General features: G+C 33.7%; 1 long non-coding RNA gene across 1 annotated transcript; it reads right to left on the reverse strand.

Annotated features, from left to right (window-relative positions):
- Positions 1–22,473: 22,473 nt before the first annotated feature.
- On the reverse strand, positions 22,474–78,319 carry LOC140639379 (uncharacterized). The gene is made up of 4 exons (XR_012036109.1): positions 78,262–78,319; positions 72,526–72,554; positions 36,618–36,720; positions 22,474–22,757 (listed from the first exon to the last, which is right to left on the reverse strand). It is a non-coding gene; the product is annotated as an uncharacterized lncRNA (long non-coding RNA).
- Between the last annotated feature and the right edge of the window lie 52,925 nt (positions 78,320–131,244).

The raw sequence follows: 131,244 nt of genomic DNA on the forward strand, positions 1-131,244 counted from the left end.
ATAAAAAGAATCATTGCTAAGTTTTTTAAAGTCTGGCTACAAATAGCAAGATTGGTACTGACATAAGATAGAAGTTTATTCACATAAAAAGGTTATAAGCTGTCATGGTGTGACCCTACTCCCAGTTTCCTTAGGGACCAGACAATTTTCAGCCTGTGTTTCATCATCCCACAGGTGGTTGAGGCTTCATGACCTAAGTATTCCAGGCAACCAAGCTAAGGAAAGATATAGAAGAAGGGGTAAACTTTGTGTATATATGTATCAGCTGTTTCTTAAAAAAAAAAAAAAAGGCCCCAGCAGTTAGCATAGGATAAGTCATCATTTTGAGAGCTTGAATATACAGGAGACCATGGGCATAATATATGTGACAGAAGACCTCTGACCCAAACCTCAGCAACAATCAGCCCAGGAAGCTAAATCACAGTCTCTCCATCAGAGGTTGAAAATGATCAAGACTTGATTAATGATGTTCATTTCCCTAATCATTGCCCCCATGTTCAACTAAGAACAAAGAAAGTAAGCTACATTCCTAAAATTAGTTCTATTTCACCCTCTTTGAGTTTACCCCTGCTAGCAACCTTTAATAAGATGGTATCTGAAGTATTTGTTTTATTTTTGTGCCCACTACAAGGTTTTGCCACTCTCTTGACTGTCTTTGAGTCTCTCAGAATTTAAGTGATGGTCACTGACTCCTTTGCTATAGCAAATATGCTTGTTCTCATTTAAGTAGTCTTTTATTTCCACAACTCTATGTTTATACCTGACTATTGGACATGCTAAGGATGTACATGTCAATTCACCTATACTATATACCAACTAAAAATACTACTGCTATGGAAGAGACAAAAATAGTCTTGAGAGAATAGTTTGTGCTATACCTACCAAAGGATGCAAAGGAAACATTAACATTAGGAGAATTGAAACAATGTAACTTGCTGTCCCTATGTCAAGACCAAATACTCTTCTTGGGTTTATGTGGAATAATTTTGGGACTGGGCAAACTTTCTTTTCCTATTTTCATAAACTAAGAACAAGCAGACATACCCTGCCATTTCCTGCAGGTAACAACTTGCTCTTACAATATTGTGAATCAAATAAAATACTTCTCCAGACTAACAGTTTCTTTACCAAAACTTACCTCAAGACCCTTCCTCACTATGACCACAAATCCAAAGCTATTTTGCCTTAAAATCTAGACAAGGCCCTACCTACTTCTTTCTTATAATGCCGACTTTAACATTACCCAGCCTCATCTCTAATAACCTTATAGATATATCTTCCTGTCTTCTTCCTTCAGTGATACCATTAAGACTCTGATAGTATTGGTCCTTGTGTTGTAGTAAATTTAATAAAATTAGTCTTTCATGTTTCACAAATTTTCCTGATGATTTCTTGAAAGGCGTACATTCAAATATGGATGTCCTACAAAGATTGAATAAATACACTTTCATAGATCAAGACTCCTTGGGTAGAACTGTGTGCTCTTCTGAGTCTCTTAGAGCTACCTGCTTATGGATTTTGGACCACAAACATTAGATATGTCCTGGGAAGGATGTGAACTCTGATTTATTTTCATTGAGTTCCAAATGCTGTTTATTTTGTTTCAAGGAAATGATTCTTTTAGAAATTCTATCATTTTATGTTGTAAAATTTTAAGAGAATCGATGGGGAAACCTGATAGGTCTATTAAATCCCTCCTTAAGTTGGCCCTAAGAACTGAATTCAGAAGATCTCATAGAACAACTACTATAGAACAAACTTTGCTTTGGGTCACTTTTTCAAGACCATGTAAGCCACTCCTTGGTATTGTTCTGGTGTTCACAAAAATGACTTTTAAAAATTTTTCATTTACTTGGAGTTGGGAGCTGGGGCTGTTGACACACTCCTTTATCCAGTTGGTAACCATTAGTTTTTGATCAGGTTCTAGAGATAAGAAGTTTCACATGTATTATTATTACAAATGCATAGAGTTTTCATGTAGTGCCTCTTGGCACTACAGGTTAGTTGCGTGTTTCCTTTGTGTAAAGTCTAAGAAAAATTTGAAATTACAGAGATCACTTAATTTTTTTATGCAAAAGACCTGAGTCAAATTAGAAAAAATATGGCCTTATGAAGATATTTTCTATCTTTTTTGTATAAAAAGGCATCTACATTAACAAGTAAGGACTTTTAATCATTAAATTTGATGATCTTACTAAGAGTTCAAGTTATCATTTAAATAAAGTACAGTGATACTCTCTCTTGTATATGTGCATGTTTTGAAATGTTTTTCTAAATAGGTTCTTCTCCTCCCCTTGCAGAAGGACTATAATTAATCTTTTTTAGGGTAAAAATTTCATAACTGAAGTTGGTTCTATTTCCTCTTCCGCTTCATCTCTGTTTATCTTCTCTAGAGGAAATTATGGAAATTACTTCATCATAAACAATAATTTTCTCTCCTTTTTCTCATGTCTTCAGTCTAGGAATATCTAGTCAAGTTAAATGGTCAGTAAGCTCTAAAAGAGAAAACTTAAACTCATTATACTGCTTTTGTATGTTTTTCTGCTTATAAAACTGAACAGAAAAAAACAAACAAACAACACTTGTAGGTTTGGAAAATCATTTTGAATCCTAGATTGGAGGAAAAGTTATAGTTAGAGCTTTCAATATGAATTCAAGGGTTAGAATGTTTTACTCTATGAATATAGAGACATATATATTAAAAATAATTCAGGTACTATTCCTAATAATTAGTGGAATCTTTGGAAAAATTAGAATAGGTATAGTTTAGTTTTAAAATACTCTCTGTCCTCTTTCTAATGTTACCACCATATAAACACAATTTTCACATGATATTTGACTTAAGACAAGATTTGGGTTGGGCTGCCTGTGTGTCTCAGTTAAGTGTCTGACTCTTGATTTTGGTTCAGGTCATGATCTCAGGATCATGATCCTAGGGTTTTGAGATTGAGCCCTGCAAAGTGCTCTGTCTCTATCCCTCTGCTCTTCCCTGTACTTCAAATTAAAACAAAAAAAAAAAAAAAAAAAAGAAAAGAAAAATTCGAGTTTTATTATTTATAGTTTAAACTTCATATGATTCCCACATTAATTCTACGAGCCCAACAATTTTACACTGTTTCTATAAATTTTTTAAGATAACAAAATGTAAATATGCATAATTAAATAGCATTGAGGTCATTTGAAAAGGTTTCAATATTGTAAATCATTTTAACACAACAGTCATAAGGAAATGATTTGTTGCATTAAATTGTAACTTCTACACCATTAGTCAACTTTAGTATCTAGATTAAATTGAGTTAACATATGCTATTTAAATATCTAGACAATTTCCAGACAAATACAGATGAAAATATCGATTATTAAACATAGCTATCCATTACCCATGTTGTAATTTTTTAAACATAGATATAGAAAAATAGGTGCAATTTAAGTAAAATTTTATGCCTTTACATTAAAATGTATTAGGTGATATAAAAACTGATATAAATGTGTGCTTCAGTTCAGAAAATAAAACCCAAAATTGACAATTTTGGTTAATGATGGTAATTAATATAAATGACTTAGACAACACTCAGTACAATGATGACAGAGTTGAAAATACACACAAGATAATAAGTACATCTACTGGCTTTTTAAGGAAATGATTGTAATTTATTAAAATGGCAAATTAAGTTATGAATACAGGCATCATTTCATTTAATATACTAAAAGGTATTTATATTTTAGGCAACTGTTAATTGCATACCTATAGATTTGTGTCAAAGCATACACATATAAGTATATTAACATCATTTTGGATGTTTATAGAATAGATAAAAACACAGATTTGGTGAGAGAGAGAGAGATTCTGTAAACATAAAAACATCTAAGGAATGTACTATTAGTATTTTTAACACCTAAAAATGAGCATTTAATTGTTTCAATGTTAATGCATGTATTCATAAAGAAAAGGTTTTCTGGACCTTACATTGTACATTTTTACATGGTTGATATATTTAAGAGTAGTATTAGAATTTTGGTTTTCTTTTTCTTTTTCTTTTTTTTAAGATTGTATTTATTTATTCATGAGAGACACAGAGAGAGAAAGGGAGAGGCAGAACCATGCAGGGAGCCTGATGTAGGACTCGATCCTGGGACTCCAGGATCAAGCCCTGAGCCGAAGGCAGATGCTTAACTGCTGAGCCACCCAGGAATCCCAAGAGTTTTGGTTTTCTTTTTATAAAAATATCAAGTTATAAGTTTCCTCGTGGATAGATTACAGAAATTTACTTTTTATCACCAAGAGTTTCTATTAAGTCTGAACTTTAATTTTTACAAAGTTTCTTGATTTTGAAAATAATAGTTAGTAGTATATATTTTTAGTCATTGGATATTATCAAAATATTAACTGCATACATTTCTTTTGTCCTCAAAGAATAAGATTTTTTTTTTTTTTGTATTTTATCTCCTGTGACAACTCTCCTTTATTGTGTTTGTTCCAAATTTGGGCCATTCATAATTAAGAAAAAAAAAAGTAAAACAAATAAAAATCTTCATACTTTCCTTTTTTTAGGTGGGGTTTCTCTTTTCTTTTAAAGGTTTTATTTATTTATTCATGAGAGACAGAGAGAGAGAGGCAGAGACACAGGCAGACAGAGAAGCAGGCTGCATGCAAGGAGCCTGATGTGGGACTCGAACCTGGGAATCTGGGATCATGCCCTGAGCCAAAGGCAGGCCACTCAACTGCTGAGCCACCCAGGCATCCCAGAAATCTTCATACTGTCTTAAAAAAAAAAACTAACCCTAACCAAGTTTTCCAAAAATGGCCACACATAAAAAAATGTTATTCCTTCTATTTATAAAACATAGTAGGAATAGCTAGTTCTGTTTGATATTGTCCACATTTTATTTGTGATTTTTTATTTATTAAATTTAAAATCAATAATTAAAAAAAAACTAGAAATGGGAGTTAGAGTTGAAAGATCAGTTTCCCTAATTAAAATGTGATATTAAAATAAAATCTTGGGATCCCTGGGTGGCGCAGTGGTTTAGCGCCTGCCTTTGGCCCAGGGCGCGATCCTGGAGACCCGGGATCGAATCCCACGTTGGGCTCCCGGTGCATGGAGCCTGCTTCTCCCTCTGCCTATGTCTCTGCCTCTCTCTCTCTCTCTGTGACTATCATAAATAAAAAAAAAAAAAAATTTAAAAAATCTGAAGGACAGGAAAAATGAGACATGCAATAAGTGGAAGAGGAATGTTCTAGGCAGGTGGAAAGGCTACTGCAAAAGCTTTGTGGTGGGAAAGTGCCTGAAGCATTTGATAAAGAACAGGAATCCAAGAATGTTGTAGAGGAGGTCTAGGACAAAGTTAGGTTATAGGAAATGACATCAGAGACCTAATGCAGCTATGGAGTCCTTGTTTACCGTAGACAGTGTTTTTCTTAGTCTAACAAGCATAGGAGGCAAAGAAGGGCCAGAATCAGACTTGACATTGTTACAGGATCACTCTGCCTGCTGCTTTAAACATAGAGTCAAGTGGGACAAAGTTAGCAGTATGGTTGTGAATTAGACCAGGCAACATTGCTATGGTCCCGAGTGATAGTGGGGGAAATGGTGAAAGGTGCTGAGTGGCTCACATATGTTTAATTTACACCAGATAAAAAGATTTGGTGAGAGAGAAAGAGATGCTCAAATAATAGGCCTGAGCTATAGTAAAGATGAAAAAAGTTCTGGAGGAACAAGCTTGAGGCAAGATCAAGGTTCTGGTTGGAACAAGAATGAAGAAAAATCCCTATGCAGTGCCAGAGGGGAAAAAAATAGTCATAAATACATACATCAGGCAAGCCTCCAATTTTAGGGCAGACAGTATTGAGATTTATTGTTTATAGCAAAATTAAAACTAAGTTATTCAAAATGAATTTCATGTATGAAATAATCATGTAAACATTTTTAATAGTTGGAAGATCAGCAAATATATCCATCATTATTTTCTAAAATTACTTGAAGATGTCCCCAATCTGAAACAAAATATGATTCAAATATCTAGGAAACATGGACTAAGAAGGCTGGAAGTTAGCATTAAAGCCAGTTCAAAATAAAGAAAAAAACTAAATTATATTTGTATACTGGTTATAATCCCGAATGCAGATATCAACAGCCCTTCTTGAAAAAGAAAATATGGAAGCTATAAAATAATAATAAAATAACAAAAAATATGTGGAAAGCACCACTAAAAAGATTGAGATGTTGATCAGGGAGGTACAAAGTCACGCAACAGGTTTTTTAATTACATGTTGCATAGGAAAATGCTAAAGCTACTGCTACACTCTTAGTTCAGAATTTGAGAAATATTTTGATGAATGATTTAAAATTCAGATGTACTAACAGAAAAAAAGCAAAAATCTATGAGAATGCTAGAAATAACTATATCAAGGAAAATACACATCGTATCTTAAAATGAAAAAGGTGTCAATATAAATCCTAAACAGAACAAAATTAGAAATGTATTACTTCACTGAATATAATAAAAGATTTAAATGGAATCAATAGTTTATACTGTTGACAAAATACATAAAATGAAATGGTCCCAAAATTGAAAAACAACATTGTGTAAGAAATGTGTAAGAAAAACAACATTGTGTAAGAAAAAAAAAAACATTATGGCAAAAAAATTAAATATAAATAATAAAATGCAAAAGAAGATATTAAATGAGACATACAGAAAATGGAGAAGGAAATCAAAAGAAAATATGTAAATTTTACTATAAAATATTTTTAACTTTGTAAAGCTAGAGGAAGAAAACAATTAAGGTAAAAAGGACATTGATACTCCATATCTGAAAAATATTTATTTAAAATAGAAAATTAATTAACAATAAAATTAAGAAAAAAGGAAAATTTTAAGAAATTTACAGAATAAAATCAAGGTTGGTACACTTGATATACTAATTTCAGCTTTTAGTTGCCCAATTTAGTAAAATGGAAGAAAAATAGAGGCTTATGTAATATAGTTCTCAAGTTTAACTTATGAAAATGTATATCTAGATACCACGTAAATTCATTGTTTTACAATATCAAAATGATTATAAAAGAGTTGAAAAAAAAAAAGAAAAAAAAAAAGAGTTGATAACATAAAGGATTCAAAAAGAAGTCTTTTTTCAAAGTCAGAATTTGTACATATTACAATGTGATCAAACTATATAACCTATGGTTATTTTTAAAATACTTCTTAAAGTCAGTTTTGATTTGAATTGAAAAATAAAAATTTATTGAGATTGCATCTTAAAACTAATAACAATGGAATCTAAGGATGAAGACATGCAAGAGAGTCTCATAGGCTAAAAGAAAATTAGAAATTGAGGCAGAATAACTGTAAGATAGCAGTAACCTCTGTCATTCAGGCTAGTGCCTTGAAGGATGATATAGAAAGTATCTACAAATTCAAAATATGATAGACCCATGGTTTCATCTAGTGTTCATGTATAGTTGTCCCCAATAACATTGTTTTTGTAGCAATAACAGTAACAATTCTTCAGGGAGTCTAACCATGAACGGGGAGTAATTTGGCAGGGTGTACTCATTTTAAAAAATGATTGAGGAGCATTTGGATTTTGCAGGTAAGATAAGCATTGTGGCAGAGAGATTGGTAAGTCAGTTTGTAGTTTACAAATCTGCCACCAAAATTTTTCTTCAATTTTTGCAGTCTGCATTCTGGAAGATATTGGAGACAGACTGTGATTGCTGAATATGCCTCCATTCCACCAGTGTTCTCAGATGGCCTTAGAGATCAAGAAAGGTGCCAGCTATGAGATTTTATTAGAATGGAAATCTGAATTAACATAAGACAAAGAAGCATACCCTCCTATTTAAAAAATTCTGCCTTAGACAGTAATGTGGCTTCTGCTAAAGCACTGAGCATGTGGCAGCAAAGAATACACAATTGTCTGTTTCTAAATAATTATGTGATTTTGCTAAAGAAAGCTGGTAAAAACTCTTTTAGTGAACACCTGAAAGCTCTGTATTTTACATAAAGCAGCTAAAGAAATCAAAGAAATTTACTGTGTGAAATGATCCAGCACTACTTTATGTATTGTGATTCTCTGCCTAAAGTGTTGTTTTAAATAATGTATTTGGAAGGAAAAAAAACGTTAAGTTTAAAAAAGTCAATTAAAATTAAAGAAGTAGACGGGCATTGAGAAGGGCACTTGATGGGATAAGCACTGTGTGTTACACTATAGGTTGGCAAATTGAATTTAAATAAAAAATAAACTAAAAAATTAAAGCAGAAAATATTAATATTTCAGATAATTACAGAAGATATTAGATGATTTTTTCAAAGATTTTATTTATTTGAGAGAGTGAACAAGAGAGGGAGACGGGGGGCGGGGAGGAGCACACAGGGCTGGGGCAGAGGAATAGGGAGAAGCAGACTCCACGGCTGAGCAGGGAGCGCTACAGGTCACGGGGCTTGATCCCAGGACCCTGAGATCATGACCTGAGCCAAAGGCAGATGCTTAACTAACTGAGCCCCTCAGACACACCTAGGTTTGTTAATAAACATTTATTTTTGTCTTTGTTACTTTTAATCTAACTCTATAGTTGAAAGAAGCCTGTTGTATATCTCATACATAAGACTGCTTTTAGTGTTTCTTTTCATTTTTATCATTATGAAATGTAACCCTAATATATGTGATTTTTCCTTTTTCTATTATAACATGTAATTACCTAATCTAGGTTTTACTTCATCATGGAAAATTAGCATCTAGGTCTTCAGTCTTGTGCTCGATGTTCACATTTTCACTTCTACAACTTTTGGGGAGATTAAATCTTTTTTAAGTGTTTTTGTTTTGTTTTGTTTTGTTTTTTTAATTCATGAGAGACAAAGAGAGAGGCAGAGACATAGGCAGAGGGAGAAGGGAAAAGCAGGCTCCCTGTGGAAAGCCCAATGTGGGTTCCAGGATCATGCCCTAAGCCAAAGGCAGAGGCTCATCCACTGAGCCACCCAGCCGTCCTGGGGAGATTAAATCTTTTCATCTTGTTCACATCGTTCTAACAGAAAGGATTCTCCAAAGACGCTGGGTAATTCTTCCAAAGGCCAAGATTTAGTTTTGTTTTGAAAAAAATTAAATAAATGTTTAAATAAATTTTCATTAGAGAATGGTACTACTGGGATTACAATCATTTGCTTCCTAATATACATATATATTTTTATTTTTGACATTTATTTAAATAAATATTTTGGTGTACATTTTATTATTGTTATTGGTGTGCATCAGTGAACTCTTGGGAAAAATAACCAAATGGGAAAATGCTTTCCAAGTCTATGTGTTTCATTGCTTCAGGATGATTGACTATTCCTATTCCTTAACAAGGGAGATCAGTCTCACTTTCTGAATAATCCGTAGATTAGATTAGTGTCAACTGAAACTCAGTTGATGGCTGGAAGCATGCTATTAAAAGAGCACTTTAAAAATCATTAAATAAATGAATACAGTATAGTTATGTTTTGCAAAACTATCATCTTCACTTTGAAACCTTGTCTATTCCATTTTACATTTAATTAATGTCATGACAATTTAGCTTTTTGCATCATGTGCCTGTTGGGCATAAAATGAAAGCATGTTTTAAAGCCCAATGTTTTCACATTAGCCAGAAATTTTAAAGAAGCCCATTAACACATTTTGTTGATCAAACACGGAGGACTTCAGAGTTATTGTATAAATACACAGCATATAAAATATATAGACGATTCTGCCTTTATATTTGGAATCCACGAGCAATAGATTTTTCAGAGTACATATAAATGTCTGGGAGGCACCATGAATTACTGAAAATGTCATTGGAATACAATAGAAAAAAACCCTAGAATTTTCACTGATTAATATACCAGAAAACCCTGGAAAGATCAAAGATGATGGTGTTCACATGACATAACTGGTACAAGATTTGTCCTCGTCAGTAAACAATAAGAGAATCTAAATTTAAAAATGATAATACTACTCTAATATTAGACAACAGGTGGGAGAAGATAGCAATCTGAGAGAATACAAACAAGCAAGGTAAGTTTTATAATGACATCACTCCCTGTCTAGAAGGCTTTTCTATACCATGATTGCAGGTGCAAAAAGTGAGAAAGCAAGCCAGCTGTGACAGGCTTGCTGATTTTGAGGAAACAGAGGTTGGAGTTTGGAGAGGATCATGTAGCAGGAGTTTGTGGAGCAAAAGGGCCACAGAGAGGGAAATATACAGAAAAGAATTTCCTGAAATGCACAGAGTTAGACATGAGCATTTTTATTTTGTTTTGTTTTGGCTAAGAACTGATCTGCTCATGCACAGGCGAGAATACACAAACCCAAGCAAAGAACAACTAGTGGAGAAAGCCACAACTGCAAATCTCTAAGTGGACCAATTCCCAGAGTCTTGTAGTCATCAGTAAAGATGGTGAATAAACGGATATGTTTCTAGAAACATACAACCCACCATGACTATGGAGAAATAGAAAACCTGAATAGAGTGAAAATGAATAAGGCAATTGAGTCAGCTGAATCGTTGAACTAAACTAGCTCAAAAACAAAATCTTTCTAGTCATGCCAGAAAATAAAACTTAATAATGAGGTTTAAAAATACTAAGCTGATTTGCATGTAACTGAACATCCTGTTAAAAATCGAAATACTTAAACACAACAAAATCCTGGTGCTCAACAAATTAGTATTCCAAACATAACCCATAAGCAGGAGAAAAATTAGTCAATATCACAGATGCAACAACTAAAATAAGTAAAATGATGTGAAATCAGAGCTATATAACATACTGAAAGTGATAAAATGAAATTAATATATGCATTTTATTAAAAGCATAAACTGGATAAAATAACAGAATAAAAAATTAAAAACAAATAACAAGATTATGAACTAATGTAACAACTATATAAATACATTATATGTACAGTGTTCAGACTCTTCTGTGTTAAAAATGGAGATTTTAACAATGAATTTTAAAAAAACAAAGATTTTAACAATGGATTAAAAAAGAAAGACCTAACTCCATCTTGTCATGGTAGGCAGAATTGTGACCCTAAAAGATGTATACTTTCTAATACCTGGAACCATGATTATGTTATATTAAGTAGCAAAAAGGATATTATGATTGTATAATTTGAATTAAAGTTCCTAATAAGAATGTAGATTATTCTGTAGTATCCAGGAGGGCATAATGAATTCACAATGTCCTTAGTAGAAGAGGTAGGCCAGAGGAGAGTCAGAGCCAGAGAAATTGATGTGAAATTAGAAACCTCAGAGTGATGTTCTATGTAAAGGGCATAACCCCCAGTTGCTAATTTTGAATATGGAGAAAGAAGGTAATGAATCAAGGAATGTCAGTGGCCTCTGGAATCTGGAAAAGGAAGGGAAATGGATCTCCCTTGCAGCCTCCAGAATGGAATATAGCATTCCCTATACTTGATTTGAGTTCAGAGACCTGTGTTGTACTTTCATCCAACAGAAATAAGATAATATGTTTTTATGTTCAAGCCACCAAGATTATATTTATTTGTTACAACAGTAGTATTGTAACAACACTTCTGTAAAACAACGACAGCAACAACATCAAAAACCTTTTAAAAAAGAGAAAAGGGAACTTTCCTTTCCAATTAGTATGGAGAAACAGAAATCAGATTTACTCTCTCACTTAATACAAATGAAAAGCAATAAGCATAATGTATGTTACAAAAGTTTTGAACACCTGACATCAGGCAATGAAGAACATTCTCTGCAGTATGGAAAACAAGGCAATCCCAACAGTTTGCACCTGCTTACTATCTTGTAGAGGTTCCAGATAACTGAATCTCAAATATTTATCCAAAGAATTGAAGTCGGTATCTTGAAAAGACATCTGTTGCTCCATGTTCACTAAAACATGATTCACAATAGTAATGATCAAGAATACTTATAGCAATAGAAAATTTTCTAGCATCCAAAAAAGTAAAATACAAAATGTCTGACAACCAACAAAAAAATACAAAAAATATGTTAAAAAGTAATCAAAATAGAACCAGAACTGATGAAAAGGTAGAAATAGCAAATAAAACATTAAAGCAGTTATTTTAGCATGTCCCATTTCACATGCTCAAAATGGGACAGAAATATTAAATGTGGAAAAGAAAAAAAAACAACAACATGAAATCAATGATGTGTTAGATGACAATATCCAGGCTAAGTTCAACAGTACATTACATATTTCAGAAGAAAGGATTAATGAATCTAAGATATCAGTGAGGAAATATAGAGGAGTTACAAAAGAATGGAGGAAAAAAATCAATAAAAAGCATCAGTAAGGTCAGGGAAAACTTCAAATGGCTTAATCATGATCAAATATGTTGAGGTCAAATTACCTCTTCAGGAGGTAATGCTGATTGAAAATGACTGGCCTGAGGAAAAACTGAATTTAAATTTAGCTAATCATCAGTTATTTTCTATGCTTGGTAGTTCTGCACAAGTTTATCTTGACATATGACTGTAGATCAGGAGAGGAAGGAATCAAATTAATATAAAAATATAAAAAATGCCATGGCTTTGTAGAATGAATATGTTTAAATCTATCTCTACCTCATACCAGCTCCCCCAAATGTTAGGCATATTCATGCTGATACTATTACTGTATCTGTAATATAAATGTTTCACTAGATATAGGCAGTCAGAATAATTTATTTTGCTATAAGAGAAACTAGGCCATTGCATGGAAGCAGTGAACTGTGAAGGAAAGAGTTGATTCTGTAAGCCAGGGTTGCTCATATTTTGCATAGTCCCCCAGAAAGGCTTGTCTTCACCACTGGTCCTTGGCTGATTCCTAAAACTTTAGCTCTGAGTCCACAGAAAGTATTTTGCCTAATATTCCTGTGTGCCCGAGGCCTTGAGTCAAATGGTACCAGTTTAATTAAATAATTTATGCAAATAGTGCACATAAAAACTAGATACAAAATTGACTTGTCTACAGACAGGAGAGAAAGCTCAGAAGTAAATGTCATATATGTCTCATTTATTGTAGTATCCAAAACAGCATGAAACAAAAGTATTAGAGTGGAAGGTCTTATGGGTGATAACTCAAACACTGTATTCTTATTGACTCTGTGTGTAGTTTTTCTTTTTTGGTGACCATATCTCTAAATCTCTAATACCTGCCCTGAGACATCTGATAGTTGTTCTCTATCCTTTACTCATGCTCCTTACCCCCCCCCCCCCCAAAATGTACTAATCTCTGCACTTTCAGGACCTGCAGGATATGTCTCCCATTGAACACCAGAAACCAGTAGGCTTCTTTATGGGATGGGAGAAATTTTTTTCTATTTTTCCTGATACCATATTATTTTCTTCTTCCCACTCCCCCACACTTTTATGAGGGCTTTTCCCAAATGAATCTTTTAGATTCCCTTCTGGCTGACTTTCTCATTCAAATATATGGGTCTCTCTTTGCATAGCACTTTTCATGCCAACTCATAATCTGCACTAATGGCAGACATAAAACAATCTATTTTCTTTTTCTTTATTTATATAGATATGTTACAAATGTATATGTGTGCTTGTTCAATATGATATTTTTCATAAGCAAAGAAAAAAAAAGTTAGGTAATTATATATGCAAAATAGGCAAAGACAATGGCAGGCATTGTTGTTTGCTTACAAAAAGCCCACCTCCCACTCTTCTTTCTGGGAATGACTACCTCCCTCTGTAGACAGGAAAATGTCAGGTACTCACTTTCCTAGCTATTGTTGACGGTAGAATACCAGATATGTGATTAAATGCAGGCCTTTGTGAACAAAGAGAATATGTTAGTGTCATGTATTATGCTTCTAGGGAGAATTATAATCTCTTATAAAAGAAAGTGATGCAAAAATAGAATTCCTCTCATTTCTGTATTTAGATATCTTTGACTCATTGGAAATGTAGCTTGGATCTGTTGCAGTAATTTTGCAACATAAGGGGAACATCAAAAAAGGTTACCTAAGGCCATGAGATCATTGTTTTGCTAAATGGACTATGTACTCATCAACCTGAGGTTTCCTGTGTTAATGAACAATAACCCTCATTGTTTTATAATAACAACCATACTAATAGATTCATAGAAGATATTGTTCAGTCTTGAGACCAAAATGAAAGTGCTTATGTTTCAGTTAATATTATATTAAATGTCATAATCAGTCACGAACATGAAATAAATGTATTAATCGGCTACGAGGTTGTGTACATTGTCTACAGACTGAGGATAAAAGACAATTGTTGCAATCAATGTTAATGAAATTTATGAGAAATCGTACCTAAAGTAGAAATGAGATTTTTGAGGAAATATACTTCTTCCTCACCTTTGATGGAATGGCCTATGTTATTGGTGAGGTTGACAGAGGAATCAGAACACATCACCCAGCTACTTTATATTTTAGAAGCTAATATGCCTGGGAAAATGTGCTTTCTTTCAATCACTCATGGTAATGAGGTGAGCTTAAAGATACGGCCTTGCCTGTGGGAGAAGTATTTTTTAATCTAGTATGAAGAACTGTTCTATATTCACTGTCTAATCCTGATATTCAGAAGATTACTTGACCTTATGAATAAGCCTCACTTACAAATGTCCATTTTAAGAGGTTTTAATCTCTATCTCTATTATTTATATTTTACTTTTCAATTAGTCTAAAACCAGCATGTAAAAGAATGGTTTTATTAGAAGAGTTCTCTCAAACTTCAACATGATAAATTAATAATGATCCTTTCAGTAATTAAGAAACATGGCATTGCAAAAAAAAAAAAAAAAAAAAAAGAAAGAAAAAAGAAAAAAGAAACATGGCATTGCAAACTGCTGCAGATGCCCCGCATGTCTCCCTTTGGCACTCTTCTGAGACTAGTAACTAGAGAAGGGTTTTCTGAGAAGCCAAGCTCATCACAGAAATCTATTGCTAAGCTGAATCATTTTAGTCCTCATATTTTATTTTCCTGAAATTATTTGGGGAATTGCCTTCCTCTCTACCTGACTCCCTTACCAATAAAAGTGGCTAGTTGTGTCAAAGTCACTTATCTTGTTCTCCATTGCATGTAAATTGAGGTGACCTACTCAATAAAGCACAAATACATTTGCATGATATCCTGGCAGTTCCTGAAATCTCGATTTCCTGCTTACTCTCCCAGTCTGGTCCTTGCTCTGCACCACTGTGCTTTGACTTGAACTTTGGGTATGTGACTCTTAGAAAGGACCAATGACTTTTACCAACTCTTTTTCTTTTTTCTCCTTTGGATGGAAAGAATCATAATTTGGTAGAAGCTAGTTGATATTTACTTCAATCACTTTCCTTAAGCTTTATATTTTCCATAAAATGCTTAGAAATGCTTTCTAGTGGTAACTGTGGTGTTTCAATTCATTTTTTATACATAAATACATTTTTTTTTCATAAATACATTTTGGACAAGTTCCTTGCTTTTTAAGATAAAGGTTATTTGGTCTCTAGGCATCCTATTGAAAATATTCTCAGATTTTTATTTTTTTTATTTTATTTTTTTGAATTCTCAGATTTTTAAAAAAGTTTTAATTTAAATTCCAGTTAGTGGGATGCCTGGGTGGCTCAGTTGCTTAAACTCTTGATTGCTTAATTGTTTGATTCTTGATTTCAGCTCGGGTCATGATCTCAGGGTTGTGAGATCAAGCCCTGCATGGGGCTCTGCTCTCAGCACGGAGTCTGCTAGAGATTCTCTCCCCTTCCCTCTCCTCTATCCTTCCCTCCTGTTCTCTCTCCCTCTCTCCAAAACAAACAGATAAATCTTTAAAAAAATAAATTCCAGCTAGTTAACATTCAGAGTAATATTATGAGTTTCAAGTGTACAGTATAGTGATTCAACACTTCCATATATCATGCAGTGCTCATCACAATAAGTACACTCCTTAATCCCAATAACCTATTTAACCTGTCCTCCTACCTACCTTCCCTCTGGCAACCATCAGTCTGTTCTCTGTAGTTAAGAGTCTGTTTCTTGATTTGCCTCTCTTCTTTTCCCTTTTGCTCATTTGTTTCTTAAACTCCACATATGAGTGAAATCATATGGTAATTGTCTTTGACTGACTTATTTTGCTTAGTATAATATACTCTAGCTCCATGTATGTCCTTGCAAATTGCAAGATTTTATTCTTTTTGATGATTGAGTAATTATTCCGTATATATTTACAAACACATACACAAACACATCACATCTTCTTTTTCCTTTCATCAGTTCTTGGAATTTGGGCTTTTCCATATTTTGGCTAAGATGCTGCTGTAAACCTCGGGGTACATGTATCCCTCTGAATTAGTATTTTTGTATTTCTTGGGTAAATACAAGGATGGTAGGGTAGTTCTGTTTTAACATTTTGTAGAATCCTCATACTGTTTTCCAGAATGACTGCAGCAGTTTGCATTTCCATGAATTGCATTGGTGCAATTTTAAGTAGGATCGATTCCTTAATTTCTCATTCTTCTGTTTCATTATTGGTGTATAGAAATGAAATATATTTCTATACATTGATTTTGTATCCTGGTATTCTCAGATATTTTGATAATAAACTTTCACATGATAAGTTGACTCACAATATTTAGAGATCAATTTCTATTAAACATACATCTATACATACAATAGACTGCTCAGTTTCTTCTTTGTATAAACAAATTAATGTCAAGACAAATTTTCATTTAAGAACACTAGAGCAGTGACGAACCAAGACTCTTAGTTTGACCAATAGATTGAGGTGTTTTTTGTTTGTTTGTTCTTGTTTTTATTTACTGCCAGGGGGTTAATGGCTAGGTGGGAAAGAAACTAAACAACAGCTCACACTGTTTACCACAAAAAGGAAAGTAGGAAACATTTAAATAATTTAAATAGCTTTCATTTTAAACCAAATTGATTTTAAAATAAATACCTATAAGCTGGACAACTGCAATATGAAGTACTCTTGTGGTTAAACTCCATGATATCCATTAGGTAAATAGCTACTATGGATGATTACATACAAAATTTATTTTTGATGACCTAAAGAAAATTACAATTAATTGGTGGAAATTTAACCAAATGATTGAATAGATATGCATAAACAAAAATGGCGTATTATTATTTCCTTAGAATTATATAGGAATGTCTGAGTTATGTAAGTGTTCTTGAAGGGTCTGTTTCATGCTATTCTTCCCTTAATACTTGTAGGATGATGTAATTTTAAAAGTAAATGAGTGATAAACATAATATGCATGCCATCAATATATAGTGCTTTGTAATTGTGTTATCATGATTTTGTTATTTATTTATTTATTTATTTTAAAGATTTTATTTATTTATTCATGAGATACACAGAGAAAGAGGCAGAGACCTAGGCAGAGGAAGAAGCAGACTTTATGCAGGGAACCCAATGTGGGACTCGATCCCGGAATTCCAGGATCACGCCCTGAGCTGAAGGCAGACGCTCAATCACTAACCCACCCAGGAGTCCCATGATTTTTTTTATTTAGAATATGGCCAAATATTTGGGAAAATTTAAATACTCTGGTGCTGTAAAGGACTTTGGAATTTACACAAGTAACTAAATTATTTGGAATAAACCAAAAGCTTAGTGTTCAGGACCACAGTGTATTAGTTAACATGATGAAGGCCAATCTGTTCCTAGGCAGTAACTAGAAAAAGTGAGCAATAGATGCAGGAAAAATATTACTACCGTGTGTTTGAGTTAGATTATCAAAGAATAACTAGATGAGGGAAGTCCAAAGGTTTTGTTTTTGCTGAGGCTACCAACATGGCACCTGCTAGCCACATTGGCTATTTAGAACTGTGATATTTGCAGTGGTATAACCTAGAGGGGTTTGAAACTATGGTTCTCACATAAGAGTATCTTTTCTTTTTTAAAATTTTACTTATTTATTCTTAAGAGACAGAGAGAGAGAAAGAGAGAGAGAGAGGTGGATCCTGCTGAGAAACTCAGATGTCTTAAGAAAATATTTTCTAATTTCAAAAATAAAATATTTTATGGGGAATGAGCCACACTGGGAATTTAGGCAGTTAAAGGAATTCATGATATCATGTTATTGAAAGATGTTGGTTTTCCAAAGAAGCAAATATTTGTTTGCAGTGTAGAGTCTGCATAATAGAAATACAACAATTTGTTTACCATACTCTTTATTTTTTTTTTTGATTTTCACTTAAATTACAGTTTGCTAACATACAGTGTAATATTAGTTTCAGGTGTAGAACTTAATTATTCATCACTTACATACAACAGCCATAGCATATCACAAGTGCCCTCCTTAATACCCATCACCCATTTAGCTCATCCCCCTTACCCAACTCCCCTCTAGCAACCCTCAATTTGTTCTCTATAGTTAAGAGTCTCCTTCCTGGCTTGCCTCTCTCTCTTTTTTTTCCCCCTTTGCTCCTTGTTTTGTTTCTTAAATTCCACACATGAGTGAAATCACATGGTATTTGTCTTTCTCTGACTGACTTATTTTCCTTAGCATGATACTCTCTAGCACCACCCAAATCATTACAAATGGCAAGATTTAATTCCTTTTTATGGGTCAGTAATATTCCATCATATATATATGTGTATGTATGTGTGCATACATATATATCAAGAAAGATGGACATATACATATATACATATATATATACACACATATATATACATACACACACACATACACACACACACACCATCTTTCTTGATTGGATATTTGGGTTCTTTCCATAATTTGGCTGTTGTTAATAATGCTGCTAAAACCATTGTGGTGCATGTATCCCTTCAAATCAATATTTTTGTATTCTTTGGGTGAATTCCTAGTACTGCAATTTCAGGATGGTAGAGTAGTTCTTTAACTTTTTGTAGAATCTCCATACTGTGCTACAGTCACTGCACTAGTTTGCATTCCCACCCATGGTGCAAGAGGGTTTTGCTTTCTCAACATCCTCACCAACACCTGTTGTTTCCTGTGTTGTTGATTTTAGCCATTCTGAGAGGTGTCATGTGATATCTAATTGTAGTTTTGATATGTATTTCTCTGATGATGAGTGATGATGTACATCTTTTCATGTGTCAGCCATTTGGATGTCTTCTTTGGAAAAAATATCTATTCATGTCTTCTGTCCACTTTAATTAGATTAGTTCATTTTTTGAGTGTTGAGTTTGATAAGTTATTTATGTATTTTGTATACTAACCCTTTATCAGATATATCATTGCATATGTCTTCTCCCATTCTGTAGGTTACTGTTTCGTTCTGTTCATTGCTTCCTTCACTGTGCAGAAGATATTTATCTTGATGGAATTCTGATAGTTTAATTTTGCTTTTGTTTCCCTTTCCTCAGGAAATATATCTAGAAAGAATTTGCTCTGGCCAGTGTCAAAGAGGTTACTGCCTATGTTCTTCTCTAGGATTTTGGTGGTTTCTTGCCTCACATTTGGGTCTTTCATCCATTTTTATTTATTTTTTGTGTATGTATTGTTTAAGAAGATGGTCCAGTTTCATTATTTTGCATGTTGCTGTCCAGGTTTCCCATAACCATTTTTTAATAAGATTTTACTTATTTATTCCTGAGACACACACACACACACACACACACACACACACACACACACACAGAGGCAGAGACACAGGCAGAGAGAGAAGCATGCTCAATGCAGGAAGCCCGATGTGGGACTTAATCCCAGGGCTCCAGGATCATGCCCTGGGCTGAAGGTAGGCACTAAACCACTGAGCCACCCAGGTGTCACCCTTTTTTTTTTTTTTAAAGACCGATAACCATTTGTTGAAAAGACTGCTTTCTTCCATTGGATACTCTTTCCTACTTTGTCAAAGATTGGTTGACAATGTAGTTGTGGGTCCATTTCTGGTTTTCTATTTTGTTCTATTGATCTACGTGTTTGTATTTGTGCTAGTACCATACTGTGTCGATCACTGCAGCTTTGTAATCTAACTTGAAGTCCAGACTTGTGATGCCTTCAGCTTTGTTTTCCTATTTCACGATTGCTTGGCCTTTACATGGTTCCACACATATTTTGGATTGTTTGTTTCGGCTGTTGGTATTTTGATAGAGATGCATTAAATGTGTAGATTGATTTGGGTATCATCTATAATGGTGAAAAACAGTAAACTTTTTCTTTATAGTCAGGAACAAGACAGGGATGTCCACTCTTACCACTGTTATTTGTACTGAAAGTTCTAGCCACAATTATCAGACAACAGAAAGCAAAAAAAGGCATCCAAATCAGTAAGAAAGAAATCAAACTTTCACTATTTGCCAACTATGTGATACTCTATACAGAAAACTCAAAAGACTCCACCAAAGAATAGCTAGAACTGATCCATAAATTCAGTAAAGTCATGGCATACAAAAACAGTGCACAGAAATCTGTTGCATTTCTATACACCAGTAATGAAGTAGCAGAAAGAGTAATCAAGGAATCAATTGCACCAAAAACCATAAGATATCTAGGAATAAAAGTAAACAAAGAGGTAAAACATCCATACTCTGGTAATTGTGAAACAGTGATGAAAGATTTGGAGATGACAAAAATAAATGGAAAATATTTTTGCTCATGTTTTGGATGAACAAATATTGGTAAAATATCTATGCTTGTATAAACTTCTAGCAGTGTAGTCAGAACCCTTCTGTAGTTCTGAAGATCATCTCTACAGACAAGCTAAATTGTGAAGCAAGATATAGGTTATAGGTAGATAGTTAGGTCCAGTTGGTTGGTTAAGAGGTATTGAATTTCTTTAAGTTCTTAGAGTATGTATGTTAAACAATTATTAGCTGTTAGTAAATAATTGAAGATTTTTTTATTAATCATTTGACATTTATTAAATATTAACTATGTGTAAAGTATGTTTCTGGATATCTAGCAAAATAGACAAAGATCCTGTACTCATCAAAATGCATTTACTTTGTAGAAGAGTTAGACAACAGCAACTAATCATAATGTACAGTAAACTTAAATTAGAAGATGATCAAATCTACAGATAAAAATAAAAAGTGGAGCCAGATAAGGGGGATCGAGAAGAAGTGAAAGAGATTTCAGGAGGGTTGAGGGGACTTTTATTTTTTCAGATAATTCTCTCTGCTTTATGTTTGTTTCAAGTTTTTATTTAAGTCTTGTTAGGTAACATATAGTGTAATATTGCTGTCAGGATTAAAATTCAGCGATTCACCACTTACGTGTAACAGTCAGGGTTCATCACAAGTGCCTTCCTTAATATTAGTGGGGACTTTTAAATAGTGTTATTAGGTCTGCCCTTTAGTTTTATTTTGTTAAAGGAAATTCAGATCAATGAATCAGTGGAAAAATTATGCAAAATCATGGCTCATCTGAAGAAGTAGGATTACTCCATCTCTATCACAGCAATTATATGGATTCAGCGTCAACTGACCATTCCTACTATTTGCCAAAGTTTGGTTCTAAGTGTAATCACTAATAATATGTTGATTAAACAACAGTGCTATGAAACAGTTATTATGCAGGACACTCTGAGGCCTAGAAAGGTTAAGTGAATTGCTTTGCACACAAATGAAGATTTATCTGAAGAAGGAAAGATGGTAGTGTGCTGAAGAGAGAGTGGCCATTTAATGAGTTGATTTGACAATAATTTTTCTAACTGGACCTATAATTGCTTATCTTTACTTTTCTTCAAAATTGAACCTTGGAAATCAATAGATTTAAAAAGGAAACTTCATTTTTAGTTGTTTTTATTTTTGTGTTGGGTATGTTTTTCTAACTCAAAGTCCATTTAGGTTCAATGTCTCATCACAGATATTGTTTAAATTCCATTTCCTCATTCTAAATTGAAAAATAACCACTCAGAGTTCATTGATAGTTGGAATGGAATATTGCTTCCAAAAAAATTTAAACTAATAGGTTTGGAAACTAGAGTAAAAAAAATATATATCTAAAAAAATAACTGATGCATGTTTATAGGCATAGACGGTGGTTGGGTAGACTTTGAAAGAATCCCATATCTGTTCCAGAGAGGTAAAATTCTTCAGGTTTAAAAGAGCCACTTAAAGAAATGTTACATTAAGAGGCAAGAATAAAAGAGACAGCATTTTCAATACTTTGCTTGGAAGTCCCCTTAGCTAGGTGACCAAATTCATTGGATGTATTTTTAGCTTCCACACAACTACAGGAAGCAGTTTAGTTAAGCTCTTTGTCACTTCATCACAAAGGGATACCCCTTTTCTTTTTCAGTTTCTGATGACATTTCCCTTCCTTTTTTTTTTTTTTTTTTTTTTTTTTTTAGCCATTTTCATTGCTTCCTCCTCAAAATCAGATTTCTACTAACCGTCTCTTTAAGTCAACTTAGGTTTTCTCTTATATGATTCTCAGTATCCTTCATGCCTTCACCTACATTTTTAGGCATTTCCTATGGTGGCTTTTTTTTCCACCTACCTACTTCTGTATCACGAATAACCACCACCCCACTTAAGCCCCCCAAAAATTGCACCTTCAAATGATAAACATTTAGTATCTCATAATTCCTGAAGCTTAGGAATCTGGGTGTGCCTTAGTAGGGCTTATTGCTGGGTTAGGATCTCTCACAAGGCTGCAGTTAAGGTGCTATTGGTGTTGCAAGTATCATAATACTTCACTGGTGGAGAAATCACATCCAAGCTTATTCACATGGCTGCTGGTAGGCCTTGGTCCCTTGATAGCCATTGGCCAGTGATGCCAGTTTCTTGCCACATAAACCTTTTCTTCAACCAGCACACAACATATCAGCAGGCTTCCCTCAGAACATCTGAGGGAAAGAAAAAGAGAAAGGGTGAGCATGATAGAAGTCACAGTATTTTTGTAACCTAATCTCAGAAATGGTGTTCCTTCTCTTTTGCCATATTCTGTTTCTTAGAAACAAGTGCCTAGGCACAATCTGCTCCCTTAAGGAAAGAAATTATGTAAGAAATGCTTCCATGGATTTGGGCATCATTGGGAGCCATCTCACAGGCTGCCTCTCACAAATCCGTTCAGATAATTAACAGATTTTGATATTGTATCAGCAAATAAGTTAGAAACAGAAAAAAAAGATAAACAAGAATATGATGTGTAGACCAAGACAGTACTCCACTAGAAATTTCCTAAGTAGATGGCATAGAGCATGCAAATTGAGGAAATTGCATTTTGTGGGTTAGAGTTTACCAAGGAAAATGGATAGCTGAAGGCTTTCCAGTTGAACATATTCTCTGGTTTGAGTTTTCTTTTCTTTCTTTTTTTTTTTTGTAAGATTTTATTTATTTATTCATGAAAGGCACTGAGAGATAGAGAGGCAGAGACATAGGCAGAGGGAGAAGCAGGCTCCATGTGAGGAGCCTGATTGTGGGACTTGATCCCAGAACTCCAGGATCATGCCCTGAATGGAAGGTAGATGCTTAACCGCTGAGCCATCCAGGCATCCCTGGTTTGAGTTTTCCTGTTGGTCTGCTTTTTTTCCCTCTCTCTTGGCTTTAATAATAATAATAATAATAATAAAATGTATTTCCCAAATTTACAACCTTCAAGTTTATTGATTCTTTATTCTAAATATCTAATGTGCTGTTATGCTTATCTATTTTTAGAGATTATATTTAATGATATATTTTATGAGTATCCACACATCCCCTAAATTTCTAATCCACAATTTAATTGTATTTTATACATCGTATGTAAAAGTTCATTGGAAATGGAAGCATATTTGTATTTTATTTCCCAGAAAGTTTAGACCCTTTCATCTCTGGGTGTTAGTGTGTGTGTGGGTGGAGGAGGCTACTAATCATTTTCACTCCTTCTGCAGTCAAGGTCAGCTGGTTTGGGATTTCAAATTTAATTAGATAGAGTTCTCTTGTAATTACACCAACTCCCAATTCCTGAGTGGAGGCCTTTATAATCCTGTTAGTAGTTAATTTGGAAGAGTTTATCTGCACTTTCCCTGTCCTTACTAGGCCATCTTTTGCAGGTTGTTTTTTTAATGTGGTTGGAACAGAGGTTATTGGACAAAGGAACCTGCTCTTGTGTTTGTGGCTTTTCCAGACTCCACTCAATTTCACAGTTCCCTAATGAGATCCAAGACCTGCTTTATTCCCTTCATCCTTGCATAGTTACTTATGGCACATGGTACACTGCCCACCTCATACATGCAGTCCACAACTTTCAAGACTTTCTGATCTTCCAATATGAGCAAGAGCTCTCAAGAATTTAATTTGTTAAGGCTTCCTTGCTTTTGTTGACTTCTTCAATTGACAGCCTTTCAAAATATGGCTTTTATTTTGTCAAGTTACTCATAAGAAGACATGTCATTTTTTATCATCCTTGGAAATGGAATTTCATTTGATTTATTCGTAACAGTACTTATACATACATACATAATTTTTTAAATTTTATTAAGGTTTAATTAACAAATATATTTCCAAGATATTTAGTGCAATGATGCTGTGATACGGCTATAAATTGTGAAGAGATTTCTCCATTGAATTAACATGTCTATCACTATATAAGAACATTAAATTCTACCCTTTTAAAAATTTACTTATACGTAAAAGGTAGTCATTTTATATTATTTTTAAAGATTTAGGGATGCCTGGATAGCTCAGCGGTTGAGCATCTGCCTTTGGCTCAGGGTGTGATCCTGGGGTCCTGGGATTGAGTCCCACATCGGGTTCCTCACAGGGGAGCCTGCTCCTTCCTCTGCCTATATCTTTGCCTCTCTCTCTGTCTCTCTCACGAATGAATAAATAAAACCTTAAAATAAAAAAAAAAGATTTAGTTGAGGACGCCTAGATGGCTCTGTGGTTGAGCATCTACCTAGTTCAGGTCATGATTCTGAGGTCCTGGGAACAAGTCCAGCATCAGGCTCCCTGCAGGGAGCCTGCATTTCCCTCTGCCTACATCTCTGCCTCTCTCTCTCCGTGTTTCTCATGAATGAATAAATAAAATCTTTTAAAAAATATTTAGTTAAGTGTTTATAGGTACATTTAACTAGAATTCATCTTGTTATATTTCCACAATTTTTCTAATATTTTGTGGTTATAATTTTATGTTAAACATTTTCAGAATTCACTTTAAGTTGTCACCTTAAATCATCTTTTGACTGACTTCAAGGAACTAACTAATCATTTATATACCATCAGAAAATAACTGATATTATATTAGATTAGAGTATATTCAAAATCATGACTTTTCATTCATTTCTTTATATTCCATAAAATTTTTTGGATTTCTTAACCACCATTATATTCATTAGAATCTTGTTAATGTATGGAATTTTAGGATTGTTAGAAAAGCCACCAGTTCCTTCACTCTTCAAATTATAAAACTAAGGCCTAGAAATTCTAGGTTTTATATGTGCATCTATTCATTAATGTTTTTTTTTTTTTTTCTTAAAATCCTTTTCTAACATATCCTATTAATAGGACCCCTGGTCACTGTTTTCTTCACAGATCCAGGGATTATCACCACCCAATGGAATTCACAAAGTCTGCTTTTTTCATTTTTAGGTCTCTGGTGTGATACCTGAAGCTCACAGTAGTAACTTGCTACTCAGTTAGCTTAGTCTATTCTCAGGAGATACACAGAATATAAGCAATAACTCTTCCTCTAATGCTACCTCATTTTAAATGTGGTTTCATCATATTTTAATTACTACGAAAGCAATCTGCATTTAATTGCTTTACTTCTGTAGAGTAAAATGATGTAACTAAATTCAGGAGGCCTTCAAACCCTTCAAAAGTAGGCTTTGGAAAATACAAATCAGAAAAAAAAATGTGGTTGTGTATTCATTCTTTATAATAGGCTAGGAAAGCTCTGCTTTCATTGCAGTAACATTATACTGATAAACATCTTTATTTTTTAAGATAACCAAGCCATGGATAAAAATAAAGGTATCTTGATTTAGTCTATCATTTGTTATAATGCTATTCATATTGATGGGGTTTATTATTATAAATGAATACATATATCCTTAAAGACATATTTATTACTTATAGCATATAGGTAAATGATTTTTTCCAAGTCTGGTTTGCTTATTGGCTTTTGTTCTTAAAATTTTTAATTTTATTAAGGTTTAGTTAACAAATGTATTTTGAGATATTTAGTGCAATGATGCTGTGATACAGCTATAAATTGTGAAGAGATTTCTCCATTGAATTAATTAACATGCCTATCACTATATAAGAACATTAAGTTCTACCCTTTAATTTTTTTTTTGTAATATTTATTTGAAAAACAGAGAGTGTGCTAGTGTTGGGAGGGGCAAAGGAGAGAATCTTTAAGTAGACTCCCTGCTGAACACGAAGTCCGACACTCATGGGCTCGATCACATGACCCATGAGATCATAACCGAAGCAGAAACCAAGACTCCAAGGCTTAACGAACTGAGCCACTCAGGTGGCCCTCTCTTAGCACAGTTCAATTTGTTATTAACTGTAGTTATCTTATTATATGTTTGGTCCTCAGTCTTTATTCATCTTATCACTGAAAATTTGTACCCTTTTACCAGCCTCTTCCTGTTTTCCCTACCCACTTTAATCCCTAGCAACTACTTTTTTATTTTCTGTTTCTATGATTTTGACTTTTTTGTTTTGCTTTTTGTTTTGTTGTTTTGTTGTTGTTTTATTTCACATATAGGTGATATTTTGCCCTATTTGTCATTGTCTGATTGGCTTACTTCACTTACTCATAAAGTCCTCCAGATTCACCTATGATCTATGTTGTCTGAAATGACAGGATTTCCTTCTTTAAAAGCCGAATAATATTTCATTCGGTATAGATATGAGTGATATATATATATATATATATATATATATATATATATATATATAAAATCCATCCATGATGGACACTTAGATTGTTTTCATATTTTGCTTATTATGATGGTGCTATGAACATGGGAATATAGATATATCTTAGAGATAATGAGGCCATCTCCATTGGGTATATGCTCAGAAATGAAATCTATCATATGATAGATCTGTTGCTAATTTTTTGAGAAAATTCCATATTGTTTTCTGTAGTGGCCATATCACTTTACATTCTCATTGACAGTGTTTTCTCCACATCCTCATTTCTTATTTCTTGTCTTTTTGATAATAGCTGTTCTAACACCTGTGAGGTGAAAACTTATCATGGCTTTGATTTGCATTTTCCTAGTGGTTAGTAATGCTGAGCAATTTTCAAGAACCAGTTGGCTATTTCTTTGTCTTCTGTGGAATTAGGGTATGTATTTCCTCTGCCTATTTTTCAATTAAAGTATAATTAATATATCATGGTAATAATTTCAAATGTACAACATAAGGATTTAAAAACTCTCTACATTACTCAGTGCTCATCACAATATGAATACCCTCTGTCTTCTCTATTTCACCCACCCCCCTATACTTCTCTTTGGCAACCACCAGTGCTCTGTATTTAAGAATCTGTTTTCTTGTTTGTCTCTTTTATCCTTTGTTCATTTGTTTTGTTTCTTAAATCCCCATATGAGTGAAATCATGTGATATTTGTCTTTCTTTGACCGACTTATTTTACTTAACATTATACCCTCATGTTCATCCATGTTGTTGCAAGTGGCAAGATTTCATTCTTTTTATACTGCTGAATAATGTTCCATTGTGTATATATACCATATCTTCTTTATTCATTCACCTATGGATGGACACTGGAATTACTTCCATGTCTTAGGTATTGTATTCTTTGAGTAAATCCTCAGTACTGGAATTATTGGATCATATGGTAATTCCGATTTTAATTTTTTTAGGGATCTTTCATGATGTTTTGCAGAGTAGCTGCACCAATTTACATTTCCATCAACAAAGCATACGGGTTCCTTTTTCTCTACATTCTTGCTAACACTTGTTATTATATGTATTTTTGATTCTAGTCATTCTGACAGGTGTAAGTTTATATCTCATTATAGTTTTGATTTGTATTTCCCTGATAAATTGTATTGAACATCTTTTCACATGTCTTTTGATCATTTGTATATCCTTTTAAGAAAAATGTCTATTCAGGTCCTCTGCCCATTTTTAATTGAATTATTATTCTTACTATCATCATTATTATTAGTGTTAAGTAGAATGAGTACTTTATATATTGTGTATTTTTAAAAAAGATTTTTATTTATTTATGAGAAAGGGAGAGAGACAGAGCAAGAGCAGATGGAGACTAAGAAGGAGAAGCAGACTATCTCCTGCATCATGCAGGACTGCATCCCAGGACCTCAGGATCATGACCTGAGTGCAAGGTATTTAAGTTAAGTTTGTTTGTTCTATTTCTGTGAAAAATGACATTGAAATTTTGATAGGGATTTTGCTTGAATCTGTAGACTGCTTTGGGTAGTACAAACATTTTTTAAAATTATTTATTTATTATTACTTATTTATATATAAGAGAGACAGCAAGTTTGAGTGGGGTTTGGGGGCAGAGAGGGAGCCAGTGGGAGGGGGAAGGAATCTCAAGCAGACTCTGTGGTGTGCAGGGGCAGCCCTGATGTGAGGCTCAATCTCAGGACCCTGAGATCATGACTTGAGCCAAAACCAGGAGTCAATGCTTAACCAGCTGAGCCACCTAGGTTCCCCAAGGGTGGTATAAATATTTTAAAAATATTATTCTCTCAATGAGCATGGAATATTTTCCATATATTTGTGTCTTTTTTAAATTTATTTTATCAATGTGTTATAGTTTTCAGTGTATAGGTCTTTTACCTCATTGTTGAAATTTATTCAAAAGTATTTTACTCTTTTTGATGCAGTTGTAAATGGAATATTTTAAAATTTCTCTTATTGTTGGTGTAGAGAAATGCAACTCACTTCGGTATATTGATTTTGTATCCTGCATCTTTAAAATTTTCTTTTTTATTTATTTATTTTAGAGACAGAGGGAGAGCAAGTAAGAGAGGGGAGGAGCAGAGGGAGAAGGACAAGCACACTCTGTGGTGAGCACGGAGCCCATGCAGAACTCTATCCCACAACCTTGAGATCATGACCTAAGTTGAAATCAAGAATTAGACAACTAACCAACTCAGCCACCCAGGCACTTCTCTATATCCTTCATCTTTAGTAAATATATTTATTCTAGCAGTTTGTTTTGGTGGAGTTTTAGGACTTTCTCTATAAAATACAGTGTCCTCCTAAATGGAGAGAGTTTTGCTTCTTCCTTCCCTTTTAAATGCCTGGTCTTTCTTTTGCTTGCCCAACTGTTCTAGCTAGGACTTTCAAAACTATGTTGAATAAAAGTATCAAGAGTAGGCATCCTTGTACTTTACCAATCTTAGAGAAAAGGCTTTCAGCTTTTCACAGTTGATTTAGATGTTCTCTGTGGATTTGTAATAAATAGTCTTTATTATGTTGAGGCACATTCCTTCCATACCTTTTTATAGGACATTTTATGAATGGATGTTGAAGTTTGTCAAATGCTTTTTCTGAATTTATTGAGATCACATCATTTTTAACATATTTTGCTAATGTGGTGCATCACATGTATTGATTTGCAGGTTTTTTAAATAAATTTATTTTTATTGGTGTTCAATTTACCAATATACAGAATAACACCCAGTGCTCATCCCGTCAAGTGCCCCCCTCAGTGCCCGTCACCCATTCACCCCCACCCCCCACCCTCCTCCCCTTCCACCACCCTTGATTTGCAGTTGTAAGCCATTCTTGCATCTCTCGTATAGTCCACGATCCTTTTATTGTATTGAATTTCATACTTGTTAAGAATGTTTTCATTGATGTTTATCAGGGATATTGGCCTGTAATTTTTTCACTGTGTTTTTCTATCTTTGATATTAGGGTAATGGTTGCCTTGTAAAATGAGTTTGGAAATGTTGCCCACTCTTCAATTTTTGGAACCATTTGGAAGAATTGCTATTAATTCTTCCTTAAGTGTTTATTAAAATTCACCAGTAAAACCATCTGGTCCTGGACTTTTTGTGAGACTTTGATTATTGATTCAGCTAGTAATCTGTATGATTATGTTTCTGTGTCTTTATTATTCAGTCTTGGTAGGTTGAATGTTTTGGGAATTTATCCATTTCTTCTAGGTTGTCTAATGTATGAGCATATGATTGTTCATAGCCATCTTTCATGATCCTTTGTATTTCTGTGGTCTCAGTTATACTGTTCCTCTTTCATATCTAATTTTATTTATTTGAGTCCCCTCTCTTTCTTGGTAAGTCTAGATAACAGGTTTTCTGTTTTGTTTCTTTATTCAAAAAGCAGACTCTGTATCACTGAGGTTTTAAATTGTCTTCTAGTCTCTATTTGACTTGTTTCTACTTTGTACTTGGTTATTTCCTTCCTTCTGGTAACTTTGGACTTTTTTTGTTCTGGTTTCCTAAAATGTAAAGTTAGGTTGTTTATTTGAGATATTTCTTTTTCTTAAAGTGGGGATTTATTAGCACAAACTTCTTAGAACTACTTTTGCTGAATCTTGTGTTTTGGTGTGTTTTGTTTCCATTTTCATTTGTTTCAGTACATATATATATATACATTATCTTTTTTTTTCTTCTTCTTCTTTGATCTGTTAGCTGTTCTGGACATGTTATTTAATCTTTTTTCTTTGTTTGTTTACTTGAAATACATTTAACTTTAAAAGCATTCAGCGCTCAAAAACAACTCAAAACCCCAGATGAGTTTTAATCTTGCTCTTTGCTGCCTGATTCACAGTGCTTATAGACAGATGAACATGGGGTGGAAACCTGAGCCTCGGTGTAACCCTAGGGCCAACTTGGCCAGAGCTTCATGATCACTGAACCCAAAGGCATTTAGCCATGTAAGGCTAACTTAGAGGTAGGACAAGGCAATGGAAAGCTGAGTGGTTTAAAAGACAAGAGAAAGTGGTGGCTGACTGGAGTGACCTCAAGCCCCCATCCAGCAGGGAGCCACCTCTGACAGAGCCCAGAACATGTGGCAAAGACCTAGGACTATTTTTTGCAGCTGGCTGCCCCACATGGGCTCACCTTGGGATGTTGTCTCTTCCTGAGGCAAACCCTTTAATGAGCAAAACTTTCTGAAAAGGAATCAATTGTATTTTTTCCATCTGTAGACTTAAAACAGATGCTTCTTTTAGTTGGATTTTGTATTCATAGCTATAAACATGTTCTGTACCTTTAAAAGTAAAGTGTAAGCTGGTGGAGAGAATATCACAAATTATTAATACATATCCTAATTCAGAAAATGGTTTATCTAGTCTGAATGTCAGAAGAAATTTTTGGAAAAAATTATTCCCTGCATCCTCCACCCAAATAAAAGACTTATACCTTGGAGAAGAATATAACTCTCTACCTTAAAGTAAGTACTACTAAGGGAATTTAAAGAGTTTCCTTGTAACTCTCTTTGAGGTGGCAATGTATGCTTTAATTTGAGAATGATTAAGAGACAATTTGTTTCTGGTTTAGTTTAGTTTGAAGAGGGGCCAGAATTGATAGAATTGGCACACCTTATATAGTAATTCCTTTCTTTAAAAACTAGATTCTAAAAAAATTTACAAGCTCATGAATACATGTCATAATTGTACTAGTTAATAATTCATTGCATAACAAAATAAACCCTTTTACTAAGTATTTTATTATAGTGCTCTTAAATTTCTTAAAATTAGCTCATTGCTATGTCAAAACTGCAAAAGCATTTGCCACTTTAATGTCATAATTGTCTATGTTGTTTTGACTTTAATAAACAATGCATTAACTAAATAGCTTTGTTGAGGTGAGCAAGCTATTGTTTAAAATAATGAATAGTAAGTGCATTTCCTCAATAGATGACATAAAAAATTTTAATGTCTACAAGACTCTCAGTATAACTATATTATTTATACTCCAACTATATATTATGTATTTTTTACATATGTATACATTTTCTAACAGTATATTCAAGATGTTAGTATTTGCATTACTTTGGATAAAAGTTTATCAGGTCGTTGTGCCACCCTTAGCTTAGATTATGGGAATTTGATAATAAACAAAATAGCCAAAATTCTTGCCTTTGTGGAATTTTGGTACTAGGGTGTTATTTTATTTTTGTTTACATCAGGTGTAGTAAAGTTGGGCACGTTTTGATGTGCTTATGTGACAATTCTTATAATTTCATTTTGTTTTTTATTTTAATTATTAGTAATCATTAAGTTAGTAATTTCATTAATACTAGCCATGTTTATTTTATTAACATTCTTTTTTCTGTAAAGAGTTTAAGATTTTTCAATTCTCAAATGATAGCTCAGTATTCATAGATAACTTTCCTTTGGTAATGGTTTATCAAACATGAGGAAATATCTGTATTAAATCATTTTAAAAAGAGAAAAATCAAGCTGAAAATAGATTATCTTAAACACTATAATTAGGGATATAACATGCAACGATGACCAACACTAATTGTGTTGTAAGATGTTTAGAAAAGTTAAGAGAATAAATCCTATGTGTTCCTATAACAAGAAACTTTTTTTTTCTTTTTATTGTGTCTAAATGAGAAGATAGATGTTAATCATTTTACAATATATGTAAATCAAACCATCATGCTGTACTTATTAAACTTATATAGCAATGTATGCCAATTATTCCCAATAAAACTTAAAAAAATATGAGTGTTAGAAATGTCACCCTGACTTCCCACATTCTCTCACAGTTTGAAATAATTTTGCATAAATAATAATTTGAAATTTGAGGAGAAATAAAAAGCAAAACATATTTTTGTTACACCTTTTCTAGAACATCAGAAAAGGGATAATTATTTTGATAAATATACAGTGTAATTTAAAGATATGATTAATTAAAGGTTTTCATTTTAATGACATTTTTTCTTTCTTTTTTAAAATCCTTTTTATTTTCTTATAACCAAAACACTGAAAGAAGGCCACTGTGCCAATGTAGCAACTACAAATATTATAGAGTTTCAATTAATAGTAACTATAGCAATAATATAATGCAAACTATGGAATGAACTCTGCTAAATGTTGTACGTGTGTATACTTATTTAATCCTCATACTACTTTATCCCAGTTTTATAGATCAGGAAATGGAGGCAGCATCATTAATCCAAGGTTATACAACTAGTATTTATACAGCAGATAGTGAAACCTAGGGCTTCAGGCTTCAAAGTCCACTCCATTAAAGCTGAAATATGGATCCATACACATTGAGACCTAAATTGCTGGCCAATTCCTAGGCGCCATGTGCATATTAACACATTTAACATTTAACCTGCATAAATAATAGGCAGAGGTTAGTTATTCTCAGTATGTGCATAAGGAATTAAATTCGTATTAATTGGTTTGCCTGGGTGGCTCAGCGGTTTAGTGCCCATCATTGGCCCAGGGCATGATCCTGGGGTCTGGGGATCGAGTCCCGCATCAGGCTCCCTATTTGGAGTCTGCTTCTCTCTCTCCCTATGTCTCTGTATCTCTCTCTCTGTGTCTCTCATTAATAAATAAATAAAAATCTTTTAAAAAATAAAATAAATTCATAGTATTGAAGTTAGCTTAACAGAATTCATAGGGAGCAATATTAGGATTGAAATACTTATATACTTCTTATTCTATGGCTTCAGATTTCAAGTTTTTAGGAGATGGTATGCCCTGGTAAAATGCTGGTTTATCCCTGTTATTCCAACTTAGTTGTTCACACTCCCATCTTTTAATCTCATAGGCATTTCAATTTACATGATACATTATATGGTTATCCTATCAATATCTCCTCAAACTGACTCTTAGTTTGAATGTCCTAAACTGCCTACCTTTCTCACATTTCAGAACTTTTATCAGGAGGTTTCATTATTCTGTTGGTAGAATCCCATCACCCCATGAAAGCTGCCTTCATAACTGACTACTCTTACGGTTGCCCATTAGATCTTCTCTGGCCTTATGTATGTCAGATGATCTCTTGAAGAGAAAATATCCCCATTTCTGTCATCTGAAATAAGTCCTTTAAAACTTAGAGTTACCCTGAGAAAATTCATTATCATGTGTAAATTCTAGTTTAAAAGTAGCCCTTCAGTCTTGTCTCAGATAGAAGCAGAGACCCTATCTTCCCATTTTGATCATTGCAAGGTTGTCACTATCAAATGCTTGGTGAATACTTAGCTATTTCCATCAAATAGTCCAGAATGTATACTTCATCAAAAGGTGCCCCATGAATCAATATGTTAGTCTAATAAAGATGATCTCAGCCTATTTCCATTATAAAAAACATTTCAAATCATCAGAGTTAATTGGAATGCCAAGGACCCAAACTAGCATCACTAATTGGATGGTCATACCAAGAAGGAGAAGAAATGACAGTATTCTTCCAAATTAAATGGAAATGCTATATAAACGTCTTCTTTTTCTTTCTTCTTCTCCTTTTTTTTTTTTTTTTTTTTTTTTTTCCTGAGAAGCAGAGAGCACTTTTGTTATTAGACAGAACTGGGTCAGTTCCAAATTCCAGCTCTGCTGCTGAGGCAACCATGCTATGCATACTATACACACATATTTTGGCTCTGCTTCCTTAAGTACAAGGGATGAATAAAAATCATAACAACCTCACAGAGTTGTTGTTGAGCATTAAATTAGATAATGCACACCTACCTGCTGTCATATAGTAGATGCTTAATACATTGCTTTGATTGCTGCATTTATCTTACCAAATTTTGAAAGTGGAAATCTCAACCACCCTATTATGACTTCTAAGATAATTAAATATGGATATAAGTCAATAAACATTTTAAACTAATGTCAGCACATTTAAAAATTGTTCACATAAAATTCATCAATTGATTTGAAAAGTCAAAGTAAATATTCATATAGTTATTTTTTTGTTATTCTAAAATTTGTAGAATGACAAAAATATTTTTCTTTAAAAACAAGCTTAATATTTAGTTATTTTTCTTGGTTCTTAGGCAGTATCAAAGAGGACCTGTGAAAATAAAGAATACTCAAAGAAAAACTAACTGCTGTTGACAAGTGTGGCTTAGAAAATGTGTGTCTCCATTCTGGAGAGCCCATTTAGTGACAGTTTGGCCAGTCCATGAACTTTAGCTTTTATATAAGAAAAATAAAATGGATAACCCAGGGATACTATCAGTCTGTGAAGATAATCATTAAACAATTCATGGGAGAGTAACCTCATAAGGTCAGTGGTATGCTCATCTCAGATTTCTTCACATCAGTGCACAGAATTGGGAGGTAATTGACCAAGTTACTGCTGTCCTTTTAGCACCGAAGATTTGTTGATTGTTAGTTGATAGGGAAAATGACATTATTATAATACCTTGTCCCTCACATTATCACCTCGTGCATGCAAAGAGATGGTTTTGTATTATATTGGGTCTTGGACCTTGAACGAAGATGAAGAGAAGTTTTACAGATCCAATGAAATCCTTTGGTTTTTAGAAGATGAATTATAGTTTTTACTAGAAAAGAGTATTAAGCTAATAGCTTTCAGGCGAGTAATGTATTTCAAAGGGCAAAAGAGCTGCTGAGGTCTCCTGTGCCTCTTTTTCTTACTTTTATTAAATATTTTATCACTCTAGAAAACCCCTTAGAGCTTGTTATTTCTGACGAGGGTCCTCAAAAGCAGTAACACCGATGTGCTGCAAAGAGGATTCCCATTCTTTTCTGTCTACATTGAAACTCCAGCCTCTAAACAATGATCCTCACAGAGGATGTATCTGTTTTTCAAAGTGTATTTCACATCACCTAATAATAATTATATAGAAGTCTTTGCATTTAAGCCATTTTATAGGTAAGCATCACATTAAAATGCCTTCCAGGTGTTAAAAAAAATGAAACAGCACCTGAAGAGGAAAAGAGATTGATTTTAATCTGATATTATGGTATTAGGTGAGGGAGACTGAACTCAACTTCACTGAGAAAAAAAAAAAAAAAAAAAAAAGGAAAAGAAAAAAAACCCCTGGTGTTAGGGTAGAAATTTCAGCACTGAGGTAAGCTAATGAGGGGGACATTTCAGGTGAGGAATTGGGGAATGGCTGATCAGTGGATGTGTTATTCCTGAGACTGCAGAGGTTTTTCTCTGTGATTAGACCATCTATGTTTGCTCATTAGCACCCATAGAAATTAGACTCCCACATATCTCAGAGAGAGAAGGTAGAGGTGCTATCTCTGTCGCTGTTTACATGTCAAAGAGATAGTTCCCAGGTCCTCAAGAAAGACATTTTCTCTGTTGTAAAACAGGCCAAAAGCTAAGAGATTGACATATATTTCATAGAGGCAGAAAAAGAATTTACAATTACAAATGTTCTAAAGTAAATGCTTTAAGAAAGGTCAGGGACCTATTGTACCTAGGGAAAGGATCCTGTCTAAAGTTTTGAAAGCTGAGAGGTGTATTGAGGCTCTCTTGGTTATTGGGTGCTATGAAACTGCAAGGAAACATAGACTATTCAATACAAGTGAAATAAATATACTTGTAATCAGTGTGCCAAATAATATTAATAAATATTAATATCTACCATTTATTTAAGGTTTTCTATTACAAGGCAGGAACATGAACATTTCTAGTCCTTAAAAAGTATCTTCTGAAAGAGATATTATTATGTCACTGGGTAGAGCAACTGAATCTGAGGAAATCTAATTGCCCATGTTAGTCATTTGAATATGTGAGTAGACTGAAATTAACCTCAAATCTCCCCAGAAAGTATAAGCTTTGGAATCAAACCTGGAATGAGTCATGCCTTTGTTGATAACAGCTCTTTGACTTCATTTTGCTTACTTCTCTTTCTTGGTCCTTAGCTGTATGGGCCAATACTAGTATTTGCCTCCTAGGGTAAGTATAAACATTACATGAGACATAGCAGAGGAAATTTTTGAGATAAAAGACTAGCATGTAGTCAAGTACCCTAAAGGGTTAATTATTACTCTAAATTCTGTATTCTCACTTTGCCATACCATCTCCTAAGGGATAGATTTTGATTACTACAGAATGAATTGTATGTGAATCATTATTGTACGTATCGATTACTTTTCTTGTACTGAATTTTTAACAAAAGCATTTATTTGATTAACACCTTTTGATTATGAGTTCTGTCATTTTTATTGATAAAAACAAACTTTTATTGCCAATAAAAAACAAAGTAAAATGCAGGCCCATGGAAATAGTACTGCTTTTACCACCTTCTTATATAGTAGCAATGTGCTAGGATGGTTCAGCACACAAACAGGAAAGCTAGATACTTGGATTCAAATCCAGGCTCCAAGATTAGTGGGAGACTAAAGGCAAGTTAATCTAAATATCCTCAATTCTTAGTCATCTTTATTGTCTGTAAAGCAGGAATGATGATAATAGTTCTCAATGTTCTTGTGAGGATGGAATAAGATAATCAAATGCCCTTAGAATGGTCACAGGCACAGAGTATGCCTTTTCGCAGCAGAGAGCTATCATTGTCATTACCTAATTATCTTTGCACATTTTTTTCTGAATCATTGTAGTACAAATTATACTCTTGGAATTCCATCATAGAAACAAATAATAAAAAAATTGTAAGGAAATTATTTCACATTATATGAATACCTTTAATTGTTACCTAAATGAAAAATACAAACAACAGCTATGACCCAGCTGGCAAGGTTCAAATCTTTCCCCATCCCGTCCTCCAAACTCAGACTAACCGTTTAAAGACATGCGTAAAAAGTATTTGGATCAAAGGAAAGAAGAAATCAGTAAGAACATGGAACTTAAATTTACATGCTAACTTTCTGTTTGAAAACTATACTGGGAAATAAGTGACAATTTTAATGGCTAAAAAATATATGTGCTTATAAATATGTACATATCCATACATATACACACATATAAACACATGCAGTTTAAATATGTGTTGTGTATGTTCTAACTATACACATATGTGTTAGGTGTATATATATATATATATATATATATATATATATATATTTTAAGATTTTATTTATTCATGAGAGACACACACACACACACACAGAGGCAGATACACAGGCAGAGGGAGAAGCAGGCTCTATGCAGGGAGCCTGACGTGGGACTTGATCCCGGGACTCCAGGTCAGTCCTTGGGCCAAAGGCAGACACTCAACCGCTGAGCCACCCAGGCATCCATGTGTTAGGTATATTAAATCTATATTTAACTACCCATGAAAATTTGGGACAGGCTTTTAAATGGACAGGATACTTTTAAATATATTTCAGCAATTCTTTTTTTTTAATATTTTATTTATTTATTCATGAGAGACACACAGAGAGGCAGAGACGCAGGCAGAGGAGAAGCAGGCTCATGCAGGGAGCCCGACGTGGGACTCGATCCCGAGTCTCCAGGATCACGCCCTGGGCCGAAGGTGGCACTAAACTGCTGAGCCACCTAGGCTTCCTTATTTCAGCAATTCTTAATTAAATCAAATAAGTGATAGCCATTAATACGTATTAATATCATTGGGTACCAACCCTTTATCTACAACAATTTATCAGGAGGACAGCCTGCTGTAAATCTTGTGTATAAGGCTTATGGGAAGTCAGACTGCTCTTTTCAATAACAATCCATGAAGTCAAACAATGTCTCCAAAAGCAGCTAATAATGACCAGGTCTTGATTAATAACTGACTGCTTATCTATTTTTTTTTTTTGTCCAAGATTCCATCTTAAGACCAACCAGAGAAAGCTAAACGTACCAATAACCACTCATGTAGGATGTTCCATTTTCAGTTAGCCTGCTTCTAGATTCTCTATCCCAGTGGCTTCCAAGCTTTAGGGCACACCTGACACTTTCTCTTTTTTCTACTCTGTTTCCGATTCCATTGTCTGATTTTGAGGCTGTACCAAACGCAAGTGATGGCAGCTGACTCCCTCACCACAGAAAGTTCTGAATAAACAGACTTTCTTATTCTCATTTGATTGTTTTTTGTTTGTTTGTTTGTTTGTTTGTTTTGTTTTGTTTTGTTTTTCACAGATAACGGAAGTCCCACTAAGACTCACCCGGTCTGCACTGCCTGTGGCCACAGATCCCAGCCTTTGACCAACGGCACTCACAGAGGTCCCTTGTCCTTTCAGCTGTAAAGATGTGGTAAGTCAGCATGGGAGTCTGAACTCCACTCTCTCTACATTGAGTTCCTGGGCTCTTAACTCTGATTTGATACCTGGATATTTTTGTTGGTTCCCATCTCTTTGACATCCTTGATGGAATCAGGGCATTCTTTCTCATCCCTCTTTAAGAAATAATTCAAAAATACATTTGTGGAATAAGCCAATTTTGCATTCCCAATTGCCTACAAATATGTCTCCTGTTTGCCTTCTATTTTGAATCATTTTTTAGAACTCCTTAGTGATTTCCTCAATAATTAATATATAAATAAAATTGCTGACAAAGATGTGTCTGAATCATGAATTTACTCTTTAAGATTATAGTATGAATTAAATTTATATAAAATTATACATTTTAAATTATCTTCAGTTGTAGATATCTTTATATTTAAACATAATACATGGTGAGAAGTTTCATTAAGTTTAGAGTCCCTTTGAAGAAATCAGGATTTTCTACTTGATAAAAACAATAAAAATAAAAAACAGCCATCAAAATTGTTCTACTTTATGTGTTGAAAATATATCTTTCAATGATTCAAGAATTGCACATCAGATTCACATGATAAGACTATAATAAGTTTAATATAATGGATAATTTAATTGAACTTGAAAATACTGCAAGGTGTATTGCTAATTTTCAAATGGATTTTCCTGCATTATTTCTTCTTGTGTGATCAGTTAAATTGCTGGTTTAATATCTAGTTGTTTTGTGGTTGGTATGAACATAGTGGCTACTTGTAGGTTTCAATTTCTAGAGGTGTGGATGGGTATGACTTAGTTGCAGAATATTGTATTTTCAACCAATACCAAGAAAACATAGAAACATCCAATATACTACCTGGCAACATAAAGAAGGCAAATATTTGTTGTTGCTTTGTATTCTTTGATGAGGCTAAGCGGGTTTTATGCAACTCTCTTTAGAAAAGTATGGAAATTGGTAGTAATTCTATATAATCTTAAAGTGTTGAAAGCATAAAGCTAAAAAGGCACATTAGGTATTTTCTCAACCAGATATTTAAAATGTATTTTTTAAATATTTAATATCAATTTTGCTACCAGAGAGAAAAAGCTCAGCTCCCAAAGAATAAGGAAATTGCTTGTTTTCTTGGAAAAAAAAATCAGAGAATGACGATAATTTGTCCATTCTAATAGGAACCATGGCTAAAGAGGATAAATTAAGAATGTTTTATCAAAAAGTATTATTGGAAGAATGTATAGATGAGTTTGTTAATAGAGTCAGTCAGAATAAAGGAGAGGAGTTGTGGTACAGAAAATCAAGTACTTCCTGTCTAGTTCCAGCACTGTTCTGTAGTTGTTGAAGAACATTGAAAAAAAGACAAATAAAAATTACAATAAAAAGCTGTCTATGGCCCGTATGTATCCTTTACAAATTCTAATTTCTTGTTGTTCACTGAACTGTTTCATTCGTTAAATAGTCCACACATTCTATTTGCTCTATAACCAAAATGACAACCAAAGGCCTTTTGTATATGTGCACATTTAGGGAATAGAGTACATTTCCCACAGTGTTTGGATAGTTTTTTTTTTTTAAAGACATTGTAATATAAGAGCAAAATAGCTAAAGCTTTTTATGTCTCTGCTGTATTTCTATACCATGAAATTTTTACTTTTAATTCCATAATCTATGGGTTATGAATTTGGCTTAGTTACTACTACTAAGATACTATCATATGTATTTTTCCTTGTTCTTCATCCCTTTGATATTATTATTTTAATTCATTGGTGGTAAGATGTGTTCTTAAGATTCAAGGAATTATTAAAAACAATAATATTTTTTCATATAAAGAAATTTAATATAAAGAAATGTATCACAATTCCCTGCATAATATTATTATTATCCATGTTCCTGTGTAATTTTCATAAATCCAATTCTGATATCTATATTAAATACACTTAACAGATGTTTTAGAATGTGAAAACTATTTCACCCATAGGAATTCTCATTTTGTTGTTTTAGCTTTTATCACTGATGCTGTGTTGAACATATATATGTGCACATTTTTTGCTTATATGTTTGAGTCACCTGAAATTATTGAGCACTTATGATATTTCCACTATAGATAAGGCACTGGATTAGCCATTGGAAATAGATTAGATGACTAATAATTACTCCTGTTCCCAAAAAGTTCATGTTCTACAGAGGCAGCCCATTAAAACATATGCCCAGAGGGGGGGAAAAAAAGTGTCTCTTTGGTTCCACATTGTACAAAAATGCCATGATTAAGGATCTTAAAACCCTAATGCGAAAAAAAAGTTTAAAACACATTAATGAAAATAATTTGGTATTATTTTATATATTATAAAATATTAGAGTTGGTAACTTACAAAGCTCATTAATCAGTATCAATTAATTCCTATTCAGAATCTCTTGCTATTTTAGAAGTCTAATTTCAAAGAATGCTTGTAACATTTTTTTCTTGAGTTGAGGTTTTTGTTTTTGTTTTTTTAGGTTTAAATTTTCTAAGCTATTGTTCAACCCATATATAAACAAATCTTGCTCTATCAGAGAAATCTTAATCCACATTTCACATTCAATTGTATAGTTATACAATTTAATTTTAATTCTTCCCATGATAGTTTAATGTAAGAATTTACCTATTAGAATAGGGCATATCGTTTTAAACTTCAGTCCTTTAATGTCTTACAGGTTTTAGCTCAGTTCATTTTTGAGGCTGTTGCAAATAATTCTGAGGAGGTTGGCTTTGTCTCATCTGCCTTTTATCTCTACCTTTGCTCCTGATCTGTCATTTCAGCTTTCTGTCCTTTGATGTTCCAAAGTTCTAGTTCTTTTTTCCTAATTATTCCCAACTTGAATTACTGGAGATAAAGCTATGCATGATCTCAAAGTCCTTTGACAATGAAATCTTAAAAGTCGAGTTCAAGACAATCAGTTGAAGAGTTGAAAACATTTCAGATTGAGAATTGGCGTGGTGAGACACATAAAAGCTCAAAGAACTTGATATAGTCAGAGGATTGCAGGAAGAGAAGCCTTCTTTTTTATTCATAGATTTGACATTAGTGTGGCTATCTGAACAACCACAAAAAAAAGACCTAAACATTTAAGATTATTTTCAATTATTAATTTTTCTTACACTATGGAATGATGTATTCAACCTACTAAAAATTGTATTAAAAGAATCCAACCAATGAGTTTCCAGCCTATTTCAGTATAATGAAATACTTTTTTATCTTAATAATTGAAACTAATCTATGTGATATATTTCTGCTTCAAGCAGATACTGTACTTCAGGCAATGAATAACAGTCATTCTTGAGAGATGAAAACAAATGATGTTAAGCTTTACGACTGCCTAGCTTACTTCTGTTAAAGCAAAAACTGCACCAGACAAAGTTAAACAGGCAAAAAGATTTTATTCAGGGTTATTTCAATAGGGAAATAGAGACTTGAACTCAACTCTATTTTACATACATACATTCATAAGAAATGTTCAGGCATTTTTAGCACTGGGATGAGCTCCTGGAAAAGTACTGATGGAGGGGGATCCCTGGGTGGCGCAGCGGTTTGGCGCCTGCCTTTGGCCCAGGGCGCGATCCTGGAGACCCGGGATCGAATCCCACGTCGGGCTCCCGGTGCATGGAGCCTGCTTCTCCCTCTGCCTGTGTCTCTGCCTCTCTCTCTCTCTCTCTGTGACTATCATAAATAAATTAGAAAAAAAAAAAAAAAAAAAAAAAAAAATAGTACTGATGGAGGTCATCAAGTTGATCAGTGGTCTGTTATTTGTTATTTAATGGGGGTTATTGGGAATTAATAGGACTTATTTCTGAATTTGCAAATGTTTTTCTCTGTGATTAGGCCATTTGTGTTTGCTAATTGGTGCTCAGTGGTTCCTACCCTCCCACAGAGACTAGGAGACTGGGGTACAATCTACTTCGATGTTTACATTATAAAGAGTTGATTTGTTAGGTCCTTGAGAAAGACATTTCCTGGATCCTAAAAGTGTCAAGAGGGTTTTTTTAGAAGATTTATATGTATTTTAAAGAGGCAGATAAAGACTTTGCAATGATAAATGTTCTAAAGTAAAGTGCTCTTAGAAAAGGACATTATGAGTTATGGTCAGCAGGAATCTGTCTAAAGTTTAGTCCAGCTGAGAGGTACTTTAAGATCTTGGTCACTTCCTTGAGAATTTCCTTGCTGACAAACAGGAATGGAGGGACAACGCATGCCTACTCTTAACAGTGTTAAACTTTGATTTCTGTGCACCTGAAAAGTATGATGGTTGAGAAATTCCTCACTACTTTACCTTTGGAAACACAATTAACTGCAAGGGACCATCTTTCCCCATGGTCTCCTTCGTCATGACTCCTTTTTTGTTTAACTGCCTCTATAAAACCTAAGGCTCCCTTTTCTTTGAGACATTTTTCTGCAGAAATGAACTTTCTCTCCATTGAAATAGCCTGAATAAAATAATCTTCTTAATTGTCCAATGCTTTTTTCCCCATAGTTTCTATGTCCTGACTCACTGATCATACAGATTTCTTTTTCAAGTCCTCATTTACTCTACCTAGATAAGAATGCCTTTTTTGCTCCTTTCTTGGCTAGTGACCTAGGGAATTAGTGGAAGAGATCTTAGGCTTCTAAGTCTTGCTCACCTAGAGCAGAGGAATGACTTTTTGATTTTTTTTTTTTTTACTATTGTCTTAATTTTGATGCTGGTTTCTTCTTTTATTTTTGGTTTGTTTCTAGCCAATAAGTTATCTTCCTTTTATTGTCTAAAAATATTTGATCTCCATAAGCAGATGAAGGGTTTGTGGAGCTCTTAGCTTTCCGAGCAAGAGACAACAGATAATCTAGTTTGTTATTCTTTACTCTTTCTCTGTTCTGAGCGCAAATCAATAAAGAATGTGTTCCTACTGGGAAGAGAACAGATCTTTGACCTGTTTCAACTATACTTAATAGTTTCGACTATACTTAGACCTAAGAGTTTTGCATATGTGTGTTTACTGTTGACCCAGGAATGGGATTTTAGAATTGAATTTCTAAGCCCTGATATGTGACTATATGTACATTCGTGTGTCTATCATTCAAAGAAGTCTTTACCACTGATTAGTGTATAGTATTTCTTACCTCTAGCTAATAATACCAAATTAGATTATAAAATCTCATAAAAGAGCTAAATTCTGATAGGCTTACAGATTTACAGACCTTACATAAATCTAATATTCCAATTTATTTATTTATTTTTTTATTTTTATAAATTAGGAAATTGAACTTTAAGCCTTTCAGCTCTCTAGGTTTTTAAAAGTGTCCTTTGGGAAACTAACTTGAAAATCTTTAAGAATTCAAATCCACATAATTAAGGTTAACCTTTGGCAAACCATATTAGCTTAATATTTTTGGTTTAATAAAAACATTTATGCTTATGTGTGTTTTCCTGTAATGCTGTAATAGCTCTTTTATAATCTTCCTTGAGAAAGAAACCTTTTTCTTTTTATCAGTTTTAAGTGTAACATACACATACATTTTAATTATACTTAGGTATTTTTCTCCAAACTGATACAAGTTTAACTCAAGAAGCTAGCATTACTTCTATTTAATGTTAATGATTATGAGAAGTGTAAGAATTTTAAACCAAATTAAATCATTATTCTGTCAAACTTTTAAAATAATAAATATATTTTGTGGTGTGCCAGGTGGAAGACAATTTCAAAGAACTTTAGTAACCTATGAACTTGGACTGATAGTAACCTGACTTTAGGGATATTTATTAGTTACCTAGATTATTTTTAAATAAGACAATGCTACAATTGAATTTTATATACTTTAAGTCTGATCTGATTGTGTATAATTTTGTCTTTTAATTTGGCATGCTATAGAAAGACTATATCTTTAGGTATGTAAGGAACATTCATTTCTGCCTCTTTGAGAACTGTATATATGATGTATCTGGCTGTAGAGAGCTATGCTGTGTATTTTCATGAGCTCTGCAAATTCGCTGCAAAAGGCTACTGTATGATAATGCAACCCTTCCCAGTTTTGTCTGTGTAATAGAAGGTAGTTATTTTGGTCAAATTTATAAGTAATATGTAATTTCGACTGTACTTAGAAGCACCAGTTTCAGAGAAATAAAGCTTTTCTATTATTCGTAGTAGAAAGTATTTTTGTTCTGAAAGAAGGGAGTTCTTTTGTTTGTGTCTCCCTAGCTCTTTGTTTTCTTCATGTTTTTTGAGAACCTCAGGAGCTTTCTTTGTACATTATAAACATTGATGTTTACTTATTAGAAAATAAAATTTAAATATTTAGAATGCTTATTATTAATTTCTATATAATAATGATAAATATTTTGTATTTAATGCCATCTTAGTAATATTGTTAAATTAGTTCTGACCCTCCTTGTGTATTCCTGGATTGGTCCTGAATAAATTGTTAATCTGTTGCAGAACATGAAAAAGAGCATAATCAAAGCAAAATTTGAATAGGAATTATGTCTGCCTTCATAGGAAATATACCACCACCTGAGTCCGAAAAGCTATGAATTATGCTAAAATCTTAGTAAAATTAGCTTAATTTAATGGGTTGTTTTCATGGTTTACTGCTTATTTTCTTCTCTATTATAGACTATTACTGATGAATTATTTTCATGGGAGGTGTTGTCAAGTCAGATGTGATGCTTACCCTGCCCTAGATTAAATTTGTTAGTGTGCTAAAATGTAACATAAATCAAACATTGAATGCTATATGGAAATTTCCTATGTCAATTTCCTCTCTGTCCATGATAACTATAGTCATCACTCTTGGAGCTGCTTTGCCTGATATAAGCCAACAACAAAAAAACAGTATCAGTCATCATTTCAGTTATTTTCTAAAATTTTAACTTGATTGCAACTTTACCTCCTTGGTAAACATTTTTTATGCCACTAGTTTTCAACTGGGGATTTACATCACCTACCTATGAAGTTTTACTGAAATACAGATGTTCAGAATCTCTAGACTTACCAAATCTGGTATTTAGCCTGATATATTCTTGGTGTATTCTAACTATATGCTTAGTATATCCGTGTCATATTATGACTGTGAATTATTATTTGTTACAGCTAAATATTTTTTCCTGTAAAGATTACGTTTATCAACTTTCTGAATATCCACTTCTGAAAATTGGGTCAATCATTTTGTTTACAGATAGTCTTTTCTAAAATGTTTTTTGGATTACTTTTTTTCTTTGTTTTGGTTGCCACAGAATCAACCAAATTTGTCAGTTGCATTATTTGTTATGAACTTTCATCAGATCTTTCTCTTTTGAAATTAACCACAGTCATTTAAAGTCTTTTGTCACCAGCAGTTAGGTTTTGCTTTAATGTGATGCTTCCCTGAAAGCACTTTTAATCATCCACGGGTTTTACTGACTCATATTGAACCAAGAACTATCTCAAAGACTTCTGGAAAAGGAAGTTGCCCAGCGTTTTTGGATAAAAGCTTCTGGTGGCATCACTTAAGCAGCTTTGAGGCTACACCAAAGTGACAAACTGATATTTCTAAGATTCTAGTCAAAAAGCAAGGGCAGCCCAGGTGGCTCAGTGGTTTAGCGCAGCTGCCTTCGGGCCCAGGGCGTGATCCTGAAGACCTGGGATTGAATCCCATGTTGAGCTCCCTGCATGGAGCCTGCTTCTCTCTCTGCCTGTATCTCCGCCTCTCTCTCTCTCTCTCTATCTCTCTCTCTCATGAATAAACAAATTTAAAAATTAAAAAAAAAAAAGAGGCAAATGGGTTTATAAGACTACAAACCCAAATTGGAGTAGAAAAACAATTACATGGGACCAAATGAACTAATGAGGGGTAATTATGGTTTTTGGCTGGAATATGATTTACATTTTAATTTTATATTTTCTGGATAGATAAGAAATAACTTTCTCTTTCAAGATAAGGATAGCTCAAAATTGAGCAGACTCTGCTCTTGTAAACTGAAGTTAAACATTTTCAATGATATATTATTGTCCCTGCCTGACCTCTCCAAAGGTTGGAAACTCTTCCTGAGTATTCTTACCTTAATAGCAATATTTTTATTTACATAGATTAAATAAGAATTTATCTTTCTTTTACTAAGACATAATTGAATAATTTTGTTAAGAGAGGAGATAAAATTAATCATTAAAAAAACCGCAATGAAAAAGGCCAATTTTTTTTAAAAAAACAAAATAAATTATAGATTGTACAAATATATTTTTTAAAAAGCAAGTTAATAGATTTAAATTCAAATATATCAGTGGTCACAAGTATTGTAAATGTTCATGACATTTCAAATAAATAACAAAGATTCAGTTATATGAAAAAGTAAGATCCAAATATATAATGACAACTAGAAAGCAAACATTAAATATCATAAAAATTAAAAAGGATTAAGGACATCTACATTCAAAAGTATAAATTTTGAACCCTACTTCAGATCATACACAATATTTAACTTGAATTGGATCATAAATTAAAAGGTAAGGAATAAAATCATAAATTACTTAGAAGAAGAAAACAGAAACAAATCTTTATGTCCTTGAATCAGGAAATTCTTTATTTGATATGTCCACAAAAACACAAACAATAAAACACTGGGCTGAAAGTTTTCACCACTACAGTTAGACAAGAAAAAGCAAGGTATCTATTTTGGAAAGCAAGAGGAAAACTATCATTGTATGTGGATGGCATGGTAGCGTATGTAGAAAATGAAATGGAATCTAAAATGTTGATAGTAAAATTAATAAGAAAAGAAATGAGATCAGTAACAAAGTATTTTTATCAACAGGAAATAAAAACTTACAAGTTGAAATCATCAAAACAATTCAATTTTAAAAGGCAATAAAATATGAAATGCTCGGTGTAAATTCGACTTAAGATTTGTATATTGCTGGGGATCCCTGGGTGGCTCCCCAGTTTGGCGCCTGCCTTTGGCCCAGGGAGTGATCCTGGAGTCCCGGGATGGAGTCCCGCGTCGGGCTCCCTGCATGGAGCCTGCTTCTCCTCTGTCTATGTCTCTGCCTCTCTATCTGTGTCTTTCATGAATAAATAAATAAAATCTTTAAAAAAATGTATATTGCTGAGAGATATTAAAAAATACCTAAACAAATGGAGATATATATTCACGAGTCAGAGGACTCAATAATGTTAAAAGAGCAGTTTTATAATTAAAAGAAAATCAGGCAGATTAAGAGTCTAGTAAAATTATTGATTTATAGATCATTTATAACTATACATAACTGCTTATAATTGCTTATAGTTTTAATGCTTCCAGATTATTTATGTTGTTAGAAAACTGTTTTATTTTTGTGATCTCATTTTCAAATGACTGTAATCAGAATTCAAACCTCAGCATTGGAATTTATGCTTCCAGAGAAGCCAGAGTGACATATATTTATGCTCTCTTTCCCTCTGTTCACTCTGCACAGGATACTAAATTCCCACACTTAATGTGGAACTACATTGCCTATAATGAGGCCATAAATAATTTTAGCCCCCTCCCTTCTAGTAGCTTAATCAGTAAACATTTTCCATTTGCGATACTGAGAAAAAAAAATGAACTTAAAATTTTAATAACCTATGCAATCTATGAAGACAGTGAAAGGGGGCATTTATTTAGAAATAGAATGGGTGAGAATGTTGTATTAGAACATAATTATGAGTATGTTCAGTCATACAGCAAAACACTAACTGGATAAGCTTAACTCTAGATTTTGTCACCCTGGATGGCTGTGTCCCTTCCTCAGTTTACTCTGTGTATGTGTATTTGCAAGTATGAATAGGAATACAGAGGGAGAACTTTACATGAAAAAACATGGCTAGAAAGTATGCAATAGTGAGTTTGGAGCATTTCTCAGAGCAAGCTCCATAAATTGGACAGGTGCCACAAAAGTGCTCAATTCCACTATTTTCTAAACTCCTTCACACATTTATTTCTATTATCTATCTCAATTCTAATCTTATTGTTTCACCTAAAAGAATAAAGTGTACACTTAATATAACTGTCCACCCTGCTCAAAACAAAACAAAACACACACACACACACACACACACATACACACACACTCATAAGTATTAAACATTTGAAAGATCGGAAGAAGATTATGGATCAGGCAGCACCAAGTTCTCTAACTTCCATGTTTAGTCCACTCCTCTCTGTTGGAGTGATTTTCCCCCTAAAACATAACCAGGTGACACTGTTATTTACATTGCCTGAAATATTGTGTCAAGCACACAAGCCTTCCTTCTAACCCTATTATTCACTATGGATTATTGCCAGAGAAGTGAGGAAAATCATGTAGAGGGGAAACATTCCGTAAAATATTCCAGGTTAGCCTTTATTCACAATTTAATAGTTCTAGATGTTTTTCCATATCTGTGAGAATAAAGAATGTGGATTTTTTTTTTGTGGCCAATAAATGCATATTTACAGGGGCACCTGGGTGGCTCAGTCAGTTAAGCACCCAATTTTCAGTTGGAGCTCAGCTCATGATCTCCCGATTGAGAGATCAAGCCCTGAACTGGGCTCTGATGCTGAATGTGGAGTCTACTTCAGATTCTCTCTCTCTCTCTCTCTCTCTCAAATAAATAAGGGTGTCTGGGTGGCTCAGTCAGTTAAGTGTCCGCCTTTGGCTCAAGTCATAATCCCAGGGTCTTGAGGATCAAGCCCCATGTCAGGCTCCCTGCCCATTTGTTAAATAAACAAATACCTAAAAAATAAATGTATAATTATAAAAATCACACATACATGCACATATATTTACATCTCTTAGATACAGGTGAAGTCAAAAAGCCAATCTAAATCACCTTTCTGAAAACATAGACCACCAATGTCAGAATCACATGGGTTTTGTATTAACATAGAGGTATAAGCTCAAAACCTAGTGAATCAGATGCATGCATATGTTCAAACATATGAAGTTGAATACTGTATCTGTGGGCCCATATAAAAGAATAAAAATTTTCTCCAAATATAACAAAATCTACATACAGCCTCTTCAGTGTAAACACTATAATTAGACAGAACTTTGTTCCTTTTTTACCTTCTAAATCATGGAGAAAGTCCATTACTAAGTGTGAATGTATCATTAAATAATTTTAGAAATGGATTCTATTAATATCTGTACTTGATACAAGGATAACCAAGCATAAACCAGCCAAGTTTGTCTATTGGAAGCAAACTAGATCTTAAATTCACCCCACAGTTTGAAATCCATGGACTTTCTGGAATTCACCAAAACACACAGTTTCAAAAGCACCAGAAGCAGCAAAGTAACTTTTTTTCCTGTTAAGTTAGATTACATTTCTAGCCAGAGTTTTTACTTTACTGTCCGTAAGCTTTTTTAACTGTTTTTCCTTTTTTTTTTAATTGTGGTAAAATATGGTAATCTAAAATTGGTAAAATGCAGTAACATAAAATTATCATTTTCACCATTTTTAGGTTCAGTATTAAGTATATCAATATTGTGCAACCATCACTGCCATCCAACTCAACTCTTCCATTTTGTAAAACTGAAACTCTGTACCCACTAAAAATTAATTCCCCAAACCACCTTCTCCTCAGCTTCTGGCAACAACCATTCTATATTTTGTCTCTATGATTTTGACTATTCTAAATGCCCCAAATAAGTGTAATCATACAATATTATCTTTGTGATTTACTGATTTTACTTAATCTAATGTTCTCAAGATTCGTGCATATGGTAACAAGTCAGGATTTCCTTAATTTTTAAGGAGGGACAATATTGCATTGTATGCATACACCTTATTTTTTTAATCCATTCAACAGTCCATGAATACTTGGCTTGATTCCATGTTTAGCTATTGTGAATAATGCTGCTATAGACATTGATATCTCTTTAATACCTTGTTTTTTCTTTGCGGTATACGCCCAGAAGTAGAAATGTTGAATCATATGGTAATTTTATTTTTGATTTTTTTTCTGGGAAATGCCATATTTCTTTTTATAGCAGCTATGATATTTTAAATTCCCACCAGCCATGCATCAGAATCCAATTTCTCTGTATTGTGCCAACCCTTGCTATTATCTGAATTTTGTTATTGTTTTTTCTGGGCTGTGTGTGTGTGTGTGTGTGTGTGTGTGTGTGTGTTGGTGCTCAGTAATAGCCATCCTAGTGGATCTAAGGTGATATCATTGTAGCTTTAATTTATATCTCCCTAATGATATGTTGAAGCATATTTTCATGTGCTTATATGCTCATTCATAAATCTTCTTTCAAGTTATGTCTATTTAAATCCTTTGCCCATTTTTGAATTGGGTTTTTTTGTTGTTGTTGTTGTTGAATTTTAAGAATTCCTTATGTATTCTGGGTATTAAGCCATAATGATATATGATTTCAAATATTTTCTCCCATTCTATGGATTTTCTTTTTAGTCTGTTGAAACTGTTTTTGATGCATTTTTTTTTTTTTTTTTTACTTTCCATAAATTTATTTTTTTTCTATTTTCTTTTGTTGCTTAAGTCTTGGTCTTATCAAAGACCAAGATGTCTTTGGTATAGCTAAGAAATCACTACCAAATCCAGTCAAAGTAAAGGTTTTGCCTTATATTTTCTTCTAAGAATTCTATAATTTGGGATCCCTGGGTGGCGCAGCGGTTTAGCGCCTGCCTTTGGCCCAGGGCGGGATCCTGGAGACCCGGGATCGAATCCCACGTCAGGCTTCCGGTGCATGGAGCCTGCTTCTCCCTCTGCCTATGTCTCTGCCTCTCTCTCTCTCTCTGTGTGACTATCATAAATAAATTTTAAAAAATTAAAGAAAAGAATTCTATAATTTTAGTTCTATGTCTTTGTTCCATTTTGAATATTTTTTGTTCTTTAATATGATATATGGGACCAACTTCATTTTTTAAATAAGGATATCCACTTTTTCCAAAAGGCTGTCCATTCCCCCATTGAATGATCTTGGCACCCTTGCTGAAAATCATTAGACCCTATTTGTGAGGGTTTATTTCTTTGTGAAGGTTTATTTCTGGCCTCACTATTCTGTTCCATTGATCTATACATCTGTCTTTATTCCTATACCATACTGTTTTTATTACTATAGGTTTGTGATACAGTTTGAAACCAGGAAATACGAAGATTGTTTTTGTTATTCAGGGCCCCTTGAGTTTTCATATGAATTTTTATCTAGTTTTGCAAAATACTTAATTGGAATTTTGATAGGGATTACACTAAATCTGTAGATCACTTTGAGCACTACTGACATCTTAATATATTAAACCTTCCAATCTATGAATATGGAGTATGTTTTCATTTATTGATGTCTTTAACTTTTTTTTTTTAATTTTTATTTATTTATGATAGTCACAGAGAGAGAAAGAGAGAGAGGCAGAGAGACATAGGCAGAGGGAGAAGTAGGCTCCATGCACCGGGAGCCCGACGTGGGATTTGATCCGGGGTCTCCAGGATCGCGCCCTGGGCCAAAGGCAGGCGCCAAACCGCTGCGCCACCCAGGGATCCCCGATGTCTTTAACTTTTTTAGCCATTTTTTGTAGTGTTTACAAGTCTTTCACTTTCCTAGTTAAATTAATTCCTAAGTATTTTATAATTTTTGATGCCATTGTAAATGGAATTGTTTTCTTAATCTCCTTTTGGATTGTTCATTATTAGACTATATAATTTCAACTGGCTTTTGTGTCTTGACTTTGTATCCTGCCACAATTTACTGAATTTGTTTCTTCTAGAAATTTTTGAGGAAATTTCATATAGAGTTTATTACATATAAAATCATAACATCTGCAAATGGATAATCTTACTTCTTCCTTTCCAATTTGGATTCCTTTTCTTTCGTTTTCCTGTTTAACTACTCTGGCTAGGACTTCCAGTACTATGTTGAATAGAAGTGGTGAAAGTAGACGTCATTGTCTTGTTACTGATCATAAAGGAGAGCTTATAGTCTTTCATATTGAATATGCTGTTAACTATGGGCTTTTTTATATATGGCTGCTATTATGTCAAGGTTATTTCCTCCTTCTAGTTTGTTGAGTATTTTTATCATAAATTGTGTTGAATTTTGTTGAATGCCCTTTCTGTATCAGTTGAGTTGATCATGTTTGGTTTCTCTTCCCTTTATTCTGTCCGAGAATTTTACATTGATTGGTTTTCAAATGTTGAAACATCCTTGCATTCTAGGCATACATTCCAGTTGATCATATTGTATGCAAAAGTATTTTTATATGGTACTGAATTAAGTTTGCTAGTATTATTTTGTTGAGAATTTTTGCATCACTGTTTGTTAGGGATATTTATACTTTTCTTTTTGGGAAATTCCTTTAGCTTTAATATTAAAGCAACATTGGCCTCATAAAATAAGTTATGGAGTATTCCCTCCTCTTCATTTTTTTTTTTTTTTTTTTTTTAGAACAGTTGGAGACAAAATGCTAGTTCTTTTTTAAAAAAATATTTAGTAGAATTCACCAATGAAGTCAACAGGTCCAAGCTTTCTTAAAATTATTGTTGGAAGGTTTCTGATTACTTATTCATTCTCCTTACTAATTACAGGTCTATTCAGATTTTTTATATCTCTTTGTGATTTAATGATAGAGGGTTCTTTATTTCTAGGATTTCTTCACTTAAACTAAGTTATTTGAAATATTGATGCTGTAGCATAAGTATGTATGACAAGCCCCCCACAACAATTAATGTGTTGCAATCTGTTTCCCTATGTGATCATATTTGGAGATGGGGCCCTAAGAGGTGATTAGGTCATAAAGGCAGAGCCATCACTTAGAGAATTTGTGCCTTGCTCCTTTCATCAAACGAGGATATTGTTGATTATGAGCCAGAAAGTAACTCCTCACCAGACACAATTAACTGACACTCTAATCTTAAACTTCCCACCTTCCAAAACTGTGAGAAATAATTTTTTGTTTGTTTTTTATAAACCATCCAATCTATGCCATTTTGCCATAGCGGCCCAAGATAGTTGTCATACAGTTTTTCAAACTACTTTCTTATAATACTTTTTATTTCTGAAGAATCAGTGAAAATGTTCCCACTTTCATTTTTAATCTCAGTAATTTCAGCCTTCTCTTTTTTCTTAGTCATTCTGACTAAAGATTTGTCAACTATTGATTTGTTTTTGAAAATCAACTTTTGGTTTCATTGATTTTCTAGTGAAAAATCAATGTTTTTCTAGTCTCTCTTTTATTTGTCTCTAATCATTATTATTCCTTTCCTTTTACAAATTTTGGGTTAGTTGTTCTTTTTCTAACTCCTTAAGTCGTAAATATAGGCTGTTAATTTGAAATCAACAATAAGGTATTATCATGCCCCCTGATTAAGGTCATTGTAAAACTCTCAATCTAGGCAGGACTACTAATGGCTTAGACCCTTCAGGAATGTTGGTTTGGCTTACATCATTAGGCAAAGAAAGACAGGTAACAAGATGTTTATAATGACAAAGGGAATACAGAATGGAAAGAAAGTAGTTAAAAATACCAGATGGCCAGTTACAGAAGCAAAGACTGTAATTGTCAAGAGCATTTCTTCCGTCTTATTTTATTGTATGTTTGTATGTGTACAGATATATCTTCATTTTCTTTTCTCTCTTATCACTCATCCTATAACATAACATGTATTGACTTTATGTCATAATATTTCAGTACTATTATTTTAATTAATAGTATTTTAGTTATATGGCAGCAAGAAAAAGTGTAAGCATCCCTCTAGGGCTTTACCTTCTCTTCTTAAGAAGAGGTTAGTGTGTTTTTGGTTGTATGCAGGATAGTTAATCATATTAGGCAAAATTGTGACTTTGTTACTGTATTTATTTGGAAATGAAGTATGGTTTAATGAGGTACAATACATATGGGCACAAAGTGATAAGAGGTGGGCTTATGGTTGTCAATTTTTTATGTCAGCTTGACTGGACCACAGATGCCAAACAATCGATTAAACATTATTCTGCGTGTGTCTCTGGGGATGTTTCATTTGTATGTAGACTAAATAAAGCAGATTGCCTTTCCATAGTAGGTGGAACTTGTCTAATTTTTTGAAGATCTGAATACAGCAAAAAGACTGAGGGAGAATTCTCTCTCTGCTTGACTATCTTTAAGCTAGAACATCAGTCTTCTCCACATTTTGGACTCAGGTTTGTATTAAAACTGATACCATTAGCTGTCCTGGTCTCAAACTTCAGACTTGCCCCAGAACTATACTGTTGACTCTCTTCGATCTCTAGCCTGCCAAGATCTTAGGACCTCTTAGCCTCATAACTGTGTTAATCAAATCATATAACAAAATTCATATATAGAGATATCTGCACACACACACACACATATATCACTCTATTGATGAGTATTTCCTTACTATCCTTTTTAAATGTTGTCTTATTACTAAGTATTGCTAAATGGGTCAAATTATTTTGTCCTAAAAGTTTTATATATATATATATATGTATATATATATGTGTATATATATATGTATGGATATATACATATACGTATATGTATATATGTATATACATATACATATATGTATATATGTATATGTATATGTTTTTATTTTATTTATTTTATTTTTTTATATATTTTTATTTTAAATGCTACATATAGCATTGAAAAAGGATAGTAAAGAAATACTCATCAATAGAGTGATATTTGAGCAAAAACTTAAAGAGGAGAGGGAGCAAGCCATGCAAGTTACTGAAGAGAATGTTGTCTACATAGAAAAGCAATTACTAAGTTTTAAAGTTCTTTTATATATGACTTTTTTGTTTGTTTGTTTTAACCTGGGTCCCCACTCTGATGGGGGGAAAGAAAGTTTGGGTGAGGAATTTTATTTGGAAATAATCCTAGAGAGCAGCTGTGGGGAGTAGGACAATTTTATACACATGTGGGAGAAAGTCTAATAAAGCATGAACTATGGAGCAGGTTACACTGTGGACAGCTGAGCACCCTCTGCAAATGGGTAGAATATGTCTCAGAATTGTCCCACTGAGGGAAGAGAAAGCTTAACTATTTATCCATCAAATCTTGTTTAATTTGGACTGACTTTCCTACAGGCTAGAGAAATTCCCCAGGCAGAGAAGCTAAGAGACAGGACAAACTAATGTATAGCAAATATTTATAGTAGCTGAATATAAATTATTAGATACAGGCCATGGATATATGGGTGGGCTTTAACAACACTCCCTACGGTCCTTCACTGATCAACCTAAAAACCAGTAATTTGGACTGTCTCTGCTTAACACAGTCATTCTTTCATAACACTATTCATACTACAATTGCCCTATTTGCTGTCAGGTAAATTAGTGATTCTAAGCTCTGTCAGACTGAAACTCCATTTTTATAATACATTTTTTCATATTCACTTTACTCTTCTGAACAAAATATATTGAAATCTATAAAACACTTTAAAATAATAATGTAATATACCAGCACCAACATAAAGAAAATACAAAAGGAAATGAACTTATAATAAAATGATGCATTTTTAGTGCATAAGTGTTGAAGAACAGCACAGTGATGAATCATAATCAGTGACAGACTATTAAAAAGACGTTGAATTGGCAACTGAAATATCATGAGCAGTGTTGCCTTTGCTGACCTAATTACAAAATTTATGTACAACTTATACAGTTGCAAAAAATGCAAGTTTCTCATTCTATACAAACTGTTTGCTTTTCTGAAAATGTTAGTGTATATCAAAATAATGTAAAAATATATTTTATAGTTTTCATAAAGCAATATCATACAGCCTCAAATAATTTCAAACTATTTTTTTAAATTTATTTATTCAATAGAGAGAGAGCAAGGGGAGGGATAGAGGAAGAGAGAATTCTCAAGCAGACTTTCTGCTGAGTGTGGAGCTGAACACAAGGCTTTATCCCATGACCCTGAGATCTTGACCTGAGCTGAAATTAAGAATTGGATCCATAAACAACTGAGTCACCCAGGCCACCTCTCAAGCAACTTTCGATCACATGAATGTCCTGTAGTACATTGAGTGTTTTCTGGGACCCAAAATCATAATTTGTTGTCTAAGATGATTATTTCTTATGTTCAGAAGTTTTCCACCTGTACCACCCTAACCATTTGACAATCAAATATTACTGCAAATATCCAAAATATCCTTTCTGGGGAAATATTTCACCTGGTGAGAAGCCCTGGCTTCTTATAAATTATTATAACCATAACTAATTCTGGTTTCTCTGTTTCTACTTCTGCCTAAATTCAGGGCAGCCTCCTTTAATCCACCAAAGGTATCTTTGTAAAAAAAAAAAAAAAAAAAAAAAAAAAGGTATCTTTGTAAAATACATCTTTATGAGATCATTTCACTTTTAAATATTCTAGAGGATTTCCATATTACCCACAAAATAATGCCTAAGATTTTTTATGACATTGAATATCTTCAAGAAGGTGTCTAAAATCATCAATTGAGTATTAAAAGCAGATCATTCTGTTGCTACTCATCACTGCCATCCTATTACTTTACTTATTAAAATCTAGCCTATGGTAGGAAGAATTCTAAGATGGCCTCCAAGATTCCTGCTGCTTGATATGAATGTCTTGTATAAAGCAGGCAGCATCTGTGAATATAATGCAATATAGGTCCTGTGATTAGGTTATTTATCAGTTGACTTTGAGTTAATAAAAAGGATTGCCCTGGTGGTCCTGACCTAATTTGAGCACTGAAAGGGCCAAGAAGCAAAGATCTGAGAGCTGTGTCCAGCAGCCAAGAGTGATTCCAGGCCAACAGCTAGCAAGAAAATGGGACTTTGAGTGTTAAATCAGGAAGCAACTGAATTCTTCCAGGAAAGTAAGGAAGCTCAGAAGCCTATCTTTCCCTACTTGAGCCTCTAGATAGGAATACAACCGAATGATACCTGATTTCAGCCTTGTGAAACCCTAAGTGTAAATACAGCAAAAATGTGCCAGAATTCTGGTACAAAAAAATCAGAGAGACAATAAATTATTATTGTGTTAAGTACTAAATTTGTAGTAATTTATTTTGTATCAATGGGAGACTAGTACTCAAACTTAACCTACTATTTCACGAATATCTTCTTCAGTGTCATAGCTCTGTCTCTTCACAACCACTGTTCCCTTTTTCTAATATATTCACCCCAGATCACAAACCCTTTCACTTTTCATTCGTCCACTTGATTTGGAAGAATGATTCTTAAGGTCACATTTCTTTTGGTTAAATCTCTTGAAACATTGTGTTCTTGAAGCAGGAGAGTGAGGTTCTTGTCTCATGGAGTCAAAAATGAATCTCGTTAACAAAGGAGAGTAAGCAAAGTGATAGAATTTTAGATACAGAAAAAGCTCCCAAGAGTGAGAGAAGTCCTGACTCTTATTGGGCTTAAGCCCTTATTAGGGCTTTTCATGTCTGGCCTTTTATTAGGACTTTCCCAGGAAACTTGCCCATGGTTAGGTCAGTGGCCTGGAACTAGACATGACACTTATACATTGTGTGAGGGTTTTTGTTTCTGTGACATCCATGATCTATAGCAATATATTGCTAGATCTGATTAATCCTTACAATGACCTTTTCCTCTGAGACCTGATCAGTTTTGAGGTTATTTTATTTTCCATGATTATGATGTAATTATTAGAAAAAGCATTTCAACCCCAATAATTGGGATAGATTGCTTTAAATTTTCCCTAATCTCTGTGTTTCTTACCTCTCACAATCGACATACTTGAAATACCTCCAGAACCTAGTCAGGGGCCTTCTATCTCTCTCTTCCTATATCTTAACCCTTTCCCTAGTCTCATTATTTTTCTTGTGTACATCCATCACAATTAACCAGTTGGTTCACATTGATGTTCTGTCCTAAACTCCACTTTTTTGAGGGCAAAACTCAATAGTTCCTATGTTTGTTATCTTAGTGATTAATACATGTGTTTATTCAACACAACTATTAACGAATTAATGAAAGAAATTAATGAAAGAAATGAGTATTTTGAACTAGATTTTGTTTTAGTTCTAAATTTGTCTACTTATATCTCTCATTTTGGTGTACTGTGTCTTCATTATTCAATATTATAAAAATGATGCTGCCTCATTTGTTAAATTCACTGATCTTTCAGGTTTGTTGTTTAGATTACAAATTTAATGGATAGTTATGTATGCATAGAAGCAGTTATATGTCTTATTTTTAGTTGGAGTTTGGCATAGAAAATCTTGATAAAAGGGCCTACAGAAAACAAATTCAGATCATGGAACAATGACTAGGAAGATCCTAATGTTAAAGAATATTCTTTTCTCCAATTAGAAACAACCAGGAGATTCCATTTTGCAGTATGTCAGAACTATTTTAGAGTATATTGTGAAGTGAGACAGTTTATTTTCAATTGTCCTTTTAGGATGCTCAGACCTTACTTTGGGCATAGGCACACACAGGCAAAGGAACTTTCTCTGCATCCCTTGTTCACTTCTGTATCTTTCTACCTTGTTCCTAGTATTTTAATCTTTTCTCTGTTTTATAGCTCTTAACTCTCTATTTTGTTTTATATTATACTTATACTTAGTCTTATGTTAATTTTTTTTAAATTTCTTTATCCTAATTCACTGGCTTTTCTTTAACTTTCTTTCTTTCTACAATATCCTATTAATAAGTATAATTTTAGGAGTGTAAATGCTATTATAAACTACATCATAAGCCATAAATGAATTTCCTTTTATTCATATAAACACCTTCCCTTACAACATTTTATAATAAAAGGTGACTCGTGAGTTACCAGTATCAATATCAAGATCATTGAGCAAGCCCAGTTGAAATTGAATAATAAAACTTCAGAGTTGAAAGGACTTTAAAGATTATTTAATAATGCAGATCTTGCATTTGCATATAGATAAGGGAACAGATAAGGTCAGTAGAAGCTGAATTACTTGTAGGGTAACATAATTATTCTGAAGCAGAAAAAAAGAAAGAAAGAAAACCTCTGTTCTTGTAGAGCCTTTTCCAATGTATCTCACTGCTTCTGCTGTCCTGGAACTCAGGAGAGCCTCTTAAAAATAATCAGATATCAACAATACTAGAGAACTCTAATATAGTGATTATTATGTACCAGGGAGCATTAAAGGAGAGAAGTTATCTAGAAATACAAGTGTATGATATACATTTGCACATAGAATGTAATTGTAGCCGTAGAGAATGAAATATATTAAGGAAATTGGCAGAGAGTTGAGCTTTGAATAACTTTAATGATAGGAAGGATAAAAATAAAAGAATAAAAATAGTATTATAAAGCATAGAAAGAGTTTCCAGAGAGGAGAAATCCAGAAAAGATCAGGTAGGAAACTCTTTCAACAAGGAGAAAATATGGGCAGCCCCCATGGCCCAGTGGTTTAGCGCCGCCTTCAGCCCAGGGTGTGATCCTGGAGATGGGGGATTGAGTCCCACATCAGGCTCTCTGCATGGAGCCTGCTTCTCCCTCTGCCTGTGTCTCTGCCTCTCTCTCTCTCTCTTTTTCTCTCTCTCTCATGAATAAATAAATAAAAATCTTAAAAAAAGGAGAAAATAAAATGAATAAGTTAAAAATGTCCATTAGGTTTATGTTAGTTTTGCGTACATGTAGGTCATTTTTGTCATTATAAATAGTGATTTCTATAGGTTGATGGAGAACTACAGATGGAAGTTATTAGTGGGGTTCTTGTGAGATGACTGTAAGGAGATAGAGGAAACATCCCTTGCTTAACTAAACTTTACTCGGGCTCCTGAGCCTTCTTCTTGGCATCTGTGTACCTCCTTTCAAAATTCAGGTGTAGCAAGAATTTGTGGTACATCAGTTTAGCCAGAATGCTCACCCTTGATATCTGATCAGGTTCCATTATCCTCCAGGTGACATCTGACTATCTGGCTTGTCTTTAGCAAGACTATATACCTGTTAGGTCTATTCAGCAAAGTTGCCCCAACTCCTAATGTTTCCTCTTAGCAGTTCTCCATCCACTGACTCCCATCCTGCTCTTTGGCTACAACTTGCCACTTGCGCATGCTCTCCTGGGTTGAGCCCAATCTCTCCCTCACACTGCAAAATTTCATGGCAGTGTTCCCTCTACCTATTCCCATCATGCCTTGAATAAAGTCTTCCTTATCATGTTTTAACAAGTGTCATTCACTATTTTTATTCTTTAATAATAGGTAATAAATAGGAATACTTTCTCAAAAAGTTTTGCTATGAAATGTTAGGGTGGCAGACTCTTCAGACAGAAAAGTAAAGACATAGGAAACTTCTATTTGATTTTCAGTTATGTAAATAGTAAAGAGAAAGAGAAAATATAAATGGGAAATGAGGAAGGTGTTTAAGACATCAGGAAGACTTTATGGCTATATCCCAGAGAAGGCCAGAGGACCTGCCTGGGAGCCAGCCACCAAGAAGTAGAGTACTATGCATATGGAACATGGGTGTGGACTGAGAAGGCTGAGGTGTTTTCTATTGTGAGGACTTCTGTATTCTCAGGGTAGCAGGGGAGGTGGGAAGAAAGAAGAAGGAAGAAAATCCAAATATGGGAATTATGAAAGAGTTTTGAATTCACTGCTGAAGCGACTGGAAGAGTCAGTTATATAACAAGCTTGGGTCAAGACCTATATTAGAATATGAGTCTCCTGATTTGAAATACAAATACTATTACAGTTTTCCTCACAGAGATACTAAGCTTAAATATAAAGTAAACATAAGTGCAGGTCTTAGAACCATTTCTAAGACCATTTGTTTCATATATATAATGAGGCCTTAAAAGGGTAAACATTTATATGAGAGATGTCTAAGATGAAACCCTAAAAAAATATGTATCATTCATATTCACTTTACCAAATGAAAGAAGATAAATCTATTTAGCCATCTAGATGATTTTTTTAACTTATATTTGACATAATCAAAGAGATAGTGAAGACCTTTAAAGTTATAGAACAGCATAGCTCAAAGTCCTGATTTCCATTCTAGTCAGATGTCTGAGTCATACGGCTAATGGGGATATCTGGTTACCAAGTCCAGGCTAATTGACTCATTCAATTTGAATCCCATCAGCAGGGTATAAGAGTGTCGGTCCCACTTAATTCTTGCTAATCATATTAATATTTGTAAACTTTATTTTTTGAAAGTTGATAAAAATTAATATGAAGAGAACAAAATTGATGTGTTAATTTACTTGACTTTTGTGAATTTGAATATTCTTTTGCTGTGTGTTTATTCTTTTCTGAGTATGTATATAGTATACATCCCATTTGTCTATTGAGTTTTGATGACCTTCCATTTTATTTTAATGAACTTTTATTATACTAAAGTATTTATCCCTTGTCTGGAACAAATAGACTTAATGGTACTGCTTTTTAACCACATTACCAAAGAATTTTGGGGTAATTTGAACCAATTTATCAGCATTGTTAATTTATAACAGTGAGATTCATGAGTTGCATTTGGTCCTTGTGAGATTCCCAGAGGGCTTTGCTTTTGGCATTGGTTATATATATATATATGCCAAGTGACCAGCAGGATACAAAGTGTCCTGTTGGTTCCAGGATGTTATATGCCCATATCAGGGATTCTTGATTTGAGAGAGAGAAACATCTGTACCACCTTTTACAGAGATAAGTCAATTGGGTAGCACACTAGATCAGCTCAAATTTTTTTGTTATAAGGCAGCCCTTGGATGGGATTCATGTACTCCCATTAATACTATTAACACTATTTCATGGGGTTTTTTTTTGCAATAAATTGTGTTTGTAAATAGTATTATCTTGGGTTCTGTAAATCTTGATTGGCAATTCCCTTTGACTGGTAGCATTAGTTCAGATTAATTAAGGACTTAATTTTGATGTGTTAAAATTTATATTTTTATTTTTGATCTCTTTCCTAGACATTCTTATTCTTATTCATCTTATATAACTGAAAGAGGAACTTGCTTCCCCCATACACTTACCTTTAAGGCATTAAAGTGTTGATTGTACTTAAGGATTATACATTGCCTGTTTTCAGGTTACTAATGGTGAGAAAAGAGTGCCTCTTCAAGAAATTTATTTAGCCTAAGGTGCCTCACTTCAATTACATTGAACAGAGGTAATTATGAAAAAATGCCTTGAAAAAAAAAATGCCTTGAATAGCTAAATTTCAGGTATCAACAGTTAGATATTCCAAAAGAGACCTTATTTCTTGTAACTGTAACTTATGTCATACTCTGATAGCTGGGAGATACAGCACAATGATATAAAGTGTCTTCTCCAAGAGTCCAGTGGCAAAAATAAATAATATGGAACAGTTGAGAAATATTTTAAATGGTAAATGATGATATAACTCTTGTGTATTCAGAGCTCACTTTGCTCTGGACCATGTATAAGCACCATCTCAGTTAATAGTGCCAGTGAGGGATCCCTGGGTGGCGCAGCGGTTTGGCGCCTGCCTTTGGCCCAGGGCGCGATCCTGGAGACCCGGGATCGAATCCCACATCGGGCTCCCGGTGCATGGAGCCTGCTTCTCCCTCTGCCTGTGCCTCTGCCTCTCTCTCTCTGTGACTATCATAAATAAATAAAAAACTTAAAAAAAATAAATTAAAAAAAAATAGTGCCAGTGAAATTATGGCATAGCGTTCACATATTGTAGATGAAAAAACTTTTTTTTTCTGTTACAATTTTACCCAAATAGAGAAGGTAGAGTGCCACCTCAAATAAGCAGTTTGATTCCAGAAGCTTAACTCTTAAGTATTCTAATATGGGCTTACTATGTTTCAGGTGTTCTTCTAATGTCATTGCAATTATTGAATGAATCACTCATTGAATTTCATGATAATTCTATGAGATAGATGGTATTCTCATTTTACAAATGAGGAAACTCTACTCTTTTAGAAGATGGAGGAACTGATATTCAAGTCTAGATTCCAGAGTCTCATCTCCTAAATATTAAGCTTTGCTATCTCCCATAGGCTCTATTGACCAGTAATAGTAAATCACTTCATGAATCATTCTCTGTATACTTAGCATACTACTTAAAGCTTTTATGTCACACATTGAAAATGATAAAAAGAGAAAGTATTATTTTTTTACTGGAAGATTTTATGGGAGGACACAGAAACAAAATTATAGTTAATACTCATAAATAAGAATGAGTGTCCCCTAGTTATTTCTTATAATTCCTGTTCTCCTAGTGATTTGATATGCTGAAGGAGGCAGAAATTTATAAGCATAGTTATAGTACACACAACAATGTGATAAGTGTTCAAAGAGGGTTATGGAGGGCAAAGGGGAAAGTAATTAATTCAATTTTTTAAGGGTAATATAGGAATGCTACATAAACACTTCAAGCTGTCTCTTTAAGGAGGAGCTAGAATTATCTTTGTACTCTCTGGGAGATACTATCAGGATCTAAGTCACAGAGACCAGAAATTATAAGTAATGATGAGCAATCTTTTGCAGTTGAACTTTGTACTATTGAGCATTTATGTGTGAAAATAAGGGGCAAGGATTTAATAATGAGTTAAAAGAAACAAACACATTTTAATAATTTCAGTAGGCTAGACTTATTAGGCATTTTAAATATTCTATCCAATTTATTCTGAAAACTCTGAGATAGATGTTATGATTTCATTTTATAAAGAAACAAAGATATAGTTACATTTTCTGTACAAAATGATACAATTTTAAATGATTCAGTCTTCAAAGATTAGACTATTTCCAAAAAAAGAGAGATGAGACTATTTCCAAAGCACACATACTTAAACTACCTATTAATGTCCACTCTGATTATACATGGCAAGTTAAATAGTTTGAACTTCTGTAGGTAATAAGATAGATGATAGATAGATGGATATAGATGATATAGATATAGATATAGATATAGATATAGATATAGATATAGATATAGATAGATATAGATATGACAGGACATAATTCAAGACAGAAGTTTTTCCGATAATAATTAAGACAAGAAAATAAATTCAAACTTTTCAAGCAGAAAATTGAACACAATAAATAACTTTAAACAAATTGTCGAAAAAATTATCAATAGCATGAGGTACACATAGCAACATTTTTTACAAACATAAATTCAGGATAGTCAACGCCAGGTTTGATGATAAAAACATACTATCCTTTAGATACAAAGAAAAAAGCACTCTCCTGAGTTGAATTGTGTTGTACACTTAAATTATATGTTCCAATTGATCTATTCAACTGGTTACTATCTTTTATGTCTTCTTAACTAATGACATCAAATTTCATGGTGCTTCTTCACTGGCAGATAATCTCTTGGGAAAAAGCATGTGCCTGTAAATTAAATAGAATGTGAATTACATTTTAGACTTTAAATCCTTATTCTTAAGGACTTAATAATTAGTGGTTAAGTATCATTAGAATTAAAGCTCTGTGTATATCTTCACAAGGATGTGTTTCAGAAGAAATATAAATGAATGTGAAGTTTTTGCTTTGTTTTTTTCAGTTACTGTTCTTTGGTTGGGAACAAGAGAAAGTATTATGGCCATTGTATTGTTTGGCTGACTCTGTATTCCTTCTCTTTCCATCTGAATTTGATGTTTTAAATAAGTTTTTTTTTTAAATAAGTTTTATTTAAATTCAATTTAGTTAACATATGGTGTATTATTAGTTTCATGGGTAGAATTTAGTGATTCTTCAATTGCCTTTAACACCCAGTGCTCATTACATCAAGTGTCTTCCTTAACGCCCATCACTCAGTAATCTCATCCCCTCCCCCCCCCCCAGCAAACCCTCAGTTTGTTTACTATAGTTAAAAGTGTCTTGTGGTTTGTCTTCTTCTGTTTTTATCTTTTTTTTTTTTTGAAAAATCACCACTTATACAATAAACACCTGCTTGCCGCCTTTTCTTCCTTCCTTTCTCTCTTCCTCTCTTCTTTTTTTTCAAATTTAAGCCATTCGAAGATGAAGTACTTGCCAGTATTAAAGATTATTTATTAATAATAAATTAAATAACTTAAAAATTAAGTAAAGGTTACTGCTTTGCTAATGTAACTAAATGCGGCTCAATAATGGCATGAGACTGGCACATCTGGGTTCTTATTTTAGGGCACAGACCTCAGATAACTCCACTTTCTACATGTATCCATTTAAAATACAAACTGCCAAAAGAGAATTTTAATAACTTAATTCGTGATACATGGATCCTATTGCTTAATCTGGAGGTCACCTGGTTTCAGGTTTTAGCCATCTCCTCCTATAGGGTTTAAAGTAAGGCAGTGCTGAAGGAAAGTAGGACTACACTTCAAGAAACTAGGAAACGATGTTCTACTGGAAACAGATTCCCAGTCAAATGCATGAACATATGTCATAATTTTCATAATAAACAAGAGAAGGAAATTTTGTATCATTACATAATGAAGTGTTCATATTTTAATACATAACCACAGACTGATTTGGGAGAAAAATGTGGAAAGACTAAGGACAGATAATCTATTTAAATTATTCTAATTAGAGACATTTTGAAAAAGAAATTTGGCTAAAGGAATCTGGAAAACAAATTTGAGAAATCAATGTTGTAGTTTCAGAGCCAGAAACTATTGAGTGATTAAGAGGATAAGTGATACAAGATGGCATTTTCTCATTGAAACCAAGTAAATACATAGAATAAAATATTTTAAATAATTAGTATTTCAAATTTAATGCAGAGATGACAAAAAGTAGCAAATCCTTAGAGGTCAGAAATAAAGTAGAATTTGAAACACATGAAGACAAATAAATACTAAAGCTGATTCATGATCTAACATTACATTTTGAACCATGGTGGACTTTTGGTTGAAGTATTTCAAAGGACACTGGAACTAGAAATAAAGATTAAGGCTTATCTGAGGCAGTGAAGTCCAAAGAAGATCCAAGATAAACTTGGGATACTGAAGAGCTTCATCCACTTAGTAAAGATGGATGAAAAATAAACTAACCTCAAATGTATAGGTTTAACATGGAAGTAAATGAAATTTTATTTCAAAGACCTTCAAGCAAACAATTTATTTTAGAGGAGTGACATCACCAAGATGAAGTAGGAGATCCTAGCTTCTGTCCACCAACAAAGATCAACAATTAAATAGCCATCCACAAAAAGCAAATGGCACTGAGAGAGCTTAGGAGTCCACTTAAGAAACTTTGGCAACACAGTGGGATAAAAAAAAAACGGTAGAATAACCATTCACAAAAGGGGGAAAAAACAGTTTCATTTTGCCTGCATCATCCCATCCTCTAGACTGACTGCTCTGTACCAAGAGGATCTCTCCAGCTGGAAAGAGTTCCCCTCACTAGGAAAGGAAGAATGGGGTGAGGGACTAGCTTCACCAGCCTTTCACAGCATGGTACAAAGAGGCTGCTTCAGTTCCACCCTGCCCAAAGATGAGCAAAACAGAGAAATACAAAAATGGTGAGGCACAAAAAAAGAAAAGCAGTGACTACCCGTATCAGCCATGTAACATAAACAAACCTTGATTTTCAGTGACCTACTCTTCACAGGACCCCAGCAACTTTCGCTACTTAAGAACCAATGGCCAGCAACGCTGCCACAGACTTCTTGAAGACTTCAATGGATTTTACCTCACAGGTATTCATGTTTGCCCATGCCAGCCATCTGAGTCCCTGTCCACTCCCTCCGCCACTCTGCTGCCCCCTGCTAAATCTTAAGATCCATACCAGAAGCCATCTCAGGCAGCTGTGGCTGTGTGAGTACAAAGTATCAGCCTACTCTCAGTCTCTCTCTCTCTCTCTCTCTCTCTCTCTCTGAATAAATAAATTAAAAAAAAAAGTATCAGCCTAGACCACTATGACTGACCCTCACCACTATGAGTGCACTTGGGGCTAACCTACCCATCTATGCACTTGCATATCACTGGGCACTGAGTCTCTTCACCATCTTCTGCTATGTACATATTTGTGGCATCATCTGCAGCCAGAGTAGTGCATTCCAACAGCCAAGTCCTTGGTAGCTGTCATTAAACACACAATTGGCTGAGAACACTTGCTCTGGCCCTGACTCCTACCACTACAGGTGTGTCTGCAGCTGACCTTGCCACTACACAGGCACCTACTAGTGGCCCCCATAGTCAAGGATATACACACCATCCTGCTGTGACAACCACCACCACCTGCCCTTGTCCCTAGTTGCTGAACCTTGGGGTACAGCTGAAGAATCCCAGTGTCACAGCCACTGTGGACCCTCTGCAGCACTTGCAAGGACTATAGTTATCAATGTTGTAGACTCCAGTGGCCTGAGCCAACAAGACTTTACATACCCCCAGGATGCAGAGCTGCTATACACTTCTTCACTTGGTGCTGGTGCCACTAGACCTGGGGTCACAACACATTCCAACATACTCCCACATGCTGATGAAAATCTTACCTTATTGAAGTCAGTCCATAAAGTCTAAAAGAGGAGACTGTTTTCTTCAAATGTGCAGATGCCTATGCAAGGCTACAGGGATTAGAAAGAATTCAGGGAAACCTAACTCCATCAAAAGAACACAGTAAACTTACAGTAACAGGCTCAAAGGAAATGGAGATATAAAAATTGAGCAACAAACAGTTCAAAATAATTGTTCTACAGATGCTCAGAGAGCTACATGAGAAAACAGATAAACAACTTAAGAAATAAGGAGAAAATGGAAGAACAAAAGAAGACCAGCAAAGATACAGAAAACAATTTGACCAAGGAACTTAAAGATCTGTAAATCAAAAACTGTAAGACATTAAAAACAAAACAAAATGAAGAAATCTCTAGAATATTGATGAAATAAATTGAATTAAACACAAATAAATGGTAAAGTATCCTATATTCATAAATTGGAAAAATTAATTTTGTAAAAATGTCCATACTATAAAGAGCCACCTATATATTTAATACATTCCCTATTAAAATTCCAATGACATTATTCACAAAACTAAAAAAATACAATCCTAGAGTTTGCATAGACCACAAAATACCCTGAATAACCAAAGTAATTTTGAGAAAGAACAAAACTGGAAACAACATACTTCCTGATTATAAACTATATTGCAAAGCTACATTAATAAAAATTTAAATATATCCTTGTATTTTTATTGGGAATATGATGTTAAGAAACATGGTGGGTTTAGAATGAGAATGCCTAGGATGGATGGGTGGATGGATAGATGGATAGACAGACAGATATTGATCCAGATATAACAAAGAGAATGTGAGAGAGCACATTCAGAAGTTAATGAATAAGAATTCACTGATTAACACCAATAAATAATTTTCATATTTACATATATGATAGAAAATTGAAAAACCTAACAACAAAACGTAAGTGCTGCCAGAAAAAGAAAGCAAAAAGAAAACACAAAGTGTAAGTGAAAGGGTAACAAGCGACATCTCATTAACAACTGACATCTCATTAGCTAATGAGCAACTGTCATCTCATTAGCCAGATGATAATCACAGGGTACAGAATATAAGAAATTGTCTTCATTCACCTTCCATGTCAAACCAAATTGCTAATTGAATCTGATTCAACCTTCTCATTTTTGTTCTTTCTCTTAGCAATACTTACATCACATGGAGATTTTTTTTAAAAAGAAGTTTTAATTTTAAAAGACCATTTAAAGCTAATTTTTATTTTTATGTAATGTGATTTACCAATTTATGCAACTTTAGGATACTACTAAATTTTAGTAGTAAATTTAGTATTTTTCAGAAACTCTTCTTTCTGAAGAATGAAGAGTTTGAGAAATGAAGAAAGTACATAGCCCTGGCTCTTTATATAGCTTTCTATATAAATGGCAGGACAAGTTATAATTTTTCAGTTAATTTTTCTTATGTATTTATTTACATTATAGATATTTTATTACACCTCATTTAACTTGTTTATAAAACCACTTACATTCGAAGTGAAATAAACAATTGCTGAGTCCATACCCCTTTTTAGGTACTGTGCATGGAGGAATAGTTTTTGATGTTGCAAAAAACAAATGAATAATAACCAAAGGCTTACTATATTGTAAGTAGGACAAACAGTCACAACTACTATATAATAAGATAAATAGTTCAACAAAACATTGATTTTTTATCTTCCCCCAAAGAAATAAGGTATTATTTGAGGTAATGGTACATCATGACCCTCTACAATTGAAGTATGAAACACATACTCAGGAAGGTGATTTGAAGAAGTATGACATTTTGGAGAGATGAAATTACTTTAATATAATTAGGGTTAAGTTCCAAGTGGAAAATATGACAAGAGATGAGTTTCAGTGGTCCATAGCTTCCAGATCATGAAGAACTACTCTAAAGTATGAAAGAGATACTAGTATTTTTTGTATTTATTATATTTATTTTGTATGTATTAGTATTTATTTTGAGTGAAAAACAGTAATGCACAATGGATTTTGAAACAAAAATTATAAGATAAAAATGTTTTCTTTTACATCTATTACTCCTGAAGCAACATAAAACATAGTAGGAAAAAGATTTCACTCAGAAACCTGTTGCAAAAATCCAAGAAGGAAGTTAAAGAAATACAGATTTACATTCTGTTCCTAGGTGGTCATACTTATCCTTTTAAAGTAATTTATTTCTTTGATATAAAATTTTAGTTTCCTCACATAAGAAAGCTGTTCCACATGATTTCCTCTTTAGACTCATTATCTCTTGCTCATTCTAATACTCTCTTTTTTTTCTGTATTTTCCTGCTTTTTTGGACTCTGTTTGGTCCCATTTTTTTATTTATTTTTTATTTTTTATTTTTTTTGTTTTTTTTTTGTTTTTTTTTTGGTCCCATTTTTAAAAACATTTTATTTACTTATTTGAGAGAGACAAGAGAGACAGAGACAGAGAGAGCACAAGAAGCTGGGAGAGAGGCTCCCCAGTAGTGGGGCAGGCTCCCACTGAGCAGGGACCTTGACAAGGGGACTTGAGCCAAAGGCAGAAGCTTAACCAACTGAACTACCCAAGACACCTGTGTTTCATCCCCTTTTTATTTTTTTTATTTATTTATTTTTTCATCCCCTTTTTAAATCTCCACTAATTTATATCATCTTTGTGATTGGTTGAAATTTTATTCAATATCCTACAATTTAATTTGTATAGCACTGTAAGAAATGACCCTGTCCCAGCCCAGACATCGTTAATAAATGGCATTGTGTTACAGTATTGTACATTAGGCTCTTTGGATTCTATGGAATGTGTCCATCATTCATTACCATAATGTTTCTGCATTGAAAGAGCATCCTGTAGCTGTGAAGAAATTGGAAAATTGGGCATTATAATTGAGGCATGACTTATAAGACCACAGAGATTTAGGAGTTAGGGAGATAGGGATGATTCCTCATCTTCTGGCTTTGGTCTCTTGGATGATGTCAATTTCATTCTCTGAATAGAAGATGTAGAATATAGATCTAGGGAGGGGCACAAAGTGGGTTAAGCTTCCAACTCTTGATATCGGTTCAGGTCATTATCTCAGGGTCATGAGATCAAACCCCACAGCTCAAAGTCTGCTTGAGACCCTCTCTCCCTCTACCCCTTCCCCCTCAAATAAATAGATAAATTTCTTTTTTTAAAAGAATACAGAGCATAAGATTTGCTTTTAATTTATTAATTTCAAGATATAGAGCAGGTGTTATAGAAGCCAAGATATAATTAAGGTTTAATGATAATGATATGGAAATATAAAAAATATAGTTGGTAGCTGAAGTCACTGAAATAAGATTTCCTAGCATGTATATAAGAGTGAGAAGGAAATAAAAAAGCACAAAGGAGGAAGTAGGAGAAAAATGAAGAGTAAAGACAGATTGAAAAGAAACAAGAAATAGGACAGAATGAGAAACAATATAGAATTGGCAACTTAAGGGGCACCTGGGTGGCTCTGTGGTTGAGTGCCTACCATTGGCTCAGATTGTGATCCCAGGGTCCTGGGACTAAGTCCCGAATCGGGCTTTCTGCAGGAAGCCTGCTTCTCCCTCTGCCTATGTCTCTGCCTCTCTGTGTGTCTCTCATGAATGAATAAATAAGATCTTTTTTTAAAAAAAGAATTGGCACCCTGAATAAAATTCTTAAAATAACAGGTTTTGAGAGAAAAATAGAGACACCTGTGAACTTTATGTACATATTTGCAACACATTCTTCCATACTCAGTATTTACCCTTGTATGGAGATAAAACAAATGGAGTAAGGTAGGTAGGGGTGGGAAAAGAGACAGAAGGGTTAAAAAATTTGTTGTCATAGAAGGAAAAGAAAAGTTATGAAAAGGAGAGTTTGTGTATACCACTCCAGAAATACCAGATTAAAAAACTGTGAATGAATCATATTCCACAAACAGGATATCACGGTGTTCTTAACACCAGCCCCCCACCAAATTGATTTTTTTAAATATTAGAAATAAACTGATTTTATTTGGTTGAGAATAGAGATGGTGAATATCTTAAAAATAAACACTTAAGACAAAAATATAAGTGAAAGGAATGAAAAATAACAAAATTAAAAAGAAAAACTGCTATATCTTTTTGGTTTTGTTTGGCTATTCGTGCTTTTATAAAATTTTAAGAGGGAAGATAATGGAATAACTTAAATGATGTATGATATCCATCTATAGAGATATCTGATGGAAGGTTACTTACGTGTGTTCTTTTGTTCTTTAATATACTCTCTAGAAATATCAAAGGAAATAAAAGTCCATAATTTTCATTTGTTAGTATAAACTACATGAAATAATTAGTCCCCTCCCACTCCATCCTCCATGAGTTCAATAGAATTAAAATAGATATAAAACTGTAAATTATTTGAATTTTAAGCAAATAATTACTAAATTGCTATGAAAGGCCTATTACTAATTAAAACAACACAGATGATGATAAATTTAAGATGCTGTTGTCTCTCCAGGGAGCATTTAATAAGATTTGTACAGAATTTTTAGCCTTAGATTCTGCTGCCCTATAGTGTAAAAGAGGGAAAAGAGGGAAAAAAAGTGGGAAAAGAGGAAAGTTCTAGCGTTAAGAAGTTGTTCATAACATCAAAGTTAACTGGTTTTTGATTTGAGACCTGGATATTGATATGATATGCATAAAGACACAAGTAGCTAACTATACTAATAAATATCAAAGACAGTACTTCATTAATTCAAAACATACCTGTATATTTAGTAGAATAGGGTTTGACATATTTAGGGGATTCAATAGTATTTTTTAATGAAATAATTTTAGCACTATGAAGATAATTTTTTTATTCAATGCAAAATAATTTTAATTAAAACCTACTATAGACATGCTTTTTTGAGTGGTATGATAAAGGACATATCTTGAAATATCAATTTCTTGGGACATTTGGATCACAAACTTCTTAAAAACAAAAATCTGTTTATAGCATTAATTAAACAGAGCATTGCATCTGAATGCATAGTATGGAGGATTTATATATTAAAGTAAGTCAGAACAGTTGGAGTATAGATTTACTTGATTAGATAACATAGTCTATTCTGCCTCAGTTTATCTTGTTTCTTTTTTGTCAGACATTTTTTTCCTTAAAAAAAAAAAAAAAGATTGCTTTTAGAGGAATTTAAATTTCATAGCAAAATTGAGGGAAGGGTATAGAGATTCCCTATACAGCCTCTATCTCTGCACATGCACAGCTTTCCCCATTATTCATATCCCCCCAAAGTAGTATATTTGTTATGATTGATGAACCTACATAGACATATCATAATCACTCATAGTTTACATCAGGGTTCACTCTTGGTGTTGTATATTCTGTGGGCTTGGACAAATAAATCATGACTTGTATCCTCCATTATGATATCATAAAGAGTATTTTCACTGCTGTATTTTCACTGCTGTAAAAACAACCTTTATACTAGATTTATTCATCCCAACCCCCACCACACCTACTCTGGCTTACATAATCTCTGGGAGTCATTGATTCTTTTACTGTCTCCTTAATTTTGCCAGAGAAGATATCATTATCCCTGTGAAATAAACACTTAATGGTTTCATGAACTAGTTTAGTTCAGACCCAGGGTTGAGAATCCAAGGTTATTATTACTATTTTTTTTGAAAGATTTTATTTATTGGGCAGCCCGGGTGGCTCAGCGGTTTAGCGCGGCCTGCAGCCCAGGGGTGATACTGGAGACCCGGGATCAAGTCCCACTTTAGGCTCCCTGCATGGAGCCTGCTTCTCCCTCTGCCTATATCTCTACCTCTCTGTGTGCATGTCTCTTATGATAAATAAATATATTTTTTAGATTTTTTAATTTATTTATTCATGAGAAACACAGGAGGAGAGAGAGGCAGAGACACAGGCAGAGGGAGAAGCAGGCTCCATGTAGAGAGCCTCATGCAGGATCCCTCCTGGACTGGGATCAAGCCTGGAGCTGAAGGCAGATGCTTACTCACTGAGCCACTCAGGCATCCCAAGAATCCAAGGTTCTTACTCTTGTAATATTAAAAATAAATAGAGCTGGGATCCATAGGTGGCGCAGCGGTTTAGCACCTGCCTTTCGCCCAGGGCCCGATCCTGGAGACCTGGGATCGAATCCCACGTCGAGCTCCCTGCATGGAGCCTGCTTCTCCCTCTGCCTATGTCTCTGCCTCTCTCTCTCTCTCTCTCTCTCTGTGTGTGACTATAATAAATAAATAAATAAATAAATAAATAAATAAATAAATAAATAAATAAATAAATAAAATCTTAAAAAAAGCGCTATTTGTAATATGGAATTAACACCCATTCTTTAATAAAAGAAATATGTAACCTAATACATCAAGTTTTGTACCAATAGAAGCAGTTCTAATCTTGGGCCAAAAGAAATCAATGCAATTCTCTTCTACATATTTCTACCGTTGTGTCAATCCAACCAGGTTGCTGCTATCATATGAGTTCTTGAAATTCTGAATTCCTTCCATAGTTGCATAGCTCTGTTTTACTTTATTGAATAATTGTGGCAGCAATGCTGAGCATTATAATGTATTGAGGGGGGGATCCCTGGGTGGCGCAGCGGTTTGGCGTCTGCCTTTGGCCCAGGGCGCGATCCTGGAGACCCGGGATCGAATCCCACATCAGGCTCCCGGTGCATGGAGCCTGCTTCTCCCTCTGCCTCTGTCTCTGTGCCTCTCTCTCTCTCTGTGACTATCATAAATAAATAAAAAATTTTAAAAAAATAAAATAAAAAATAATGTATTGAGGGGAAAGATCAGTAAAATATAAAAACTTAAGAGCAGTAGTAACTTAGCTTTTCATTTATAAAAATAAAGTATGGAAAAACAGTTATCACACAGTAATTTTTTAAGTAAATATACATGCTAGTCCCTATCACCACTGGAGTTTGGTGTTTGAATATGAAGACAAAATACATGCATACATATTTAGAAATTATGTATTTTGTGCAATATACTTAGCAAGATATCCTGATAAGGGTATATTTTGCATAAAATATAGAGGAGTAAATGATTCCTTAATGATTTAGGTTGTTTTGGTAGGTTAGATAATTTATAAGAATCAAGGACAGAAAGAATCAAAATAATGCTGAAAGCAATAATCACTACAGGCACCCAGAGAAAAAAATGATTACTTAAGGGAATCCCTGGGTGGCTCAACGGTTTAGCGCCTGCCCTCGGCCCAGGGTGCGATCCTGGAGTTCTGGGGTCGAGTCCCACATTAGGCTATCTGCATGGAGCCTGCTTCTCCCTCTGCCTATGTCTCCCTCTGCCTATGTCTCTCTCTCTCTCCCTCTCATGAATAGATAAATAAAATCTTTTTTAAAAAAGAATGATTACTTAAAAATGGGTTTATGAAATATGTGGCACATATTTATCATAAAGTTAAGATATTATCTTATCATTTAAAGGGAACCTACTGCCAAAGAACATGCAAATAGTCAAATATACTTTATGGAAAATTAAGTACCCCCAAAAGGTTTAGAAATTATGTATTTTGTACAAAATTATATACATTATACCAATAGAAACAGAACAATATGATATACATTAAAAATATATCAACTCAAACTTTTAAGTTAATATTTTATGAAATTAAAACTTAAAGGAATTGTTTTATGAAATAATGACAATTTAGTTGAGATAGTTCAACAACCTCATTCCTATTGAGAATGACTTGATATATTAACTATGAAGAAGTTCATGAAGACTAGTTTCGGATTAAAATCATTCAATTTTGGATTTTATTCTCAGTATCATTTAACTAAACACATTACAGTTGAACAGTAACTGTTATGACTTAGATAAAAGCCATTGTAGTTTGAGTTTTTCTTTTGGGTTTTTGCCAATTCTTCCTCCTAAAAGTCATCATTTGTACACAGTTGTAAATTGATGCTTTCTAAAAAAAAATAAAAATAAAAATAAATTGATGCTTTCTGCTGGTCACACACATATAAGAGACTCAACAGTCAAATGTAACATATCGATTTCCTTTCTTCATTTATCTGCATAGTCATTGTATACTGAAGTTGTTTCCTGGCTTTTTTTTTTTTTTTTAACTTTTTAAGTCACTAAATGAATTGAATATGGCAACTAGAAACAAAGTGTTTGATACAGTTTGATTTTATTTTAAAATGTATAACCCACCAAGATTTTTCTACAAAAGATGAAAGATTCAGTTTCGCTGTAAACAGCAGTTGTTATGTTCCAGAGATTAGATACAGTAGTTTCAGGGGAGATAACTAAATTAATTCATTTAAAATAGAGGGTAATATAAATTGCTAGCTTCTAACCTCATTGTATTTCTAGTGAAAACAATATGATTCCTCCTTTCAAAGATTTTTGGTTGAAACTTAAATCACTCTCATTAAATATGCATTATTGCCACTTAACACGTTTATTAAAGAAAAAGATGCTAAAATGGGTCCGGATTTTTGTAAGGTAGGAGTATGATGGTAGAAAATATGTAGTATTAATAAAAATACTGTGACATTTACTAAAAAAAAGTTGAAATATGCACTTTTCTGCATAAGACTGAAGTAGATTCACTTTTCCTCGTATGAGCTGATTTGCATTTGAGCTCTGTTGGCTTTATGAATATCACATCATTTTTCTGTTTTTCAATGGTGCTTTGTCTTTAAAAACAGATAATATAAACTATATGCCTATAGTTGTTAGGAAACAGTCGTGAGAGTGGACAAAAATTCATAGTAAACTAAAGGAAAAACTGGTTTTAATATGTATTTTAACATTTCATCTTTTGGACTACTGTTAAATGACAATATTAATCCATGACACTACATTTATTTTAATAAATGTTAATTTTTATTAGCAAACCTTGATTTACTTAAATCAAAAATGGGGGGTACCTGAGTGGCTCAGTGATTTAAGTATCTGACTCAATATTGGCCTTGGTCATGATCTCAGGGTGCTGAGATTGGCCCCCCATTGGGCTCTGCACTGAGCGTGAAGCCTGGTTAAGATTCTCTCTCTTCCTCTGCACCTTCCTCCCTGCCCTCAGGCTCATGACATGTGCATGCTCTCTCTCTAAAAAATTAAAAAAAAAACAAAAACAAAAAAAGGAAGGAAAGATGAACAAGAAAAAGGAAAAGGAAAAGAAAAAGGAAAGGAACTGCATCAGGTAGTAGAGGGACCAGTTAGAGGACTTCGTGGTGAAAACTATCAAGTTTTTCTTCTTTTAGCTTCTTTGTATAAAGATATTCTTAGAATAGTAAGCCAAATATGGTAAGCCTTTGGTTTTGCTAGACACTTTTGTTTTATGTTAGAATCATTTTCTGAAAACGTTCAATGTCATGGAAGACAGGTGAGGAAAAAAAATATTGTGCTAAATTTCTCTCTGCTCCTATTACATTATCTATTATCTTAAAAGGCAGATTCTCTGCAATTTAATTATTAGAGACTCTTTTATGTTGTTCTGAAGAATATTCATACATTATTAAAGAAAATCTTGCAAGCTCATGAGTTTCTTATGTTTGCAATATCAAGGCTCATTTGGTCCTAACCAAATGGTTACATAATTATGTCAAACACCTAGAAAGATCTTTCTGTTCAGAATATACTGAGTGACTCTATAGTGTTAAAAATACTTCTACTCCAATGTTGTTGTTCCTAAGTTGGTGTTTTAAAGAGTAGTGGCTAAAGGTTATAATATTTTAAGCTCAAAAGTATTAAGTATGCAGTAATGTTGTAGAAAACTACAATAATAAATTACAATTCCCTTGAGAATGTCCTTCTGAAATGGGTTTGGTCATTTGTGTGCTTGATATGAAGAAGGCAATTTCATAGAACCTCTCATAAACCAAAGCTTTCTCTAAGAGTCCATAGATATTTCAATGTTTTTCTCCTATCTAATATTATCTAGAAAAAGTTTATGCAGTATTTGGTATTTTCGTAACAAGATAAATGCCTTACCTCTGTAGTTTTAAAGTAGTTGTGTCTGTCTGCTTTCATAATGAAACAAAGAGTGTTCCCACCTTCTATTATAAAATTCTGAGAACTTCAAGAATAGAATAGAATACTGTTCTATTAAGTAAAATAGTAGTATTATTAACTTATTATCAATAATATAAGCATCAAACTACTTTTCTAACATTATCAAATTATTAGAAACCACAAATATTTTATCATAACCATTTATTCTTATTTATTTATTTTCAAAACTTTATTTATTCATTTTAAGGAAAGCCTGTGAGTGCCTATGAGTTGGGGGATGGGCGGAGGGAGAAAATCTTCCAGCATATTTCCCACTGAGCACAGAGCACCATGCAGGGCAGGATCCCATGACCTATGAGACCATAACCTGAGCTGAAATCAGGAGTTGGATGCTTAACTCACGTAGCTATCCAGGAGCCCTTTACAACCATTTGATTGTTTTCATAATTTTGATAGATTATGTCATCAACATTTGCTAAAGTTTATATATTGTGAACTTAAATTTATAACTTTTTCAACGTATACTATTTGATCACACATTGCTTTGTAATCAATGAATTGACAAGAATTATTCACTGAAGCTTATTAAAAATAGGTTTTAGTATGAATTATACCTACCAGATGATTCCTTTTTTCAGTGTGTAGAACCACTTCTGCTACTATTATTAGATCGCTGTTTATTTGTGAAGGGGAAGAATCAATCAAAAACGAGTAGAAAAAAGTTAAAAATATAGACAAGAATAGATATAAGTGAATGTAGAAAAAATAATAGAATTAATAAGAAAATAGACTAGAGAGAAAATAAAGGGGAATGAAAAGTAGGGAGTTATTGCATAAAAATTGTGGTTAGAGGTAGAAGGTAGAGGAGAAGAAGATTGGTATAAAGGAGTGGATTTGGGAGGTGAGGAAACAGTAGGGCAAGGTTGACCAAGAGGAACCAGAACCATACATTCAGCTTAAACACAAAGGTGTGAAATAATTGCAAGCATAGACAAACAAAAGTAAAGGAGAATAAGTCTTTTAAGACTTGTATGGAGAATCTAGGGGTTCCACAATTCAACAAGAGCAGCATTCATAAGCATATTTGGAGGACTGATTTTAGAAAGGCAGTTGGTTACTAATTTGTTTAAGACTGTCCTCTAGATGCACTCAACAGTTAACTATAATGCCAACAAAGAGACTTAAGAAACCTCCATTTTACTATCAAACGTCAGCATTACCTAAACTTCCAAAATAAAGTTCCACATTCGTTTATATTTTAATGGAGGCACTCCAGATGGAGTATTAAATAATCAGCCTAAAGACTGAGCTGGATCTAGATATGCAGTGTTCCTATTACATTAGTTTCCATTACAAAGATACAATCTATGCTGTAGCTACATATGTAACATTATTAGCAGAATTGCCATTCTCATTTTCTCTGATTCCTAAAAGGACTACAACTAGAATGTTCTGTATATTTTTTGTGTTGAATAATCATCTCTGACATCCCCAGGGAAATTTTTATCAATACTTTTTTTAATTAATTTATTATTCATCCCTCCTTCCATCTTCCCAACATTTTTAAAGCATCAACTGTCTGCCAAGCAAAGAACTCAAACTATTTCACATCAAAATTTGCTTTTGTTAAGCTACTCTCTTTGGGTTAGGGAAGTATTTTTAAGTTTCTTAGGGATATTGGCTGAGGGTCCATGGTCATGAGATGAGAGGAGATTGTAAAATGTTTAGCTAAGTTGTCTAGTAAAAAGTAAAAGGGGATCTAGGGAAGTAACAGATAAAAAATGAAAGTGATAAATGGGAAGAAGAGAGAAGAAGGCTGGTGCCTCTGTTGGATGAAGCTGAAAACCTTTCTTAAGACCTGGGAACCTAGTGCTATTGGAAAACTATCTTCTGTAGAGTGCTGTCAAATAGTAGCTCCTGTAGTTATACTGGAATCTCCAACCAATGGTATTTCTTTTCAGCAGTATTATTTATGGCATAGCATGAAGAAAACAAAGATAATTTAATGTCACCAAATTGATTTGGCACTTGGCTCCTACACAAAGATGGACCATGAGACTCCAGCAAAAGCTAAAAATCGCAGCCAGCCATAAATGGAAAATAACAATTAAAAGGGAAATTTTGGCAAATAATGAGAGGACACTTGTTTCACAGAGGACTTGTGGCTGGACCTAAACCCATCTTACCTGGAAATTCAGGCAGTCCTGCCAATCAGGCTACATTAAGCAGGTTAATGAGTATTTTTTAGTCCTAATTTTCACACCTATAGTGAACCTTTTATTTCATAAGGCCACATGGCAAATACCTATCATTGTTATTCTAGAAATAATTTTATTTCCCAATTCATCCCATTTTCCTTCCCTTCTATCCATTGAAGATATATTTAGAAAGAGGATCTCATCTGAAAACTACATGGCACCATGAACATTACACATCACAGTGTATCTGACAGTTTTTCATTCTAAAAAATTTTTTTAAGATTTGTATTTATTTATTTGAAAGAGAGAGAGAGAGTGGGGAAGTGGGGAGCAGAGTAAAAGGGACAAGCTGACTCCATGCTGACTAGAGTCCGGTGTGGGGCTAGATCCCACGACCTCGTGATCATGACCTGAGCTGAAATCAAGAGTCAGATGCTTAACTGACTGAGCCACCCAGGTGCCCCTTTGTTAAAATATTTTTAAATGTCTACCAAATAAACTATTGGGATTGGTTATATAGCACTACAAATATTCACAAAGTTTACAGTGATATTCCAGGCAGAATATGGTCCACATTTTATATTATAAAAACTATTTCTATTTCTATTCTAGAAAATGTAGCAGGTACAATTTCCCATTGTTATATTTTTCTGAGAGGCACTTTCAATAATAGGATTCATATTGTGTTTTGTTTTCCCACTTGTATGCAAACACTGATAAGGTAAAGTTCATTTTTCAGAATTATTGATCATATGGGATACATTAATTTTTATTTGTCCTGGTAATAATTAAAAGTGGTAATAATTAGGGCAGGATTTTTAGAGTAGTCAATATGAATACTCTAATAGAAAATTTTTTCAGTGATACTTGTTATTTATACTGCAGATATATAGATAAAAGAGGCTGTCCAATACTATATATCCAGGAGTTTTTCAATGTGATACAGCTATCCAACAAATGAGAATATTAAATTAGAAAAAATATAACACCAAAATTAGTTAAAAGGAAATAATAAAATTAAAATTAAATGAAATTAAAATGAAATAATATTCAATGTCCAGAGTAGTGAACAAGGTAAATAGATTTATTCATTTGAGTAGACAAGCATAATTAAATACACTTTAGATCTATAACAGAAGAATTACAGGTGAAATTCATAGGTGAAATAACTTATCTGGTATAAATGAATGAAATATGGCTTTTTGGGAACAATAATAGTTAAGGTGAGACTTGAAACAATGATAGAAATTAGCCTGACAAATGTTGAGAATGAATGGGATGGGGAAGCAGAATCGTTCAAATGTAGAAATTATATGTATGAATAGCAAGGGTAAGAAGAAAGAAAGAAGGGAGGAATGTTAGTAATGACTGAAATATATGAGGCGTAAGGCTGGAGAGGTTAGACAAGAGACAGATCTTGCAGTAATTTATAAACATTAAGTATTTTGAAATTCAGTTAAGGATAATGGGAGTCTTTGACTACCATTAAATAAGAAACCTATATAATCAGATTAGTCTTTTATTTAATGTCACAATGTAGTATAAGGAATGGATTGGAAATCATTCACCCAAAAAGAAAGAGAGATACTATTGACCTGAACTAGAATGGGGATGGAGAAATATAGAGAAAAATAAGATAGAATAAGATAAAATCAGTCAGCCTTGCTGATTTATTTAATTGAGGAGAGAGAACAAAAATGAAGAAATAACAATAATGTTGAGGTCTTGGCTTGAACTAGGAAACTATCAATAATAAACTATCAATATCAAAAACAAAGAGAAAGAGGTATAAGGATAAGAAATAGGTATAAGGATAAGAGAATGATTTAATTATTGTTGGACATGCTGATTTTGAAGCATATTTTGGACCTCCAGGCAGAGATGCCAAGTGGGTGAACTATAATAGGTGAACTTCAAGCTTTGAAATGGATGGGCTAGAGACAGGGATTTGTTGATCTTTGCAATATTACATATACATGGAAGTTCCAGCTCTGAGAGTAGACTTTGTTGAACTACATAGTCAAAATCATGGGTTAATTTAAAAGTGATTAAAAATCTAAGAATTGTACATTGCGTTGGTTGCATCTTTTGGGCTTCACCGAAGGAAAAATAAACAGATATCACTAATCTTAGTTTCCTTGATAAAACTCAATTAGGAAACGCTAGCCATATAGACTCTGCTTCTTGAAATCAATGTTGTAAACAATGAACACTCACTAAATATTCCTATGAGTTTCCATATTTCTCAGCCAACTTGCAGTTGGGGCCATGTGATTGAGTTCTGGTGGGGGCCCCGCTGTAAAATCCTGAAAACACTTTCCATAATGAGAATAATCTTTGAAAAAGATTGCAAAGAAATATAGATTAAGAGCTGTCCATCAATATTCTGTTGTAATAAGCATTCTCACATTTCATCAGCATTCTCAGACACTGGCCAATTGTGACAGAGTTCTCAAGAAGATGAATTAATGGGGAATGTATATTTTAAGAGGGAAGTCCACTGTTGGTAGACACTCCTTGTACTCCGTTAGGAGTCTTATAAGATCAGTGATGATTACTGATATTTTTTTAGATTGTTGGATACAAAAACCCTCTGGTGCTTTGGCTTTAGTTTATCAGAAACCATGATATTCCCATGAACTTTAAGGCCATGCACATATATTTCCAGGAAATCAATGTAACATTCAAAAGCCTATGATTAGTTCACACTGATAGTTCAATATATCAATGTCTTCTCTTCCTCAAACATTTTACAGATCATTTTACTGAACATTTTACCAAAAGAAATACAGATTATACAAAAGAAAATCAGAAGAAGGACTATTTCAAGTACAGCATGCTGATACATTAGTGGTCCCTAAACTCTTTAGCGCCTATCCTCACTTTTTCAGAGAGGATTTGCTTCAGGGTTAGTAAAGTATAGTATCAGAGGAAACAATTCCAGGTGTGTTTATACCCTTTATGTATTCCTTCCCAATGAGAAATTGAGTTATCTAGTGAAGTATGGAGAGCTTGACAGGCTAAACGAACTTCATAAAGCCAAGTTAACCACTGGCTAGCAGTCACTGTATTAAAAATATAATGTATGTTTGTCCACTGAGTTTTTGTGATTCTCTTCTCCATTATTCTGTTGACTTGTCAAACAGGCCTCACTATTCTTCATGTGACTGGCTGGGAAAGTGCTATTTAGTATGCCCAACAGTCCCCACAGTTAATTCTGATTATTCTCAATTTGTTCTCAGTTCTAGATCATATCCTCTAAAACAATGTTCAGTAAAATATGTTTCTGAGAGTTGTGGTTACCTAAAGAGAAGAAATACAAATGCTATGTTTCGATTATTTTGAATTCCACATATTTGTGAGTAAAGAACTTGAGGCTATCATATTGAGCAGCTTTTACCAGTCTTTAATCAAAGGTGGCAATCTGTAGTAGTTTAGTATTCAAGACAGGATCCTCCTAGGTGCCAGTATTTTATCAGTTATAGTTGATCAGCAGTCGCATAATTGAATATTTTTTTATGATAGAATAGTTATAGATTTACAGAAATGTTGCAAAGATAATATAGAGAACTCTTGTAGAACCTTCACAGTTTGCCTATTTGTTAGAGTGGTGCACTTGTCATAATTAATGAAATAGCATTGATACAGTGCTATTTTAAAGTGTCCGTAATTTATTCAGATTTTATAGTTACTCTTAATTTATTTTCTGTTCCAAGATACTACCAGGATGCTGTATTACATTTAGTATTCATATCTCCTTTGGCTTTGTAGGCTGTGGCAGTTTCCTTTGTTTGTTTTTAATGACCTTGGTAATTTTGAGGATAACTAAACAGATATTTTATAGAGTATTCCTCATTTGGAATTTGTCTGATGTCTTAATATTACATGAGTGTTACGGTTCTGGAGGAGAAGACTGTGGGGGTTTAAGTATCCATCTCCTTCAACATATCAAAGGTACATGCATTGTGTCAACATGACTTGTTACAATTGATGTTGACTATGATCATATGGTAGGGTGAAGCAGTGTTCCTCAGATTTTTGCACTGTAAAGTTACTCTATTCATACTTCCTTTCCATTCTATACTCTTGGAAAGAAGTGCACAACCCACACTTCCTTGATGGCAAGGTTTCTATAGAAAATATTTAGAATTATTCTGCACAGATTTATCTATTATCTCTCACTTAATTATGTATTCAAGTATTTCTTTATATCAATATAGACTCCTGGATGTTGATTTTATACTTTGGCTTATAATGCAGTACTACTTTATTGTGCTTCTCAAATTGTTCCAGCTTTGGGCACCGGGAACTCTTTCATTTGGCTTTTGTGTTCTTTTGACAAATCTCCATCATTATGTTTGTTTTGTTTTCCCCAAGCATTGTCCTGCTTTCTGGCACTGCAAGACATTGCAGCCTTATGTTGTATAATCCATGCCCTAGCCTTAGAATGAGGTAGTTCTCCAAGGAAAGGTGGTTCCTAGAGATTTCTAGTTTTAGAAACTAAGATTTGAATTTGCATTATGCAATATTTTCAGACTCTTTTCTTCACATAGCAGTATGTATTTGACATTAATCCCTTTTTTGAATGGCTTATCACTTCATTTATGATAATTGCAGAATAGTATTCTATTGAATGAAGGTGCCACAGTTTATGTATGAAGGACATAATGGTTGCTTCTAGTTATTGGCAATTATGAGAAAAACGCCTATAAGCATTCTTGCAAAGGTTTTTGTATGAGCCTGTTTGCAAATCATTTGAGCAAGTAACTGGAAATGTGTTTAAGTGCTGCATCATAGTTAAAATAATGAACGAAAGTATCTACATAATAATTATACCATTTTGTAATCCCATCAGCAATGAATGAATCACCTCGTTGCTCTGTATTCTATCAATTGGTATTACCAATTAAAAAAAAATCATAAAGAGGGTGCCTGGGTGGCTTGGTTTTTTGAGTCTCTGATTTTGACTCAGGTCAGGATCTCAGGGGTCCCAGGTCCAAGACCCAGATTGGACCCCCTGCTGCTTCCCTGCTGCTTCTCCCTCTGCCTCTATCCTCTGCTTGTGTGTACACTCTCTTTCAATATCTCTCTCTCAAATAAAGAAATACAATCTTTAAAAAAATTAATCATAAAGTATTCTTACACTCTAAAAGTTAATCGTTCTAATAGGAATGTAGTAGTATATGACTGTGTTTTAAATTTGCTTTTACTGGGCAGCCTGGGTGGCTCAGCGGTTTAGTGCCATCTTCAGCCCAGGGTGTGATCCTGGAGACTCGGGATCGAGTCCCATGTCAGGCTCTAAATTAGGTCTAGAAATGAAAAGAATCTAAATCAATGCTTCTCCCTCTGCCTGTGTTTCTGCCTCTCTCTCTTTCTCTGTGTGTGTGTGTGTGTGTGTCTCATGAATAAATAAATAAAATCTTAAAAAAATAAATTTGCTTTTACTTAATAACAAATTATTTGGAGCATTTTTACATCCTTATTTTGCCATTTGAATATGTCTTCTTTTGGTATTTATTTAGACATATTGCTCATTTTTAAATTGTGTTTTTCATTTTCTAATTGTTTTTAGGAGTTCCTTGTATATTTAAAACTTAAGGCCTTTTTCAGGTATGTGTTTTGTAAATATTTTCTCCCAGTCTGTGAATTTTTTTTTCATTCTCTTAACAGTGCCTTTTAATAAGAATGCATTTTAATAAAGTCCAACTTATTTTTTCCTTTCGTAGATCATGTTTGTGATATCTAAATTCTTATGATTGAAATCAAGGCCAGGACCCTGAGGGCTGTAAGAATTTAAGATACTCCTTTTGAAAAGCTTACATGTAGACTTACCTATTCTGGGAGCCACAACAAAGGCAGCAATTTGAGAGGTGCCTGTATAATATGTGAAGAAGATTTATTTGCTTATCTTAAATATCTGCGAGAGAGACAGGGACTAGTTGGGACTTTTTTAGGAGATGGAGACACTGGCAAGGGGCATTTTTGCACTTTCCCTCTATCTTGCTAGCGCAGGCAAGATAAAGGCCTCATTCCTGCTCTAGGTAATTAGAACCACCTTATTCTATCTTTCTAGATGCACTTTTCTCTCCCATTTTGTAGCAGTCATGTGCCCTTACAACCTCAGTTTGCTGAAATGTCCAAGAAAAAAAAAACAAAAAACAAAACAAAACAAAAAAAACATTTTTACCTTGGATAGCTTTTACTTGTTCTAAGAATAGGAGTTATGACCTCAAGCACTTTACTTGTTGGAGCTCAAACTGAACCGGTGTAATTCTGTATTTTTGCTCCACATCTATATATATGCCACTTTGTGGTGGTTTGGTGGGTCACTGTTAAGAAAAATAAAAATAACACTGGAAAAAGTCATTAAAGACTTTTTGGAAGGTGGTCATCACTTGGGATTATGGACTTTGAGATTGACACTGTTTTACAATTATGGATCTGTATCATCAAGGGAGCTTTAAAAATATATCAATATCTATGCTCCACCCAAAGAAATTCTAATTTAATAGGCTTGGGATGGGGCACAGACATGAGTGTTTTTTGATGTCTCCCTAGGTTATGGTAATGTGCTAAGTAGGGTTGAGAACCACTGCCATCAAGGAATTTAGAAGATAGATAAAATTTATGATACACCTTTGAAGATTTCCTAGTAAGGAAGAAAAGAGAGATTTTGATATTCTCAATTTGAGAGTTGAAATATTTTAGCTGTGAAGAGTTTGAAACTGTTAATGTAGGGAAAAGAATATTTGGATATGGCATTCAAGAATAAATAAAGTTACTAATTCTGTCACTCAGGGTAACTGTACTGCTTATACCATCTTCTAAGGACTGCTGTTCCACTCATAACCCATCTTATACTCCTTTCGGTAGCAGAGAAAACTAGTAACTGTTCAAAGGTTTAAAACTGACCCGAGAGCAAATATTGCAGATGCATAGGTAAAGTTACTCTATGATAGGACTTTGGTCGATTTTTCTCCCTCAGATTTGTAACAAGAACCATGTAGGAAAAGGACTAGCCAAATAAAAGTGCATAAATACAGTATATAATCTTATTGGGACCATAACATACCATTTACCAATGAAGTTATATAAGTGCAAATGGTGAGAGTAGCCATTTTGAACCAGCTGGTCTAACAGTGACAGATCTCTAGATTGAGGGACCTCTGATAAGGCCCCTAGAGTCACTTGAATTCAGCATTAACTTGCAGCTATAATTGCACAAATCATATTTTTATTTAAATTTTCATTAAATCAGTTTCACATATCTGTGACATTTTATGTTTATCCTGAAAAAAAAAAAAAAGCCCATACTTGAGTTAGTTGGAGGAGTCTCTATTCCTTATACCAAATTTGGCTAAATAAATTATTTAAGGAACCATAGAATTTAGTCAAATGGAACACAGGGTTTGTAATCACTTTAACCTGTGTTTAAATCTCAGTCTCATCACTAAGTCTCACATTTAATTAAGAAATATTGTGGTGCCTAAAGGGATAATTGTGAATCCACACTCCTTGTTCTTGTTTGTTTTGTTTTTTTAATTGTTGCTGGACCTCTTAAAACTGGACCCACATTTTGGGAACCCTCATCATATGTGTGATATGAGCAAAGATGTGAATATAATGAGGATCCTAATCAGGAAAAAGCTGATAGTAAATTTCATTAGGTGAACCTAGAAAGAATCACATTCTTTCCCGTTAATTTTAAGGTACAAGCTGAAAAGTTGCATTACTTGCATAAGGATGTCTGTGCCAGGAGAAGATAGGAAGTTGACCATTCAGTAAACTGTAGAAAGTGCAAAGATCAGAACAAAGTGGTATCAGAGAGAATCAATGGAAGGAAAGAACTTTGTTAGAGAAGATAGGGTTTTATATATATGAGAAAGTAAGGGTAATACTTAGAAAATGGTTAGAGTAACTAAGAGAATAGAAAGCTGATTTCTAACCCAAGAACTTGAGCGTGTGAGTATGAAAATGCTCATGTTCCATATTAGGTAGCTACAGAAGTACTGTTCTTTGAAGAAAGTCAAATTTCAATTAAGATTCAGTATTGGGAGGAGCTTGTTTACTGTGGAATGAGAGTTATAAATAGTACAGAAATCTGAGAGAGATGTTCCAAGTAGATTTCTTAATAACAGATATTTCAATGAGCTCCAGAATGAGCCCAAATATTGCACAGAAGACTTCCCTAATTAGGAGATCTCAATAAATTCTTTAGATTATAAACATATGAAGCTGTTTGGTTTCCATAAGGAGGAAGTTACCCTATCTGAGATATTTTGCTTTACCCCTTATTAGTTTTTAAATGTTGTTTAATTCACATACCATAATAGTTACTTTTAAAGTATAAATTACTGCAGTTTTTAGTATATTCACAAAATTGTAGTCATCACCAATATCTAATTACTGAATATTTTTATCACCCCTAAAATAAATCTTATAAACACTAGCAAGTTACTCACCATTCCTCCTTTTTTCTAGCCTCTGGCAACCACTCATCTGTCTGTCTCTATGGATTTGTCTAAGATATTTAAGTGGAATCATTCAATATTTGCCCTTTTGCATCTGGCTTGTTCCAAGGTGCATACAAGTTGTATATATCAGCTAAACGTTTTCGTTCTCATTTTCTATTGTATGATACAGTATACATTCTATCAGTTTCTAGACATTCTATATACATTATATACAGTTTTGTATAAAGATAGAATTTTATAGAATATACATTCTATAAGTTTTACATGGTCATTTGTTTTAATGTGGTATGTACCTAGTATATCTACCTTGAAGTATAATTTTTGGGTCAACTATAGTAACAGTAATGATAATTATGTTATGCTATTGAGCAATTTACAAACTCTTTTCCAAAGTGGCTATGAAATTTTTACACTTTCACTAATAATGTACAAGGTTTCTGATTTCTGCACTTCATGGACACTAGTTATTGTCTTTTTGGTTATAGCCTTCAGTGGGTGTGAAATGGCATTAATCGTTCTGTTTTTTTTTTTAAAGATTTTATTTATTTATTCACTAGAGAGAGAGAGAGAGAGAGAGAAAGAGACAGAGAGACAGAGAGCAGAGACCCAGGTAGAGGGAGAAGTAGGGTCCATGCAGGGAGCCCGATGTGGGACTCAATCCCGGGACTCCAGGATCACGCCCTGGGCCAAGGGCAGGCGCTAAACCGCTGAGCCACCCAGGGATCCCCGTATTCATCGTTTTGATTTTCATTTCTCTAATAATATGATGTTGAGCATCTTTTACTGTGCTATTTGACCATTTTTCTTTAGAGAAATGTCCTTTCAAAGCATTCCCCCATTTTAAAATTGTGTTGTCCTCTCTCATGCCTTATTCTACTCAAAAGGATGAGAGAGTTATTTTGTTGCTGAGTATGTTAAAACAAAGAACTGGAGAGATCTTACTATAAAGCTCCACTAACACATGTGCCTCTTCATGTATATTTTTGAAATTGTTAGTGAAACGTTCTACTGAGTCATATCTGTAATATGGGAATAAAGAACTTTGGGCAATATATATCTTCCCAAGTCCTTTCTTCCCACATTAGTCATTCTGGGTAATATATATGGTCTCTAATGAGGTCTTTCATCACTCACATAGAAAAAGGAACATTTAGGTATGAAACATTTTCATGTTGTACTCTAAGTGATTATTTATTTTACACTATATATTCTAAGGATTCAGTTCTATAAAACTATAGACTATAAGCAATCCTGAATTAGAGATCTCCTATTAAAATCATTTCTTTTGTGTGGACTTTCCTTTAATTCCAATTTCATTAGTGTGTTTTCTGTGAGAGCCAGTCACCAGAATGTTTGAAAGGTGATCAGACTGGTTCACTTGCTTCCTTTCTTTCTTAAAGGAGTATCCCTATCCCCCAACCCAGAAAATTGGAAAATAGCTGGGTCTCAAGTTAGCTATCATAGCTACTTCTTTCCTAATGAATTGGTTCACATTTGTTGGATGAGTGGACTTAAGTTTTCAGTCATAAAATTGTGCATGTGTGTCAGGATGGCTGCAGCATAGGTGTGGGTAGGTCTGTTGTTTCTATTTCTACTCTCACAAGTATGAGTGCCCTACCTAGTATGTTTGTTCTTCACATTAAATATTTCCTGAAATGAGCTGATCAAGATCTAACTACTGTTTCTCAAAGTATTCTTGTGTCTCTTCTTGGTCTATTCTCTAGACCTGGACACTTGTTAATAATGCAAAGTCTCATACCCCATTCCAGATCTACTGAATCAGAAACTCTGTGGTTTCGCCCACTTACTTGTGTTTTTATTTTATTTATTTTATTTTATTTTATTTTATTTTATTTTATTTTATTATTTTATTTATACATGATAGACACACACACACAGAGAGAGAGAGAGAGAGAGAGAGAGAGAGAGAGAGGCAGAGACACAGGCAGAGGGAGAAGCAGGCTCCATGCAGGGAGCCCGACACGGGATTCCATCCTGGGACTCCAGGATCGGGCCCTGAGCCAAAGGCAGGCACTAAACCGCTGAGCCACCCAGGGATCCCCACACTTACTTGTGTTTTACAAGCTTTCCATATGTTCTAATGTGTGCTCTATTTTGAGAATCACTACCTTAGACTTTGAGGCAAGTATTGATAGTCTCATCATAATTGATATTATAGCTATAGATTTATTAAAAACAAATCTGTATTTTTATATTTTACAAAAATCAATTTAGTTTTTACCTTGATATTTTGTTAACTAACTTATCTGAGAATATCTTCACTCGGTCTTAATACTCAAAAAGAATATTCTTTATCTCAGTGCACCGTGACTAAAATCTACTCCTCAGTCTTTGCATCTCTCAAATAAGGAGTATAATGAAAATTCCTATTCCAAGTCTACTCCATATTCAGCCTAAGTGTAGTCAATATACCTGTGGTGATTTTATTCCTCCTTATCAATTTATCTATGTTGCTACAGTTTCCAGCTGCTTCTAGCAAAGTGGGAAATGTTTCTTCTTATCTGCATGTTATTTTTACTTTGATATCTGTGCTTTAAACCATCTTCTTAATCTCCCATCTTTGAATGTTTTGACAATTCAAGAGTGTATAATTTGTCTATTTGATAAAAACTGGCTTTCCTTTATTCTTAAAACATAAAATCCTAAAATATTTTAAACTCTAATGAGACAGAAATTCAATCTGAAACATACATTGAATTCACACCAATATTTTAAAATATCAGGAGAAGTTTGAGGGCGATACTTAAAGATCTGCATTTATGAAGGGCACCTGGGTGGCTCAGTTGGTTAAGCGTCCCACTTTTGGTTTGGCTCACATCATGATCTCCTGAGTTGTGGGATAGAGGTCTCCACCTTGGACTCTGTACTCAGCAGGAGAGTCTGCTTGAACATTCTCTCACTCTGCCTCTTCCCCAACTTATGCATATGCTTTCTTGTTCTCTCAAATAAATAAATCTTTTTAGATCCTATTATATTTTGCTTATAAGAAAAGAAGAAACGTTTTATATTGTAACTAAATACTTATATATAGAGAGAGATACCAGGGCCAAAGATTACTAGAGAGATTCCAATATTTTTATTAGTGATTTTCATTAAATATATATGACAAGATTTATTTATAAGGAATTGGCATATGTAGTTATGGAAGCTAAGAAATCCCACAGTCCTTCCTCTGCAAGCTGGAAACCTAGGGAATACCATGGTACATATTATAGTTTAGATGTGAAGGTCTCAGAAGTAAGAGCACAGGGACAACAGAAGATCCATGTCCCAGCCAAATAAGCAGAATGAAGAAAGGGGTGAGTTTCTCCTTTTTCTGCCTTTTATTTAAGCACTTAGTGGATTGGATGATCCCTACTCACACTGGGGAGACAAGCTAATTAATCCACCAATTTACTAATCTTATCAGGAAACACCTTTACTGGACACACCCAGAAATAATGTTTACTCTGGGTAACTCTTGGCCAGTCAGGCTGACACATAAAATTAACCATCCCAACGTTGCTGTACAAAAAAATTATGTATATGTAGCTATATAAAACAGGCATTTTGATTAAAGGTGATGCATTTATTAAGGTATCCTTTTCTTATTTATAAAAATGATAAAATGCACAGTTTACAGAGCAATAAACAAGGATAGAAAATAAAAGTAAAATAATTGATTAAAAATAAGATCTTGAGTATTTTTTTAAGATTTATTTATTTATTTATGTATTTATGAGAGAGAGAGAGAGAGAGAGAGAGAGAGAGAGGCAGAGACACAGGAGGAGGGGAAGCAGGCTCCATGCCGGGAGCCCATCGCGGGACTCAATCCCAGGACTCTAGGACCGCGCTCTGGGCCAAAGGCAGGCGCTAAACCACTGAGCCACCCAGGGATCCCCAAGATCTTGAGTATTGAAGTTAAATTGCTCATAACTCAGTTTCCTTCAAAAACAATATGTCACTATTGGAAAATTGTTATACATTTATTGGATTATTTCAATCCAATAATTACTTTATTGTATATTTAAATACTGTAGAAAAAATATTTTTGATATTCAAATTTGTATTTCTTCTCTTTACATTTATAGAAAAGCAAGTTTCCTTCTGTAATAAACATTTAAATTGTATTTAATCATTAAAAGTATCTCTTCAGTTAATATCATTTAATTTTTTTTAGTTAATATCATTTAAAATTAAAGTCAAAGCTAAAAAATAAATTACTACCACATACAAAGTTCAAAAGATATATAAAATTCAGGTATAAAGTTATGATTCTTGTATTTTTGTTTTAAATTCATTTCAAAACTGGGATCCCTGGGTGGCGCAGTGGTTTGGCGCCTACCTTTGGCCCAGGGCTCGATCCGGGAGACCCTGGATCGAATCCCATGTCGGGCTCCCAGTGCATGGGGCCTGCTTTTCCCTCTGCCTGTGTCTCTGCCTCTCTCTCTCTCTCTCTCTCTGTGTGACTATCATAAATAAATAAAAATTAAAAAAAAAAGTTTTAAATTCATTTCAAAACCAGTAAAAACTTTCTTTTAGCACTTCCATTAAGTTATTGTTTTTATCCAACTGGAATGATAAATGTGATTGTAAATTAAACTTCAATTATTGAAATGTTTTTCTTATTTTTTTACTCTCCTACTTAGCATTATATTCATTTTTTAAAGTCAAGTTCAATTTGTATTTTATGTTAGCATCATAGCAAAATCTACACAGATGCAAGATGTCCTTGATTTTTATCAAAGCAGGGATTAGAGCCTGTGCTTAGTCTCATTCTTTCATATGACAGCTTCACTCCCATTTAATGCTATTTTTTTAATCCAAATAAGATCTTTTCATTTGATTTAGCACTTTAGCCTCTAAAGTCACTTTGCTTAATGGGTCTGGTTTTGACTTTTTAGTCCTTTTATTCATAAATGTACCACAATATTCATCATTGTGTGAGGCTTATGATGCATCCAGCCACAGATCACTGAAAATAAGGCACAGAGTCAGAAAGCAGGCACCTTATTAGCACTTTTTTCCAGACCAATAATCATGTCACTATTTGAAATTTAGCAAATTGCTGTCATATCATCCAGTTCCAGCCCTTTTTTAATGACCCTGTCAGATTATTTTGCTACTGAGTTAACGCTAACCATGATAATACTGCCAAATGTGAATATTGGAGGTACACAGCTTTTGGTTCACATTATTGTAAAGGAAGGGGTATTTCCCCACCACAGTGCAATGGAATTCTGTCTTTATTCTTTTCTTGTAATTTTTATTTGAAGATAGGTGTCCCTTAGCTGGTTATGTTCTTTAGATATTGATCAAATCTAAATAATATTGGGATGTATAGTATGTTTCTGAAGGTTCACAAAGTCATTTTTAAAAAAAATTAATTTATATTTTTGACCCCAAGTGAATATGTGTATCTATGTATGAAACTCAATTCTGCTCAATAAATTAAAAAGAGATGTTACTGTATATATAGTGAGTATAGTAAGGGACATAATCTATAAAGATGAAATTACTCTCCTTGTATATTTGAAAGTTATTAATAAGTGAGAAAATTAGGATATTTTTTATACCTCAAATAAACTTTGAGTTCTCTTAAGTATTCAATAGGATAGATGACAAATTTGTATAGAGAAATATGATTATTTTTCATAAAAAAATGCCTATTATCTGTTTACTAGCTTCCTGAAAAGCAATGCAAATTATCTACAAAATTGATTGATCATTACACTTCTAAAATTTCAACTCCATAGGGGAAATTTGTAATTCTTAAAATGTCTCTATTCTTATGGAGCATACACAATGTACTTAACATCTATATTTATATAATCTATAAAATATATATTTAATACTTACTGTTTATTTAATGTTTATTGTGTACCAGCATTGTTTTAAACACTTTATATGCATTATTGCTATTGTGTATAAAAATCATATGAGATAAATATTGGCATTTAAAAAGTAATGTAGGGGCAGCCTGCGTGGCTCAGCGGTTTAGCGCTGCCTTAGTCCAGAACCTGATCCTGGAGATCCCAGATCGAGTCACACGTTGGCCTCCCCGCATGGAGCCTGCTTCTCCCACTGCCTGTGTCTCTGCCTTCCTCTCTCTCTCTCTCTCTCTCTCTCTCTCCTTCTCTGTCCTTCATGAATAAATAAATAAATATTTTTTTAAAAAAGTAATAGTTGGGTTTGAGTGCTTGCTGTATGTCAGAAATGCGAAATATTATCTTTGAAAGTCATCATCTAGGAGTTGAGTTTAAGATAGATGTTAATGGAGTTATAATGATGTTAGTTTCCAAATCATTCCCCAAATCTTCCAAATGCTTCTTCTTGGTACATTCTTTAAAGACTTGATGGCACTGAGGGGAGCACTAGACAGGATGAGCACTGGGTGTTAAACTATATGTTGGCAAATCAAACTCCAGTAAAAAATGAATGTACAACAAAAAGACTTGATGACTGATTCATACTAAGTTGGAAAAAAGTAGGCACTTCAAATTGATAATAAACAGAAAATATTTGGTAAATTTTAACTTTTTTGAGATTTTCTATTAGCACACTGAATATTTGGCAGAATAGAGGTTACATATTCTTATTTTGTAATTTATATTTTCTCATATTCCTTGTAAAAAAGTTTCTAATGGCAAAGTACTCTGGACTCGGCCAATATAAACTACTCTGTCCCCCTCCCTCCCCTGAATAAAGGAGCTGAAAGATAGTTTTCTTTAGATGGAAGTGTGATATTAAACTATTTTCAGGTTTTAGAAATAGAATCATATTCCAGTCTTCTCAATTAAATGTGCTTTCTCTAAGATTGTTTAGAGAAGTAAGAAAGATGAAGATAAATGTTTAATCATGTCTCCTTCAAACAGATGCTTATTCAGTTCATTACAGTGATTTTAATAGACCAATTCTAATGAGTCAATTGGAAATTAAGTAATCTATCTTTTAGAAATAGCCAAATAATACCTATGAATAATATTCTAGCCTCTGTCTCCATATCTGTAGCTTAGAACTTGATTTTTTTTGTCATGTCTTAAAGAGTAAAAAGTCCCTGTCCCTAAAAGAGAATCTGACTGGTTTTCTAAGTTATAACTGCTTGTTTATTACTATAACACACGGATATTGGTACTCACCTCCCTGAACTTGGAGATCATATCCTTCAGATTCGATCTTCTAAACTTGTAGAACCCACCCTGCACAGGGCTTCCTGATTCTTTTCCCTTAGCTGTTCTTTGCTAGAGATTAACTAAGAAGAGTCATCACTTCTATAATTGGTAACTTGGCCAGTGGTAAAATTTTCCAAAATTAAAGACTTTTGTGACTGTGCCATGTAAATCAGATTATTAAAACTTTTTCTGATGAATTCCCTGTAATTACTTGCTTATCTCCATTACCTGTATAAACTTTTTCACTGACAATGGTTGACAACTATTATTAATCTGAACAATGCTAAATAACTTATGCGAAACAAAATCCAACTCTTATGGGTAATACTGGTAAAAACTTAAGGATGAAACAAAATGGGTAAGGTCCCTTCTGATGAAATTATAAAGAAGCTAGACACTCTGGATAGGCAGTCATGGACAACTCAAGTCTGTTGTGGGGAAGAATCCATGGCACTGTTTTAAAGACTCTCAAAGGGACAGCTCAGTCTGTCAGCATTCTCTAATTGCTCCCCACATTTACAGAGAGATTAGTGATGAAACTGTCACTCCAGGTTTAAAAGAGTTGATTTTATAAACAAATTTTATATCAATATGTCACATTTTTACAATAAATATGTAATTAAAATTACACAAGCTTAGTTTACTTTAGTGTGCTAGTATTAGTTTGGAGAGACCTATGTTAATCTGCTAGCTATAATACTTGTTTAGTCATAACTAAATGCTACTGGTTGCTTAAATAACAGAAATTTATTTTCTCATAGTTCTGAAAGCTAGAAATCCAAGATCAATGTGTCAGGTTTGTTTTCTCCAGAGGCCATTCTCTGTGGCTTTTGGACGGCCACCTTCTCACTGTATCTTCACATGGTGTTTTCTCCATATGCATGCATCCCTGCTGTCTCTCTGTGTGTCCATTTTGGGGCTGATTACAAGGACTGCACTTGGGTTGGATTGAGGCTTACTCTAACAGCCTCCCTCTAATTTAATCACTTAAAAAAAACTCTATCTCTGAATAGTCTGAGGTAACTGGGGCTAGGACTTCAACATTTATAGGGGGACAGAATTTGGAAGATCCATAATTCAGCCCATAACAAGATCCACATACAATGTAAACAGTAATAAATGAATCACCTAATCACAATGCTGGGGTGAGGAGTAAAATCACTAGCAGTTTGGAAGAAAGCAGCAATGGAAAATTGATATTTTCATTATATGCTCAAAGAATACAAAGTACTGTATACAAATACTGAATTCTGGTTGTAATTTGTGTTTATGTAGAGGTATGTGTTGGAAATTCCTAAACTATTTTATGTAGTTTTCAAAGACTGAGCAAATAAGTAAACATATTGAGAATAATGAGAGCCAAGATTTTTATCATTAGAGAAAGGGGTTACTAAGTATCCTATAAGGCTAGAATATACTAGGAAGAGTTGGATTGTAATTTTTTAAAATATTTTATTTATTTATTCATGAGACGCAGAGAGAGAGAGAGAGAGAGAGAGAAAGAGAGAAGCAGAGACACAGGCAGAGGGAGAAGTAGGCTCCATGCAGGGAGCCCAATGTGGGGCTCGATCCCGGGTCTCCAGGATCAGGCTCTGGACTGACAGTGGCGCTAAACTGCTGAGCCACCCAGGCTGCCTGAATTGTAATTAAAAAAAAAAAAAAGATTTTACTTATCTGAGAATCTGAGAGAGAGAGAGAGAGATGAGTGGGATGAGGAGCAGAGGATACAAGCAGGCTCTTGGCTGAGCAGGGAGCCTGATGTGGGGCTCAATCCCAGGACTTCAGGATCATGATCTGAGCAGAAGGCAGATGCTTAATCTACTGAGCCATCGATGCACCCCTAGTTGGATTATAATTTAAACTACAGTTTAAACTTGTGGAGAGAGAGTTTAGCATAGAGATAGATATAGCTGTGCATGCATGTGTAAATGCATTTATTTATTTTTTTAAGATTTTATTTATTTATTCATGAAAGACATAGAGAGGAAGAGACATAGAGGGAGAAGCAGGCTCCTTCTGGGGAGCCTGCTGTGGAACCTGATCCGAACCTGGGATCAGGACCTGAGCCAAAGGCAAATGCTCAACCACTGAGCCACCCAGATGTCCAATGCATGTATCTTTTAACTCTAGCATTGTTACTTCTTGAAAAAAATATTTTGTTTATTCATTCATCTTAGAGGGAGAGAGAGAAAGAGTTGGGGGAGAGTCAGAGGGAGAGAGAATCTCAAGCAGATGCTGTGCTCACCATGGAATGTGATGTGGGATTCCATCTCATGATGGTGAGATCATGACCTGTGATGAAATCAAGAGTTGGACACTTAACTGACTGATCACCTGGGCGCTCCTTGCATTATTACCTTTGCGCCTTGAAGATAATAATTCCATGTTTTGGGAAGTGAAGAAAATGTATTCACCATTAAAGAAAAAGGATAGGCAAAAACTAAAAAAGAAAGTGGTTAGCCTAAGAGGAATTAGTGCAGGGTTATAATAAGTATGTACCTCGAAATTTATCTTGAACCAGATCTTAAAAGCCATAAACCCCAATCCAATAGGTTTGAAGTCCCTCTGGTACATATCCAGAAAAAAATATTTGTAAATGAAAACTTGCCTCAATTCTCAAAATGGATTTTACTGTGAAAAATAACATGAAAGATACAATACAACTTCAAAAACAAGGAAAATAAAATGATTGCAAAGTTATATCTACTAATCGTTGTTGATTTAGAGGGAACAGAAATCTTATTTTGAAATATAAGTATGCCAGTAATGAAACTTTTTTTTAAAATAGTTTATTTATTTATTCATGAGAGACACACACAGAGGCAGAGACACAGGCAGAGGGAGAAGTGGGCTCCATGCAGGGAGCCCAATATGGGACTCGATTCTGGGATTCCAGGATCATGTCCTGAACCGAAGGGCATGCCCTCAGCCCAAACGCTGAGCCACCCAGGCGTCCCAAACTTCTGTTCAATTGGCAAATACTTTTAATGTACCTCCTTGGCCAAAATTAATTAATACATTTGGAAACCAAACTCAAATGCCACTTGTTTTTTTCTTTGGATAACATCTATATTGTAAGGAGGTTAGACAGTGCCAAATTTTCTAAGATGGGGATAGGGTTAGAAATCAGGAGTTTAGACTTTGATGCACGAACATTAACTCAATATTGTTCTTTATGCATATGACACTTTCGAAAGAACAAAGCAAGTTCCTATCCATACTTGATATGAAAATCACAAAATCCCATGATACAGATTGGGACACAAAGCATAAGAACCCTCTGGGGGGTTGACTTATCACAGCAAATCCACTATCAGTAAGTGATCAAATAGGCCACAGCTCTACCACTTATCAGACCTCTATTCTTTTCCTAATTTCCTATCAAATGATACACGTGTGTGAATTACTAACCATTTCTGAGAGACTGGATTGGTGTGGCTATTTACTTATGAAGAGAGTGGTTTAAGTGGTCTTGAAGGATTAGTAGCTGAATCAGGAAGAAATCATTTAATGAAAAATGAAAAAAAAAATGAACTCCTGAGTCTACTAGAGTACACTTCCAGAAAAAGCTGTGTAAAAGCCAATAACTAAACCTCAAGGAAAGGGGTTAGGCTAGGGGCACCTGGGTGTCTCAGTCGATTAAACGTCTGCCTTCAGCTCAGGTCATGATCTTGAGGTCCTGGAATTGAGCCCTGCATCGGACTCTCAGCTCAGTGGGGAGTCTGCTTCTTCTTTTTGCTCTCCCTCTGTGATCTCTAATTCTCGGTCTCTCTCAAATAAATAAATAAAATCTTTAAAAAAAATTAGGATAAGTAGCAGATCTTTGAGGAGCTAAAATACGTACTGATAGAGTCAATAGTTCTGTTCCAGGAGAATGAGATGGTGTGTAATCTGGATGAAGAGAAGATAAAGTATATGGGAGAAGTATTTGGAGGTAGCTTTACAGCCTGACATGAGTGTAGTGGATTGATCTCTTTCATCATTTTTATCCCAGTTGACACTTCTGTGATGCTACCCATCCTCCCCATGTGTTTTTCCAACTTGTCGATATAAAGGCCCATGTGTTTATACGATTGTTATGGAAATTCAGGCTAGAAACATTTTTCATTTCGCTTTGTTAATATGCATGAATTTGAAAATAGCTGTTGTTTAACTGATGGTGATAATGTGAACTGACATTAATCAATAGAGGTTATGGCTCTTATGTCTGACATTTGTGAGTTATCAGGCATGAAGCAGTTATTTTCTCGGAGGCTCTTATCATTGCTGATCAAGTATGATACTCTGCCCAAGGTAAACACACCCTAGTGTTGTTTATTTCTTCCAGCTGATGTTCTGGCTGTTAACATGATGAGAAAAAAACATGACTCTATACAATTATTTACAACTTTGTTACAGATTTTTTTCACTTTTGGAATCTTTTTTTTTTTTTTTACCATCTTTAGGTTTCTTAAACGCTTACTAATAGAAATTTTATTTCTCTTCATGAACTACAATCCACAGCATGTGTTCACATCTCACTGAAGAATACCTAACAAATTCCAGTGTCTGAAAAAGTGATTCACCAAGTTGCCTCCTTATTCCCCCCTACCCCCATTAGCACTTTTTTCAGCTTCTATATTTTTTATGTTTGTAGAAAAGTATCTAATACCTAAACTTTATGGTACATGCACCAGAAAAGCTTTGTTTCTCTCGTTCTTGTTTTGAAAATATATGCTATTAAATAAACTGATGGTTCAACTGAAATAGTAAGAGTTTTCTATGCTCTCAGCCTCTTGAAATGAGCCATCAGCATTTTTGAAAGTTGAAACATTCACAATTTTGAAATATGATTTGATAAGAGACATACTGATATGCTAACAGTTAAGGGAGTTTCTGAGAGTGCCAAATTGATGCCAAGGGAGTATCTTATGCACAAGGAGAATCTGACTTAATTTCATACCTAAGGTTAATAGATGAAGCTATATGGGAATTTGAGGAAGAAAACAGACAAAAAATAGTTACATAGTTGGCAAAGTCATGCTTCCTGATCTTTAAGTGTTTAAATTGGGAACTAGTGACAAAAGTGCACTGTAGGTGGAGAACTGCTGACAGAGAGACTATCCTTCATCATTAATACAAAGGTTAAATAAAGATTAAGCTCAGAGCAGCAACAAGAGCCCTAGAGACTTTTGGTAGGCAAGATGCCCAGATGTTCTTCCTATCGTTTAAGCCTGGCATATTTTTAGAGGTGAGGAAGGTCAAGTGGGTAGGTGGCTAATTGTAGAGATGATGACATGGTCATCAGTTATTCTTATAAAGTCTGAGAATTGAATAGCTACTACCAGGTAGTTAATCAATGATTCCTTCTACACAAAGTCTTCTTAAATTTTATTCTTAGACTCATGTGATCACAATGGTTCTCCTTTGTACACCCTAACCATATTTTCAGTTACATTCAGAGCAAAACACTGTAGTTAAATAGAAATCTAGATAAAAAGTTCATTTCATGATTCCAACTCTATATGTAATTTGGCAGTATGGGTGCTATTGCATTTTGTTTGTATTGTCTAAGAAAATAATGAATAGTAAATACCCTGAATGGTCTCCTTTGATCAATAAAGCAAATATTCTAAAAATTTTCCATATGAATAGTTTTTTGAACAATTTTAATATTTCTACATATAAGATTAATTTTGCATAAAGATTAATGATCCAGACAGGTCTGCTTTCTGGTCTTGTTGCATTCCCTGATGATTTCAAATTGAGTACTAATCAGAAGGGTTATAGTAGAGTGAGAAGTAATATGGGTGCTTTATTATAAACTTGTACAATGTTAGTCTTCATTTTTATCCTACTTAAATCACCCTCAGAAGTAATCCTAAGCATGATGAAAACCAAATGGGTAATTAGTACTACACTATTTCCTATGTTGAATCTCCAAATTCATGAGCAAGTTTTTTTTTCAAAATTTCATCTCAGACTCTTCAGAAAAAAACAAAAACAAAAACGTTTCCAAATCCAACATTATTTTAAGAGTCTCCGAATTTTACATAAAAAACTTTAACTCAAGATTTTTTGGGGCTGTTGCTATAGATACTAGCTATTGTTTCTTCAGTCATAAATTTTTGTAAATGATCCTTCCCCACCCATAGTTGCTCCTAAGAAGTGGTTTTGGGTGACAGTATTTCAACAGGTGGTCATGCCTTTTCATCTACACTCTATGTAACCAGAGATGAATACCAAACATGTTAACTTAGTCAAATGCTCTTTTGTGAGAACTTGGATTTGGTTCACTTACAAAAAAGGAGCTCAGTCAAAATTCATATGCCATTGCAATGATGAATGGAGCTGTGGCAATTCACAATGCTCAAGCTGAGGTTAGATTGTAGTGAAAAGTAAAAGCTGGCCCATATGTTATAGAAGGGCAAATTTGCAAAGACGCTTATGTAGTGGCTTCAGTATTTCTTGGGCTCCTTCCACCTAAGTACCAACTTCCTGGACATCTCTCAAACTTTTAGGCTTCTGAGTTTCCTCTTTCCCTCCCTAGTAGTAGGTACTACTCTAGTGGGTGCAATAGTAAGAGTTTCTATCTCATGAGCTGAGGGAAACCCAATGAAAATTTCAGTGATTTAAAGCTCTTGGAGGATTACACTTTTCTTATGTGGTTTTCCTCCATCTATGCTGTTTTTTTTTTATTTCATCTGACCTCTGACTCTTTCCACCTGTTTTTTGTTTGCTTTGTTGTTGTTTTTTTAACACATGTTGCTACAAGCATGAGATGAAGATGCTTTTTCTTCAATTTAGCCAAAGTAATCTAAAAAAGACAGTACTACTTTTCAGCATCAACTGTTGAAATGTGGAGGAAATGTTTAGAAATTAAAGCATAAACTAGTGCAGGCTACATCTTACAACTAAATATTAGCCTGGTCTTAAAACACACAACCAAACAGATGGATAAATCCAGTGGCTATTTATCCCAAGTAATTTTCACTGTCTGGGTTGTTTCTTTAACAATCACACCCCTAAACTTATCACCGTAATTATGAGTCCTTTTTCCATTAAGACTACAAGTTTCTTCTCATTAATTTTCCCTAGTCTGCAGCCTCTCATTCTCCAGGCTATTCCCAGAAATCTTAGAATTTCCCCCATTTCATTTAGAGAACAAGAAATTTGAATAAAACTGAAATATACCTGTATTGATACGTCTGTTGGAACAATTTCTTCAATACACATTATGATTTTTTTACCCTACTGCCTCCAGGGTTTTAATATCTTTGTTCTGAGTGCTGTCAGTCCCAAATCCCCTTTCAATTTTTTTTTCAAGAAGCCTGCAAAGAAAATAGAATTATAACTTAAGCTAGCCAGTATTGAGACCTTAGAATTCTTAATGAAGAGAGATAAATGTAACTCTTGCTAGAGCTACAAAAATAATTCAGGGGAGTGCATCTTTCTATGAGGTATCTATCCAGGTGGGTAGCAACATAATAGAAATGTACATACATTTTCCATTATAGATATTTAGAAAAAAATGGGCTTATTTGAGGATGTTTCCATGAATGTCTATATAGTTAAGCAAGAGACAGTGGTTTTTAATTAGGTTCTGTACACTTGTATCCAAGAGAATGAGCACTGGCGGAAATCTGTTCATATTAGTTTGGTTGATCTATCCCTGACATCATTACTTTTATACCTTACTTTTTTCAGCTTGGGTTACATTATTTTGTTTGTATCCAAGATGAATGAATCCCTCAGTTGTAATCACAAGTATATTTCATATAATTATCTAATAATCACTTTATAATTGTATTGCTAGAAATTCTAGCAAAATTATGCTTAAAACTAGTAGGATACTTCAGAAAGCACTTATCTTAAAATTGCTTGCTCTATGAAAGAGTAGGGGTCTGATTTTTCAGAATAAATTAGCGTACCTCAGCTTTTCAAAAGGCATAGTATTTTTAATGCCATCGTTCTGGTAGGCTACCAGTATTTTATTTTGAAAACTTTATTTGAAGTGACACATTTTATATACAAATAGTCATACCTCATTATCAAAGAAACTAAGTAGATGTAACTTAGCTCCAGCCCTAAGTGATATGGAGAGGTAGGTCACAGAGTTGAAATCCTTTGAATCAGCTTTCTGTAATGTCAAGAACCGTGTTCATGGCATCTTAAGGCAGGGGATAATTCCTTTTTAATTTCTTAGCTTGCACTTGGCAATATGTGACACATAAAGCTGTAGTCAAGAATGCTGGTCTTGGCAGAATATGCCATTAAAAACATGTGAACTCAAATGAAAACCTGCTTTCAAAATTAACACTAATTGCTGACAGTAATGCCACATTTTGTTTTCAGACCAACAACTTGTTCTTTGTTTTTTCCAGATGCACATGTATTTTGTAGCTTTAGTTAATGATTTTTAGTTTGTTCCCAACTTCTCAGAATAAACACTTAAATCATCATATAAGTGTTTGGCAAGGATCTTTTAAATACAGAGACGATTTTAAATCCCTTTCATATAAAAAAAAGCAGGAAAGGGAGAGGGAGAGAGAATCTTAAGCAGATTCCCCACTGAGCATAGAGCCCTATGAGTGGCTTGATCTCATGACCCTGAGATCATGACCTGAGCTGAAACCAAGAGTCTGATGCTAAACTAACAGGTGCCTCCCAGGCAATCCTACACCGCCCCCCCCCATTTTGAATATTCCCCAGGTTCTTATAATTCTCTTTACCCCCAATTCACTGAACTCACTTAGTTAAAGGTCTTTTTATCAGGATATGTTTGACTCTGTAGACATTTCCAAAAACCATAATTTCCCAGATCACATATTTATGATTCCTCCTCCTATTAAACAATAAAACATAGTTAGTGGATGTATTTTTAAGAGATTGAAAGATTCTAAATATAGTTAACAGTAAGTATTGCAGAGTTACTTTAATATTATCCATAAGCTTATATGTCTAAATATCTGAAAATTAATGAAATAAAAAATGTGGAACAATCAATTCTTTGAATGAGTATTGTAATGAAACTTAGTAGCCATGGAACGCAGGTGATTTCATCCAGATGGCATAGTGTTCTTTTCTTAACCTTCTGACTGGTCAAGAGTACCAGTAAGGGATGCTGTATGCACATAATGGAGTTTTTCTTTAAAAAAAATCAATGACTGAAAAAAAAAAAAAAAAAAAAAAAGAAAAAAAAAAATCAATGACTGGTAGCTGTCTTTGACAAATATAATACTCTCTGCATTTCTCTATAGAAATCCAAGGCCAGTATTATTTTGTGCATGTTTCATGTAATTAATAGATTGTAACTGATGAAAATATCATTTGCCAAATTAAATCCTGACATTCCCTTCTCTTCCTTTTTCTTAAATGTATGTTGGAGACATTGTTACATTCCATCATGCTATTTTTGTTGATTTGATGATTTATTCCAGAGATAACTCTTTTTTGCCTATAGTATGCTTAAATCCGTTGGAAATAATTTTGTGACACATAGTTAAGTTAATGCCATTCCCTTTATAGTTTGAGTTTATTTAAAGAAATATATCCCTTGGGCAGCCCAGGTGACTCAGCAGTTTAGTGCCTGCCTTCAGCCCAGGGCCTGATCCTGGAGACCCGGGTTCGAGTCCCCCATCGGGCACCCTGCATGGAGCCTGATTCTCCCTCTGCCTGTGTCTCTGTCTCTGTCTATCTCTGTGTCTCTCATGAATAAATAAATAAAATCTTTTTTTTTTTAAAGAATTATGCCCTTAATAAAATCTAAGTCAACATTTACTTAAAGTGATATTCACTTCAGTGACCTTATGCCTGGCTAAAACTTCATGGAGGTGTCTAAGATTTGTATTTTCCCCAAAATTATAGTCATATTAATTCAAGTGTCCATGTGCATATACTCTTATTAAACAATTAATGCTTTTTTACTTTTATTAAAGTTTCATCTGTTATCTATAATTTTTATACTTGGTATGTGCCTTCATAATTTGTATTATTTTTTTTAAGGATTTTATTTATTTATTCATGAAAGACACAGAGAGAGAGGGAGTCAGAGACACAGGCAGAGGGACAAGCAGGCTCCATGCAAGGAGCCCAATGTGGGACTCGATCCCAGGTCTCGAGGATCAGACCCTAGGCTGAAGGCGGCACTAAACTGCTGAGCCACCTGGGCTGCACTCATAATTTCTTTTCTTTTTTTTTTTTTTTTAAATAATAGCATATGCTCTACTTATTGAGGCCATCATTGTGGAATAGCTTTAGGTTCATTAAGGACATTCCATATTCAAGGTATATAATACTATTATCTTCCTAACAACCAGTATTTTTTTAGCGTTCTTTACACTTCTTTTTTCCCCTTAATATTTTGGACTATTTGCCAAAGAGAAATATCATTTTTTGTCATTTCACAAGAAGCTCTATTCAGTGATAATAGGTAAAGAATAACAAAACTGTTGTGATGTGAAAGCTGGGCCTTGGTTGATTTACAAGGAGAATTTTGAGGCCCACTTCCCGACCACCCCTGCTTGCTGTGTGAGTTATTGGCTTGGCAACTAAACATAATTTTAAGAAAGTTATATCATGTATCTATACCTTTTTCTTTGAATAATTTAAATGAATACAAGACATGCTGTATTTGTAGATTTACTTAGTATCTGATTTCTAATTCTATATGTGAACATACCACAGGAAACAGAAAATTACACCTTAAGACACAAGTTTCTTATTTATAATTTATTTGTAAATATAATTTATTTATGCATTTCTCTATTTCATTTTGCAAATTGAAGCTACTTCTGAGAATCGTAATTTTTTTCAGGAGCTTTATTGATATCTCAGTCTTGCTTTAAATATTAAGTATTTTTTAAACCATTGTGATCCATTTATCTTTAATTTCTGTTAATTTTTACTCTAAAATGATTCTAAAGTACTCTCTATTTTTAATGTGATCTTTACAATCCTATTTGTTATTAAGTTTTACCCAGTTTTTTTTTTTTGGAAAAGCTGTTTCTATTACTCTTATTATAACAAAATTAAGTTTTCAAATAAATTTTTAATATATGTTTTGCCATAGAGTAAGCAAGATTTAAGTCTATTTTCCTTGCATGTAATATAGATGAATTTTCTTTTGAGCTATACATATCAACAGTCTGAGATATTTTAAAGTATTTTTACTGATGTTTCTTAATTTACAAAGGATGATCTGGGGCAGCCCAGGTGGCTCAGCAGTTTAGTGCCACCTTCAGCCCATGGCCTGATCCTGGAGATCTGGGATTGAGTCCCACATCAGGCTCCCTAATGGAGCCTGCTTCTCCCTCTGCTTGTCTTTCTCTCTCTCTCTCTCTCTCTCTCTCTCTCTCTCTCTCATAAATAAATAAAATCTTTTTTAAAAAAAAGGATGATCTGAAGTAATACTATACTGTAAGTAGCTTGGAAAAGAAAAAAGTCTGTTAAAGAATTCAGGCAGTTTTGTGTTTTGGTTTAAGGTTCCCTGATGGTTTTTGCAGAATGATCTTGTAATTGGGTAAATGTCAATGAGGTAGGAAAGTGACACAAACTTTAAATCTACACAATAGTTATGATTTCATATGCATATCAAACTGGAGCATTAATTTGATTCTCAAGGCCTGTTGCAGAATCACCTATGTTGTATTTCTCAATAATCTTAACAGACCTAATTGGCTTAAGTAGGCTTCCCATGGAGAGAAAGTTAAGAACTGAAACAAATCAACATGAAAGCCTTTATTGTTGTTGTTTTAAAGATTTTGTTTATTCATGAGAGACATGGAGAGAGAGCCAGAGGCATAGGCAGAGGGATAGCAGGCTCCCTGCGGGAAGCCTGATGTGGAACTTGATCCCCAGGTCGCTGGGATCAACACCTGAGCCAAAGGCAGACATCCAACCACTGAGCCACCCAAGGTGTCCCATGTTGTTTTCTTTTTTTAAAATTTTTTAATTTTTATTTTGTTTAAGATTTTATTTATTTATTCATGAGAGAAAGAGAGAGAGAGAGAGGCAGAGAGAGAGAGAGAGAGAGGCAGAGACACAGGCAGAGGGAGAAGTAGTCTCCATGCAAGGAGCCTGATGTGGTACTCGATCCTAGGTCCCCAGGATCACACCCCCGGCTGCAGGCGGCGCTAAACTGCTGCGCCACCGGGGCTGCCCAGTTTTTTTTTTTCTTTCTTTCTTTCTTTCTTTCTTTCTTTCTTTCTTTCTTTCAAGAACTATGCACTCCTTAGAATGCATGAAACTCAATATATTAAGTTGAATATGAAAGAAAATATTAGACTCCCTAATAAGTTCTCAGAAAACTTGAATACTGGTTAAATTAAAAAAGGAAAAAAAGAAAAGAAAAGAAAAGAAAAGAAGAAAAGCAAAGCAAAGCAAAGCAAAGCAAAGAAAAGAAAAGAGAAAAGAAAAGGTCCTCCCTAAATGCCCAAAGTCTTTTTGTTGTTGTTATAAAACAGGATCCACAATCTATTCTTGACAGCAAAACTTCCAATAACAGGTTTGCAGGCTCTTTACTACTACTCCCTCAAAAATAGTTTTTAGATGTTCAACATAGCATATAAATAGCAAAGATCTTTCCCACTAAATATAGTATAAACTTTTCAATATTGGTATCTTTATTGCATTCTGTATCTATTTCTGTTAAAATGACCTTCTTTTTTCAATCGTGCTCTTCTGTTCAATGTTTAGAAAGGCTGATATTTCCCTTTGAAGAATAATACCTGATCCATGAAAATGCTAACCCTAATGTAATAATGTATATTAATGTATAGTTAGTTTAAATTCCTTGGCAAGGAAAATTCACAGTTGAAGGTTTAAAGTATTTAAGTAAGTGTTGAAATCTTTTATAAATAATTTACCTATCACTAAAATAAAATGCAAAATAAAGTTGAAATGGAGATAATTTTTGCTATATATATTATTAATTATAGACGAAATTTACCATTACTCACCTTGAGATGACTCTGTAGGGTATGGATGATGTCTTGGTTCTCTCACATATTTGAATGACCACACCAATGTTCCTTTTTTGAAAACAGGAATATTTCTTTATCTTTTCTTTAAAACAACTTGGAATGTGATTGAATATATTGTGAATATTTTGTTTATATATATTCATATGAAATCATTCAAGCCTTGTTTCAAGCTTAGTCTTTATTTATATATCTTTTGAGAGTCTAATCATTAAGGCAAACGTTATATTAGTTATTCTAATTATCTGACTCACCCATCCGCTCTTAGGTTTTAGCTAAAAGAAATAAAAACACATGTCTAAGGGTGCCTGGGTGGCTCAGTCAGTTAAGTGTTTTCCTTCAGCTCAGGTCATGATCCCAGGATCCTGAGATAGAGCCCCACTGGGACTCCCTGCTAAGCAGGAAGTCTTCTTCTCCCTTTGCCTCTGCCTGCTCATGCTCTCTCTCTCAAATAAATAAATAAATATAATCTTAAAAATATGTCCATATAAAGACATGTACACAAGTGTTGGCACCTTTATTTATAATAGTCTAACACTGGAATAACCCAAAATCTTTATCAAATGATGAAAGATACATCACAGATCAAACCTATAGAAGTCCATGGGTAGCATGTTAGCATTATCAACTATCTTACTGTCTTCATAACATTTATCACTCTCTGAAATTATTTTGTAACTTTATTATTTTATAATTTTTTTAGCTCCCCGAGAGAATATCTCCTTCTCAGAATTTGTACTTTGTTGCATTTTTATAAAGTACTCTGAATAGTACTTGTCACACAGTTTTGCAAAAATTATTTTTGAGTGCATGTACAAATGCTTTATGGCTATAATTTTACTTGATGATTAGTTTCTTGGTTTTCTTATAATGGAGTAGAATTGTGTTTCTAAGCAGCTACATTTCCTGGAAAGGATATTTTCTCAAAAGTAACACCATATTTTCAAGTGAGTTAAATTAATCTCAGGATAAATTCAGTGCCTTAACAAAGCTTCATTACTAGATTTGCTGAAGTTGGCTCTTCTAAGTATTACCTTCATTAATATTCTCTTCTCATTTTTAACCCATTACTATATTAGTAACTGCCAAAAGCTGAGGTTTGAAGAAAACACTGTGCTGTTAAAGACTGAATATGTAAGAAGAAAATATAAAAGTTTAGCAGATTACATGGCAACAAATCTGTTTCTTGACAAGAATTATTTATGGCTTAAGCCCATGCTTTTGAACACTATATAAAAATTAAGGACCTTGTAAATATAATCATATTTACATTGGGGGTTATAGAAATAGCCTTTGTGACTATCTTTACATGAAATTTTGGAAATTATCAATACTATTTTTATCATAAATATTATTTGATAATATTTTCAGTTCAAAGAAAATATAAAAGATGTTATAGTGTAGATTTAAACACTAGACTTAGGGTCAGTGGATCCATTTCATCATTTTCCTGGGATAATTCATTATTAGTTAGACTCACAGAGGTGTATGAAATCTTATTTTTCAATTTCATTGTATGAAATTTTATTTTTCAATTTCATTTTATTTTGTCAGTAGTACCTATAAATCTGCAAACTTTATTATAGAGACTAATTTGCATTTTAAATTTCTAGAAATAAGAAACAAATATGCCCTAACAGCATTTATGCTAATTTCTATTTTTCACATTGTCTTTTTTTTTTTTTTTAGATTTTATTTATTTATTTATTTATTTATTTACTTATTTATTCATGAGAGGCACAGAGAGAGAGAAGAAGAAACATAGACAAAGAGAGAAGCAGGTTCCATGCAGGCAGCCCGATGCGGGACTCCATCCTGGGACTCCAGGATCACGCCCTGGGCCAAAGACAGGCGCTAAACTGCTGAGCCACCCAGACAATCCCCTCACATTGTCTTTATACTGCTTCATGACTGATTCTCAAAGGACACAATTTTGATCTCTTCAACCACCTTGGATGAATACTTTCTATGTTACATGATTTAAAATAATTTACTTTAGTAATTTTTTCATATTTGCTATAAGAGTACTCAGGTTTTCACAAGATAAAAGAATTGAAAGGTGGTACTGCTTTATATTTTGTTTTGTAATCTCTTAATTTGTTTACATTCCTCTTTTAGAATTCGATTAGATCATTGTCATTTGTTTAGAGTTAAATCCAACAAATCTTGGAAAACTATTCTATTTCTAATAGATTTCTTCCTGTTTCCTAGTAGTGAATGATCACATTTTTTAAGAAACACAGTGCTATGGTCTCATATAATACTTGGCAAGTGAGAAAACATAATAATCATTTACTTACCCCTACAATGTTTTTATTAAAGAATAAGAAATTATCACCATTACAGAAGTCTAGCTAAACAAATCCATTTATTTCTATAGTTCTCAGTGAGTTATATAGAATTATTGTCAACCCAAACAATGTGTCTCCTCAAAAATCAAAGATATAGTTGATTTTGAACCTATATAATTGTTCATAATTAAAAATCCTCTTGTACAATTCTGCAATCTATGGAAGGTATTTTCCTCTACTATAAATCAATTCTTCTTTCCTATGAATCTATTGTAGGCCTAGACATTATTTTTACAATTCTGTATGAACTGAATTCCCTAATGTATGCTTAGATTTAAGCTTTCAAAATACATTTTAGGAATCCAAGTATAGCTTTGCTTCTCAAATGTGAATTAGATTCACCTCAGGGGCTTTTGAAAAACACTGATTCTGAGGCACTTTCCCAGACCAATTAAATCAAAATCTGGAAGTATGTCTCAGGCATTAGTAGTTTTTAAATTCCTCAGGTGATTCTAATGAGATCCCAGCGTTGAGAATTACTCACACCGAATAATTAACAAACAACATATATTGGGAAAGTATAGGTGTCTTGATAAAAGTACAAAGTTTGATTCAGTAAATTAGGGTTAGTTAGTCCATAAGTAATACTTTATGTTAAGGAAATAGAACAGAGATTGCTGGTGGGCAAGAAAAGGGTAGCTCCTGGTCTTTATGTAAGCAGGAAAAACAAACAAACAAACAAACAAAAAAAACAAAACAAAAAGGCAGAAAGAACCAAGTAAAAGGAAACAGAAGTTAGCAGAGACAGGGACAGTCTTTATAGAAAATTGATGAGTACCGGTCTTTGTATTTACTGATTTTACTTAATGAATATCTACTGTTTCTGGAAATTGTTATTCTAATTAGCCCTTTATATATATATATATATATATATATATATATATATATATATATATTTTTTTTTTTTTTTTTTTTTTTTGGTGCAAACAACTCCTGAAAAGCAGGTTCTGTTATAAAGGACTTCTGCTCACTCCCATTGCATACATTTATTTCTTTCTAGCAGAATACAAAAAAAAAAAAAAAAAGGGAAAAGGCCTTTGTTTCCCTTTACACTGATTTACCTGGTTGTTCACACTCACTGCTTTCTGAGTCCAGTTTTTCTCTGGTGTCACAGCAGAGCCATCTCCAGCAGGGCAGCTGGTGAGTACTGCATGTATAGCTCTCGAGAGAATGAAGCAGGTGAGGAGACTGAATAGTGAATGGTTAGCTGGCAAAAGGAACGGGCAGTTCTTGGCTCAGATTCAGAAATTACTTGAATGTAGGCACTTCTTCCATCAACATGGTTTGGTGGAAATGGTGGGCCACCTGCCTCTATTCCCAGGGGCTAATTTTCCCTGCTGCCGAGTCAGCTTATAGTTCAAGAGGCTGTTAATGTCTGCAGTATTAAGAATCTGGAGGCATGCCCTTGCTGCCCAGATGGTGGCTTCTGGATGTCAGGTACAGTACATTTAGACTGGCAGAGTCCCATGCTTAGCAGTCAGGGACCCATATACTTCTGCTGCTGATACTGCTGGTGACAGCTGCCCCAGACATAATGAGATCAGCACATCCCATAAACACATGAAAAGGTTTATGCATAGAAATGTCAAGTTGGATTTAGTTTTAAATAAAATAACATATTCCTGTTCAGGAAAAATACAACCATCGCCTATGATAAAACGCAGAATTGCTAAAAAATGTGTGAAGACAAAATGTCAAAATTATAATAAAAGGCTACACATTTTACTTTCCTTCATATTATTGATTTATATATACACATACACTTACATAGCTTCATGGATATATGGATATAATATAGCATAAATATGAAGTTCTGTTTTATTTGTGAATTTATATTCATATATTTATAATATGTAACAAATATGTTCTGTTATGTCATTATTTTGCACTATCTACATTATCTAACACAAATCACATTATGGTTTTACAAATACTCATTGTCCTTAAAATTGTGGATAAATAATCTACCTGCTTCCCTTACAAATAAGAGAGAATCTTTACAACTATTGAAGAGGAAATATTTAGGATAAGAGATGGGTTAATTAATGCAAATGTATATAAGTTCACGTAAGAGATGATTAGGACCTTAGTAAGCATCCTGGCTCTGAGATAAAGATAAATGATCAATTGAAGATATTGTGAAAATAAGGAAAACAGAAATGCATGTGTAGAGACTAATATAAAAGTTCTTGAGCAAGAAACTTTGTTCTACAAATTTCTGGTCATTATTACTCCCACCCCACTTTATCCTACCTCTGGTGCCAGTAGATAACTTTGGCCTTGGTAAAGTATTTCCAAAGTACAAGGAGACAAAATTGCTGTTCTTACAAGACTCATTGATGTGTAAGCTTGTCCATTGTGAGAATCCTCTGCCTTTTGGCACTCACTTTATTTATGTATACACAAAAGACAAGGGCCTGCCATTAACTATTTTGAATTTGGGACAGAGTAGAGGAAACAATTATGGAAGAACTGGAGACTTTGCCAGAAACTAATGGCACCAACATTGTGCTAACAATTGGAAACACAAAACCATTTTTTATGTCTTGTTCCAAAATTTCCATTGCAACAATAGAAACAATTAGAATAAGGACAAACTCACCTTGGATAATGTAATTTTTAGCAGCAGTAAAACATGTGTTCACTGTAGCTTCTTTCATTCCTTTCCAGATGTTCCTAGTTAAGGAGAACTAAATAAAGAAATCAATAAAATGACACCATTATAGAATTTAGCAGATTTTTTATCCGGGTCTTTAGAGAGTTTTAAAATTATGAATGGAAAGTTAAAATTAGAAGAATAGAAAAATAGAGGAGAGGTAAAACAATGAAACACAACTAAATTAAACATATAGGGATAGATTTAAAAGTGAATATTGAGGGAAAATGCTCAAGGAAAAATAACTTATTCCCCAATTTATTTCCAAATGCTTCATGAGTTTAAGAAACATTATCTTTGCTGAACTTAAGTTGCACTTAAATTTAAAACTTACTGTAGAAAACTTACAAATATTCTGGTCTGATAAGATTTCTTATCAGTGGCTAGACTACAAGAAAATTCATGGAAAATCCAAGTTGAGATCTGATATGTGGGAAGGTAGGAAATTTGTGAGTTTGGTGCTTAGTGTAGAATAAAATCTTATCATTACCCCACAATAACAAAACCTGAGTAACGAGTAACATTAATAAATTTCCCATGACCTCAAACACTGTACTTTACTTTCTAAAAAAGAAATGGTCAGAAACATAACAGATATATATTTGGACAAATGGACTATTTTATCAAGTACTTATAGCATAATATGTTGGCTCAGTGGTTCTAAAACGTATTATAAAGAAAACGCAAAATGTTAATGTAGAGATAATTTTCATTTGAGAATTATAGTATATATACCTTGTATGGCACAAGAGATTTAAAAGCACTTTTGAATGTAGCTAACCTTTATATTTAAATCTCCAATGTAACTTTTCATTGAAATTTAACATTTATCTTTTAGCAGATAGAGTAAGCAATAAAAAAAAATCATTCAACTTCCTATAGCAATTATTTAAATTTTAAAACAGTATAATACTTATTTTAGGAAGCAATATTGCTAAGGCCATTTTAATATTAATTTATATGTTAATATATTTGCTAATTTTTGATTTACATGTTCTCCAGGTGAATGGGTGTTGATCCTTCATATAATCAAAACTGTTCTAGATAGCACGCAGAACTACTAAATCTAAGTTCTATTTTCAGCCAGTGTGAAATTCCGGCAGAGCCACATTTTGTAACGAACTTGGAAACTATATGCTACTGTGAACATCATTCCACTTGGAAAGGTAAATTTTTACAATTGGAGAAGAATTGAAATGGTGATGGTGACGTTTTTAAATAAGATTCAAAATATAAGGAAGAAGAGAATGCTCAGAGTGAAATAGAAATGTATTTTAAAAGGCCAATTGAAAATTTACTCTGTAACAGGCATATTACCCAACAGATATAAATTGACTCTCCACAGATCCCCACCAAAGATAATTTATGGTGACCAAGTAGAATATTCTGTTTTTTCTTCAAAGATTTATTTTAAGCCTAGCTTTCGCTTGGCTCTCACTATTTAATGTCTCTGTTTATAATGTCTTCACCTCAACCTGAATATAGCTACATGTAAATCTGAACCTTACTTTACAAAATTTCTGTTTTCTGGAAGATTTAGATCTACTTCTTTGTGAAGTGTTGTTTTTCTAGTATTACTAAGTTTCATTCAATCATAAGACAGGCTGTCTTTGGTCATTATATAATGGACCATAGTGGTCAGCAAACCTTGCTAAGGTACCTCAGACTCTTGGTCCATTTTCTCCCTTGATCTATGAGATCTCTTCTCCGGCTGCATACTTTTGATGTAACCATAATCAGAACATGGTGAAGCACAGAATATGCTTAGTAGTTACAATTTGCTATAAACAATGTGTGTAGAGAAATTCATCCTGTCACTAACTATATCAAATTCTATTTAAACTTTGTGATTGGCTATAAATATTTTTTTTTTAGAATTTTCTTGAATATCCCTTTTGGTGCCTCAAGAGCACTATAGCAATGTATATGTTATAATCTGATATGTTTAAGATATAATTTCATTTCAAACATAGGACCAATGAACAAAAAAAATAAAATAACGATAACTGGAAACTTTTCTACTAATAGCTTATCTAAATTTCTCTGGATTTATATTATTCTTTTTTTTTTAAGATTTTACTTATTTATTCATGAGACACACGGAAAGAGAGGCAGAGACATAGGCAGAGAGAGAAGCAGGCTCTCGGCGAGTAGCCTGATGTGGGACTTGATCCCAGGACCCCGGGATCATGACCTGAACTGAAGGCAGACACTCAACCACTAAGCCATCCAGCTGCCCCAGGATTTATATCATTCTCCTATGTTTACAAAATCTTTTTGCAAGGTTAAAAAAAGTTAAAACAAATTATGCAGTTTCTTTCTAAAGAGAACAAAGGGTTTTATTTTTGTTTTTTACATTTTGCATCTTCACTAAGGATTATAGTTATAACATCAATGATACCAAAAGTTTTTAGTAAGGTTACCTGTAACTTTGAAAGAACATTTTAGACCTAACGTATTTTGTGGCTTGATGCACAGTCTGTTACAAATATTCTACCAGAAGGAATAAACAAATACTATAATTACTATCAACCCTTAATTTTACAAACAAGGAAAGTTGGTTCACTAATGAATGTTTAGATAATCAATCGTACCATAGTAGAAGGAAAAAAAAATGATGTAAAATTGCAATTGTGAGGGTATTCTTTTGAGATTAGCCAGAAATATTTTCATCCAAATAGAGCTGAAATAATTATTTAAAATAATAGATTAATGATCTACATAGCTATAATATCAGGACCTTCACTACTAAGCGTGATTCCATTTGCTATTCCATGAGTTGCAAAACTTCCCATTCCTTTCTGACTGATTCTATCAGTCATGGAGGGGCTATGTTCTAATAATTATCTTGGTTTCTCTGCTCTTCTACATGTTTGCCTTGATTTATAGTTCATCTCCTCATGCCGCTTATGCTACAGACATCTTGCTTACCATATTTTTTTTTGCCAGAAAATTGGTATTCAGCTTCATTAGCTGATTTCAACTGATGAAACGAGCAAGTATACACACTAATAAACAAAATATACATCAGATCTTTGTATTCCACATCATAGAAAAAACTGATCTTACATCTTCAGTGGTTTATAGCAACAAAATAATTTCTAATTCATGCTAAATGCCCATCTCGGGCCAGCTGCTATTGTATTACATATCTTATTTTTTATCCCGGATACAAGCTGTCAGAATTGCTCCTACCTGTTATTCCTAAAGAACATTTCAAATGGCGGGAAGGAATAGACCTGAATGAAGCACATTCTGGTTTGTATAATGTCTAGACAGAAATGATGTATCTTTTTGCTCATATTTCATTGTCCAAAGCAAACCGTGTCACATGACCATACCTGAGTTCAATAAAATTGGAAAATATTATCTTCCTATGTGGAGGGATACAGAATAGTTGAGAACTATTTGAGAACAGAATATTGAGAATAGTTGAGAACAGAATAGTTGAGAACTGAGGATTATTAAGTAATCCATAATTCACTGAAGCTAGGGTGTCAGAAGATTATAGTTCAGCATGCAAATAATTTACCTGTATCACTTACTTGACATTATATTTCAAACTTCCTTCCTCTTACTGGCTGCTTTCTCTTCTTTCTACCCATATACCATTTTAAATTTTATCCCTTCTAGATTTTACTGAAGAAAATTTAGTGTTTTCTCCCTCAGATATTTGTAAAAGTATTTAATGTGAGTATATCTGCCCATTTTCTGGGTGCTGTTAAAAATTACATATTTAGGAAAAAATTATAAAACATAGTTGCAAGGGAACTTTATTACAATCTAAAGGGAGAAATGCAAAATAGATTCAAGCATCTATTTATCTGTATTTTAATTCTATAAAATTGATATTTAAGAAATGATTATAGAATATCTATGTGATAATATATACCCAAATTATGTTAGCCATTTTTAACGTTTAAGATATTTAGTATTTTAAGTTATTCTTGGTATCGATATCCAACATACTTAAAATCTGAAAGGACAACGTTTTATATAAACTGGTTTGTTTTCACTGTTTAATAATTGAGTATTGATGGATTGACTTCGTCTTAGAGCTTACATTTTTCATGGCTAAGTAGATAATGTGCAAAATAGTATGTATTATTTGGCATAGGCTGCGTGGAAAGCTGCAATGCTAATAGAAAATAATTTGAAGTAATAATAACATTTTCCTATTTACTCTTTGCTAATGCCTATTGTTATAGGACAATGAAAGGGTAGAATTCAAAAATCAGTCCCAGAAATTTGTTCTTTCCTGAACTCTCTGCATCCTTGAAATGCTGAGCCACCTTAACATCAATCATTGATGTGACTACATGATCAAAGATCCTGTAACAAGAGGGCAAGAGTTCGTATCTCTGTCTCTACTTCCACCATTATCTCTGTATCTATTTATAGCTAATCTTTAATCTTTATATTAAATCCATATCCATATCTATATATCTATCTAGATAACTGTTTAAAGTTGAAGAAAGAAATCAAAATCACAATTGCAGTTGTGGCAAATAAGAAGTCAAAATTAATGGGAAAATATTTTTATACTTAAATCCATGTCAAATCGGAGATAGAAAATGTATCTGTACATAATTGGTTGGCAGTTTCTGTTTAAATTTTTATTACAAGCCCAGCTTCTTCTGTTTACTTGTTTCTAAATGCTGCTTTTTTTTTTTTTATTTATGCTGCACAACACTACATGATGAATACAAAAGTGGAATGCCTGGGGAAAGTCAACTGTCAAACTGAATTCAGACATCATAGTTACTGTTATGTCAAAAAGAAGTCAGTACTGTCATACCTAAACACTTAAAAGTTTGAGAAACAGGTTTTTGCTGTTTTCTTCTTCTTAGGTTTTAACAGTTTTAAAATATTGTAGTACATAATGTCCTCACAGAGTCATACTAGTTTTGTGTGGGGGGAGGAGAGGAAGAAGTTGGGTTTTCTGCACTGTGTTTTTATTACTTTCAATGGGCCAGTAATGGAAGAAAACCACAAAGAATAAAGATTATATGTTGCCCTCAATAGTTGTCCTGCTGAGCATTTTTCCTCTCCAGTACGAAACACAGAAAGATGAACTCCCCGACTTCCCAAAACATTTTGCAGATTTACTGTTGCTTTAAACAATTTTTAAAGAAGAAAGCATTGAAAGTTCTGGAAATGATCTAAATAAATAAATAAGCAAAATATGCACAAATTAAACAGAGTAAAAAATCTCATCATGGGGACCTGGGTGGCTCTGTTGATTAAGCATCCGATTCTTGGTTTTAGTTTGGGTCATGATCTCATGGGTCACAAGGTGGACCTGCCTTTGGCTCCACACTCAGCAGGGGATCTGCTTGAAGATTCTCTTCTTTTTCCCCTACCCTGTTTGCATTTTCTCTCTCTCTCTTTCTCTCTCTCTCAAATAAATTAATCTTTAAAAAGTCTAATCATATTAAAACCTAACTTTTATCTGTAACTTTTGACAGGATGATTTTTCTGCTATTTGTTTTCAATGTGGTTTCTCTGTGAAGAAGCAAACTGGACTTACATCTTATAATCTAGACTTTTTATGTATGTATTTATGTTAAACATCTGAGATTATATATATGCCTGTGTATGTATATGTTACATATTTGTATGTCATATACATAAATAAATTATATATATATATATATATATATAAGTATTCCATTAATTCTCTCCTTTTTATGTAATTTCTTTACTCTCACCCTTGTCTTCCAAGTGTCCTCTAGCAACTCAATATAAATCTATTATTGTGAATTAATATGGATTTTCTATAAATAGTAAGTTTGCCCTGGGAACAAACCTCAGATTGCCCAAATGGCATCTGTGGAAAAAAAATGAATTGATTAACAGACTTTTAAAGATATGTTCTTAAAGATAAACTTCACAATAATACTGTTTACAATAGGAGCTATTTGTGGTATGGTTTTGAAAGGAGTGAGCCAAAGCCACCCTAAAACAATTATGAATTAAGTAGGCTATAATATATTTATATAATTGTAAGGTTTACAGTCCACTTCCCTTTGTTCTTTTTTATAGAGAGATACACCTTCTATCCCATCCATCTATTCATCCATCCATCACATTTATTTGGTGCAGCAGTGCTTTATTGGGCATTTAGCCTTCTCTGTTAGGCAATCTATCTCCCATATTCATTTAAGAATTTATGAATGTTTATGAATAACACCAATTCATAAGCATAGTTCTTGTTGACATAGTAAAATACCAAAAAGATTCCTCAAGAAGGGTTCAAATTTATTAAAGAATGAAACAAGAGAAGGAGTGAGGTGCAGACAGGGTGATGAAGTCAGATGGAGGTGGATGGTTTTGCATTTTTAATTATGTTTAGGGGTCAAGCATGATTGTTACCTGAGACTCATGTGATTTGAAATTTTGAGATATCAAGGGGAGAAAGGAAAATGGGCCTTCTTTTCACATTGCACAGATGGGGCAAAGAATAAAAAATGAGCCTTCCTTTTAGGTTACACAGATATGGGGACTTGTAAACTCTTAGAAGTCAAACATTAGTAATGGAGTCTTTCTCTTTATTACAGATCACATTTTGATTTCTTTGATCCTATGATGCTAGGATTGATCTCAATACTATATCCAATCAAAGTACCTCTTTTTAGATCCCTTTCAGGTATAGGAAAGTATGTCATTCCAAAGTCAATCAGTTCATTGCTCTGGTTATGGTTGCAATTGAATAGTAATTATGGGAAAAGCAAACTTTATTTTTTTAATCCTTGTTAAATTTAGAATTCTTATTGAGCCAAGAAGACATTGGTGTAGGGGGTAGTTGCTGTAGCATTTATAATGGAATTTGGCCAGAGGAACCAAAAACATGTATGAATCATAATCTTCCACTGAACTCATCCCCATCATACTTAATAAAATTTTGATAAATGTTATAGAATAAACATGTAATAGTGAGAGGAGAGAAAAATAACATTTCCTTTTTAAAGTTGGGGCCATTCCAGTGCTAGAACAAATGACTGCCTACATCTGATTATAAATTTCACAGTCTTCAGCTTTTTGCACAGTATAAGAAACCAAATAATGACCAGCATGTTAGGAAGACTTTCATGGTAAAATTCCATATATGTTTGTTTCAAATATGTTCCTTTTATGTGTATTTCAAATATGTTTAAGTATTCATTTATCCATAGATTAGTTGAAGTAAAAGGGATTTTCTTTAGTTTTTCTTTTTTTTTTAAGATTTTATTTATTTATGAGAGAGAGACACACACACACACAGAGGCAGAGACACAGGCAGAGGGAGAAGCAGGCTCCATACAGAGAGCCCGACGTGGGACTCAATCCCAGGTCTCCAGGATCAGGCGCTGGGCTGAAGGCGGTGCTAAACCACTGAGCCACCCAGACTGCCCTTTAGTTTTTCTTATTATTAGTTTCCTTACTATACATTTCAGTGTTCACTCATAGATTTCTTTATTCCAAACCTATTCTGAGACTTATTCAAATATTCACTCAATGTATTCTTATTCTTCTCCTTTAATTCTTCATAGGTGCTCGTACCCCTCCCATTACCTGCAACGAACAGGAGAAAACACCTCTTTTCTATCCCAACATTTTAAATCAGTTTAGTAAAATACCTTTAAAAAGACAAAAATGAGGTATTATAAATTCATTGCTAATTCTGTTTAAATATGGACATAGTGTAGAGCAGTATTTTAATTGATACTGAATTAAAAATAATGAAGTGAGATTGAAACAACTAATCTCAAAGCCTGGACATTTCTACTATTATTACAAGCTTCAACTTTATCATTCTTAAGTTTACATTTATATGGCAAGCTTTACTATTTTAGCTGCAAAACACTATTTTCCCTAAGTAAATATTCTAGCTCTAAGACTAGAGCTTAGGAACACTCTTCTCATTTTCCTGTTTATTACTTGCTTTAAGAATTATATTTTCATTACAACTTTTATTTCCCATATTCTTCAGTGAAAATGATGTAGACCTATATACAAGAACTCTTATTTTCCATTATTCATAAAAACCCACTTGTAGTTAAATGTACTTGAAATCACAACATAACTGAGGATTACTTTCATCATGTTTCGTGGTCATGTTTATGACCAGGACACATTTCATAGTGGGGTAGATAAGAATATGGTTTTGCTCCCAAGTGCTATGCCCTTTCCATATGCTGTGAGATAATACTAATATGTTAAGGCTATTGGTGGGATTTTTAAATTGTATTTAGTAAAGAAACAATAAAGATATCCGTATCCCACAACAAACTTTTTGCACATTGGTATATTCATTTATAAAATTTAAATTTTAGTGTCATTTGTCATCCAATACAACAGAATAGAGAAAAAAAATGCTTCTCATAGACTCTCTAGAAAATAAAACATCCGCATAATTTCTACCAGCAGAGGCATCATAAGAGATCTTAGGAAAATTTGAAACATGATGTGGTAGCTTTTTACCAAAAATGAAAACAAAAACACCCTGATCATTTTTTTTCTTGAGACCTTTACATGTAAGGAATAAGAACCAAGAAAAACAAAGTGCATGCTTCAATGACAGATACAGCAGTGCTAAACATTGAATTAGGTCAAACAACTTGGATTCACAGTTAAGTGTGACCACATACTCTTCTCTAGCTAAATTTAAACCACACCACCAGTTGGAATAATAACTGAAACCATCGATGAGCAAGTCATAAAGTCCATAGATAGGGAGAAAGAGGGGGAGCTAAAGGAAGAAAGATTAAAGACCATCTATTTCAAAACCTCCATAGCTTGCATTTTGAGTTGTAAGTGTAGTAATTATCAATTATGGAGTTACTGTTTCCTAAAAGATCACACTTTAATAAATAAAGTGTGCAATCTAGCACAGTTTGGAGAGATTTAAAACAAGGCCACTTAGGAGATGATTTCAACTTTATGAACATTTGGAAGCATTATGTTAGTGATAGTTTTTAGGGAATGACTACAAATGAAATGAAATACAAACAATATTTTTTACAAATTTGAATTATTTTTTGAATAGAGAAAGCAAGTGGCTTAAATTAGTAAACATCAAGATATTAACAGCTTTTTAAAAATTTCCCTTTTAGTTTATCACATTCGATATTTTAATATAGCAGTAACTATTGAAGATGGACATGTCCTTTCCACATTGGATATTCCAGAGAACTAATCATTTAGTCAGGTGTCATTTGGACACTTAAATTTACTTTTTAAGCATTTTTGTATGAGTTTCTCTGAATAGCCTAATCAGGCCTCATGTGGGCAGATTGTATTACCATTTAGATTATACCTCTGTATACTGACACAACTGTAGACACAAGTTATAAAAGGGAGAGAGAATTGCATAAATTCAGATGTAAATACAAATGCTCACATATTATATACAGAGGCAAAATTCTTAGCTTTTTAAAATAATTTTTTTCTGATGAAAACTCTCCTTAATCTTCTAAAGTCCCTTTATCTTATTTTTTTAATTTTTTTTTTTTTTACTGGAGTTCAATTTGCTGACATATAGCATAACACCCAGTGCTCATCCGAGCAAGTGCCCCCCTCAGTGCCCATCGCCCAGTCACCCCAACCCCCCGTCCACCTCCCCTTCCATTACCCCTTGTTCACTTCCCAGAGTTAGGTGTCTCTCATGTTTTGTCACCCTCACTGATATTTTCACTCATTTTCTCTCCTTTGCATTCATTCTAATGGCTTCATCTGCAGACAGAATTTATATGTGTCAAACTAACTGAGTGTATTAAATAATACTAGTCTAAATCTAGATATTTGCTTTTCAATTTTGAATTTTTAATGAATATCTTGAAATTAAATAGTATGATCTGGAAAATATTGTCAATAGTCAGAGATACATTACTTCTATTGGCAGATTAAGGCAGTGTTATTTTCTTCAAAGAATGTAGGAACAAATAATTTGCAACGATTTCATGATAAAGTGTTGATTCTTTCCAGAAGCGCCAAGGGAGGAGAATTTGAAATAATTCTAGATGCTCATATCTGGCTTTTGCCAACGTTTAAGGTGGTAAAACTAATTGATGTAACAAAAGTGGAAACACGTCTTTTATAAGGAAACATTATAATAAACCAGCTCATTTGTGAGAAAAAGGAGAGTTCAGGCTTGTAGTGCACATATGGGGGATAGCATATTGGATTTTAATGTCTACTATTTTTGATATTCTAGAAAGATTTTCTCTGCATTGCCTCTGATGAGCATCACATTGACAATTGTGGCTCCGAGTTAACTTGCTGAAACCAGAACAAGAAATATTGTAAATTATTAGCCTTCTTATTTCCAACCAAATTATTAATAATTTAAATAGAATTTTCTCTATATTATCCATGTTTTACCTTTGCAAGTAGTAAACGACTTTAAAATGTACACAATATTTTTCCAAGGACAGAATGAGATAATGAATATCAGGAGAATTTTACCAATGACTTTCACGTGGGAATAATCCCTCAATGAGTGTTATTTTCCCTTCTTCTGTCATATTACACATAAGGTAGAAATACATAGAATTTATTTTGTTTTGATTGATATATAGGCTCCTTTTGAGTTCCAGTAGAAGCCATTATTAATCCTTCCATACGCTGATAACTAACTTTATTCATTAGTATGTTAAGTGGTTTATTTATATTGCCAAGAATGAATTTAACATCATAAACTACTAAAAATAAAAATACAATGTCTTCCTATAAAGAACTATTTAGGGTAGAAATTTTTAAATTCTTAAACAGAAATCTAGCAAATCACTGGCAATCAGGGCTAAATAGAATCAGATTCATTACCAACAAAAAAGTAAGAGGCAAGGATATTTACCTCTAATAATATTAGTGACAGAAATAAGGACTTAAACATTGACTAACACTGCACAATGAGTAGACTTTGATAGTATGACATAGAAATTATAACCATACAGTATTAGTTGCAAGTGTGCAATATAGCAATTCAACACTTCCATATATCACGCTACGCTCATCATGACAAGTGCACTTCTTAATCCCCATCACCTGTTTAACCCATCCCACCCTCTCTAGTAACCATCCACTTGTTCTCTATAGTTAAAAGTCTGTTTCTTGATTTCTATCTTTCTGGGTTTTTTTTTTCCTTTTGCTTATTTGTTTTGTTTTTAAATTCCATGTATGAGTGAGAACTTATGGTATTTGTTTTCTCTGACTTATTTCACTTAGCATTATACACTCTAGCTCCATCTATGCCTTTGCAAATGATGAGATTTCATTCTTTTTTATGATGATTATTCTATTGTGTGTGTGTTATATAATCTTTTCTTTATTCATTCATTAATTGATGGACACTTGGGCATTTTTCATAATTTGGCTATTATAAGTAATGCTGCCATAAATTTGGGGTCCGTGAATCCATTTGAGTTAATGTTTCTATATTCTCTGGGTAAATACCCAGTAGTGCTATTGCTGGATATAGGGTAGTTATATTTTTAACTTTTTGAGGAACCTCCATACTGTTAACCAGACTGGCTCTACTGTTTTACATTCCCACCAAATTGTAAGAGGGTTCCCCTTTTCTGTATCCTCACCAAAATCTTTTTTTATTTCCTGACTTGCTAACTTTAGTCTTTCTGATTAGTGTGTGATGGTATCTCATTGTGGTTTTGATTTGTATTTCTCTGATGATGAGTGACATTGAGCACTTTTTCATGTGTCTGTCAGCCATTTGTCTTCTTTGAAGAAGATTCATGTCTTCTGCCCATTTCTTGACTGGATTTTTTGGTTTTGGGGTGTTGAGTTTAATAAGTTCTTTAGATTTTGGATACTAGCCCTTTATCTGAGAGGTCATTTGCAAATTTCTTCTCCCCTTTTGTAGGTTGCCTTTTAGTCTTGTTGATTGTATCCTTTGCTGTGCAGAAGCTTTTTATCTTGATGAAGTCCCAGTAGTTTCATTTTTGCTTGTGTTTCCCTTGCCTTTGGAAATGTGTCTAATAAGAAGTTGCTGTGGCTAAGGTCAAGGAGATTTTTGCCTATGTTCTTCTCTAGGATTTTGATGATTTCATATCTCACATTTAGGTCTTTCATTCATTTTAAATTCATTTTTGTGAATTGTGTAAGGAAGTGGTCCAGTTTCATTCTTTTGCATGCTGCTTTCTAGTTTTCCCAACACCATTTTTTGAAGAGACTCTTCTTTTCCCATTGGATAGTTTTTCCTCCATTTTCAAAGATTGTCTATGTAGCTGTGGCTTTATTTCTGGAACATCTATTCTGTTCTGTTGATCTACGTGTCTATTTTTGTGCCAATATCACACTGTTTTGATCACTTCAGCTTTGAGTATAACTTGAAGTCCAGAAGTGTGATGTCTCCAGTTTTGTTTTTCATTTTCAAGGTTGCTTTGGCTCTGCAGGTTTTTTTGTGGTTCCATACAAATTTAGGATTGTTTGTTGTATTTCTGTGAAAAATGCTATTAGTATTTGACAGGGATTGCATTAAATGTGTAGATTGCTTTGGGTACTATAGATGTTTTAATAATATTTGTTCTTGTAATCCAGGGGCATGGAATGTTTTTTCCATATTTTTGTGTGGTCTTCAATTTCTTTCATCAGTGTTTTCATTCATTCATTCATCCATGAGATGGCAGAGGAGCAGAGGGAGAAGGACAAGTGTCTTGTTGCTAAGCACGGAGTGCAAGGTGGAGCTCAATCCCCAAGTTAGAGCTCACACCCTGAGACTGTGACCTGAGCCAAAATCAAGAGTCCAGCACTTAACCGAGTGACACAGGTGCCCATCTTTCATCAGCATTTTATACTTTTCAGAGTACAGGTCAGAAAACACAAAATTTGAAAATTGTTTAAAATTTGTTACTAATTAGTACTAAAGTGTTCTTGATGGTGAATTTCCATTCTTTGGGTTAAAGCTTCTTATAGGTCTTTTGTCTAAGGAAATGACTTGATTCTATATAGTCCATTAGAGATGGGTCTTCAGATAGATTTCAATTGGTTCAAGTTAGGGAGAAAATAGAATGTAAAAGGCAGAATATCTGAAGGAATCTGGTATGTTCTTACTAAGTCTACAACTAAGTGCATGGAAATCCTTTTTTTTTTTTTTTTGAGGTAGCAGTGCCTCTCAACATTACATTTATTTAGTATTTGTGCAGCTAATGAATAAGTAATAATTGCCTGAATTATATATTCCTATTATCTATTTTGTAATTTGAAGTATGTATTTCTTATAGAATTTGTAATGTACATGTGCAGTTCAAAGAATAATACAAAGATGACCAAAGCAACAAATATAATTTCAAAATATATGCAATTCAAAAAACAGGATAAACTAAACATCAGAATTTTGAAACCCATTAAAAAACAGAAGACATAAAGAACCCTAAATAAACTAAACCTCAGAAAATATAGAGAGATCCCACACACAGGGTAACTCTGTACCAAGCCACCAATTTTTTCTCAAGAAAGGTGGACAAAAAATAAAAACTAAAGCAATATGAGCCAAGTACTATCTCTAACAAGTCCTTCAAAACCTGGAGGGTGGGAAGGTTGTGAAGAAAACATATGAGACATTCATGGTCTTGATAAACTGTAGGACAGCTGGCTTGCTGAAATTGGGGAGAAACAACAGAGCTGAATGAGATATTTCAAGGCACAGACAATGGAGACTGCAACTGAGGAGCAGAGAAACCCCATAGCATCCTCAACACTTAGAAACCAGTCTTAAAAGTCAGAAAAGATCCATCACAGTTCCAGAAGTTGCCAGTTCAGCTGTAAAGCAGAACACTGGAATTAGAGAAGTGTTCCACTCCCAGGAACTATTCACTGGAAAGTACACATTCCAGGTTAAAAAAAAAATGAATCTAGTGATGAACTGTGTAAAAATAAGGAATAAACAAATTCCATATTTATTTTATCTACAAATCCTTTGGGTTCAGCTCCTAGTATAGTGACCTAAGAGGAAAAAATGCATACTCTTTTGCAGTGGTAAACACTACTGGCACTGTTCTCAACTGTTATTTTTATACTAAATGCCCATCTTATAATCAAAGAATACAAGACACCCAAGATAAGGCAAGAAAATGTACACCACAGACAAAGAAGAGTCAGTGGCATGATACTGAAAGACAAGCCAAATTTAGAAATGATCAGATAGGGAATTTACAATTACCATGGTAAAATATACAGTTCAGATAAGAAAATGCAAAGACAAGTCTCATACTTGCAATACATGTATCTTTCTAAAATCTAGTATCATATTACATAAGGAACCCCTCGAGATCCATAAGAAAAAAATTCTCACAAGTTTTATACATCTCAAAAAAAGGATATTAATATATGGTGCAATGTGCAGTGCAACAGTGTTGCCTGGTAAATATAAGTTAAAATTAAAATGAGAGGTATTATGTTTGATTAAAAACTAATTAAAAAGCCTAAAATTAAAAAAAATAGCAGTACCAACTTTTTACAAGAATGTAGATTACCTGAGTCTTTCATATATTGTTAGTGGGTGTATAAACCTGTCATTCATTTTGGAAAACTGCTTTATGTAGTAAATTTATACAAACGTCTACTCTTTGACACAGAAATTTATTTTTAGTTTTACCCCAGAGAAATAAAAATATGTGTTCACAAAAGAATTGTAGAGAATGTTCGAAGGAGAGAATTGATAAATCATGGTATGTTTGTATGATGGACTATTAATCAGCAATAAAAAAAGAATAAATAGCTGCCACAAAAGAAGGTGGATACACATGGTTACATAATTTATTACTCCATTTATATTAAGTTCAAGAAAGGACCAAACTAATCTATAATGTTTGAGATCAGAAAGTGGTTGCTAATCAGAATACATGCTGGGAATTGGTAGGCCCAAGTGAACTTTCTGCAGTGATGAAAATATCTTATACTTTGATTGCTGTAATATTTACACAAGTGTATGTGATGGTCAGAACATATTGAGCACCTAAAATCTATGGAGCTTATTTTCATTAATTATACTTCAATTAAATTAATAAATGATTTTCTACCCTGAAGTTAGGAAAATATTCTTCCATAGTTATAGCTAAATTCTTTATAGCCCTTCTCTCAAACTTAAGTTTTCGACATCCCTAGAATTGATCTAGTTTTATTTTTTAAACTATAGATAACTACTTGTTCCAATATTATTTATCAAAAAGCCTAACTTTACCCATTGTACAATGGCCCTTCTTTCATGTAAGATATATTCATGGATATGGGTCTTTTTCTGGACTATTATGTGACATTGTTCTGTCTATTCTTGTATTATTTTCAAATAGTCTTAATTATTATAGTTGCATCATGGTTCTTGAAACTTTGTAAAACTCTCAGCAGACAGTACCTTTCTCCTAATCACCATCCTCACAAAGCCCATATAATGGCTATTTCTACACATTCCTCAAGGCCCTTGCCCTGGCCACTTTTCCCATCACATTCAGCTAAATACCTTAAGTTCTACCTAATAGAGAACATAATGGCTCCCAGGGCTTCCACCTCCAAACTTATCAGCATCATCAATCATCCTGATAGCCTTCCTTGCCATTTTAGTAGAGGAGATTTTACTGCTATAGACAGCAATAACTGCAATTGTTGTCTGAATCACATCTTCTCCCATTTTCTCAGGCACATTATTCCATTTATGTCATTCTTTTTTCACATATTACCTTATATTGCATATATTTTCCTCGCTTTTAAGATCAATGAGTTTTCTCCTATTTTCAAAAGGAATATATTTAAAAAATAAATATTAGGAAAATCATTTCAGAGGCATTTTTGAATTTGTCGTGTGTACCACATCTCACAAAGCTTACATTGTACTCTAAGTCTTATTCAGACATTTTTATTAGTATAGACTGTGACTTTGTCTCATGTCAGCAAATATTCTTTTAATACATCAGCACTTCAATAGATAATTTAATCATATATGTGTACTTATATCCCTCCTTGCTTTATAACATTTTCAAAATAATACAAGTGCTTATGTTTTTGTTTTAAATGGACATGAAAATAATGCAAGATGATTCCTTTCCTCTTCTAAGAGCAAAGTATTTTGAGAATAACTTTGATATAATCCCCTTCTATCAACTTCAAATAGAGAATTATATACCCTCCCTCTGCTGAACTGTTTGTTTTCAATTAAATGATCTCTCTTGATGATTTTATATGTTACCTGTTTTACATTTACAAAATACTAACATTCTCTTTTTTAAGATTTATTTCTTTATTTTAGAGAGAAAATGTGAGTGCAAGAGGTAGGGACAGAGGAAGAGGGAGAGAGAATGTTAAGCAGACTCAGTCCTGAGTGCCCAGCACTGGACTTAGTCCCATGACCCTGAGATCACAGCCTGAGTCAAAACCAAGAGCTGGATGCTTAACCAGCTGCACCACCCAGACACATCATATTTTCTAATGTCTGCATAATATTCCCAAACTATATGCCTTATAAACTACTCTCCTGCTTTTCATTTCTCATCCTCTACCATCTCCATTCTCTATTGACTCATTTTGTCTCTGTTCTTCTGCTAATGTTTCAGAAAATCATCATTTTTATTTTTTAAAAGATTTTATTTTTAAGTAATCTCTACACCCAACGTGAGGCTCAAATTTACAACCTCAAGATCAAGAGTCACGTGCTCAATCTACTGAGCCAGGTAGGTAGGTACCTTTATGATTTTGATTTCTATTCTCAATGGATGTATATTTTCTGAAGTACCAATCACTGATTCCTCACACATCTTTGTAGTCAGTTCAATCTACTTTTTATGTTCAAACTTATGTATCTGGTAACTGATTAGAAGTTGTCCAATTCTGTAGGCATATGAAAATCAATATTTCTAAGAAAATAATGAACCCATTTTCTTTATATCTGAACACGATATTTCATTTTTACTGAAGTATGTTCTTCTTCTGGGTATTTTTCATACTTGCTAAGTGTTAATCTTATTGATCTAGTTACTTAAACCAAAAATGAGAGTGATTCTTGAATCTATTCTCTTATTTCCAATAGCGAACAAAGGACAGTATATTTTACTTTGTTAGTGCAATTAAAATTTATCCCCTCTCATATCTTCTTGCTCTTATTGTCTTATGATCCTGATCACTTCTAATTACTAAATGATCATTCTCACTGGTCTCTCTGAAGCCCTCC

This window comes from Canis lupus, chromosome 9 (assembly GCF_048164855.1).
Source record: "Canis lupus baileyi chromosome 9, mCanLup2.hap1, whole genome shotgun sequence".
In the NCBI taxonomy this organism is placed as follows: Eukaryota; Metazoa; Chordata; class Mammalia; order Carnivora; family Canidae; genus Canis; species Canis lupus.